Source organism: Dicentrarchus labrax, unplaced genomic scaffold (genome assembly GCF_905237075.1).
Source record: "Dicentrarchus labrax unplaced genomic scaffold, dlabrax2021, whole genome shotgun sequence".
Taxonomy (NCBI): Eukaryota; Metazoa; Chordata; class Actinopteri; family Moronidae; genus Dicentrarchus; species Dicentrarchus labrax.
Genome location: NW_026136711.1, coordinates 25,863,264 through 26,007,442, shown reverse-complemented (window position 1 = coordinate 26,007,442; position 144,179 = coordinate 25,863,264). Strand labels below are relative to the sequence as shown.

At 39.7% G+C, this 144,179-nt stretch overlaps 2 protein-coding genes across 6 annotated transcripts in view; one reads left to right on the top strand and one right to left on the bottom strand.

Moving 5' to 3' along the window:
* The window catches only part of snta1 (syntrophin, alpha 1), a 32,402-nt gene extending 11,083 nt beyond the window's left edge, over window positions 1-21,319 (top strand). The window contains exons 3-8 of the mRNA XM_051414400.1: window positions 16,090-16,285; window positions 16,632-16,821; window positions 17,123-17,253; window positions 17,723-17,919; window positions 19,358-19,545; window positions 19,808-21,319. Of these exons, the coding sequence (XP_051270360.1) occupies window positions 16,090-16,285; window positions 16,632-16,821; window positions 17,123-17,253; window positions 17,723-17,919; window positions 19,358-19,545; window positions 19,808-19,900 (995 nt within the window). The 3' untranslated portion in view covers window positions 19,901-21,319. The remainder of the gene's footprint in view (window positions 1-16,089; window positions 16,286-16,631; window positions 16,822-17,122; window positions 17,254-17,722; window positions 17,920-19,357; window positions 19,546-19,807) is intronic.
* A 15,253-nt stretch (window positions 21,320-36,572) lies between these two features.
* Window positions 36,573-127,336, bottom strand: tox2 (TOX high mobility group box family member 2). Of its 5 annotated transcripts, none has more exons than XM_051414391.1 (10): window positions 126,726-127,335; window positions 94,699-94,791; window positions 80,750-80,809; window positions 64,717-65,004; window positions 49,927-50,192; window positions 48,143-48,386; window positions 42,941-43,021; window positions 39,664-40,074; window positions 39,432-39,580; window positions 36,573-38,624 (listed from the first exon to the last, which is right to left on the bottom strand). In XM_051414391.1, exons 1-10 carry the CDS (start codon window positions 126,816-126,818, stop codon window positions 38,582-38,584), a joined length of 1,728 nt encoding a protein of 575 aa, XP_051270351.1. In that variant the 5' UTR covers window positions 126,819-127,335; the 3' UTR covers window positions 36,573-38,581. The 5 variants fall into 5 exon arrangements, with proteins under 5 accessions (XP_051270351.1, XP_051270352.1, XP_051270353.1 ...); XM_051414392.1 differs by having other exon boundaries at window positions 48,143-48,373; window positions 49,926-50,192; window positions 126,726-127,334; XM_051414393.1 differs by lacking the exon at window positions 94,699-94,791 and having other exon boundaries at window positions 126,726-127,336.
* Between the last annotated feature and the right edge of the window lie 16,843 nt (window positions 127,337-144,179).

The following is a 144,179-nucleotide window of genomic DNA, read 5'->3' as shown; positions in this document are numbered from 1 at the left end:
ACATTTAAGGGAGTTACATTAGAAGACTAATTGGCATTCTGCGCTTGCGGCAGGATTTTTTCTTTTTGACCCTTTTGGAAGTCAAATGGAGAAATGTTTTTAATAACCTGTATTAAACAGATTTCTTTTTTTGATCATTTAGATTAATGCAATTGTAATTGTTTCAGCAGCACATGTTAAGGGTTTTCATGCTGAGCTCTGCCTTGTACCTGTATTAGTATAATGATGGTGTTTTCAAACAAACTATGTATTTCTTTCAGTGAGTGCATACTGGCTAAAAGATTGTCTACGTGCAAAAGTAAAAACATCAGAAAGAAAGAAAATTGCTATTAGATTGATTTTAATAAGGGTTAAGGGTTTCCAGCTGTGCATATGTGGCACAGCTGGAAATAGTTTTTCCATCGTTCGCTTGATAGATTTTTAATAAATTATATGATTTTAATGTCCCACATGGTTGCTTAGCAGCCAACAGCAGAAGAACGAGGCAGTACTGGGCAGGTCCCAGGTGTGAGTGTGAATATTGTGTCCTCTTGCTTTTCCCAGACATCTTACCATAAATAAGAATTTGTGCAAAGTCAATCTGTCTGTGTGTAGGAAGAAGAAAAAGTGGCCTCACTATATGTTACCAATAAGATGCCCTCTGGTCCTCTTCCTCTGTGTTCCTGTCACACCTCACATCAAAATGGTGATGGAATAATCAATGTGTGTGTGCGGGAGAGGAACAGTAAACACCTGAGAGGGTCAGATAAATATAACGGACCAGATGAAACCATAAAACCACAGCTGCCTTCATTTCCTCCCAACGACATTTACAGCCTGACTGTGTGTGCGTGTGTATGGGCTCGTGAGCACACGCGCTGTGTCAATACCTGCTTGTGTATGTGTGTGTGTTTTATTAGAGAGCAATCGGCTGCATCTTCAATTGTGTGCCTGGGTGTCTTTGTGTGTATATGTGAGGAAAGAGAGAGGTGCATAGGTCACCTCGACATTTTCCCAGTCACACACACCTTATCATCACACCTGAATGTGCTATTATAGTAGAGTTAAGGATTCATTTCATATGGTGTTGCTGTCAACCTAAACTGGGAGATTTATATATAATTTTTTTTTAAACTGTCAAATGTGAGAACATCATGAAACAATAAGACATAGCAAAAATGAACAAATGCAAAATGAAAATTAAATTGGGACAGAATCCAAAGAAACTGCAGACTGAACTGGGTGAGCTACAGTATGTAGCACTGGTCTCTGCCACTGTGTTTCTATCCTATTTTAATTTGGACTCTACTCTCACTTAAAGTGCATCCATCATTGCCTCCAGCTTGTCAGCCGAGACGAGGTGCGTTCCACTACTGTATGGAGAAACCATGGAACGAGGAGTGTGTGTGCGTATGTGTGTGTGAAAGAAAGGGTGGGAGGTAGGGATAGTTCAATGTTAAAGCTGTTCCCTGGGCAACCAAGGTCTGACAGAACAGCACAAACACAAAGTAAGCATACAACCACATACTACACATACTCACGCACATAAAAACATAACATACGCACACGCAAAAGGGGTAAAGAAAGGAAGGGTAAATGGGATACAAAGGACAGGTCAGTGTTAGTGTGAATGTGGATGACTGATAGAGAGTGTGTACATGTGGGTTTGTTCATAGGGGGCATGCTGTTCATGTATCCTGGGAGTCAAAGTGCTGGTACACCATGTTTTGTAGGGCAGGGGAAGAATGTAACACTCCGATGACTGAGCTAGTGAGGCTTGTTGTGCGACCCGATAATCTTGATGTGTGACTGTGCAGAGCTACCTCATTAGTATACCAGTTGGGGTTACTGGTAGCATAGTTGACCTTCTGGGATACAGACCATGGTATGTTCAAAATAAACTAGTTTGTTTGCGCGACCACATCTAAATGTAAAAGTGATTCCATGCAACCACACTGAAAAGCATAACAAAATACCTGCCGTCATAGAGAGGGGCGAGATGGGGATTCAAATGGGGATAAACAGTATACAGTCTCAGCCAGTCTCTCCTCAAAGTCATCTATGATGTGTGTCCACATGAAAAGCTTAAGAGAGAAGTAAAACTTTTAGCCAATCGCTGTATGATGTGGCCTTATGCTTGTAGCTTTGTCAGTTTCAAATTTTTACACAAATTATTATTATAATAATAATTTATTTGTAAAGCACGTTTCAAGCTTAAGCACAAAGTGCTTTCCAGATTAAAACATATACAGATTAAGAAATTGTTGGATGCTGCCCTTCAATCGCAATTTTAGAAAGCGGTGGGGGGTCGGGGGGTTCAGACACTGTTTGATGATCCTACAACCACTTAAATTTAGGCACACTAACTGCTTTAGGCTTTAGTTTTGGCGTTTAATATTCATCAGTGGCTTAAAGGTGTAATACGTAAGAATTTTAGTTTAAAGCATTCAGAAATTAACAAAACATATCAACAGAATGTGAAGAAATCTTTTGATTTGTCTTTGTATTGAGATATTTACTGAAGTTAGCATGCTAACCAGCTAGCTTGAGCCCATACTGTCCTGTTCACCACTTTCTCCCACTTGACTCCTCTCCTGTCCGCACTGTGTCTTTGTCGTCCATGAAGTCAGTGTCCTGGTCGGAGCTGCTGTAAATCACCACTGTGATATATTCCCTGTTGTCAAACTGGCCTCCATCTGCCTCACAGGCTGCGTTCAGTCCCAGTCCAGCTGTGTTGGGAGGCTGATGAGAACAGTTCCGTTGCCCTCTCACTCTTCCTGCCCCTGTTCTGCTGCCTGTTCCCGCACCACTTAACACTGGCATTCCCCGTTTGGTCCTTCTTGCCCCTGGCCGGAACACCTCTTCCTCCCAGTGGTCCAAAGCTCTTTTGCTAACAGTGTAAACACAAACACTCCCCGGGTGTTGCTCCGAGCTCCCAGATCCATCCAGGCCAGCTAACAGGACTGCTAATTGCATGGAAATCTCAGCTAACTGGCTAACGGTAGCTGCGGTTGGCAGCAGGAATATTCAGTTCTTACGTATTGCACCTTTAATAAACTGTTCAAAAGGCACAAACAAAATATTAGTGATTAGAATAATAAAGATAGAGCACTGATTCTATAATCTTTAATGATTAATGAATCAATCAAATTGTTTTGTATTCTTATTCCATGTGGGGAGCTTTCTCTAGTTGGCAGCTATAAAGACTGAAATGTACCATTAAAACGTATATTTTGGCCTCGGTCTGATGAAAAAGTGTGACGGTCTTGTTCCATGTGGTTAGGTCTGTTTTGTACTTGGTGAGGGTGTTAGCTTAATGTCAGCCTGAATTTCAGAATTTCATTGGATATCCAAGGGAACAACATTTTCTGCACGTCTGTCTGTGCGTTTATGTGTGCACAGGAGAGAGTGAGGGACAGAATGAGAGAGAGAGAGCTAGTTTCCTCTACCAAGACATTTCTGGACACTGCTGGTTCTTTCTATCCTGTCCTTTTCATTAAGGTTTTTGTTCTCAGGCTCAGTGCACACACACACACATGGATTAAGTAGGCTTAGTTGTGGAAGCTCTACGGTTGCAGTCTTTCCCTTGTCTAGAACTGCTTTTAGCAGGGAGGGTACATGTTTTGCTCATGTCTTGTTAGCTGTATCAATTCTTCTGGTTTCTGTTGTCCACATTGGACTGTTGGCCAATGTGCAAGCATGAGCTATTGATCAACTTTGCACAAAGTCCAGTGTGTTTGGAAAAAAAGTATCGTCACGTTTAAAGAAAAACACTAAACAAGTGGATTTATTAATTCAGTGACAGTAAATCTCTCAAGTTCTTGGTTCATTGATAACATTGTTTGCTTCATTTCATCTGCAAACAAATTTAATCTCACGTACTCTCAAATATATTCAGAAACTTTTGCTTGATGATGTAGGAGTTGGGGTGTTAGAATAGTGTTAAGTGGATTTCATCTTTAAGTACTGCACTAATGACCAATGACGGAAGAAGTTGTAGAGAGCAGCAAACTCACTGCCCAGATGAAATATTTTTACTATAAATCAACATTTTGTCACATTGTTCTTTCTGTAGGAGAAATAAAACCACCTGTGTGTCATCAGCCTGTGTGAAACAAATCAAAGAGTTCACAGGGCAATCATCATGAAGGTAGACATAGAGTACATGGAAAGGTAATTCAGCAAAGACAGGTCTCCAGAACATATTGCTTAATTTGAATTTGTAATTTAATGGATTTTTAATCTGTGACTTTCTACTTTGCTTATTTGTACATTGTGCCCATATAGTGAACATTTGAGGCATTTCTTGCCAGTGAATTACCTTTCTGTGTGATTTGTTTCTATGTTTGTGTTGATTGCTCTTTGATTTGAATGACCTGGTCTACGCACTATATATCCCTCAAAATGTACTTGTAGTGTTTTGCGCTCTGCTTAAAAGGAGATGACCTTTAGAGACAAACTCTGTTGAGCCAGAGTCATGTGTTGCCACACTGTTTAGAGCATGCCTTTCATGGAGGCCATATTTTGAATCTGACTTTTATTATAGCTTTTGATATTAAGCCCCGGTGAACCCATGGTTGCACTGTTGAGTGTATTTAATAAATGTGACTGCACCATTCCTCTAGAAGCAACTGCATTAGTACTGCTTTAAAAACTATCCCAATGTGAAAATTCAATATGCACAAGCAGGAATGTGTTTCAGGAGAGCCTGAGGTGAGATTAGATTTGAAGAGGTTCGTTTGTGTCTGTGATGAGTGTTAGCTGAAGGATGCTTAGTCAGCATTCTCAACAAGAGCTAACCCAGACCTAATCTCTCTTTCTGACACACACACACACACACACACACACACACACACACACACACACACACACACACACACAAAAGACACAACTTGGGTTTTTCCCTGCATCAATTGAATTTCTGTTGTGTCCATACACACACACATTGATCTGCAATTGCAGTACAGTGCCCCTGTTAAACATCACCCACTTGGTAGTTACTAAGACCATGTTCATAATATTACTTTCGTATTTGTATGTGGGTTCTTAACACAAGGGCAGGACAGGCAGCCCTCCAGAAGGCCGAAGAGTGCAGACCGAGTGCAGTTTGAGTTACATTTTGCTTTGAGGGCTAAAAATCGTATTTCCTATCTACAAATCAAGCTCTTCAAGGACGTGTGAATATAGCCCCTCAAAAGAAGATACATGCCATATAGTCTTTTTAAGCAAGGCCAGCAGAGATATATATCCCTGTCTCCAGCCCTATCTTCCTGCACTGATTCAAGTCTGGTTAAATGAGTGATTTATGAAATATAATGACCTTGGGGAGTAAGGTTTGAAGCCCCTCGTGGGGACACAGCGTGCTGCAGATTGTCTGCACTATTCATTCTTTGCCTAAAATTCATTCTGCACAAGTTTAGGTTCTATTCCTGAGTGAGAATATGCGTCAGTCCCATTGGTTTGGTGTTCACACATAATATTATCTGTAAATAGGCTGCGCTCATGTGTACAAGCACATGAAGTTGCACACACATATACGTCTACCTTTGCTGTTGATTCAGAGGGTGGCCCATTTCTCTTTTGGATTATGTCAGACAGGTAGCCAGGGAGGCAAGTGAGATTTTCTTAATTTACAGTTTCCAACTGCAAATTCTCAAGTGGTGTCTGTGGACCAAGCTGCCTCAGCCCAGTCAGGTTTGTGAGAGTTTGTGTTTCTGTGTATTAGCTATCTGTTAATCTGATAGGTGGCAGCAGCATGGCCCTGTGCAATCATTGTTGTCGCACAGTCTAAAAGCGCCTTTAAACATCCTAAGAACTATTGTTACTCTCGGTTTACTTAATCAGTAGCGTTTGTGTTGTTGTCTACAGCAGGAGAATCCTGTCCTTCTGACTCTCTTCTGTGTCGGATCTGCAGGATTAGTACATTTCTTACTCTCTCCAAACACTGCCCGGATAGTTTGTCATGCTGGATTGGAACAGCCACTGGCATGTCCTCTGCTCAGTCTGCTGTCTTTGTCACATTCCTTGCTTTGCTGACTTTCACTGCCACCTAATGAAATATGTCGTAAAAAATAAGTGCACAAAGCTGTCCATTAGACAATGTTGCAGAGTTATCTGTTGCACATAAAACGTCTTCTCTCATAACTGGAAGACCAATTTAAAGTTATAGATTGAACACCCCCCCGCCCCCCCCCTTTTTTTTTCCTTTTCTTAATTTGGCCTGTCTGTCAAATTTTAATTGCTAGTTGAGAAGTGCATCTGCATGTGACATTATTCCAGTGTGGACCATGTGAAATCAAACACGGATGGTTTACTGATGAGGCTTTGCAAAATTAATGCACAAATGGTTAACTTGTCTATGTGATCAGATTCTCAACTATATTTTTTTCTGTCTGCTCAAAATTGATACTTTTGGGAAATGTCCATGGACATATGTAAATGTATGAACCCAACCAGCGTTGATACTACAGATGCGTACAATTGGAGGACCCTTTCCAATCCAACACTGTGGTGGTGTGTTAGTCCTGCTTTAAGCAAACTGAGTGACGTCATAACTGCCTACACTAACGTACAGTTGTGCCAGTGACATGCATGTACTTTATCACCTAATTAAAACTTTCTGGCTCTCGCTCCTGTGACAGTATAATTATTACTTTGAAAATAAACCTTACCCCTTGAAGCCTGACTGAATCCCTCAGCCACATCCCTCCAGTTTCTTACAAAGCTTCTCCTCAGCTCTGATAGTCTTGATTAGAGGGGGGGAAAAAATCTTCCTATATGACTTATTTAACAGTAAAGAGAAAGGGTTTTCTCTTACTTTGAGATGTATCATTATCTACATATGGAATTGTTTTGTAGAGCAGTATAGCACAGAGTGCAGGTCCATTAAGTCTGATTTAATTGGCAACTAAATTAAATTCTATACAATTTGGTGGTTCAGTTGACCGTTGTGTATTCCAGTTAACCTTCACTGATCCTGGGTAGTCTCGTTTGGAAATCAAACTTCTTTTTGTGTGAGGTGAGTGAAGCTGTCTGTGAAACGGAGGAATGAGAGACTATTTTTGAATATGAGTCTGGAAAGAAATGCAAGGCACAGTCGCCTGTACATTTTCCAGTGTGCAGTATCTGACAGGGAAAACAAAAATTGGCCCGTTCTCTGCTTACATTTCACCACTGCACATTTGATGCCAACACACACAAACAGACTTAAAACACACACACTGTCTACTTAAGTCGCCAGCTTTACAGTATATTGTAAGGTGATGAAAATAATGCTGACTTTGTGAAAGGATACATTTCCACTGGTGGGAGCACTGTTAGAATACACGGTCCCATATTCATTCTTCACACTGACCTACATAAGTTTATGTTGTGTCCCCGTTTGCCTGCCCTGTTCTTCTTTCCTGATTGAAAAACCTTCAGTCTAGTATTCCTACATATTTAGCAGATTTCAGCCCAAGCCATACTTGAAAATAGTTTGTGTATGTAGGGTCTTCCCTGGACACAACAAGGTGTGTGCGGTTATTGACTATGTTTCTGGCACTGAGAACTAAATCCCACCCATCTGGTGCTCCAGTTCTTTAAAGTAAACACAATCACAAATGTAGCCGTCGCTCAGTAAAGTCAAACCTTTTTACTTTCTTGCTGTGAAAGTGAAAAATCAGCAGTAGTGGCACATACACCCATCAGCCGTAACATTATGACCAGTGACAGGCAAAGTGAATATCACTGATCTCGTTATCATGGCACCTGTCAGTGGGTGGGATATATTAGGCAGCAAGTGAACATTTTGTCCTCAAGTTGATGGGCTGGAAGCAGGAAAAATGGGCAGCGTGAGGATATGAGCGACTGACAAGAGCCAAATTGTGATGGCTAGACGATCAGATCATCTCCAAAACTGCAGCTCTTGTGGTGTGTTCCCGGTTTGCAGTAGTCAGTAGCTATCAACAGTGGTCCAAGGAAGGAAAAGTGATGAACTGGCCATGGGCAGTCAAGGCTCCTTGATGCATATGGAGAGCAAAGGCTGGCCCATGTGGTCTGATCCAACAGACGAGCTACTGCTGCTCAGATTGCTGAAAAAGTCAACAAGTTAATTCTGGTTCTGATAGAAAGGTGTCAGAAGAGTTTTGTTGCGTATGGGGCAGCATAACATTGGGACCTCCAGGGTGCACAGGTGGTCATAATGTTACGGCTGATCGGTGTATATTAAATATTGTATTATCATGCCGGGACAGTTTTGCTGTCATCTAGCTTCTGTCCTCCTTTTGTTTGTGTAAGGTAAAAATGACAAAGAATGTTAAATTACTTTTTTTGCAGTGTTGCAAACTTGATGTCACTTAGCGTTACACTCTTTAAAACGTTTGAAAGAAACAAGCAACAAGGAGCAACAAAGTCAATTTATAGTGTGTGTGTATTTAAATCAGATTGTCATTTGATGTATTCAGAGCATAATTACTATCCACAGCACTCATCTTCTGTACTTTAGGGTGTACTGTAGCTGTTTCTGTTCTGAATTTCTGTGTGTATCCCTGCTGTGAAACCTCTGACCCTCTGGACACAAAGCTTGGTTCCTTTTCCTTCAGAGCCGCTGGCCCGTGAGGACATTGTGCTTAGGCTAGCTGAGGGAATGGATTAACCCACAAAATAACATAGCTTTATTAAATCACAATTCACCCTCAGACCTCCCCTCTCTCTGTGGCATCCAGTTTGCTTAACAGGCCCCTTCTGAACCCCACTGCCCCGATCTGAGGCCCCTGATAAATTGGTGGCCCAGTCTTTGTGCCACTCTGTCACTTCATTACAGGCTTAAACTCCACTGAACCATCTCACAGTATTGTGCAGCCTGTGCAGTTTGGGGTTGGAGGATGGGGGTGTAATAGGCATAAATGACAGTAAGGCATAAATGCAGCCATTACTCAGAAATGAATGATTTAATACATGAGAAACAGAAACAGGCTGAAAACAGGTGAAAAATTACTTTTTCACCTTTTCTAAAAACTGCTGATGTACCAGTCAACCTAAATGTATTATTCCCTGTTAACTTTTACAGCTGAGTTTTCAGCATCTGAGCATTTAATATATATATACTTGCATATAATAACCCACAATATTTTCTAAATTGTATGCATCATTCTACCATAACTTTTCAGTGACATTTATAAACTGTATCAGTGTTTTCTTAAGGCCCCTCTCTATTCAAAATTGAAGCAGCAGAAGTTTACATTACTTTCATTTGCTTCATTTTGAATAAAAATGAACTGTAGATGAGGTGTAAATGAGGTTCATTCAAGTCGCACAGCAAGTGACCGCTTTGAATCACACCAAGCCAATATACGTGAACCTATAAATGGAAAATTGAGTTTTTCTGCAATTTAGGCAGGAAACAGATCTCCAGACACAAAATTTAAAAGAAAAGTTGGAAAGTAAAGTGGCAATGTGTGCAGCTGAACCTCCCTTTCACTCTGTTCTTGTCCTCTGCCAGATCCTGTTCAAGTTTCCTTCACTTTCACTTTGTTGAATTAGGATAATTAACTCTCCTGACACACTATGCAAAGTAATCAAATCTGTGCTTTGGCAGTATGTGAATTAGTTTAAAAGTCTGATTTGGTGTGCTCTGCCCTCTCTCTCACTCTCATCCTCTCTCATACTATACCTTACACTCCCCGAGGTTGGCGTTTATCCATGAATTTAATGAGATGGGCTATAGGAACGACTAACTTATCTAAATCATTCAGAACAGGGGAAATATTCTTCGGCTGACTGACGCTGCCAGAAAGAGACACATTCATTTGCGAAACACTGGGGAAACACCTTACATGAGCTCACACACATCACTGAAAGGAGGCATGGACGTACACTTTCTTTATTTGTGTGTATACACACATGCCTCAAAACAGACATCAACACCACTTCAGGGTTCTGTAAGCCAGAGTAGAAAACATGCATTTCTTTGTACTATAGATCTTGACTGATATGTTTAGGGCTGATATGGAAATAAACAAATCAGATTTTTTTTAAAGAATCCCTGAAAGCTGCTCTAATCTTTATATTAACAATAGATAAAGTGACTAATGGGTAACAGTTTACTTTGTCCCTCTATTTGGCATTTATGAGCAGTATTGAAATAATACATGTTTATAATACACTATAATGTAGTGGTTAAGCATGTATGTGTTTAATAATGTATTTGTCAACAATATAGCTATTACCCACACCCACTGCTGTAGAAATTATGATGATAATATCTGTAAATATCACTACCTGCCAAGAATCAAACAGCAGACAAAGAAAAGCTAACGGCTGGTTGGAGTTTGTGGCAACTGGAGTCCATGGAGACCAAATCCAGAGCTACAGTAAAAGGAGAGTGAATATTGGACTGACATTCATCGGATGACAGAAACACGACTCCAAACTGAGTAAAATAAAGTGTTTTTCTTGCTTATCAAAAGTATCTGCTCTCACTGGCTGTAGCTCATTATATGGCTCCCCCAGTCATCTCCGACACAACCAGATATTTAGCCTCCTAGATATTTTCCTGGCGTCAGCGAGTCGAGCCTGCGGGTCACCTCGTTTAACAGTTCACTCAACGGGATCCTCCTCACAGGAGCGCGCGCCAATTTGCCTCCGATCTGGGGGCATGTGTCGACGATCTCCCAAAATATTTGGCAAGTGGAAAATCCGGGCTAAATTGCAATTGCAATTGCATTGTGCACTCGGCATCGTCTGCCAACATATACACTGTTTTGATCTGAAATGAGCCCAAATTGTCTGACAACATCAACCGTGCTGATGTATTGGTCACATTTAACTCTGCACGTGTTCCTGCTAGCATTCATACATTTGTTAACTACATCTATAAAATAAAATCTTCCTAATGTTTAGTTGCATCCTTCTTTTCGGAATCCACAACTTTTTTCTTCACCATCTAATTTATGATTGGTAGACTTAAGTGGGCTCAGTTGTTTTTTTTTTTTTGATTTTTACCTCAGTTGACCTCCGCGTACTGAATGAAAACAGCATGTGTTCCATAGTGTTTCAGTTATTTATGATGTTTTGGCCCAAGACATCTTTCCTTGTTGGTGGTGTAACATTGGGACATTCTTTGCCTGACATGGTTTACAGAGCCAACAGCATGCTTCTGAGGTCGCTGACTGGCCAATGACATTCCAGCTGCTCCCACGGTAACCAGTGGCAGGGGGGAGGAAGGGCTGGTGTTTTAGCTTTAGTTTAGTTTGTTTCGCCTTTGACAAGCCAATGGCACTTTTTTTCTACCGCCAAGTCAAGAAGCATGTTAATGACTGCCAACTTCATCAACCTGATGCTTTTCTGATTGGAGACCTTTATTTTACTGTCATTTTCCTTAGACCATCTAAGTGTAGGCGGACTGTTGGGTGGATGTAGAGAGTTTGTGTGTGTGTGTGTATGAGACAGTCAACACAATGGAGAGTATTGGCATTGAAAGTGAAGGAGAAAATTTAAACTTGTGCTTTGGCAATTTGGACTGTCCAGGGAGCTGGAAAAGAAAAGGAAGAAGCTTTTCAACAGGAGTTAAGTGAATTGTGTCAAAATAGAATTGGTTGAAAATGTCTGGTCAGGATTTGTGAGGTTCAATGTAAAGACTTTAGCAGGAAAAGCTTAGTGGCAGATTCTGCAGAAGAAGCAAAGAAAGTCCTCATACACACACACACACACACACACACACACACACACACACACACACACACACACACACACACACACACACACACACAGTACAAAAGTAGTTTCACTGGCTGCCAGATAAGCTAAAGTAATAACAGTGCCATCTCAGCTAATTTTAGCTCTGTATTGAATGTGCCGCCACTAGTATTCATGGCAACATTTCTGGCTGAGCTTAGCTGTATGCTCAGTCTCTCTCTATTGCCTGTCTCACTCTTCCTTATTCTCTTTTCGTGATCTCAGTTTTTTTTCCACCTCTTTCTCTTTTCCATGTTGTTCGGTCCTTTCCTCCACTCCTTCAATCCTCCACTCCCTCCCTCCTCTCATTTTCATTCACCACTCTGTTTGAAAACTGTCTCGTCCCATTTGTTGTGTGGGGCCACAGCTACTGCATGACATTTCTAACCTGGGGAAACACCAATGCGATCATTTCCACAACGTTTTTTTTTTTTTTTTTTTTTTGAATAGTAAGTCTCTTTAAAAAAAGTAAATAAATCGCCTTTATACGTACTATGATTGGTGTTTTTCCCCCAGCCTATTCTGTTGTGCAGATAGTGCAGCATGAAAGACAGACATAAACCCACACATGCATAATAAAGAGTAATGACCACTGAGAATAGAGCGCTGTTTACATGCCAGATATTAGTCATGCTTGCATTCTCTCTCCTGACTTTCTGAGTGTAGGGCTAGTTGCACGACTGAGACATCCTTATCATATACAGATAGCTATCACTGAAGTGCCTGTCTTTACCTGTCTGGCTGCACTGTGATTCCTGGGACTGGGACTTTATTAAAAAAATCCTGCAGCTTCAGTATAGTTGCAAGGTTCAAGAGATCTTCTACGATGGCTTCCACTCAAAACAATAATGTACGCAATCCCATTTACATTCCTGGTCTTGTGTCGTTGCCTGCCATATTGAGATTGACCACATCAATTTTGAATGGCCTTGGTCCAGCAACAAGGAGGCAGTTGGCTACCCCGTGGTACAAACATCAATGGGTTGGCACAAGAACAAATGGACAGAAGCTCATTTCCATGAAACATTACGTATGCAAGTTGACAGCTACTTCAAAGCTGTAGCTGGTACATATTGGTTGCTCACTGCTTGATACGTGTTCCCAGTCTTCACATCCCAATACATCTGGTTTTGTCTACAAATGCACATTTTTTTTACTCGGGACATTGAGCTGATTCTGCATAGTGTAAATGAGGCAAGTAAACAAGTGAAATTTAGAAGTAGAAATGGGAGACACTTATACATTAGGGTCATGTAAGGTGGGTGTATGTACCAACTAGTTCGTACAACTTCAGTACACTGCTAGGATACCTATATGTCTGGGTAAAAATTTAAATACCTGTGATACCTGAGTTTTGGTACCAATGCAAAATGTAAAAACCTTGTTACTTTGAGGAAACACAAACTTTCTGTATCCAACCAATTTGTCAGAATTCTCAAACACAAGCATCCATCTTCGAAATTTGCCGAAATAAAATCAAACAAGCTTTGATTTAAATCCAGAACTATCTGTCAAAGTAAAAACGAGCACAAATTTGAGCAAGAGTTCAATGAAAGCTTTTTGTACTGTATGCTACAGACACCAAGCCAGTTATCTAACAAGTAATGAGGGTTGATGCACTACACCATAAATATCTTTTTGGAATTTGTGTTCATTTGTGTGTGTGTGTGTGTGTGTGTGTGTGTGTGTGTGTGTGTGTGTGTGTGTGTGTGTGTGTGTGTGCGTGCACTGCTTAGCCAAGTGTGTGAGTAAGTGTTTGCGTTAAACCCAGACTGTGTGTGGGTCGTAAATGTTTGTCCCAGGAAACCATACTGGTAGACCATATATATGAAAAGGACGCTGTTAAACCAGCAAGGAGTAAGTGAGTGTGAGAGTGTGAGTATAAAAGGCAGGCATTTCATTTCAGTTTCAATACTCTTAATCCAAAGTAGGGGGGGAAAAAGTCATTCTTCTAAATTATTCTTTATAGATTTGAGAGAAAACCCTTTAATGATGAGACATTTTCAGCTTTTAGACATTGAAAAAGCCAAAGCGAACTAAAAAGGAACTGAGATTAGAGACAGATTGGAAATCATTGAGAAAGAATAAGAATTTTCAAAAGGAAAAGAGGTGCAGCCAGGAAGACAGTAACTACTCAGCTGACTCAGAGGAGCTACTGTATGTTTATAGTTTTCAGCATTTAGGTCATGCCCTTTTCTGCAGCAGCTTAAGGCTCCTTCAGACATACACTGTAATCCCTAAATGCTTTTCCAGTTTTAAATTTTGGCATCATGTTTGAAAAAGAACATGAGTAGCTGTTTCTATAAAGGGGTGTGTGTGTGTGTGTGTGTGTGTGTGTGTGTGTGTGTGTGTGTGTGTGTGTGTGTGCGCGCGCGCGCGTGCACAATCCCTCACCTTGCTTATCATAACACATAACTTTCTGTTATGCCTCTTCTCATGGCTTAGATTGCTGGATGCCAATCGTGTGAGCATTACATCCGTGTAGCGGTCATGCCCTTTTCGAACAGTCAACATGACACTTTTCCACAATGGAGACCTACGTGTGAAAGCTAAAAGCCATTACTTAGACCGACAGATGAAACCAGAAGGGAAAGCAGATTTACAGTGGGTGAGAAGGCGTGTTATGGGTGATCAGAGTTCTCCCTCAAAGACATTTCATGCACACTTTTGACCCTCTCTTCAATCACTGAGTCACTCTGCCACCTCTTGATGGAAAAGAGGAACACAAATCTGAATTACCTGAACTCTGTGAAATGAAACCATAAAAGAAAAGGAGCCACTACACAGTCCTAGATATGACATACCTGATGTTTTAACAAAATAATTGTATGGCTGCTTGACTGGCTGGCAGGGGCTCTATTTTGGGAGTGGTGGAAGCCCCCTTCTTTCATTCTTGTTGTGTCGTGTGCAACTTGCCCTCTGGCTACATGCCTCTTGTACTGTGCAAGAAGAGCACTTCACACTTCCCCAGTGAAACCAAAGCCCTGCCTTCAGCCTTCAGCCTCATGCCTTGCCATGTCCTCTGGGCTATTTTTATTCCAGCAGTGGCTACCTCTGCCAAACCCATACTGCAACCTACTGGACTGGAGCTGAGGCCATGTGTGTTTCTGTGTGTGTGTGTGTGTGAGATTCGTGTGTAGGTGTATGTAGGTGTGTGTGTGTGAGTGGTAAAACTGTGCATTAAGAAGAGATGAGAGCAGAGCAGAGCTGGGTGATGTGGCAAAGTATCACAAATTAATTTGGTAACACTAGATTATGTCCCATAAAACATGTAATTATGGAGCTTGGGGTTTGGGAAGTTGATCGTGGTCTGCAGATTTCCCCTGTTCGTATTTGGCTGGGGTCCTTTGTTGTCCTTCCCTCTCCCTCATTTCCTGTCATTTCTCTCTCCTCCCTCCCCTTCTTAATAAACAAGTAATTATGGGTTGCAATATTGTAGTCGTTGGGAAACAAAAGGAAATATGCATTTTGAAGTAATTATGGTAGAGAAGAATAAGAGTAAGAATTGATTATGTATTTTTTTTGGGGGGGGGGGCTTTTTTGTGCCTTGAGTTTGATTTATAAATCCCACAAAGCTCCTATATACATATATATATATATCCTGTAATGTAAATATAGGATACAATAATATAGGCACAATTAGACGAATGAATAGTGCGATTTCTGTCACAACATGTTTTTGCAGTATAGTGTGGTTATGTGCTCTTAACCTTCCTGCTCCCTGTAGTTATGAATGCCAAATGTCCCACTGTCAGTCACACAGTACTGAACAGTTAGTACATCGACTGTATTGATTCATATCAGCATGACAACAGAGGCACAATGGTCTTTTTTGATGTGACCGAACCAAATTCTATTTTATTTAACACAAAACAAGATAAAAACACAAACGTCATTGGATTGTCAATGACATCTAAAGTCTAATCTAAAATCTTGAGATCAATATTAAGATATTAAGAATACTGAGAATTTGGATTATGAGTTCCAACACACAGCTGGAGGGAATCACATCCCCTCACTGCCTCCAGCTGGTGCTCAAGACATGCCATCTCAGAATCACCCAAATAAAACAAGATACGAGAAGAAAGAAAAAAAAAAGTTCAGTAATTCACCTGGTTATATTTGCCATGTTAGGAATAATGTTTTCTTCATAAAAGACCATTATAAGTCCTACATACAGACAGAATTTTTCACACATGAATTTCTGCACCTTTTTAAACCCGTTCTTAAGTACTGCCACAGTTTTCAACTCATCTCTGAACCTGGAGGCTTCAAATTAATTTCCCAAATTCCCTTTCTCTCCCTCCTCTGTACTTCTTCTGCCTGTCCGTTTTATCTAATTCTCTCTCCCTCTCTCCCTCTCTCTCTCTCTCACACACTCTCACTTTGCTTCAGTGAAATACATCAAGGAGATGTCGGCCTTCTTTAAAAGCTCGGGGTCCCCTGGGGCTGCCCTCCCCTGGGACTCTCCCCCCTCCACACCTCAGAGGGGTACTGAGCTCTCACCCGCTGAGGTGAAGGAGCCCCGCAGCATCCCACTGAAGATGTGCCAGGTGACACGAAAACAGTGCCCCCCGGACACAGAAAACAGGTACTGTATGTTAGAAGTTAACAGCTTTGTGTCATTTTTGATTTTCAATTGATACATTTCTTTAAAAGAAATCTGACAGAGTCAAACCTGAACAGAATGGCTTACAGAGAATATTGTAAAAGGGACTTCTTACTCACACATTCTCTTTAATATCTGAAACTCCCTCTTCACCCTCAAGCTTTTCTCTCTTTCTCTGTCATTCGTCTTTTATTCCTCTAATTGCCTCTTTTTTTTCTCCATCTCCTCTTTTGTCCTCCTGCTTGTCTCTCTCTCTCTCTCTCTCTCTCTCTCTCTCTCTCTCTCTCCCCCCTCTCTCTCTCTCTTTCCTTCTCATCTCATCTGCCAGGTATTTCGAGGTGATTTCATCCAGCAGAAAGAACTCTGTGTTCCTGCGAGCAAAAGACCCAGCCATGGCCCAGTCCTGGTACAATGCCATCCAGGCTGGCGCTGCCAACCTTTTACCCCGAGTGAAGGAGGAGATGAAGACCATGCAACCTGGCATGGAGGTCAAACATCTGGGCTGGATTACAGAGCAGGTATGCAAGCATTCAAACATGTTTTTTTTCCTATATGTTACATTGTGTTTTTTGCTCTTTTTCATGTCTTCCTGAGGAAATTACAATTTTCAACTCCAGTGGACAATAAAGTTGAATCTTAAAGTGCATGCAGCAACACAGAAATACAGGAAGTACATAAAAGTTCATGCACCGTCGCGTAACAACCTGAACCCAGACTCACAACTGCACCCTACTGATATCCATGAGCATTACTGTCATAAATGTGAAATGTACCGTAACCGTTAAGTACCATATGAGTGGGTTTAAATGATGTGTGCAGGTGACCCAGGGTCCAGAGAGACCAGTACTGGCTGTGTTGACTGACAGAGACCTGCTCCTGTACCCGTCTTTGCCTGAAAGCAAAGAGATCCTCAACAGCCCCACCAAGAGTCACCCGCTCATTGCTACCAGGTTGACACGCACAAACACCTGCATATTGTGCACATACACCACACACAGAACCAGATGTTTACGCACAGAGATTCACACAACGTAAAACATGCATTCGGCTTTTAATAAACTTAATAGATCCGTTCTCCGACCTGAGCAGCCCAGTTTTGAGTGAACAGATCTTTCTGTGGCTGCTTTTGGCCCAGTCAAGGAGCACATGCTCACTCTTTCCATAAATGGACTATTGGATGTTTTGCCACATAACGTCACATTCATTTGGAAAACATTAGTGCACCCAGAACCTATGAGTCATGTGTTTTTCCTCCCTTCTTTTTCTCCTGTCTCCTCGCCACATCTCCCTTTTCACTTCTGTAACACACAAACCTGCATACTCCTTTATTCTGGCCCATCTGTTTCTATGAATCTTTTTCTTAGTTACCCCCTTTCTCATCCCCGTTTTTCCTCATACTTTGTCCTCTTCCCCTTTCAGATTGGTCCACTCTGGCCCAGGAAAAAGTTCTCCTCTCCTGGACTCTGACCTCTCATTTGGCCTGCGTTCAGGCACTAAGCAAGGCGTGGAGACCCATGTGTTCAGGGTGGATTTGGCCAAGGAGCTTTCCACCTGGACTCATCTGCTGGTGGAGGGTTGCCACAATGCTGCTGAGCTCATCAAGGAGGTCACCACGGGTACAGAGATTTGTTTGACTCCCAGTTCTATCTTCTTTGTTGCTACACAGTTTCTCCACCTACAAGTAGAACATTCAAATTTTGTTCTGAACTATCAGAGGGCACAAGGAATTGGCCAGGAATAATATTTGATTGTCTTTGAGCGTTTCTCATCCTTGCCTGAGTGAGCAGGGAATCACACATCCAAGACTCAAGATTTGACTCCCACTGGGGTCACCCTTTTGTAAAAATGAATCTTCTTATGGTACTCTATTAGTTGTTCAAAGTAAGGGCCTGTTCATGATGAGTATCAGAAACACAAGTGCTTAGTTATGTAAGCATTAGTAACCTATAATAACTCAAACGTGTATATAAAAAATACATGCACAACAGTACATTAGTACTATATAAGTAGATCTATCCCCCTAAAAGACATCATTGTATCAACAAAAAGTTCTCTAAATGATGATGATCTAAATGAATAAAAGAGGAGTCCCTCTAACACAACTCCAAACTCAAGACTGCTGTGAAAGACCTGTCAACATTGATTGACAGGTCTTTCACACTGAACTAATGCAAGTGAATCTTAGCTGTAATATTTTTGATTCTGTTAAAGATTTTGTTTGCAATAAAACATGTATATATTTTTATTTTAATTCTGGTCTGTTGAAAATCTAAATTGTGTTCATATGGATCAATCTCACTCATTTCTATGAATTTACCTCAAATCAATTTAATCCAAACAATTTCTGCTTGGGCACAAGACATGGTTTTCAATTCAACACAGACATCTTGATACACAATAGGAGCCTGTCTCACAAAGCAGGATTAGGAGTTAAAATTTATTGTTTCTTGCACAATGATTTAGGGACTGTACTCTTGAGCACAATGTCCTCAATCTCTGGAGATTTCTTCTGGCTACATGTTTATAAAAGACTTGAAGTGGGTTTTAGAAAGCTTTTTGTAATAGCTTTTTATGAAAAGCTTGAGAGGAGACAAAACATTTTTGTTCTGATTCAAGTACAACTGTATAAATGTCTGAGTAACTTCCATGATCCAGATTTGGAATTTTAGTCATCAAAGTTTCTTCTGAAAACTAATACTTCTGTGAAACAAGCACCAGTTCACATACAGTGCAGTGTAGTAATGTTGTTACATTGCCCTCTGCTGGTAGTGTTAGGTGATGCAACAGACTTTCGGCCTAAAACCTAAAATGCTTTATTTTTAGTAGTAGGACGAGTTCCATTTAACTAAGAGCTAGACGTATTCTCTTTTATTAACAATAAGCATTACATATTTCAGTGCACCAAGGTGTACACAGGATACAGCCAAGAATTCTGGGCTCTGCGTCCACACCGTAACACTTAAAAACAGTTTCAGCTGAGCACTGTAAAAGCATTACATTACCTTCCTTTGTTCCGCCTCTATGTAACCCCTGTTTTGTTTTCCACCCTGGCAGCCTGTAGTTGGAATGGGAAGGAGTGTACCCTGGGAGTGCACATTGATGAGGGTTTCACACTATTCACAGAAGAAATGGGTGTCAGGAAAAGTATCCTGCTCCAGCAGCCCTTCGAGCGCCTAAGAATGTCCTCAGACGATGGAGTTCGCATGATGTTCCTTGACTTTGGAGGCCCGGAGGCCGAGATTGTAAGTTAATGTTGTCCATTAGACTTTCTCAGTATATAGTATTTTCAATATTATTAAATTATAACCACCATAGACTTGAGCTGTTCTATTGAATTCGATTGAAAGCTCCAGAAAAATCCAAAATACCAGCTACAATTTCTGAGGTCATGAATGAAGTACCAGTGTGATATACAGTATTACAAAGCTCACATTCACATTCTCACACTTCTGACTTTTTTCTCTTTCACATATCATGCTCTCTAAACTCTATCTCTTCTTTCAGCAACTGGACCTCCACTGTTGTCCCAAGACCATAGTCTTCATCATCCACTCTTTCCTGTCTGCTAAGGTCAAGCGACTTGGCCTCCTGGCATGATGATGGCCAACCATCCAATACATCAGCAATAGGAATATTCAATAAAACACACAGCCCAGAAGACTCTGAAAGACCAGATGTGGCCCAGAAAAAGATGCTGACTAACCCTTTCTTTTCAGTCTTCCTAGGCCTCTAATATTATCAGCTCTGGTCAGGCACCCCCCTGGTTTTTCTTGGGGAATGAAGAGAAAACTACAGCATTGATGGACCTTTGTTGAACTCATAGTTGTAAGGTAAAGAGAGGTTTTACAGATGGTGTAGCAGCCATTTAAGGGATCGGACACCTGTCAGATATGTTACGATAGGTCATGACACTTTATGATGACAAACTGTGTGAATACGACAGCCTGCATCTTAATGTTTCTAAGCTTGAAGTCCCAACAGTTTTATGTTTTTTTGCCCCATTGTTCAGTTTTATTTTGTTTAATGAGTCACGGCAGGCCTTTGTCACGAGCATCCTTTCATCTTTCAATCTTTGCTTTATGTGCTGTGAGCAGTCATAACACAAGTTGTTTCACAAATGTCCTGATTGATGTTGGACAAACATTTTCTTTTATAAAGGCAGCTTCAGTGGAGTGACGGAATGACATGACTGATCACTACATGATCAATAGTTTGTACTGAACAATGTACAGAACACCACTATAATGATATGTTTTTAATGTGGACTTCCCAATGCCAAATAATATATATTTTTCATTGCAGCTAAATTTGTTCTTATTTTATTTTCATCTCCCGCCCTGTTTTAAGCTTACAATACACGGCCTAACAAAAAATGACTAACAGAGTATATTGTGAAAGACATTTTTAAAATTGTGTTTTATTTTAACCAATAAAATCGATACAAACTTGTAATGTTCCTAACAAAAAAAGCCACCTATCTTAACAAGAGCTGTTTTCCTACCAGCAAAGGCTTTCCCGTAATCATGTATTGATAGATGACAAGCAGTTGGCTGAAAGAGTGCCAGTCCAGCTAAGCTACTTCTGTATGGATAAGCTACAAGTACAGAGTTCAGCTCTTTATTAAACGTATTATATAGTACAGTGTTTTTTTCTGTACTTCATAATTTAATCACCAGAGTGGACAAACAGGCTTCATCAGAAATCACTGATGTTGCATTTTTACACAGCTTGTCCAACATTTTAATATTTTAATTTACCATATAAAAGATGTTGAGTTGTTTACATCATAAATTGTTTGATTGTTTTTTTTCTTTATTATTTGTGTCAGCTGAACATCCACAACTTGGGGCCTTCTCTCTGTGACCCACACTAAACAGACTTGTATTAATATATATTTCAAAACTAAACCTTGTTTGCTTTCAAAAAATAAAATGTATTGTATATTCTTATTTAAACAAAGGTGTGCCTTGCAGGGTTGTTTGTATATAAACATGTAATAAACTTTGTTAACTTTTATTTTTTAATTTGCATGTGCTTTATTTACACTGCATAAATGTCACTCTTCATTATTTTGCTCCATAGAGCACTTTAGAATCTTTCAGCTCTTTGTTTTGGTTTTCCAGCCTGCAGCTTTACTGTTTCAGTTTGTTCTCGTCGCTTTGACAAACCACTTTTTCAGCAGCAGCAGGCATCTGTTTTAAGTAAAAAACACAAAAAACAACCACCCCACTAACTGCCCAGCACAATACCGGCATACAGACTAGCTGGTGCAGATAGTGGAGCGTTTAACTTCAAGTTTAACATTAAATTTTAAGTTTAAAAGCCAGATTTTCCCTTAGAGTTTGGTAGAAAACAAAAACAGAGCTAAAAGGAGTGAATATAATGTACTCAAAATGAATACCGATGTTCTGTGTCTGTTGGATATTTAAACAGGCATCTCTTCACTGACGCTTGGATGTACAGCTCGCCATCATCTTGGGAGTGGATAAAAAAAAAAAGCTTTGGTCAAAAAGGAGGAACTCTTGGTGGAATCACACCTGTCAGTCAAGCACACACTCTCAAATCATATTTTTACTTGTTTCTTAACTCTCTAATAGCCTGATGTTTCTCAAAATGGAAATCAAAACATCATTAGGAGTGAAATGAGCTACTGTGACCCTACTTGTGAAAAAAGGATTGATGTTTCTGAATCTATGTGCAATAGCTCTTAAACTCAAACAGTCTTGTAAAGTCCTTTTTAAATCAGTCCTAATGCACTTTTCATATCCAGCTGCAAGTTTTAATGTCATATCTCATGGTCTTTAACGAGCCGTTCCACTGAGCAGCAGATCTAGCCTACACGCTGTCTTTATTTAACAGCCCCAGTTGGTGGTCTGACAGTTTTATTAAGTCCAGACAGATCTGCAGAATGGGCAGAGCAAAGATGATGATGATGAGATGCTTTAGTCAGCGGGGTGTGTGATGGAGACAGTTAGGCCTGCTGCTAGCCATTGTAAAAGGAGCACACAAACAGTCCCCTCTTATATGCTTTTACTGCCATGAGGCCGTGTTATCAGTGAGGCACAGATGCTGCTTGTTACTGTGTAAAGTGTGAGCGTTTGTGCGTGTGCATATGCTTTTTTAAACACGTGTATTTTCATGTGTATGTGCCTGAACAACAAATGGAAGCTGGAGAGTCTCGTAATAACAAACTGTGAGTTGTATATCAGCCTATCAAATCAGAATAGAGTGTTCACATTTGATCATATCTTCTCTCTCTCCTTTCTCTCCCTCCCTCCCCTTTCAGCTCTCACTCCTCTTGTTGAGAGTGTTACCATGGTAACGGCAGGGAGTGCTCAGATTGGCTGTGTCTGTCTCTTCCCCTGAACTATGGTTTTGCTGCTGAAATTGCCAATCAGCCTCTCAGATCCGCTGGAGAGGAGGAGGAGATTGTGTGAATATATTTTGATTAACAAAAATGGAAGGGCACTTTGGAGGGAGAGGAAGGGGGAGAAAATTGTCAGAAAATATGATGTCAGTAAGTGAAGGGGCTAAGAGAAAATGTTGCACTGGATAGAATACACTCCGCAATCCCTTCTTTTGTATTGCAGGCTACAGAGCAAACATTATTACATACAAAGAGAAGGAATATTGACTCTAAAGATTGGAACACTATAACATAACACTATACACTATAATTTTGACAGTCGGGCATTATACTCTTTATTTGAATTTCCATAATAACCAGGAATATTGAGTGAATGTCGACATAAAAGAATGAAAAGAAGTGGAGGCTGGAGATGAGATTAGTCTGGGCTGATCAAGGTATGCGCGCTCCTGTTTAAAGGACTATACAGCAGTTTTTGTGATGTTTTAGCCCAGATTTTATTTATACTATTTTGTCAAGTCTAATTTTTTGTAGCATGATAATGCAAAGCAGACATTTCAGATCAATCAGTCACTACTTCCAGCTGCATTATCGGCAACAATAAGGAGTCTTTCAGAACATTAAATCAAAAAATATGGCGTCTACTGTCTCCCCTTCATTATTCTCTGCCAAGACACAAATGCAATAAACATACAGTGAACACGGTTGCCGTAAAAGGTCTGTAAAAAATAAATGGGCTAAAATATACCAAAACATTCATCTGATCAAGCTGTGGTGAACCGATGTCAGGAGCAGTGTCCATTAAATACACAAAACATCACTACACGAAGTAAATTGCACTGCTGCACTACAATCAAATGAACCTGATTATTATCTGAAAAACACTCCAGCATATATTCAATAAAATGTTTCAATAACTATGACCCCCCCCCTCACCCTGTGGACTTTTCCGACTGCAGAGTTATGACAGGTTTTATATCCTAAATGCTTTGTGGCTTTGGTGAAAACAGTCTTATGTGAGGTTCCACACATTTTTACTAGTTCTGCTTTCTTTTTTAGTCATTTGCATCGTGGCATGCCTATTAAACTAATAAATAAGACGATGCTGAGTCATTTTTTTATTTTAATGGAATCCCAGTGGATATGTCATTTTTAAATGACAAGATTTAAATGCCATTTTTAATAACTGCCCAGGAAACAAAGGAAAAGATGCCACAGGCCCAGCATGTTTATTTGGCATCATTTTTACTCTTTATTACTCCATTAGAGCTTCATCAAATGAGTATCAGCTTTTGGAAACTGATCCACAACTATTGCTAAAGATGTTGATCAAAAACATCACTAACACAACTACTTGCTTATTGTGGTTACTGTCTCCATCACTTCCTTTATAAAGCCATCATCACAATCATCAATATAATCACTATTATCATCAGTGCTGTCATCATCATTCATCATTATGAATGCTTGCCCTAGGGTCTGATTGAATCATCGCACTGTATACAGATCAGCAGGCTTTGCTGTGCATAATCAAAAGATCAAGTATGGTTGTGAATGCAAATTTTCTCATAAAACTTGAACAGCTTTTTTCACAAACTCCTGCACCTGTGATCTGTGCTGGAATGTAAGTAAGTACATTTACAAGTTCAAATTCGGAGTACTTGCACTTGAGTATTAACATTTTAATGCTACTTTAGTAGTTTACTTCAATACATTTTAGAAGCAAATGGTATTTTAAAAACTTGTTACTTTGCTGTTTCCAATTTGTGACCTTTATAAAATATGATTTTCCATTGATTTAACTTACCAACATTATGTACAGTTAAATTAGCTCTGCCTCGATCAGCTGAACTATAAAAAGTATGCATCTTATGTATTAATAATACAAATCCAGCAGAATAACATTTAATATTTTATAACACTAACAGAAGACATTCTGTACAGGTGGCCTACTTTTTACTGTTAATACTTAGGTACTTTACTTTTATATAATCTCAAATGCAGGACTTATACTTTACTTACTTTTTCCCCCTTGCTTTACAGTTCTTAGAAATTTTACAGTTATGTATACATTGACAGTCTACCTTGCACTTTTCACCTTTAACTAAATTGATTTCCATATAGGATTTAAGTAAATCAGCAGCTGTCTCAATAGCAGCTCTTGCCTCAATCTTAAGAGCACTGATGGAAGCAATAGACGTTCCTAAAATTAAATAATATTTTAAAAAAAGCCCATTGTTTTAACATAAACTATGAAAGGCTTCCCATCTTAAAATAAAAATTTTATTAACTGCTGTCTTGGCAGACTACCCAACTCAAGTAAGGATCAGTACTTCTTCCACTACTACCCAAAAGTAAGACTATGTGCATCTGTGTCCATTTCCACACACAGGGGACTTTAGAAAGATATGCTGGTATAATACATGTACATGCAGCAGAAGGCTATTTTGGATCCTGCAGTGTGTATCACAGCGGACAGATGGCAGTAGAGTATTGAGGGAGGAGAGAAAAGTTCAGGTCTGGTTTGGAGTTCAGGTTTAAATGCGCCGTCAGAAACAGTAGGGGTCTCTGTCTCTCCATACAGAAGATTCACAAAGAAAGCATTGGTGTTCAGTGAGGGAAAGAGAGAGAGAGAGCATTTAAGCTTTGATTGGTCCTGACCTAATTCAGAACAGGACATCCCACAATATTCAATACTCTAATTCTTGGTTTTTTTCTCTCTCTCTCTCTCTCTCTCTCTCTCTCTCTCTCTCTCCCTCTCTACCCTATCTTTTTTTCTCTCTCTCAACACAAAAGGACTGGAGAGAGGAAAGAGGGCAAGAGATTAATACTAAGGCTCGAGCCGAGCAATTCATATTCCAATTGGAAGAGCATGTTATCTATTTTCTCACACTCATTCATTGTGCTTTTCGTCCTGAGAGGCATTCGGATCAAAGCAGGATTCAACAGGAATCAAACAGGACTTTCAAGGAACTCAGCAATGGTGACAGCATTTAGTCTGGGCAGAATGTTTCAACCTTGCCCAGACACCAAAGGAAACAACTGCACAATCACGTTCACATCAACTCCTCAATAACCATGTGTCAAATATGTACAGAGGGAGATGGTGAGGCTAAAGCTGAATCCTGTGTCATTGGAAAGTCATTCATCCAAGCTTAATCAATCTAGGTTGTTTGATTCAATTCAAACTGCCTCCCAGGCAGAAGAAGGGAGGAAGAGAGAGGCAGAAAATGAGAGTTGAGCTGAGCTGACTCTTTCTAACTTTGACAAGGCTTCTCTCCATCTCTTGTCTCCTTCATTTTCCCCTTTTTCTTTCTTTCCCTCTATCCTTCTCTCATCCTCATCCTAGGGGCAAGAATTATAGGTACTCATTTCATGCTAAGGCACAGCTTGGATTTCTTTTTTTTTTCAGTCACCAGTATTTTTTTAATATTGTTATTACTACTGTATGTCTTAAAGACCAGGTTAGGGTTATTAAATATGCCAAAGCGAATTGTATTTTCGCTCAAGTAAGCTCCTTGGAAATATTCCATCAGGGCACCCTTTTATTCTTTCCAAATGTAGTTATGAATTTTAAAGTAGACTTGTATTACTGGAGGAGAGAGGTGTGTGATCAGAATACTGAGCAAAGCCCAGATTGGAATTCCTTGTTCTTGGAGCATTGAAAGGGAGACTGTTGCTGTCAACAGGAGCGGTTAAAAAAAAAGAAAAAGAGAGAGAGAATGGGGGTTAATGCAGGCGGCTGGTGATGACAAGCACACTTAAGTTTCTTTTCTTTTTTATTTATTTGAGGTAATGGAAATTGGCCACATTGCTTTTGGAAAGAGATGTTGAAAACATTTCACAAAATGAGCGCATAATATTGTAATTGATAAGGAAATTATAATAAAAATGTTTCATTTGTCAAACAACGCTGCAAATTTTTATTGCCTTCCTTGCTTTCTAGGGTTAAAATGCTTCTTTTTTTTTTTTTTTTTTTTTTTTTTACAGAGCAACACCATCATATAGACATTCAGATCCAACACCACCACTACCCCCCCACCCCCACCCCATTCTGCCTTCATTTTTTGGTATTCATGAGCATATGCTCCTGTGTGAAGTCCCCTGTCAATAAATATGCACAGTCTTAATTGTTCCCATCGTAATTAGACTACAGTTCTGTTCTTTTTGGCTCAGGTGTATGTTAAAGCTTTTTCTTTTGTTTGTGGTTTGGCACCTCTGATGATTTCCATGACAATCATTTGAGTGAGCGAGGAAGCGAGAAAAGGGGAGAGAGAGAGCGAGAGAGAGAGAGAGAGAGAAAGAGAGAGAGAGAGAGAGAGAGAGAGAGAGAGGAGAGAGAGAGAGAGAGAGAGAGAGAGAGGAGGTGAGAAACAGTTGCTGGAATAAAGCCCCATCTCAATCTGAATAGCTTATTAATAGAGCTGGTCCCAGGCAAACAGATGGCAGCTGCCAAAAACAAACATAGAAATCACAGAAATGAAAACCCTAATTCAATTAGGTGGGAAGCATTCCTCACTGCAGCAGTTATTGAGCAGTTTCCATTAATTTGATAATCCATTTTTTAAAAGAATTGTATTAAAACGTGCCTTTTCCAGAATGTTCTCCTGTGTTTATTATCTGAGGCTGACAAGCAGAGAAAGAAGAGGCCGCAAGCTGCATGTATGTGGGTGTGAGAAGAAAACAGGATTTAAGTCATTACTGGCTCATGGTTAACAAATGCAATTAAAGTTACGAATGAATGATTCAATTGCTGAGTTTATGCTTTGAATTTATAGTTCAGATTAGGAGTCTACTGGATCAGTGTTCCCATTTCAACATATTATTCATCACTGTCTATAAGAGAAAAATTAAATAGGTTTTTGTAGGTTACGGGTGATTCTGTGGTTTATCCTGTACTTAAAAATAGGGTTGTGCTGTGTCTTCATTGTAGGGAACATTTTAAGGTTGTCCACATCAACTGCTGGATGGATTACCACAGCACAAACATCGTCAAGTTTCAAATCTCATTCTTGAGCTTAGAAATGGCAGCTGACAAAACAACCATTCACTTACTTGCATAAAGACCATGTGATATTATCAAAAGCTCCAGAAGAGATAAATAAATAGATCTTACAAATCTGGTTTCGTCAGGCGCCGTTTCCAAGGTCAAGCATAAGCTCTGAAACTCAACAGAAAATATAGAAATATGAACATCAACATTTTCAGAAAACTCATGGAAACTCGTGGAAAACTCCATGCGCTGATGAAAATCATGTTCGACAAAGCACTGAGGTGAGGTTGTTTTGTCAACTGTTACAAATTGTCTTGATTAGGATGTCAGGGACGGAAGATTTTGGACATCCTTTGGCAAAAGGAACAAATTATTATCTCGCAATACAACTAATTTTGCACGACTTGATGGGCTTCCCAATCCCACATATGATTAGATTTAGGCAATTAAAGTGTTCTATGGAAAGATTGTGGCTAAATGTTAACAAAGTAAACACTTTATCATCAATAGTCACTTTTGGTTATAGTAGTGAGTGATCTTCATAAGGTCCCATATTAAAATGCCCAACTTTAAACCAGAAATAAATATGTTTACAGCCTGGTTTCTAAAGCAAAATACCACATTCATGAAGTCTGTAAGCGGAGTGAGTTTTTATATAACTCATCTGTTTAAATTATATTAAGGCTTAAAGTTATGCATAATTAAGGACGTGGCCTCTTTGAATGACAGGTGGGTGCTGTTACAGCTGTTTTTGGTAACCATGCTTCATTTGCCCCGTCCTCTAGCCACGCTCCTCTTAATTGCTCATTTTTGTATTAGCCAGGAGCCGGCAGGGCTAGGACTTCCAAGATGGCGACAGCCAGAGCCACGACATTCTGAGTTTCACAACGGCTCTTCAGAAACACGTGGGTGGCGTCCATTTTTAAATATAAAGTCTATGTGTGTGAAAAGTGACTCCTTGAAAACTGGTGGTTTGCTAGCATTAGTTATTTCAGAACTGAAGAGTATTTCATTGAAAGAAGAGCAAAGAACGGCACTGTGGGCTTTTCTTGGTGGAAAAGACGTTCTCGCTCTTCACCCAACTGGCTTCAGTAAGAGTCTGACTCCTGGCCCATAGATGTGATTGACAGATGGTTCATCCAATCATCTGCCAAATCTTTTTTTTTTTTTTTTTGTTTAAGAGCCTACCCTTTTCCAAACTGTTTCCAGAAGACTTCCCAGATGGTTCTGTGTAATAAACCATCTGGCACAGTCAGGTTAGATTGTTTTGTTGTTTTTAGATAAAACAAAATAAAAATGTGGTCTAACTGTTTTGCATTTACACTCTGTATGAACATTTTGGGACTAAGCATATATGCTCATTCAAACTTATTGTCATTTTGTGGATTAAAAAACAACAACAACAAAATAACAGGTGGCATTACATTTCTCTCACAATGCTTCTGCTGTTGCATTGAAATTGTTCACACATGAGGTTAGATTTGCAATGGTAAAGCCCTAAAATTCAGTAGAATCTTAGTTCCAGTGTTTCACCTGCATACTCTAAAGACTCTGAAGTCCCTGAAAACTTCCCCAATCTGGGCGACACAGCTCATGAACTCCTGACCTGTCTCACACTCGTGGAGCTCTACAGCTTCAACAGCTGCTGCCCATATCCATGGCAGGTCTGCTCATTATTGAAAAAGTTATTCTGGTACAACTATTCTGGTACAACTTCACCTCCTGTAGATTAAAAAAACTGATGGGTAAAATTGAGAAAAACATTAAATGCTTTTAACTGACAACAAATATTCATTTGTGAAACCCGAAACCACGCTGTCACCATGTGGCCTTCATCAGGGTTTGTGTGGCAGCACCTGGAAGTCTCTGTGAATGATTTAGCCCAGGATTATCCTTTGAATTGAATCCTGCGTTAGAATTCAAACCACATTTTTTCACCTGCTCCAAGCCTTTTAAGTCAATTTCTTTAAAACCAGGGTGACTGATTGGAAACACTTTGGAGTGACATAAAGTATCATTATTTGGAGAGAGAAAGAGAGAATAGGAGAAAACTTAAGAAACAGAAAAAGATTCTAGTGTATTTGATTCTAATGAATGCAGATGCAACTTACAAAAATAAATGGCCCTTGGGAAGAAAGAAAAAGTTTGTCTCACAGACATAAATAGAGAGTGATAGAACTTAAAGATGGAACGATATATTGGATTTGAAATATGAAAATTGCAAACAAGCACAAAACATTCTGGATCCTGCAGGTACATAAACACTGTAATTGGTAAAAGAAGAAAAATACTTAAGCATGACATACCATGTGTCACACAGTGGAGCTCACAGTGACAAAATAAGACAATCTTATTTGTCCTCACTCGATCTTCCTTTGAGTTCATACTCAACTTAAAGGTTGTATACAGGAGATTCAAAAAATGAATATAACCGCAAACAACTATTTCCTATTTAAAGTTATAAAGTCATAAAGTTATTTATGGTGGTGTTATGGGGTCCTGAGCAGAGAATGTTGTCACGTTCCCATTTGCCTGTGCTGGTTTGTTTACATAGCAGGTCTTGTTCATGTTTTTTCTCTGGAGTATGGCAAGCGACTTTACGGCTGCTTCTGGTTAAACAAAAGTTCTATCTCTGTAGGAATCCTTTCCCTAATGTTTTTAGACACTTAAAATAACACTCTGTGCCTGTCAGTGGCAAAAACAAGCAGTTTTAGTGGGTGTACATCAACAGGCGCATTTATTCCCAACATTTAAGGTTAACTTGCGTTGCAGCCATCGCAGCTTCTTTGCTTCTGTCTCTGTGAATTAAGGATTTATTTTGACCATATCAGTGTTTGTGATTATTGGAAAAACTATGGAAAGACTAACAAAGATAGTTTTGGTGAGTTTTATTGCACCATTGTTTTGGTCTGAGATGCTTGTGCTCCAGTGCAACATCCAGCCACCGCCTCATCACCAATATTTAATTGGTTTATAGTGATATATTTTGAAATTCAATGTAGTCTCTCAGGTGAGGTGTTTACTTATAGTCACAAAAGAAGTCACAAGTGCTAATTCATGTGTTCAGGGTCAGGGGTTTCTGGCTACTAGCCACAGCTAGCTCGTTTTTTGACAGTTGTGACGGTTCAGTATTTTTGGCTGAGAGGCATCAGCCAAACTAAAATTCTAATTTAAGGATTATTTCCATTAGGCTTTATTTAAAAATGACAAAACTGCTCTGGATGGTTTCTTTATTCATGCTGAGTGAAGAAGTTTTTGCTCTGTTGCAAAAGACTAATAGATATTCTGGGAGATATTTGGCATTATGAGCTTTCATGATAACTTGCTAACAGCCTGCACGCAGCCCTCATGTCTTCCTATACACTTGGCAAAATTTATTTTTTGGAGTTGGCATGTCTGGAGTATGTTTGATTGTTCCTTTTTGTATGTTGTCAAAAGAAGGATGTGCTCTACCAAAGGACCAATATGTATAATTTCTTTAACCATATGGCACACTGCATGCCAGAGAAAAAAATCTCTGCACAAAGGAGATAGCAACAGACTTCAACTACAATGTCTTTCTGGTGGAAAAAAAAAAAAGCTTTCACAGCTATCAGTGAATTTGAGAAGAGGGACATTTGGTAATTCTGTCACCGGTAAACAGACAAAAACATTTTCAAATAACCATTTAATGTATTTATTTTCAGAAATGTGCTTAAAATGTATTGCGAAGTTACATTTACTGTATATTGGCAAAGGATGTCCCACAGCTTGGTTGCTATGGTGCTGATTTTAAGAACATGGACCTTTTTCACCAACCAAATGCTAGGACTGTCTATTATACAACATGCCAACATGTTGCACTATATTCAGTGGAATGCTTTCCCAATCTCATCTTCAAGCCTATTTAAGTGGTGTTACATGCCATGTGCATGACAGAGCCGAATACCTTACTTCCCGTGTAACTATATTGTATTTTCATAACAAGCCTTTAATCCAAAACATCTGGACCAGAACCTTATTACACTAACACAACCATTTCTCTCTAACACTCTCTCCAACATGCAATTATTGGAGGATAAGGTGCAGCATGTGTGGGCGATATTGCTCAAATAGAGCAGCTGCAGTGTTTAACAAACATCTGAAATGACTGCATATGGCTAGTCCCATTTTGGTGGCTTCAGTTTGCGGCGATACAGGACATAAAGAGACCTGACTTTCACAGACGACTGCAGGAGTGATGAGAAAATAGCTGTGTGTGGTTCTCAATCTGACTCATCTCCACGTCAAGTCAAGACTTAAGAACTGCTGAGATGGAGAAATGTGAGGCACTATTATTTTATCTCTTAGTCAGTGAGCACAGGGGTTTCTCTTCAGGGAGGTGGGCTCCTGCCCTGTACTGCCCACAGACAAATGAGAGAGAGAGAGAGAGAGAGAGAGAGAGAGAGAGAGAGAGAGAGAGAGAGAGAGAGACTTTACTTGCCTTTACGTCTTATCAAACAAGCCTCTCTTCTGGCTACCATTTGCCTAATGCTCTCTCTCAACTACAATTTCCATGTGTTGGAGATATACAATCTCTGAAATACTGTATATTCTATAACTTATTTAATTTATGGCTACTTTTGATTTTAATTATTTTGTTATGTTGTAAAAAAATATATTATTTTCATTATTATTAAATCTAAACTTGCTAGAGGTGTGGACTCGAGTCACATGACTTGGACAAATTTGATGACTAGAAACTCAGCTTGACAAAATCAAAAAAGACTTCAAAAGACAATTCAACCTAGATGACTTGTGACTTTGTTTGGCCTTTTGACTTGAAAATACCTTTTCCCAAGCCCAATGAACAAAAAGTTAAAAAGTTATTTAAAAAGTGTGCTAAGAATCAATTCGTTTCCTGAATCAGCTAATGTTAACACTATTCATTCCAAGCAAGTTGACACTTAATTTCCAGAACCGCATCCAATCAAGTTGAGAGAGAACTATGAAAAACGTATTTTGGTGATGTTTTTAATTGAAAAGATGTAAACAGCCTTTTAAGCTGAACACTGAAACAAAAAATCTAATAGAAACATCATTGTGGCATGTGCAAAATGTTGGGCACCCTACACAGGCAATACCCACCCCTGACAGATATCACAGCTTGCAAACGCTTGTTGTAGCCAGCTAAGAGTCAATCAGTTCTTGTATGTGAGATTTTTTTCCCCATCCTTCATTGCAAAGAGCTTCTAGTTCTGTAATATTCTTGGGGCGTCTTGCATGCACTGCTCTTTTAAGATCTACGCACAGATATTCAATGATATGCAAGTCAGGGGACTGTGAGGGCCATTCCAAAACCTTCTGCCTGCTATGTTTCCTGTGCCACTGGCTACAACGCAACCCCAAAGCATGATAGATCCAGCTCCATGCTTAACAGTAGGGGAGGTGTGCTTTTCATGACATACTGCTTATTTTTTCTCCAAACTTCTATTTCAACTTCATCAATCCATAGTACCTGTTTTTAAAACATTGCACGGGTGGAGGGAAGAATGGATTCCACTAGATACCAGCAAATTCTGTAAAACAGCATGGCCGGATAACAACAGGATAATGATCCTAAACATAACTCAAAATCCACCAACAGGCTACTTCGAGAGACACCAGCTGAAGGTTTTGGAATGGCCCTCACAGTCCCCTGACTTAAATATCAATGAAAATCTGTCGGTAGATCGTACAAGTACGTGACGGATTTTTGTTACAGTAATACTGATTATAGACACGTCAAAGTTAGGTAACTAAGGCTACTTGGTTAGGATAAGACAATAGCAATGGTTAGATATTAAATTATATTGTTAAACTGTTTAAGTGATCAACCATTAACAGCAACAACGTTAGGAAAATCTGAAACTGGATATTGACTGTTGGCTTTGTGCAAGCATAGTATAAAAAAAAGGGGATTCAAAATAAAAAACTAATTGCTGAGCAAAGAGGATTCTTTTGAACCACAAGGCCACTCCACAAAAGCTAAAACCAAGAGAACGATCCAGATGACCAACCTTCCCTTTTCACCACTTGCCAGCTTATTTATTTTATTATTTTTTTTGCATTAGACACTTTAGTTTTAGTTTACTTGTGTTGTTTTGGACACAAGGTGTGATGGATAGTAACATGTTCTAATGATCTTGTAATCTCTGAGGCAAAGTTGCTATATTGATATTGAGACATTCAAATTGGGTTTAAGCCAGTCATAGAGAGAAATCCTTCATCGCCTGATGTTTCATAATGAATCTGAGGGGAATTTGACATGTAAAAAATTGCACTGCTGATTGTTTAAAAGATAATGTAACCACTTTAAACATTTAATTATTTGTAATATCAGAAAAAAAACAGGAAATGGACTAAATTTGGAAACCGCAGGCAATGGCTGCCAAAGCTGACATAGCATATACACTGGATTACGTAAATATCTGCAGGTGTGAAACCACAAGTGTGCTTTGTGCCTCACGTGTTATGTGCTATGTGTTATATCTTGTCACCCTGTTTGCTTCAGAGTTTTTTTGCATAGTTAGTTATCTTCTACACAAAATGACTGTGAGGAAATGATTAACAACTTTATAACTTTTACAAAGTTTTTAAATATGCTAATTTAAATGGTGCTGCAGTATATATTCTGTACATTTAACATTCTGACGTACATCATTTTAAGGCAATATTGTGTTTTGTTAATGTGCTAATCCATTTTGTGCAGTACAGTCAGCATTAAAAGAAACCTTAACTGATTCTGTACACAAAGCGAAACCCATTTCTTGTTAAAACCACCCACATTTCCTGCTGTTTGTTGCTCCACCGCAACACCAAAGTTGCAACTGAAACATTTTGTCTGTATGCTACAGTAGTCTGTGAAAAGCTTGGTGTTTGTTGCGCTCTGCGTTAACAGGCCTTTAGTTCACCCAAAGCACTGACCTTCTCGCCTGCATCAGTATGAACTCAAAGGACAGCGAAGCTCCAGCTAGCTAGTTGTCTCATGTGGTCAGATTAAACATATTTATATTCACGCTCACATGAAAACCAGCGATGGTACATTGCTTCACCACAACAACAAGTAAAAAAAGTAACTTTTTAAGAAAATACAATGCTTTTGACAGGGTGGATCTTACAAGCTGGTTTGGTGATGGAAATTTTTCACTGTTAGCTGCGCAACTCCAGAAATGAACACTCACACTTTGAGGTTGACCTCACATTTATCATCTACAAACATGCTCAGCCTGTTGTACATGCAGAGTTGTATTTTTAATAATCAGTTGCATACATAAATAAATAACTAAATGAATAAATAATCTGGCACCTGAAAGACATTTAACAGAACTTGCTTTGTTTTACTGAGTTGTTGAGTCTTAACATCGTCCTAAAATACTTAATTTCCAGCATTCTGGACACTCGTTTCATCATTAATTAAACCTCAATAATATAATTTGATTACAATCCCAGAGCCTTGATGAAAGATAGTAATGGACAGAAGAAAATCTGTACTTTCACTTATTATGTGTAGCCTGAAGACCAATGTATCGATCACATGCATCCAAAAGGAAAAACAAAGATGAATTATCATTTAAATTCAATTTAGATTTTGTAAAGGTAAGTTTTAATGGATTGTACTTGCTAAAGAATTACATGAATGAATGAGAAGAACATGAAATATATCAGAATCACATGCAAAAATTTTTATAATTAAATGATTACACTTTTGATTGAGTATTAAACCTTGAGTATTTGGTGATTTTGCGTCACTCTTAGTTTGCTCTCTTCTAGGCACACTGACCTCGTCTTTGTCAACCGGCCTGCTATTACTGATGTCATCCATTTTGTTGCTGCAGTGGTCTTTTCAAATCTATGGAAACGAACAAGACCGCTGCATTCTCTTCTTCTCAATGGCACCCTCCACCATAAATTGTAGCTTTTCATTCTCTGTTGGCCTCACGACTTTGACTCAGAGACGAGGGATGGGATTAAGGGGCGCTGACAGGAGTGTCAAATTGATACTGTCTTCTTGCAGTATTTACTACAGTATTACTACAGACATTGACTGCCAGCACATGTGTGGAAAATGTCTAAAATAAGAAGGAATAAATGGAATATTGTTACCATGTATGCATGAATATACCTACTGCTAGAGAGGAGTGGCAACACCCAAACACAGAAAAGAAGACAAAAACACACAAATTCATACAAACACATAACTGTATGTACACAAAAGGCGAACAGACAGGGCTGTGTGTCTGCACCCAAAACCTCTTTTATCTGGCATTGCATTAAGAATGTATGACTGTGATTTTCATATAATGTGTGTCATATCACAAGGTGGCAGGTTTTCCAATTGTCCAATAATGATCTATTTGGCAATTCAATAGTATTGAGGAAGCGACGGCAGGCAGACGTAGAATGAATTAAACATTGAATGGAGGGATCGTGACAGTTCCATTTCAATCTCTCCCTTTCTCTCTCAGAAAGTCTCTAAGAAGACTCGTGTGCAATTGGGGTAAAATCAGTACTTGGACGGTTGCCTGAGTTTGTGTGCACATTGCATTTCTCTGTTCTCTTTATCTCACACTAGACGCCTACGATGCACCACTTTCACAAGCAAAGCAAACGTCTTCTCGCATCTGCTCTCTCGTTTGTTAAGAGAGTTTACTGGCAATATCCACGCTGGCTGGTGTACTGCATCCATAGCTAATTAGCTAATTCCATTGGAGCTAAATATAAATATAGGATACAAATGTGACCTCTCTTAAGTGCAAATACACTGCAAGGTACAGTAAGTTGTGGGTGTTGGTAGATCTTTAAAACAACAATTATCATGTCTTTAAAAAAAAGGTGTGATCATCTCATTAGAGAAGGGGACAAAAAGATACCAAATGTATGCACAGAAAATGAACAGGCATCACACTTGATCACTTTTAAACTTTTTTTTATTATGCAGGTTTGAAATAAAAGAAGCATTGTGACACAAACAGATGCTGCTGGCAAGGAAAAAAAGGAGCAGCACCCAAAATGTAAAAAATAAAGAAAAAAATCATTGTTGTGGTCATCATCATGTTTATCAAACCAGAGGGAAAAAACAATAAAATAGGAATAAAAATACACCTCCATTGTAAGAAGCAAAAAGTGATCTAATTTCTCTCATAAATAAGAACCTGTCAAATGGCTGATGGGCAACTAGTGAAAACAATATATTGATAACCATTTAAAATATTAATTATTACTGGCTTTACAAATAAAATAACTACAATTGGCAGTTTTTTTTACACAACTTAAAATGTTATAGTTCTGTAACAACTAAAACTGAAATTATGCTACAGTAAAGAGATAAATACAGATGTCTTTGTCAGCAAAATGCATTTCTGTTAATCACACAAAAAGTTAAAAAGATGAGATCAACACAACCAAACACCAACTAGAAACTTATAAAAATCACTGTAATGTGGATGTGATGGCTCCATTCACATATTTCATTACTTCACTTCTGCATGTCGAGGAGACAAAATTGACATTATGGTCAGACAAAATAAGAAAAGGGAGGAGGAGGAGGGGAGTGGGGCATTTTGAGGCAATATTTTTTTTTTCCACCTGCAACATTATATCTCATTTGATCTCACAGCGTTTCTTTCTCTCTTTTCTATCTCTTTCCTCTCTATCTCTCACCTGGCTCTTTCCATTTAATGATCTGCAGGACACATATTGTGTATTCAGTTTTAGATTGAACTTTATTGGAAAAAAAACACACCAGTGAGCACAGATTTAATGCAAGAACGAGAGTGTGAAATACTCCTCTGAAATCCAGCTGCACAAGGCTGTTAAAATTCACGAGAAAGACTCAACACTCGAACACTGAAACACTCTTGCACGCAAGTGTGTGTCCGTGCACATACGCTCATACACACTCAACTCCACACGTCATGAATGGGGTACATTCTAACGTCCAGACACACACACACACACACACACACACACACACACACATACACCCACACACAAAATGACTTACATGTAATATTAAAGAAGAAACAAATCTATGTGGACTTCAAATTCCCAATTTGATCCCATAAAAGTGATATTTACAATCACACTGTGACAGCTCAGTAGACCTCAACAGGTCTTTAATATTAAAAAAAGATTCTTTTTGTTTTGTTTCTCTTCCCGACCCAAGCTTTTTTGTATTAATTTGCAGGCCCTTAAGCAAAGCTACCATAACATCTAAGCCTGCGCTGAACCTACTAGAAGTTAATATTTTTCTACAGTACAGGGCCCAACGCTTACTGGCAAAAAAAAAAAAAAAAAGATGAACAATTTGCAAGCCAGAAATAAATAAAACAGCAACAACAACAACAAAAAGGAAAAAACATAAAAGGAAATTAAAATGATTAAAGAAGAGGAAGAGGATTTTTTCCTCTTATTCTAATTAAAGCTGGATGGGGTCCCTGAGGGGACTTTGATGGTGACACAGACGATGAGTGCTCTACAGCCTGGCCTGTATCGGAGAGGGCATAGAAAACACAACTCAGAGAGGAGGGTGGGAGCGAAAGGGAGGGAGGAGAGGGGGGTTTCATAAGTGCTTGGCAAATTTTAAACAGCAAGAGGACTGCTAATACATTAAGTGGTACAGACAGCAGTCATCGAGTCAAAAAACTCTGGTCACAAGTTCTTCTAGAAACTGAGAGAAATAAAAATTACATTGACAAAAAAAGGTGGATGTGGTGGTGTTGGGGGGGGGGGGTGTGTCTGTGTGTGTTTGTGTTTGTATGTGTGTGTTAATGTATTTGTACTGTATGTTAAGTGTGAACTGTATGTAAGTGTGTGCATGAGAAGAGGTTTGAGGGGATAGGGGTGAGGGGGATGGGGATAGGGGAGTGAGAGTAGACTCCTCGGTGTCATATTTGTCGACAGAGCATGATCTTCAGTTTCAGGTGAGGTAGAGTGGCTTGTCCCTGCCAATCATGCTGCCACTGGAGGAGAAAAAAAACAAAACAAAATCAAAAACAGAGGCTCAGGTTTGATTATGACCAAAGATACAGCAGTAAAGAAAAAAACGATTCAAATACAAAAGACCAGAAAAACAGAGGTATATTTTCTTTAGATTGCAAGTACTTTTCATTCTCCAATGGCCACAGTTTAAACCAAAACCCCCATTCTCTTAGATTCTACCTCGCTCTAACCAAATCCTGTAAATAAATGAAGCGTTTCATAGTACTATAGCACGATGAGTGCTGTAGACTTAGCATAATATCTTCCAGTGCTGCAGGACTGCACAGCCTGCCAAACAATAACAGTGAAAACTTGTGTTAGGAACATCTGTTTTTTACTGCTGTTTGACAAACACATGACAAGCTCTATTATCTCACCATTACCTCTCCAGCTGTCTCCTCTGTCTCACTGTAATGGAGCTGACAACACTTATATTGTGAAAGCAGTGGGAGAGACGTCTGACATGACTATGTATGCTTATTTCTAAGGGAGTTCTGGTCTAAGACTTGGATTGGACCATATCTGTCTGACAAATTCAACCTGAAAACCTTAAATCAGAAAGGTAACAATAATCTTTGCAATCTTGACTTTCTCACAATATATTTTTCTTTCTTTGAGTAAATACATCAAACAGCCAAATAAAATGTCTGTTTGGTTGAACTCAATTCATTTTCTCCATTCCAAATGTCATTCAAGCCTATATGATTTGACGAGTTGCAGTAACAAAGGTTATTGTGGAAAGCAGACTGTGGGAAGCAAATAAAACTGTCTCCTCTGTCTCCACTGACCTGCAGTGGTTGCCACACTCCCGATTGCAGTATTCACTGTCCCAGTCATGGCTCTGAGCCACTCCAGGGCCTGGACCAGGGCCGGAGGCTCCTGGAGACTGGGAACCCCCAATGCTCTTCTGATAATCTGACTGGAGGTGGGAAAAACCCTGGAGAAAGAAAGAAAATTAAGCCAACATCTTAAAAGTAAACTATTCCACAGCAGTAAGTGCGTTTAAGATTGTTACTATACCTGCTGCCCAGGAGGTGGGGAGTGGAGAGAGGCCTGCAGGCCCATCTGGTGAGAGATGATTGGCTGGGACTGGACCTGCTGCATGCGGATAGGCTGGTTGAGGAGCGAGCTCTGGTGCAGGGAGAGCTGCTGGTGGGGGTGAAGGGGTGGGCTGATCTGGAAGGAGGAAGGGGGAGAGGCACTAATGCTGGGCAGCATCTGCGATTGGCTGAGCGTCTGCGACAGTGTGTGGCGAGGGGCGTGTCCTGCATAGCTCTGCAGGTCGGTGAGAGGGAAGGCCCCGGGCCCTAGGTAGGGCGACGATGGCTGGGGGGGAGGTGGCACACTGTACAGGGGCGGGTTGGCTGGCATCATATGTGGAGAAGCCTGGCTTGTTTGGGCACTTTTTGTCTCCACAGGATCATTATATGTCTAGAGAGGAGGGAGGAGAAGGATATTTCAGATTCCAGTTTATTGCAACATGGATTATTCCTGTAGTTTTGTGCAAACATAGTGTTTCATTGTGCAATGAGGGATTTTTGTGTGCTCACTTTCAGTTTTACCATCAAATAAAGTGGTGTAGATAATCACACCAAACTGTGGGTTTGTTTACAACCACATTTCTTGCCCTGTCTGATTATATTGATGTTGTCATGTTCCCAGATTTATTTGATAAATACCATGCTATCATAACCACTACAATTGATGGCCAAAGCTCCAAAAATAAGACCTAATCGGTAATAAACTGTAAATATTCTTAAAGTTAAAGTTAAAACGAGTGAAATATTATCAGTATGTACCCTCCAGAAAGGTTTATGTAATGGTTAGATTTTGAATATGTATTGCAGTTCCTTATTGAAATGCGGGAAATGCGGTAAATTAGACCGCTCTTCCCTGGAGCAAACAGTATGGCCAGTATTGTGACCCTGTGTTCAAATTGCTTAGTACATATTAATACTATTTGCAATTGTAGTATGCAAATATAGTCTAAGAAAGCTATGAGCGTGCATATTACAGCTGATGGAGTTGATGGCTGCTAAATGATAACGCCTCATTCCCACAGAAACAACCCTCTCAGGGGAATTTTTCTAAACAATATGTCAATGAAGCAAAGAAAAGGAGCAGCTGGCATCTTAAAATTCAAAGACAATTTAAATAACTTCATGAAATAAAGTGAAAGTGACTTAGCTCCTTTTCTAAGAAATGTTTATTTGATGTAAAAATGTGGTCATAAATAGTAACAATGTGCACTAATTCTATACTATTCATTGCCTACTTATAGTACTTATAGTATGTTTACCCATTGTGGATAATGCTATATATGGTCACCCATCTGTTCCTCTACTCTTTATTTATGAATTATACAGAAACCACTGTTGATGCTTGGAGACCTGACACGCGCACACACACGCACATGCACACACACACACACACACACACACACACACACACACACACACACACACACACACACACACAAACACACATTTATTCTGTTGGCCTTTCTGTCTCCCTTTTTTTTCATGAGGTGGTGTATGTATGAAATACATCCAGTGTTTCTCATTAACTGTCAGACTGGCTGGAGTGATGTGTGCTGGTCTGCTATTTAGTAATGGCTCACATCCATCCCTCTGAACCCCTGAAATAATCAATGGGACGAGATGGAGGGATGGATAAAAGAGAGGGACGGATACATTTGCAGGGTCAAGTAGAAAATGAAATACTGAAGAAATGGTGTGAGGGGAGAGGGGAAGAGTGAAAGGATCGGTGTGATTTATTGAACTGTGTTTTATTTTAAGGGAATATTTTAGGATATATTGCAATTTATCTATTTCATATTCATCAGAGAAAATATAATAACAGTATATGAGATTATGATATATAATATATTATTATGAAGTTTGAAACATTTATGAAATCATGAAATCTGTGAAATCTACAACATACTGTGACTTTTTTTTAATTAAGACTTTTTAAAATCACATTCTGTACTTAGAGTGTTTTTTTTCATTCAAATGAATAAAAGAGAAGTGGTATGACATACAGTGGGAAGCAATCAAACTTTTGTTTTTTCTTCTTCTACCAAACAAACCGACATGCGTCACACAACAAAAAGGCAACAGGTGCACGCTAGAGATGCTGGAGATGTGAATCCCTCAAATGATACTCCAATTACCTTCAATTCCACCCACCCCAATTCACTTTGAAAAGACTCCCTCATTGGTAATTAAAAAAGAGAGTGGCGTTGAATCATGAGATTCAGCCCTGCATTCAGATTGGCTGGTCCTGAATGACTGAGGGGGGGTCGCAGGTTTATTTTTGTCAGTCAGTTTTTTGACTGGCAATCTACCAACATATAGTATCAATCAAGCCTCTGTATAGGGGCTCTGACATGAATGTCTAATTGCACCAAAGACAAGAGATGGGAATAGTCTTTTTAGTTGAAAGTATGCCACAGTGAAGAGGCTGATGAATTAACTATTCATGCCTTAATCAAGGTGCTTGTTTTCGGCCCATGAGCATGAGAGGAAGTGTGGCGCTCTGCGGAGGGGAGGAAGGAGGACGAGGAGAGGGAGGGGGAAGAGGAGGAGCTTGGTATATGCTAATGCAATTTAGAGTTGTGTTTTTGAAAACAATGCAGAGGCACTGAAAATGAAATGCAGTGCACCAACAGATTGAAACACCCCTGTCCTGTGATAACTATTGTGTAAGCCCTGCAGATGTAAGAAGAGTTAGGGGGCAGGGTATTATAACAGCTTTTAAAAAACTGAACTTTTACAATCCAGGAATGGGTTTTTATACAAACACAGGGAAAAACGTGTTGGTGTTCTGGGCTAAACTGGAGTAACGTGCAGCAAAGAGAGAGCAGTAAGTGTGAGCAAACCTCAGCCAACACATTAGTGGCCCATCAGGGAGGACAGAAGCACCAGGAGGACAGCAAATGATAGGTAATGTCCACTTCTATTCTTACATGTGCACACTGATGTGAGCACACACACACACACATAGGCCGTGTACTGTTACTTTTCATTTCTCCCCAGGTTGCAAATCGGGTGTGTTTGAGGCCTAATTTTCACTGTTCTCCTCTGAGCACACACACACACACACACACACACACACACACACACACACACACACACACACACACACACACACGCATTTGCAGAAACATACTAACCTCTCCATGCAGCAAGTGGACCCTTTCCTTGGAATAAGAGTGAGTGGAATTCTGCCTAATTTATCATCCCTTATATCACCGCTGACCCATGTATATCAAAGATGTGACCCCCATGGTTACCTTGGAAACCAGACTGGCTCTGTAGGCGGCCAGGGCTTTCAGGTACTCCTTCTTAGCAGCCTCTGTTTTCCTCTTGTAGCTCTGCAGGAGCAAACACAACAACAACAACGATTGATTACAAGGTGATGCCAAAGGCTAAAATGACCCTGTGGTCCACACTGACTGATGTGGATGAGATTTTGGGAGTCATGGTGAGATTGTGTGACCTGGCAGTGTGCTCTGCGATGAAAAACATATCAAATGCATTCATTGCACAGTTATCAAGTCAAGGAGATTTGACCATCTGCATGATGTTGCTCCGTTTGAAGCGTTTATTCCTCCAAAATATCCAAAATTAAATACCAAGAAAGACTGCGCAATAATATTAAAATGGAGTTTGAAATATTATGGAGCTAAATGAGGAGTGAGAAGCTGTTTGCCATTTTGTGTGCTGCTTTTCAGCCTCTTCCTCTATTAAGGCTGTTGCTCATCTCTTAATCAGAGCTGATGTCCCAGCAAATCATTCAGATGAGGAAGAAAAAAAACAGAAAGAATTCAAAACAGCATTAGCAAAGAGGCAATCTCAATCCTCCTGAATGAACCTCAAATGATGCGTTAAGACAGGGAATTCGAGTTAATGTCATCACATGTCACTCACGGGCTCTTTATAGCTGCCATTGCCTTTTTGATGCGGGGAAAACAAGTCACAAAAAAGTCCACCCTTAAATCGATGAGGAAGACTCAGATCTCATCTCCTCTCTGGAGCATTTTAATATGAAGGAGAATGTGTGTGTTTGTGTGCGTGAACGCAGTGGGTAATTACTGATCCTCAGTGAGAGACTCTCTGTGGCTCCATGGACGGGGTCATTTCTTTCAAAGAGGTGGGGTAGAATAACCATTAAGCATTCATGTGTTGCCAAATGCACATAGGCTGGCAGCTGCTAACAGAGTCAATAAACAAACAGACATACACGCAGAACAGCAAACAAACCGGGATGAAGACGGATACAATCTCTTGCTCAAACAGCTGATGTTTATCCTCTCACTCATCCCTATTTACAATATTATTATTATTTCCCTTCCCTGATATACATTGAGATATTTTGGAATGAGGCTGCATTGAATTAGGAACTCAAAAATAAAGGAACAAACCACAGATTTTCATAATAAAAGCAGATAAACCCCATTAAGATTTACAGTTCTTGTAAAAAAACAAAAAGAAAAAGTGACAACCTTACCCCTCACCCCTTAAATATTGATAGATCCATGGCCGCCTCTTTAATGAACGCCAAACTACTCCCAGAAGCTTTAATTCCAAATTAATTTAACACAGCTAATGATTCGCGCAATGACGGATACTTTTAAATAAATTACCATGCCTAAGGATGTCTAATTATTCCAAAGTGAGTGGATTCATTAGCAATTGAAGCCGTCAGAGGCTGCAGGTCAGTATGAATTAAAAATAACAAAGCTGCAAAGGGAGAGCATATGCCTCCATCGTAATCCTGACACAGAGGTGTCCCGCCTGAATTAGCCCCTAATTGTACCTTAATGAAATGTTCTTGTTTGATAACCAGTTAATTACAGGAGACAATAACTCCGCACCCTGCTGACACTGAAGGGAGTGATTACCCCGACGACCGAAAAGACCGGGCGACCGGTAAGAGGAGGAGGAGGAGGAGGAGGAGAAGGAGGAGGAGGAAACAAATGGGAAGTAGAGAAGGTGGAGAGATGGGAGGGATGAAAAGGAAAGTAGCGGAGGAGAGGAGAGGAGAGGAGAGGAGCAGACGGCAAGTTACTAATTAAAAAGAAACTAAAAAAGGTGCATGTGAAAGGTAGACAAAGAGGCAGAAAACAGACTAAGAAATGGATGGATATCTTTGGACAGATGCTACAACTCAGCCTATAGAATAAGTTCAATATCAAAACGTGCTGTTTAAACAAACTGACAGTGTTCTTTTCCTTCTATCTCCGACCTTTCACCAATACACAATTCCAACGCAGCAGACTTAATTAAACAAAGCTAATGTCTCTCCTCCCTCCCACCCAACTCCATTATCCCTGTTCCTCCCCACTACTGTAAAAATGGAAAATTGATCTTAATCTTAAATAACAAAAACAAGAAAAATGTTCTTTTGTGTTTCTGGGGCAGCTTTAACATGTAGTCACCTTGAGGAATAACGCAGCCCAAATAACGCATTGATCTTGCACTATAAAACAAAGGCCTTCGGGAATTAAAAAAAAACGCTGTATAGCGTGCAGGCATTTGAAACGTCTTAATAAAAAACAAAATATGAACATAAACATGAATAACAAAAAAAATCCCACTTTGTTCTACCAAACTCAAGGGCGGCACAGGAGAATACACAACAACCTCGAGTGAAGTGGGGAAAATGCACACTGAAGCTCAGAAATAAAAAAAAAGGATCACAAAAAGAACACAAATCACAACAATGGAACTTCTGATCGTTTCTTCAATAAAATACGGCAATAAAACATGTTGCCTTCAATGCATTTATGTGAATTCTGCTGCATGGTGTGTTTGAGAAGTACTATAGGTAATTGGAAACAGGGCCCACGTTTCTAGTTAAACAAAGCTGTGTGTAGGGGAAGGGTTGTGTTTACATTCTGGTGCTCCTGCATGGCTCCAGAGGGTCTGACTGTGACATTATAGAATGAACCTCATCGGTCCTATAGAGATGACGTGACAGCCAGTGTTGAAAAAAAAAGAAAAGGCACAACAGCATATACATCGACAGATTGAGAGCAAGGAGAGATATAAATTGAAGCCGTATATAGAAAATGTTTAAGGTATGAGACCCTGGTTTTCATTCTAAATTCATCTCACTTGAACATTACTGGTCAGCAGTTGTGGATAGAGTACACCATAATGTGTTGTTACATTAAACCAAAGAGAGAAATCTATGGAGTATTAACATGCAGTAGCTGAATTGGTTACACACTGTAAATACACGGTTAACAAGTTTATCCATTTGTTGTGCTGGAATAAGTGACAGTGCTAGAATAATTAGAGCAATCACAGTGTTATTGCCCAGACAGGGTACTACATTTCATTCCATAATGACATCATTACCTCAAGTTAATTATGTGTCTTGCGAGGTGACACGTTTGATTAAACACATGAATGCACAAACAAATCAAAAAATTAGCTGTGGAACGGCACAATAAATGGGTGAATTTTTAATGGTGGAATTGCCCTTTTGTTAGTTTCGTCTCTGTTCCCAGGTAATACTGTGAAGGACAAATGCATTCAGGAGGAGAGAGAGAGAGAGAGAGAGAGAGAGAGAGAGAGAGAGAGAGAGAGAGAGAGAGAGAGAGAGAGAGAAAGACAGACAGACAGACAGACAGACAGACAGACAGACAGAGTGAGTGAGAGAGAGAGCTTTGCATCCACAGTACAAGACCCAAGGTAAAAAAGAAGCCAGGACACAGAGGGTTAAGAAGCACAAACAATAACATTTCAGGAGCAGATGTCCTTGAGGCAAAACCAAGGACAAGGCAATTGCTAATCTTGTATTCCCAGCATGATCAAATCACCAGGCAACAGATATAAATAAAAGGACAGGAAATGAGGAATTCACATTCAAGGGTGTCAGTGGCAAAATGAAGATTCATGGTGAAGAGCCCCGGTGAAGGCGGCAAAAATTAACTGCAAATAAAAGGGACAGACGGCCTCCAAAGTCCAGCGTATAAAGTAGGTTTGGTGGGAGAAAAACACACACATGCTAGATAGGGTCTAGTCGATGGTGGCTGGGGCTGAGGAGAATGGGCTGCACTTTGTCATGGAGACAGGTGCTTTTATTTGACACCCAATAGGCTGTGCCCTGACTGGATATTCTAAAAATATGAGTCTGCGCATCATCATCAGACTGTCTCGTTTTCCATTCATTTCACACCATCATTTGTTACCACAAACACATAGAAACCCCTTTGACTTTGTCTGTTGGTCTGGAATGCTAAAATGAAATAGAAAATGTGCTGGACGGAATGCTGTAAACTGCAGTAAATGTTAATGCAGTTCCATATGCACAGGTCAGACTGTAATAAAGTTAAATTGACTCCTGGAAATATTCAGGGAAATATATGTACACTGCTGATGGAAGAAAACTTTTCACTTACTTAAATATATGATTTTCTCTGCATTCAGACAGGATAATAATACGTTTCTACCAGTTGATTCAGTACTTTTGGTGCATGTCTTATTCACAAATAAATGTGAAAAAAAAGATTTCAAGGCATTAGATACATGACTCTCACTTAATAAAATAAGTATTGTACATGCTTCACTTCAAGTTAAGGATAATAGAACAAAAATCTTAATTTTCTGGTGCTGCACCATCTTTCCACTTCTGAAACATGTGTTCTTATGCAGTTTTAACACAGTTCAAACAAATGATGGTGGTTATATACTTTTAAAATAAATAGCTCCATCATACCCACGATTAGACCTCTGTGACTTATGCAGCATGTACCATAGATTATGTAATATAATATATGAAGGATCCTCCTGCGCTTACATAAGAAGCTTAATTTGGCTGCAACACTTTCTAACTGAATGTCTTCCTCAAGTACATTTCGACATGTGGACAAGAAGAAGAGCTGGGGATTTGAACCGCCAACCATGGGGATCAGTGGACAACCTGCTCTACCTTCTGAGCATCAGCCACACATATAATCAGTATTTTTATATTAACACTATAGTTATAGTTATATAATATATATTATAGTTATATGACTTATATGTAAAAGGGGTTGTGTTTTGTTTCACTCTCAATGCTGTTATAGCATTGTTTTCAGCAGGTAGCTGTTTTCAAATCCACTGTACACTACCTGCCCAGCACCAAATATCACACGATGAAGTTAGTGACTAGCTGGTGAACATAACGGACAGATCTAAAAGAAAAGTGAACATTGACCTTTCATTCACCAGGTGAAAAACGACTCCAAATGAATGATAACATTGCTGGATAGTTCCACATATCAACAAAGAAGATGATGATAATGTCAGTGTTGTGTTCACAGCTTGTTTACGCTGGCTGCACATGGCCAAAAAAATTGCTATTGTAGATTTAAATCAAACATAAGTAATCCAATTTTAACTATAAGGTTAATTTCTAAGAATCAACGTTTTATGTTGCTTTTATTACAGAAGATAGTGTTAAATGCAAAAATTCTGTATATATGTACACAGTATCAATCTACCTGTTTCTGCTCCTCTCCCAGTCCGTCCCACATGGAGGCTACTATCTTGGATACGTCGCCAAAGGTGGCGTTGGGATTCTGTCCTTTAATGGCTGCCTGGGTGTCTCTGAAGAACAGGGCGTAGGCTGACACAGGCTTTGTAGGCTCATTGGGGTCCTTCTTTTTCTTCTTTTTTTGGGGTTTGGGCTTAGGCTTCATCATCTCTGAAGACGGCCGCTTCTCACCCGTGATCTGAAAGACCATCAAAAACACACAAAAAACAAAACAGCTTATTGACACTGCAGAAACAAGGTCTATCAATTCAGCCGGAGTGAATAATTGCATCTCTGATAAATGCTTATAACATTGGGTCCAGGTGAAGCATGTAAACTTCATTAAATCCATAATTCATTCAGTCTGTTCAATAGCCGTGTAGTCAGCGTTTGAATATTGCAGCAATGTTTCACTGACAGTAAGACTTTGACACACGCACTGGTTGACAGCATTTTCTTCTGCCTTACTTTGTCTGTTAGTTGAATTTATCAAACCTTTTCAAATCTTTATTTTTCAGTTGTTCAGCAAGTCATAAATTCTGACTTTTCATGCTAGGGGTGAAAGGAATTTTAAATCGCCTGCTGTATCTGCTCTGGCTTTGATGTGGTCTCAGAATGAATCGGAGAGAGCAAATGGAATTACTTACTGATAGGAGAGGTGGTAATCATTTTTATTCACACACACACACACACACACACACACACACACACACACACACACACACACACACACACACACACACACACACACACACACGTGAGAAGCACAGCAGAGATGCATAGGCAGGGAAATATATTTTCTTTAACTAAAGAATCCCCTTCTTGTTATATTGTATCACTGCGAGCTAGCATTTAAATACACCGATGAATCTGAAACACTGTGGAGGTGGCAGATTCAATTATACACTCATTCACATTCCCTTGACAGAAATGAAGCAAATCCACAGAGACATTGGTTGTTGGGCAATTTATGAAAGCAGTTTTACAGATTTACATAAACCAAATGAATGTAAACAAGTGTCCTTCTCTTCTCATTTAGATGATTTAAATGAAGGAGTGTTAAGTTTCAAACCAGACTGTAACTCCAATGACAAAATTAGATAGGGTCACCAAGGCATCACACACATCTGCATTGCTAATGATCAACCCATTAAAACATCCGTCACGTCTGCAAATAAAGGAGGTTTCTTCACTTTTGGAAGTACATATACTGTATTTCTGAAGTTACTTCAATTTGTGTGTATAGTTTGCCAACAAACTTACAAACATGCCATGGTGGTAGTGGATTGTTAGCTATTCACAACTGTATAATTGGAATGGTGAAGTTATCTTTCACAAAAGGACCAGGGGAAGATTGTGTTGCTTTTAAGTGTGAGCCAGATTTTGGACATGTACAGAAAAAAGGACATTTTTAAAAATTAAAAGAAAATAAAGACGGTTTCTATACTTAAATTCAATCATGAGTTACATATTTCAAATCAGTCTTCTTCTCAAATGTGACAACACACTCTACCATGCCATTACATACACAAAGAGAAAGAAATCAGAGCTTCAGTTCCCCTCAACAGCAAGATTTTGCAACCATGTGAGTATTCCAGCCAACCAAATAAAAAGCACAAGCATGGCTACCCATAAATTCCTTTTTGAACTCAACACTACAGTAAGCATGCAAACCATCTCTGAGAAGCACTGCCAAGCCCTCGCCTCCTACTCCACTACTACAAGCCAGAGAAGCGTTGCCACATCAGTACCTTCGAATGAGGATCAGTCTCCTCTTCCTGATTGGAGCTTGAGGGGGAGGGTGTGGCCGATTTACTTCCGGGAGGAGAGGGGGAACCATGAGGCAGTGCACTCCGGCTGACCTGAGGGTTTAGCTGGGTCAGTGCACTCATGGGGTTGGGCAGTATCGGAGGTGAGCTGTTTATCAGGGGGTGGTTACGAGCGGGGTCATAATGAGAGCCGTCTGGGTGCTGGTGATGGTGTTGCTGTTGGTGGTGGTGCAAAGCCATCTCCTGCATCTGGGGTGAGAGAAGAACACCAGCTTTACTATCTACTCCTCTACTCAAAGTAATAAAAGTTTGCCAATTAGCCAAATATGCAAAGACTTAGAAGTGGAGATGACATTTTCAAATTTGAGAAAAATATGCATGGACAAAATCTATAAAAGACAGAAATTGCTTTTTTATATATATATATTGTAATGAGGGAAATACGTCTGTTGGGAGAAACTAGACAGACAAAGAACCCTCTTACAGGTCTCACTGTTAAACTGAGGCTGGTGGTTAGAAAGCTTCTCTTTTCTTTCTCAACTGTCTTTTTTTTGGGGACAGTAACAGGTATTATTTTCAGACTTGTAGGTTTGTGGCAACATTTATGCATACCAATACTTGTTTTGTAACTGACAAGCAGGGGTAAATTTTGAATACTGGAAGCAAATATCTCACAAAAAATACATAATCTCTCAACCCAGACCAACCAAGACAGCTCACTCACTAACCATTCTATAAAAACATGAATATTGCACCTGTGACATTCCCTGTAGCCATTGGTTTTGTTGCAGGTTGTCAGTTACTAGAGCCAGAAAATCTAGATTTTCAATGAGCTGGATGGAGCCAGTCAACACGGCTGCCTCTGCACTGACAGCTGTCAATCACGCAAATGTGACCCAAACATGCACTTTTAAAAATTTAATGTTTTGAAAATCATTTTACATTTATCGTCAAAATACTTTCCAGAAGCTATTAAGAGCTTAAAGCACCTACAATCATTTCTATACGAACAATAGATCACAACAACTTTCATATAAAAGGGGACATTTGTAGTGATAAACCCATAGATACTTGTCATCGGACTCTGCAGTTCCCCTCAGGTCTACGGAGCTTTTTTAGCATCTTTTAGCTCATTATTTTGGTTTGGTTTTGGTTCACTCTCACTACTTTGTGATTTCATAAAGAGGTTGTTTTTCTATTCAAGTCAACGTTTTGAGCCATTAGGGGAACTTAATCTACTTTATAAAATTTGCATTTCTTCGACTTTCAGCCATGTAACACACAGGCCCATTAACACTTAACTGAAATTGACATGCTTTTTGAAGGGACTCTCTATTACACTTAAAGGTACAATCCATCACTTCTATTGACTTCTATTTCTATGAAGTGCAACAACAAGTGCAAACCCCCCAGGGTCCTTGAGACACTGTGGCCTGGTTGGTAGTTGAGGGAAGACTTCTGTTTTAAGTGGCCAGAAATCTCCACACTTTGCAAAGCAATCGTTGCATCAATGGTATTGCTGCACAACCCTATCAACCCCCTGCAGATATATTATGCTCACTGTGTGCTATGACAGAGAAAAATGTTACTTACTGCCATGTAAAATTACACCTTTTTCAAATAGAAATAGAAACGAAAACGGTGCTTGCAGCTGGAGAATGACCCCCACATGCAGAACACCCTTCAGAGTGATTACAGAATCAGACTCTCACAAAGTTCTGCTCTCAGCAGCCTTGAAAGATCTGCAATAATAACTACATCAAAAGCTTTTCTTCAAGATTCATCAGGACAGAACATGAGCACGGACCAAAGGATGCTTTTAATGCAGGCATAAATGGGAATGTTTGGCAATTTACAGATCAGAAAGTGATGAACTAGCATTTGTTAGCTCTTTTAAACATTTATGAGTTAAATAATACATTACACATTAGTGAAGTGCTAAAAAGATCAAATTGAAAAGGCCCGAGCATATGAGGTCTTGATAAACACGAGTGGAGGTTCAGAGATGAAGGCTCGGCTCTCTAGTCATAATTGGTCCCAGTAGATTGCTAGAATAAAAATGCACAACAAAGTAATGTTGTACGAGGCTCTGGCCTGCTTTGAAAACTCATAATATTCACACGACATTAGATTCTGTTTTTGCCTCAGCAGCTGCTCACAAAAGGCAGCAATGAACAAAGACATTCCTTTTGCATTTCAAATAACCAAGCTCTAACCTCCCCCATCCATGGCAACTTCCAATCATAATTCAAAACACCATCACTACACTTCTTAAAACATGAGGAAATAGCTTCAGCAAAATAAGTAGTAAGACAGAAAAAAGAGGAAGAAAGGGGGAAGAGAAGGAAATAGAAATCCATTAATTTTCCATTTTCCATGGACTTGCTCTTTAAGGGTCCTCACAAACCAAGAAGCATTGAAAAACCAATTAATCAAACATGAATGGGCTATCATAGCTATAGCAGACGCGTTTCCATAGCAACAGCCTCCAGGCAAAATTGTCACCCTTTAATCTGAGCCACACCATGTTTAATATAAACAAGAAGGAGACATGCAGAGCAAAAGAGTTCACCGGGGAAGGCACCATGGCATTACGGGTACTGGGTGTCGACCTCGTAAGAGAAAAACCTTGGGACACTAAGGCTTCAAGTTCCTATTTTAAAGGTTTAATTTGACACAAATTGTTATATTGAAAAACATGTATGAAATCACCTTATTCTTATGGAGCAAAATCATAGAGATGGTGGAGATTGACTACAAGTATGAATCAAGTTACGTTCCTTTTCAACCTAAAAATAAAATAATTCAGTGTATTTCTTGATTCTGTTTTGAATGGAGTACACATTTGGTCTGCTATTATTTATATTCACTCTCATATTCCGTAGCATTGACTCACATTTTCATTACAGCTGAGCGTTCAGTCCCAACTAATGAAGCAGATGGTCACCAGAAAATATAGAAACAAATAAACTACTGCATTTGTTGAAGCTGTAGTATACAGCCACTGTAAAAGCAAAGACACACCAAGGAAAGCACAAAGAAACTCACTGTCAACTACAAAAATGTGCCTTAACCTATTACAGTTACTAAAAGCACCTGTATACTGTATAGACCACTAGTGCTCATTACTCGAAATGGTCCTACTGTGATAATTTACTTCTAATAGTCACTTCTTTGTCACTGTTCAAACTGTCTCTGAGTGCTTTTAGTTGGTGCTTTCACCTGTGTGAGAAAGAAAGAGCAAGAAGTTATCACATAGCGCCATCAGACCCAAGCTAAATAAAGCGGCCGGCAGACGGCTGTACAAATATTATGAAAGAATCTGACAAAGGTTGCCGGTTGCTGGTTGCCATAGGTACTGTATGCTAATTCCTAATGGTATCATCCGAATAGCTGGCCAAAAGAGGGGGGGGGTGAATAACAGGATTTAGTTGGTCACTGCTCTCTGCCTTCAGCATGTAACACATACTGACTTTTCATGGACTCTTGACAAAGACGAAAGGCCATTAATAATGATTTTATTCCTGGATATAGGACTTGGTCTGTGATGGCACCGACCTCATAGATGGTTGAGATATGGTGAAGCAGCCAACTCATTCAACACTTTGCTCATCATGGTTCTGTTTGTTTTTTTTCTGCTCCTAAATTTTGATATTTAGATTACATATTAAGTTGGATTCTGAGTACTCTTGGGCATTGTCATTGCCGTGCTTAACCTCCAGCAATTTAGTTGTTTGTTGTAAACCCCCAGGAGATCAGAGTCCCAAAGCAAATTAAGAGGGAATAAAGGGGACACTGGAACAGAGGGAGGGACAGAAAGACATAACAGACGAAAAAAATAGGGAAGCAGCATGAGAAAAAGACACACAAAAAAAACACATGACCCAAGTGCTGAAACCCATCTACAAAGTTAGCAAGGGGACAGTTAGATATTGCTTTTTGGTGATGAGCAGCCAGGCAGACCTAAACTGTGATGTAAAGCCAGGAAACTCGGTGTGAACGTGTTCCTCTGCCATCGTTACGCCTGTCGTGTTTGTATTCACATCTTGTACATCATAGTCAAATGGGAGTCAAATAACAAAGGCTTTCCAATTATGTGTAGCACATTGTGTGCGAGATGGAATATCACAAAGCCATTGTTCCCCTGCTCCTGCTGACCTTACCTTTGAAATGGTTTCACGGCCGCTCCAATTGCCTGCACCATTTGATTTAGCTAAGGGGATTTGACCACCAGCACAGAGATGAGAGAAGGGGAGAAGAGAGCCCTACAGCTACAAGGAGAAAGAGGAGAGATTCACACCAGCGGAGAGTAAAACGGCTAACCTTGCCCCGTCCTTTATGATGATTATACCAGAGTGGCATCTGTTTCATCATTTAAATAAGCGGGTTGATTGCTATGCAAGCTTTTATTGCCCTGGCATTATAATAAACCAGTCTCCCTATGCTAAAGAATCACTGAAGTTTGTGGTTATGTTTCAACTTATTATCACCATCTAAAAGACAAAATAAATCCACACTTTTTAATTAAGTGCCTTCTGTAGAGCTGAGTCAGTTCACTTTTAGTGCACTCACTTTAAGATGTAAAGGAAAAATGAAATGTATTTCCTAATGATGGGGATCTTTCCCCCACAATGTGGCATGATATCTTTTTAGTATTCAGATTTAAAAGACACATCACCTGCTGCACTTCTTTAATTGACACTATCAGACTTTAAGTCTTACCCTTTATCCCATCCTACTTGAATATACAGTGATCAATGCTTCTGTGAGTCCTGAGACTTTACTCTCTTCACCCCCTGCTTGACTGGAGCCATCTTGTTTAGAGTGATGGCTCACTCACACAGGTTCACGGCTGCTATTGTAAAATCACCCAGCGTTTAATTGAAACAAATGACTATAATAATAGAACATTATCCCTGCAGGCACCCAGCCATGACAGCTTTAATTAGAGGCGCGTTCAAGACTGATCCTTCAAAAGCACAGCCGCCGCGCAACACGGTGGTAAACACGCCTTTAGGTGGGGAGCCAACCCTGGGCCTCACAGCCCTCAAAGCTACTTCTCATTCACCCTGAGGGCAAAGCACTAACAGCTCTGTTCCTCAAAGAGCCTTCGAGCCTCCACCCCTCCCTCCTCACTCTCGCCCCCTCTTCTCTCTCCCTTCATCCATGTCTTCGGTTTATCAAGCTTATATACACCCAGGAGGGTCATTTACACAAGCTGAGGAGAATTAATAAGAGAGTGGATTTATGAATCATACGCTACTTAAGTATGAAAGCAAAGGCAAAACGCTGATTCTGCCTTCTTGTGACATCAGACAGATGCTAAGTAAAGAGATATGATGGGCAGCAGATGCTGAAATGTTTGAGAAAAAGAAAGTGGCTTCAGAATTTGTTGAAGCTTAATTGGATGTATTTATAAAGTTGTCATGATGACTATGTACAATATTATTCAGTAAGACAGGGAGACTTTGATTCAAATGTAATATGATGCTATGATCCAGGTGTATACCAGCCAAATGTATTTAGCAAAACACTATGAAAACCTCATTTTATTTATTAGCTTGGCAGTCGCTCCGTGTTGCCAAAACAAGACACTATAAGGTCACTTTCAATCGTTCCAATTACATGCTAGTCAAAAGGAAAAATATAAAATGCTTGCTCTTGCACCTCCTGCGCTGAACTGTGATCAAGTAATTAATCTGGCAGAAAAACAGCAATACCTCACACACTAGCAGCATAAAAAAATAATTGCGAGTTTCAACACAAACTTTAAAAGAGAGAAGAAGCAATTTATTCCAAGAGCGTCTTAAGTAGCCACACTGTTGAAATGGATGTTGCCATTATATCTCTCAAAGCCAAACAGAGACCATGCCAACACATTTGATATTTTCATAAAATGTAGGAATGACTTGTAAGTTGTGCCACACAGATAAATGATAAAAAAAATAATAATAAAAAGAAAAAAAACAGAAGTGAAGTTATAACAACAGTAAATTATAAAAAGGGTAAACTTTTATGATGTTGTTCTTTCCATCTCTTTGTGTTATTTTAAGTATTATTATTATTATTATTACTATTATTATAAAGCTGGAAGCGTTTGCACAATGAGGCTGATATCCCTGGTTGTAATTGACTGCTGGTTTGAAAAGTACTGTACCACCCTGAACGCCTCTCACAGTGACTCTGTGGCTGCAACAAGGCAGTGGTTGATTTGCAGATAGTAATGTCATGATGTCCCCCTCGGCACCATCCTCCATGTTCCTCATTACTGCTAATGTCAGAACCTCCGTTGCTTTTATTTTCTCTCTCTCTTCCTCTCTACTCCCCTCTCTACCACCCAGTTCTCTCTCTTGTTCCTCTGTCTTTTTATTCTCTCTCTGTCTCTTGTTCCCTCTCACTGTCTCTTTCTCCCCCTGTCTCGCTCCCTCACAGCCCGGGCGTGTCTCTGAGCTCACCTCACAAAACACAACGTCAGAGAATCAGAGCCTCGTCTGACATGACATGTAGGAGACGGTTGTGAGGAGCGGTAGGGACACACACTCTTGACAGCAGAAGGCAAGGCTCCTCTGCTCCCACTAATGAGACCCCTGACTGCCGTGTCAAACACACTTTGTGTGTATGTGTGTGTGTTTGTGTGTGTGTGTGTGTGTGTGTGTGTGTGTGTGTGTGTGTGGGCGTGCCCACGCTTGCACAACAAAAAAAAAAGAACGCAGATGCAGAAATAATGAACACCAAAACAAGAAAGAGCACACAAATGAAAAGAAGGTGCATACAGTGCTGTGTGTGCCGAGATAGTTGAGGTCACGGCAAGGGGATTTGCATGTGTGTAAAATCATCTCACAGAGAAACTTTGCACATTCTGACAGAAGCCATCTTCACCTTATCCTCCAGCTTTGAACTACATGCTACAAATTACGAAACAAATGAACTCATTGCTGTTGTTATGGTACACAAGATCACACGGTTTACTGCGCCACACCTTGAGGTACAGTATTTATAAAGCTTATTGTTTTTGGTTTTACTGATTTACTTAAAAAAAAAAAAAAACCCAAAAACATTTGTTTTTCGAAGAAGATTATCTAAAACAGGATAGCAGGTTTTCACACAGATGTAATGTCCGTATACATCCAAAGGTTTTGTTTCTTTTTCCTTTTTTTTCTTGAGTCCCTCTTAGTTTAAACTAAAAAAGCAGTTTTGTAGTTTAACTTTATTTATTTGACTTTATATAATTTTTCATAGTTCATCTGTTATACATGTTATAAAAATGGAGACACAGCAAGGATACTGCATACTTAACCTTACTTTGTGATGTTGACCCAGCATTCCTTTCTATTCTAATATCAAACACAAACTCTGAAAATCAGATAATAATTTCTGGAGACACCATGCAGGATGAATGCCATGAATTATGCCAGTAACTTGCCCCTCTTGGTCCTGGATTACAGTAACACTGCACAGGATGGAGTGTGTTACATGAATATACAAAGTGTGTTAATCACCACTCTTGTGCACATTAACAGACAGAGTGTCAGTGTTGTGTTGAACTGGTGGCTGGTGGCACAGCGGGGGAGACGTCCCTGAGTGAGATGACATGGGACGGCTCTCCACCGCCACCAGGGCAGAATATTCCTGGTGGTGAGAGCACAATGAGCTGATGGATGGTTGAGATAGGGCACAGTGCAATATGGACACGATTTCATGGCATGATAAATCTCAGCAGGGGCCTGTGGCTAAGTGTAATATGAAATCCCTTATCTATGTATCTGCTTCATAACACCGGCTATCTGCTGCAGCTGAATCTGCCTTTGTTTCTTTAGCTTCTGTTCTCTGCTTGAATGCCACTGTTGATCACATCTACAGTATGGAAGAGGATGATGACAACAACATGTGTGTGATAACACATCTTTCACTCAGTTGTTTTTGAAATACGATGTGATAAATTATCTAAATTGAAAATTGTCACTGTAGAGATCCTCTTCCATTACCTGGGATCACACTGATAAGCAGTGTTATTAGAAGAGATTTTGCATAGCACTCCTTCCTGTAGAACCTGGCCTGTGTTTGTACAAAACAAGTTTAAATTACACCTGCAATATAAATGAAATGCAATTTGTCTCACAGAACTGATTCTTTTAAAGTTTGCCATGTGTGTTATTTAACACCGGCTCTTTAGAATTTCTGATTAAAAAGAAAGAAATTAAGTCGGCACCTTATCCTCTGATTAGCTTAATCCGATAGGTTAATTGACTTTATCAGGGCGGAGAAAATAGATGAGCTGCCAGCCCAGCCTGCTATAAAAATCCTTCCAAAATGATGAAATTGGAAAATAACCTATATTTCTTTTAAGATATTTCTTAATATACAACTACAGTTTCATATCACATTGCCAGAGAAATAAGGCACTTTCTCCCAGGAGATGAGAAAAGAATTGAATTTTTCCTTATCGGTCATCTATTTTTCCACAGAATGCTATTACTTGCTGCCTGCCGTTGCTAAGCAACAGGAAATATTAATAGGACCTTTTATTAGCTAGGCTTTACCAGTGGAGTACTAAAATGAGGAAGTGGAAAACATGAATGTGTTACATAAATCTCTGAACCTTTCAGGGTTTGCACAAGTCTCTGTTTGTCCAGTGATTTATGGCTGTGATGGTTCATTTATGGGAGAGGGAGGTGTGAAATGCCAAATGGAACATTAGCCTAAGGGACAATTTGAAAATAAATAATCACAAAAAAAAGGGGAAAAAAGGGAAGCAGTTTAAAGAACCACCCTATTTTTTTCCCCTGCAGATTTTAAGAGGCCATCAAACAAGCAAGTGATATTTTTGTTCGGGTGGAGGCATTGATCATTCAAAATCATCTACGCCTGAATCAACATTGGAATAACTAATACAAGTCCCATTCTATCACTGGGCTTGTTGAACTGTGGTGAAAAGCGACAGACATTTCATCATTTTCCGCAGACGCTCTAATCCCTTTAAAAAATGACTGAAAATGAAGGTCTTTCAAAGGAGAAATAGGTTTTCTTCATCTGAATGAAAAGTATAGAATAAGGCAAAGCCTCAAAGAGCAGAAAGTATTTAAAGGCAAAGGTAAGACAAATTTAAAGTCCATATTGGAAAAGTCTAAACACATTTAATTAAAATATTTTTGAGAAGTCACTTGATAACAGTCCAGGGGATATACAGCACTATTCATTTTTCAGACTTAGAATTAGGAGACCAAGATTGTCTTTATAAATGCATCACTTTATCTCTAATCCACCTTTTTTCTCCGTTCCATGTTTATACAAAAACCAGCAGGTGTACAGTATGCGATAATACATTTGCTGAGACCCTCCATCAGAGAGAGAACACATTAAAACACACCTCTGCTCTCTTATCATTAATTCATCCCAGCTTGTCTGTGACAAGTTCAGTTGACATTGCAGCTCATATTTCATTCACACAGGCTTGGAGAGCGAGCACCTGCCAGGAGCACTTAATACCTTGCGAGTAAAAGTAAAGAAAGAAAAGAAAACACAGGCATCCACCCAACTTAACACGACAATCAGGGTGGGATTAACACTTGATAATTAACCTCAACAACTGAAGATAAAGAGCTTGTGAGGAAATTCTTACATTTAAATGTTGCTAACAAAAGACATTAGAGTATGAATTTGAATATGAATGCAGCCGGCAGTTCTTTAGGGCGCCACAACCCTCATTACAAATGAACTGACCCTCTTTCAGGCGGATTCACATCTTGTGTTCATGAAAATAACAAATGAGATAATACCTGAGAGTTTGATGGAGCTAAGGCTGTGCCTGCATATAGCTTTTTCTACTAATACATAGCCGTTAAGCATAACATCCCCTGGCTGATTATACATTCATCAACTGTTACATATTCAAAACATCACACTCGAGCCAGTTTGATGATGGCTAATATTGCATGCATCATTGAGGAACCAGAAAAAAAACTTAATCAAAGATAATTTATTCCAGTTGCAGGCACAGGTCATATGAATTTGAGGGAGCATTTTAAATATAACATAATTGAATATGGAGCCTTTCTGTTCAAATAGATTGCAGATGCAGTTGTCACAGCACAGGTGTGAAGCTCATGTAAATATATCTGTCCGGCCAATAATAAAATAGTTTTGCTTTAGGCAAGTTTTGGTGTAAATAAACACACAACAGACACGAACAAGGCCACTTCACTTGTAAGTCCAGAAATTATTCACTAGCAGCAGCAGAGATGTGTATCTTTCTGGGCTGTATTGATAAGATCAATGCAACCTGAGCATGGCTATTAAATGTCTAATGTGTTTTGGAACTTGTAGATGCTATGACAGTGGGGGTATTAACAGAGAGAGGCAGAGAGAGAGGCAGAGAGAGGCAGAGAGAGAGAGAGAGAGAGAGAGAGAGAGAGAGAGAGAGAGAGAGAGAGAGAGAGAGAGAGAGAGAGAGAGAGAGAGAGAGAGAGAGAGGGAGAGAGAGAGAGAGTGCCAAGTGCATCAGAGCATCAGAGAAAAGAGCTCTCTGAAAGATATCAGGTTTGGCCAGGAGGGGCTTCAGACCGCAACATAATAAGCATCAGCAAAAAAATACCTTATGAATTGAAAATGGCCTCTTTACAAAATTAGGGGAGAACAGTTAATTATGTCTTTCAGGTTTTCAGAGTCAGCAGAGCAAAAAAACAACCTAAAAAGTCACCTGGTTGGAAAGTTACCTTACATCAACTCCTCTCGTTCCTGTTGATGGTCTACAGTCGCTTTAAAGGATTAGACTGGTAACATATAAGTATTGTCAACATACACTATGATCCAAATCCAATAATTGATTGATCCTACTAACAAGTAGGTCTGCAACTAACAATTTTTTTCATTATTGTTTAATCTGCATACTATTTTCATATCTCGTGGATTTTGGGTTTGGTTTCTAAAATGTCAGAAAATAGCTGATAATTGCTTGTTTATCCAACAACTAGCAAATATTCATATTAAGAAGTTGGAACTAGGGACGTTTTGGCACTTTAGCATAAAAAATAACTTAAACAACCGTTTATCCAATTAATTTTCAGTTGATTGACAACTTGGTGTAGCTCTACTGTAGCCAAAGCCTGATAAAGTTTATTTGTCTGTGCCATAGACTTCAATTGTTGACTATTAAAAACATATCACTGAGCACCACTGGCACTGGCTAACATGTTCCTTCATTACCGTGAACATGAGCAGCGTCAATTCTGCATTCACCATCCTGCTGCTAGCAAACCAAATGTGTATTAATCCACAGCTGAAAATAGTCCTCAAAAAATCCAATATTTAGTCCTTTCTGACTAATGTTTGCTGAAAATTATAGTGCCCAGCAGTTACTGAAAGGAAATGACTGAGCCTTTTATATTCGTTTGTACGGTTACATCTTTAAATGGGCTTGTGTCGCAAAACCACAGACAGGGAAGATAAGTCAGAAAGACAGACTAACACATTGTTGGGTTTGTTTTTGTTTCATGGGATATGCAGATAAGAATAAAAACATAGAAATACACCAGTTGTGTTCTTTAATAATCTCTACTCTTTATTTTAAGTGAAACTTGATAGTTGTCATTGGTCCACAGGAGGATCCACGCCCACCTAAAAGATCTAAATCTAAACACCATTTAATCCTACAGTTCACCCTACCACCATAAAAGAAACACACTATCTATTCAGTCTAGCAGCTCCCTGACTATGATCAACTGCTGCTGTAATACTGCTCTAAATCCTTTTTGTTATATAATCGCCCTATTTATTTTATGTTTATATTGTTGCACCTGCAATGGAGTACTTTCAAACGTCCTCATACTTGAATCACGTAGGCACACATTTAAAAACCAGAAGCTCTCAGCCTTTTGTTGAGACAGAATAACCTTATTTCACTCAACTGAATTATCTCTCAAATATCTAATAATGAAATCCAGGAGGTACAGAAAACTGGAGGTATATGCTCATTCTGAATAAGAGTTACCTCTTTCCTCTTTGCAATTTCTTCTTGCTTTCCTCCCCACAATGCCCTCCTATCTCCATCTTTCTCTCTCTCTCTCTCTCTCTCTCTCTCTCTCTCTCTCTCTCTCTCCATCCTCACCCCTCCTCTCTTCATCCAACTCTATTGCACTCTTTTCATTGCCCAGCTCACGTATTGAATCTGCCTGATGAAAACAGATCTCACTGCAGCACCACAATAGAATGGCTGATGCAGGAAAGATGAACCCTAATGGATTTTTTTTTCAATGTGCTCAAGATTGAATATAAGGCCTGACCTCCAGATGTAGTGGATCCATTTCAACAGCAGAGATATTGTTTATAGTGAGGACACAGAAACACACAGACACACTTGGACACACAACGTCAACAGCAGCTGCAACAAAATACCTTTCTATCTACATCTAACACTTAAACACTGTATTTTTCAGCGCACAAAACAGTCTAAAATTGGAATTAACCCTTGTTATTTATCTATCCATGTCAAGTGAGGTATTCATTATGATAGCATCTCATGTTTGAACTGCAGAGTTTGCTTAATTACTCTGCTCAACAGACTGTGTCAAGGTGAGGCACCAATTTAATAGACACTCCGTTCTCAGCACAAATGAACCTCTGCTACGGTTTGGTAGTTTCGCCAGGCAGGCTATTTGATTTAGAAATTTCTGAGTTTGCTTTATATGCTGCTTTTTTTTGCAGTGAAGTTGAAGTAGAGCCCTGAAAAGATCTCCTATGTGTTCAAGTAGCTTCTCTCAGAGCCAGTGAGAAATACTGAGGTTTGGGGGCTAATACCATTTTTTAAAGATCACTTATCACCAAATGCTATTTAAAATTTGGTGTAATTTCAGGGCAGTCATTTCTTCTGATGTATTCTTGATTTATTTGCTTCTAAATGACCCTGAACATAAACTCAATTTGGAAAATATATCACATTTGCAATATATGTTGCTGTTCTTATTTTTTCTACTTTTACAGCCTTTGGTTGCATTTTGTAGTACATGTGTTTAGACTACATGCTCATCGTGTGTCATTTCAAACATTTCACATCTCATGCATTTTTATCACACAACCTGCAGTATACAATCTATTAAACTGCCGAGTGTGGCCCTCAGTAGCAGTAACAAATATCCTGACTGCCGAGAGAAAGACTGGCCAATCAACCACTGTCTCCACGGTAAAGGTCATGACCAAAATGTGAAATGAATATGAAGATAAATGACACATGAATCCAATACCTAGGGGGCATATTCCAACATAATATATAATATATAGTATGTTTATGTTTCAGATCTTTATCATGCTGTATTTTGGCTGTATTCAGCCTTCTGTTTATCTCTTCTATTTATGATGAACATTATAATACATAATACTTGACCTAGATATGCATCTGTATGTATTTAATGTATACTGTATATAATAGATGTTCCTTTCTTTTCATTAACATACACAAAATACGCCGCTGACTTTTCTGATGACACCTCAGACAGAAAACAAACAATATAAAACATGTCTACTATATTATTAACCTTTTTTATTACCAGAAAGGCACAGCTGTCGAGAGTAGCCATTTCTGTGTCTGTTTATGGTATCTCATCAATGTCAAGCAAGTTATGAAGCTATGAAATTCTGACCTTCAAATCCAGAGCGCAAAAATCTTTGCATATGTTAATATTGTTGACGATATGTGCTTTTTCTTAATACAAATGATATTTTTACTGAGATCTCAGTGTTGCAATCAATAAACAGCATTCACATCTGTCCATATTTTAAAGGAAAGGTGCTGAATGAAATACCAAACCCTTACATGAATGTTAAAAGCACTCTACTCAGTGCTCCTCTGTTACAGTATTTACATTTTGGTCACTGAATCAGAACAGAAAACATGACTTTGAACTCCACTCATTTACTCAGCTCAGCCTTTTCTATATGGGCTGTATGTGAACTGTAACAGTGACCGCTAACTATAGAACCTTTGCTTATTGCAGCATATAGGATACATTATGTTTCACGCATAAGCTTTACATATATCATCTGTTGTGATAGAAACCGGCTCTATTTCCTGCAGTTCTCATGAATGCAATTATGGTTTGGAGATGCTAATTTGTTGAGGAGCAGTTCTGTGTGGAGCTGAGGGAGTAATCAGCACGTATTCATGTTTGAAGGCTTGACAGATTGACCGATGCATGCTGTCGAGGTAGATATGATGCTGATGGATTTACCCACAATCCCTTTCTCCATGCATCAGAGCTGACATGGCAACCACTGAACAATCACTCAGTCCCCCCACTTTTTAGCCCACTTCTCCATGTTTTTAAAATTACATTTACCTTATAAGGCTGTAATCTGTTTCATATTAGAGAGCTCTTAAAAATGGCTGTTTTGGATGTTCTGCAATATCCAAAAAGCAAATTTGTCCAATCTCTCATGCACTCCATCATCTTTTTATTTTCTAAACTTTATATCTAACTCAATGTATGGTATCTGATTAGTGTTTGTGTGTGTACATGTGAGGGTTAATAATTTGCCCTCTTGTCCTTCTTGGTATCAAACAATTACTTCAAATCACCTACAGTTTTTGTTATAAGCCAGCACAGTTGAATCAAACCACAAACTAAAAGGGTTTGGTTTAAGTCCAACCCTCTTTCCTCTGAGGCATGAAATAATTGTTACTGTAATTAGAGGCTTAAACATTTGTGACCATTACTGGAAACATCAGCTTTCCGGTGTTACAGGGCCCCCCACAAAATAGTTCAGTCCATGTAGTGCTACTCACCGAGGGCATTTGGCTGGAGACGAGGTGGCTGTCCTGTGCCAGCATGTTAGACATCATGAGTGTGGGCAGCTCTGGGTAGGAATACGGGTTGATGAGCCCATTGTGTTGCAGCGAGTGGCAGAGGTAGCCTGTAGAGTCGTGCTCCATCAGGTGAAGCAGAGGAGGCTCGGGGTGGTTAGGTGGAGTGATGGGGGGGATCTCGTAGTCTTCATCCCCAGCCCCATTTCCACTGGCTGTACCACCACCTCCGCCTCCTCCCCCGCTGCCGCCGGTCTGACCTGTGTAGCTCTGAGGGAGAGACACAGAGAGGAAACAGTGAGAAAAACTAAAGGAAGGAATGGATACTGGATATTAGACCAAACTAAAGCAAAGTCATAACTGATTTCTGCACAGCACAATTCCATATGGGTTACAGATAGACATTCAGTTTACAGTTATAGAGTTACTTGATTGAGAGATAGCTATTTCAGGCGCCAAGGGTTCAAAATGTCCTGTTTATTTCCTGCATAGGCCATGTTAGGTAACTGGAGCACTTCCAAGTGTCGAATGGGTGTTGAATCCTCACTATCACAAAATATCAGTGACTGTGCTTAATCAAAAGTAAAAGGTTCTGCGTACAGAAAACGTAAGAACAAAAGTCACCACAACTCTTCGCCCACTCTCAAGGTGCACATTTCATTAAGAAACATCCAAATCACTTAACTTAAAATTCAGTTGCATGCTCTGCAAACAACGAACAAGTGCTAAAACCCCAAAATATATTCAGCTGTTTGAAACAGTTTGCTTTTGGATTCTTGGTCAATCTTGGATGAATTTGGCAACTATGATAAGAGTTTTTCTCCCAAATGAAACAACAAAGCAGTTTAATTCCCACGTTTTGGCTTCTTCTCCAAACCAATGGCAGCTGAAGTTCATGGGTATCACAGTATTCAGAGCCATTAACAATACCAAACTAATGGGCTGTAAAATTATTCTTTTTAATTTTCATTGAAAACACTGAAATAAATCAAACAAATATCCAGACAGGACTATAGTAAAAAAAATAACCCCTTGCATTACACAGCTAGTGATTTTACCAACCGAAAGTAGTTTCTTTGTGACTCCTAGGTGTCTATCAGAAATGTAAAATAGGACACTTCCATACAGTTCCACTTATAGATCAGTGTAATGTTGCGGTATCCATAGCAACAGTTACCATTGCTACTAGCTAAAAGTTAAGCTAACTAATGCTTATAAAAACGGATCTATGGAAGGAAATGTTCGTTGTTTCCCCATGTGAATTTTTGTATATTTGGCACCTTGTTGTTAAGTGTTGCAACAGTGACACTGACAACAAAAAAATTTACTTTGGTGTCCCAATATATAAAATGTTTTATGTCGTAGTGGTAGCCTCTGCCTCATCCAATATTTTCATACATGGGGACACCTTGTTCTGTATTATGTTTTACAGAGAAAAACTAATGCTAAATTGAAAACTGTCGCCCTGTGGCTCTCAATTTCTTGCAGACGATTCCAAGATAAACAATTATTTGGCAGATTACCCCTTACTGACAGCTGTACTGAACATTTGGTTGATCTGCGACAAAATAAATGCTAAATTCATCACTACATCACTACTTTGGTTGCTACCACTGACATATATAAAGATGGACAATATGACAGCTCTCCAAAATTGATGCCAAAACATATCTAGGTCATAAAGCCCGCTGCCTCCATGTTAGCAGACGGGACATGGACCAAACTAAGAAATCAAAATGCATTTAAAATAATTTTTCCATGATGTAAGTGTCTATTTTTCCAATGAGTTCGGTTCAGATAATTAGTCATTTGAGTTGCAATGTCCATCTTTTATATGTAAGTAGTCACTACATCCACTGCTGTAGAGCTATTAAAGATTAAAATCTTGTGTGTAAAGTAACCTTTAAAACATTTAAAGCTAATGTCAATACAACCTTAAAAATGCTTTTGGAGCATTACAGCACTATATCAAGGAATATATGTTCACCAAGGAATTCATCTACGTGCCATTCTACAAAAAGCTTTGTAAACTGTTTAAATTCTGATCTGTCATTTTGTTAGAATAGGTGTAATTTTGTTTCAAATGTTGAACGTCTCATTTTGGGACAAAACCTGAATGCTCAGCGATCAGTAATAAAGAAGACCAACAGCCTCTATATTTGTGTGCTGTCGCGCTAACACAGTAAGTCCAATCAGATCAGAGTTCTGCACAGAGCAAGGAGAAAAGAAAAATAGCAGGGAAATTCAACAGGGAATGAAAAGCAATTTTGTCTGAGACGATCCAACTTGACTCCCATTGTAATGACTGAGTCAAATTAATCATCACAAATAATATTCTGGTGTCAGCCATTCAAGGGTTTTTTAATAGAATTTTTATGATTCATGTCTAGCAGTATACATCAAACAGTCAGTTCTGCAACATTTCTGAAATCAATTCAATATCATCTTTGTGTAGGCTGTCATCCTCGGCAGCAGAGTGGTCATTTATCTCTCAAACAGATACTTTTAGAAAATAAGGGACATGGGGAGATGGAAGAAAGGAGAGAGGATAGGAGCACTTTTTTTCTCGTTTCTCTCATCCCTGTTGTAGTATAAAGGTGAGTGTAAAGGCCCATTCTGTAATTTTGTGACCATATAAATTACAGGTTTGTTAAGATATATAACTGAAAAGGTTGACCTCCAAATGACAAATGAGCATTGCTCGGCAGCTTGGAATACAAAACATACGCAAGTTTTATTGCAAACAAACCTCAATCAGCATCAGATTTTGTTGCTGTCTGATGTTGGTGTTTGTTTATTTTGAAGTGATAGCTGCTTTAAATCCTTATTTTTTTGTGACTGGGTGGCGGACCAAGCCTCCCCCTCCTCCCATTTGTATCACAGATTGTGCCTTTAAGTACACAGTAACGGCCAATCTTCTTTTTTTACAACAATAGCTTTCAGGAGGATTAAAATGTATCTAATGTCTTTTAAAGGAATACCAATCTAAGGCAGTAAGCTCAAAGCCAGATGAGAGGAATTTCATTAAGTTACGATACCTAAAACACTAAAACACCCATCTTTAATTTGACCACAAAAAAGGACGTTAGCGATGTTTTATTGTGAAGCAAGAATGTAGACACAGACTCAGCGTTTAAAGCACACTTTCATCTTCCTAAATGTTACACCAAATGAAGAAAAGAAGAGAAAAAGAAGTGCGATTGGCTCAATTTGATTTACTTTGTCCTGACAAAGCCTGCGAGCGAGTTGATATAAATTTTCTGGACTGTCCTTTGAAGACAGATGTTTTTGTAAACCTGTGGGGATAATGTTATTGTTTGGTCTAATGGACAAGAAAACGAACATTTCCTGAGATTCAATTTCCCTCATAATTGTTGGAAGGAAACTAAATTGTCTGCTGTAAACATTGGAGCCATTGTGTGAAGTCAGTCCCTGTGCGTGTCCCTCAGAGCCTTCGCATGGCTGTCATCTTTTACCATGCTTCGCTGTGGCTGTGGGTGACCACTGTGTAATCTAAAGACCGCCGCGCTTAGTCATCATCGAGGATGTTCATCAACCTTTTGTTTTCGCAGTGTATAAATATATATTCACGCTACAGAAACATTTTCCTGGTCCACCCGTTGCATTTGATTGTGCAAAGGGACGAGGACTGAAGATGTGTCATGTGTTAGATTGCTTTGAGGGCTCATCCAGTGCCCTTGATGATAAAATGTAAATACCAAGGACGTTCCCAGTTGGATTGTGGCAAGATAAATTATTCATATGCCTCTATTCAGAATGAGCTTGCATGTACAGGACCACATGTACACTCTGGCTAATGTATACTCTTTTCTCCTTTAAAAGTAAAATCCAAACAAAGGCAATGAATTTGATGGATCGTATGGACCAGCATGTGTCCTAGTATGGAACTGGCTTTTTAAACAAAAGCCTCCTCTTCTTTTTTCCCCCTCTCCGATGAGGTGCTCGTCATTGGTTTACTTTCAATAGTCAGGGACACACTCCTACCAAAAGCTGCATTACACAAATTCTATTTTCTCACCGAAACATCCTTTATTTTCCTCCTCTGATCAATACCACACACTATAGGGAACATTATTTCCAATACACAGTATGTTCAGTCTGCACAGTGAGCGAAACACAATCTGTAACATTTTAATTAAGAGACAGATCTTTTCGACTGTAAGTGTTACATACCAGCACACCTTTCATTTGAAAGAAACAGATGAATAGACAGTTGGTCTGGGACTGAGAGAGAAAATAACATTGATTGGGGAGCTTTCCAGCTTGTCTTTTATTTGGCACAGATCTCTCCCTCCCTCTGTAACACTGCCTGAGTATTCAAGGCCTTCTGGAGATGATATTGACTGTGGCTAATGGCTTATTATCTGTACATTCTTCTTCTTATTAGATTATTGTTGCAATGCCTGTAGAAATCTGGATTTAGGACATAACCCAATTACTATAAAAAAAATTATATTAATTCTATAAAATGACTCATTGTCAAAAATAATTTGTATGTACAATAAAATAACTGTACGCCTTTTAGTATTTGTAAAACACTACAGGATCTTGGCATAATATTGTATTTAGAGCTCAAGAGCATCAGTCGATCATCAGAAAATTAATCAGCAATTATTTTGATAATTGGTTATCATCATTTAAGCCATTTTAAAACAAAAACTCCAAATATTCTCTGCTCCCAGCTTCTCAAATCTGAGGATTTGCTTCTTTTCTGTGTTTTATATCAATGTAAACTATTATTTTTTTGGACTGTTGGTCAGACCTTGGGCTCTTGGAAATTAGCATTTTTGAATAGCTTAAATCAGTTAATCAAGAAAATAATTACCTGATTAATCTATTATGAAACTAATCTTTAGTTGGAGCCCTAATTGTATAATTAGCCAGTTTCTTAGTATATTAGCTAAAATAGAACTTGTATTATTTTTATTTTGACAGGTGGCCCACATACTGTGAACATTTCATCATAAAATAATAAGGCTCACCCACTCAGTTTGTGAGTATATTCAGGCCAGTTGCTTCTGTGCCACACAGACGCAGAGTTTGGAGTCTTCTCAAGTCAGCGTTTGTTTCGGGGAGAGGGCGGGACCGACAGCTCGGAGACAGACGATGACAGATCTGCCTTACCACTAATGTGCACTTATCTGCCTATTGGAGAGCTTTGTCACAGTGGTGATTTATGCTTAAAATCCCCCACACACTACCACTTCCATCACCTCCGACACTCTTCGTTCCAACACCTTCCCGTATCCGCCGTGCAGAGCTCTGCACACAGAGACAAAGTCAGGCCCCGTTATCTCTCCTCTCCACGCAGTTCGGTTTGCAAGGAAAACGGTGGATTTATCTTTGGGGAGAATTTGAGAGCATCATCTATTCTCATTCACTCCGCCATCGCTCTCCCAGACGAAGATTATACTGTATATTTATGAATGATACGTTTTACTAGTGTACACAGAGCTCTTGTTTTAATATAACACAGCAGTGGCAAATAGCTGTTGTCATACTACAAAGATCACTCACTTTTAAGCGCTTAATCTGAGCGGCATGAACTGATCTGCTATTTCTGTTTATTGGGCTGTTTGTTTTTGATACCCCTCTTTCTCCTTTGCCCTTCTCTCCTCTTCTCTTTCTTTCTCCCTCCATCTCTCTCAGTCAACTCAGGCTTAATTAAAGCCATAGCTGTTCTTCTGCTACAATATCATGTCAGGGGGTATCAACACACCACAAAGCCTTCTCTGGCAGAGCCCAAAGAGAGGGGGGGAGGCAGGGCCAAAGATCCTGTTACAGCCACCCTACACCTCCACTCTCCTCTTCCTCTGTTTGGCTGGCCCAACCCCAGCCTGGTCTGCCTCTCACAGAGCCCAAACAGTTCTGGTCCACGAAACCCTGATCAACCCCTCCCTCTAGCCCTCACCCACCCACCCTGCCCATCCCCCTGTCATCTCATCTCTCTCTAAAACAGCCAGGCTGCATTATTTATCTGTCACTATGTTACTGTTTGGAAATCATGAAAGGGGCTGTGTGGACGGGGATGCTAAACCACCGTGTACTTGGTTTCTGTCCGGTGAATGAATGGGATGGGAGGGTGGGAAGAGACGAAGGTGGGAGGAGAGAGAGAGAGAGAGAGAGAGAGAGAGAGAGAGAGAGAGAGAGAGAGAGAGAGAGAGAGAGATATTGGGAGGCAGAAAGGGGGGTGAGACGGGGAGAAAATAAAATAATGTCAAAGGCTCTTTCTAGGAAATAAAATCCAGCAACTATCGCTCCAGCCCTGGCCACAGCTCTGTGACAAAAATGCCTATTATTTATCAGTATAGGAGGCAAAATATGGAGGGAATGGTGAGAATAATTAAAGCGAGTACCAAATGTCCAAAGTCCAAAGATGCAGATGGCCTGATTCACCCCAGATATTGAGTTGATTACTAACTAACCTCACATTGACTAAAACCAGCTTTTCTAATTGCATATATTGTCCCCCTTTTCTTTTATGTTTTACTTCCCTTCTTCTCCCTTGTGTATCCTGTTCCCAGTGCTCGTCTCACTTGTCAGTCAAGGTCAGGAGGTCATCCTCATCTGATCGCGTGTCAGAGCAGATTAGAATCAGAGCTTTTGTGCCATGTCATATTTCATTATGCATTTGACTCATCTCACAGGTCAAGGGGTCAGTGTGATTTGATTGGATGACAGAAATGATATAATTTGTGTTTAACCCTAGGCTGTATGAGCCTCTGAGTGGCGTACTAATGCATTTTGCAAAGACGGGGCAGGCCCTCTCCACAAGCGACTAATTTGAAGTGGCACACCGCAGAGTTGAAGGAGAGCCAGAGCTATTGCACAACATGCTGAGGTTATAAGGGAGGCTTTATCAAATAATAAACACAACCTCCCTTGTACCTCTGTTTCTGTCTGCCTCTCGCACGCTTTCTTTTTGCACTGCAAATCGATGCAAGTGCCCAGACTTTAGCCGCCTTCTGCGTCTAATATGTGCATCTATTACTTTTCTTATCCTTCTTTTCTTTCTTTATCAAATTGATTCACAGAAAATGTGTCACTGACCCTCTTCTCTCTTGTTTTTCCCTTTCTCTCTTTGTCTCTGTTTCTTCTTCACTGTCTAATAACACTTGATATTGGCGAGAGAGGAGACTAATGGACAAGTGCTGTCAGCAACAACAACCACATCATTATTGCTGAACATTCAACTGGAACACAAACAACATTTAAATAGCTCTCAAATGACTATAGAATAGAATAGATATGTAACAGTGGCAAAAAATCAACAAAGTTATTATTCTGAAATGGAATAACAACAGGTCTTATTGTTTGATAAATAAACATGTATTTATATCTTCCTCTGCTGGTTTGCGTCGTGTGCACAGAAAGAGTTCAGGACCTTGCGGTAGTAATGATATGCAGATGCCGCACAGTGTCAGTGAAAACTCAACTGTGATCTCCACTAATGCGGTCGGAAAACAAACCATGGGTGCACAAGATCGCTCAGGTTTCCCAATAGTCGTCTAGAGTGATTGCTGTGGGTGATGGGGGAAGAAGGGGGAGAGGAGAGAGAAGAGGAGGGTGGATGGAGTAGAAAACAGAGAGGGAGGAGAGGAGAACAGGGGACAGTGGGGGGGGTGAATCCAACATTTCAAATGAGGACCATAATCAAACTTATTGCCTGACAGGGTGAATCTAGGATTACAATGTTACACTGGCAGACATGCAGTATTATTTCCAGAGTCCCCTCTGTCTGTTCCTGTTCGGAGCAGCTATGTCTCCTGGAGAGAGAAGCCTTTTTAACTTTGCTCATTGGCACACCGCTGGCTTAACAACAGCCACCGCTACTGCTGAGTTATGACCAAACTGAAGCCACCCAGAGACTCAACAAGGCCAAAGAACAGCAGCCAGTCAACTGTTTTTAAATTTTTAATGACTCTTCAGTTATCTACTTTTCTACGCTCACTGTCAAAATCATTATTAGCATGTGGACAATAGTGCTACTGTGTCTGAATGACAAAACTAATTATTGTTATAGAGCAAGTAAATGGACAAAAAACAGCACAATAAAGGGTTGGTGGATCAGTACCGACTGACTCTAACAATGTTGAAAATAACAAAGGGAGCGCTGATGGCGCAGTCATCCAAACAAACGTGCATTATACTGAGAATTGTTAGGATCCTGTCACCCACAAATAACTCTGCTATACACCAGGAGAAGGGGGGGGTGTAAAGTGCATGTGGCTGGTGAGAGTGTGTGTGCGTTTGTGTGCCAGTGTGTGTCATTTAATGTCATGCGTTTCTTCCTGTACCAAAGAAGAAGATTGTAATTGCTCTTGAATGCTTTTGTGAACACTTTGTAGGTATCCCTGATTTTTTTTAAAACAAAACCTTCCGTCAGAGACTGCCTGCCCTCTGTTTGAGTGTGTGTGTGTGTGTGTGTGTGTGTGTGTGTGTGTGTGTGTGTGTGTTTGTGTGGTGTTAGTGTATTCTTAAGTGTCTCCCCTCCCTGGTTCAGAGTCAATGAGGCTGTGTATCGGAGGCTGGCACAGCTGGTGAGAGCAGGAGACTAACATCTGGACCCTCGTACTCTTGGTGCCATTGTTAATAAGAGGCTGGTGGGGAGTGGAGGGGAGTGGAGGAGACAGCTCTCCAGTGTCAATGAACCTCCCTGTGTCTCACTAGAGCTCAGTACTACAACTCATACTTGATGCATCACAAAAGTGTCCAGAAAAAAAGGACCTCCAGCATCACAGCATACCTACGACTAAGATTTAAGTTAAATCCAAGCAACGAGCAGCTTAAAAGGTGTTTTTGTAGCCACGCTGCGCCTCTAGAAATGTCAATGTCAGTCGGTTGTTCGGTCCACCACTTTGGTCCAGACTGAAGTCCTAACTACTACCGTATGGGTTGCCGTGGAATTTTAACATTAGAATGTTAGCATTGTCTTTGTGAGCATGTTAGCTGACATTAACAGCCTCACAGTAGCGTGGCTACAGACTTACGTAACTATGAAAAGCAGTTTGGTGGGTAACAGCAGCACAGAGAAATATAAATATACTGTAAAAGTATAAAAGCAGTCTTTGTACCAATACATTTGCTGTGCTCTCCTTAACCAGTTTAATAAGAAAAAATACATAATTTCAACTTTCTCTGAGCTGAGGAAATAAGTCAACACAGATCGATGTCAGCTTAGGGCTTTTTTCATAACTTGAAGATACGGCATCAATAATTAACCAAGTATTTTAGCTAATGAACCTTGGTTCAATTGAACATTTTCCTCTCTAATAACACATAGCTTTCTTCCCCTGCAGCTATGAGGGCAAACCAGTTCAAGGAAACCTTGTACATTTTATTTTTAAAAGAGATAGAAAATCTCTGTGGTTATGGAAAAGGCTAAACAGACACTGGCCATTTCATGTCTTTTATAATACTTTGGCATGTGATCTAGTACAAGAGTGAGTGTTTGGTCTCTCATCATTCTATCCAATGGGGTGAAAGGCCTACACAAACACATTAAAGTTGCCATTAGTTTCATCTGATCACCTGGGGCAACAGGAGGATGGACAGCTTGGCAGAGCGAGCTCCTTACACAAATATACAGCTGTGCATTTATATGTGGTGCCATGTCGGATGAGTATTTCAAATAGAGGGCTTTTAAACTGGGCAGGAGAGAGAGGAGGTTGAGGTGGGGGGTTTCCAAATGACTGTAAAAAGGCCACGGGGAGAGAGCTTTCCATCTTTCTGCTGCCGCGACAAATATGCCTGCACATCTTTTTGCATTGTCTCCGCTCCCTGCTTCGTCAGCGAACAGCTATAGAAATATTTTGGCAGGCTGTTCTTTGTTTTCATTTTCACAAAAGATGTAGTGAGGGTGTGAGAGAGAGAGAGAGAGAGAGAAAAAAGAGAGAGGGGGGTGGGAGAGGTGTACTGGGCGGGAAAGGTAAATGGATGTCAGAGGTTTGGGGGACATTTGAGAAAAGGATGATAGAAGAAGAGTGAGGAGAAGGGAGGTGGAAGGAAGGAAGAAAAGGGATTAAGAAAAACAAAGGGGAAGACAAAAAGGGAGAGTAAGGGAGAGAGGGGGAAAGGTGTGGTGGGAGAAGGAGAACTGATGAGAAGTAAGAAGCCAGGGGGGTGTATAAATGAGGTGAATTTAGGTGAGGTGGCATAAAAGGAGGAATGGGAAAGGATTGGGAATATCAGGGTGACGAGTGGAAGGTGAGGCACAAAGTGGGAGAATCAATTGGAAGAGGAGGGGGCAGGTGGAAGTGAAGGGGAGGAGGACCCTGCCACTCTGGTCCCCAGCTCCAGTCTAAACAGCGGGAGGAAGCTGTAAATCAGACTAATGCGGCCGAGCTGTAATTCAGACCAGCAGGGCCAAGGCGCTGGTGCGGGGACTCTGAACGGCGGGAGTTTACAAAACGCCGCCGCAAGGCTTTAATCAGGGCAAGGATCCGAAGATACCGTCTCCCCCAATCAGCAGGCTTCCTGTCAGTCACACACGACTGAACCTGACCAATCAGGCTCCGCTAGGGTTCCAGACGGGCTGGCTGGGCTTTGGGCTGCTGCCAAACAAGAGAATTACTCATCTAAACTGGAAAGGTGGAATGTGCCTTTAATTCAGAGAATAGAGGGACGAGGTGATAGATTTGTCAAAGGTTGGACATAAAAGACTATGGGATCATGTTTTACAATGGTTCATCAGAAACATATGGGGGAAAGATGAGAGACACTGGGGAGCTGCGGAGGAGGATTTAATTATATTCATTGGATGGGAGTTTCTACAAGTTTAAGCCCTAAAACAGTGTGACAGACATCATATCTGTCCAAATCTGTTAACAGGAACACTAAATCTCTCATTACAAACATTTAAGAATAACATGAAGGACTCATTATGAGTTCAGTCTGTCAACGTGTTTTATAAACTAATTCATAATCACATCTGTTTGCTGCCATTTGAAAAACTTTCCATCGATCTACAGTCTGCCCCTGCGTCTCCATGTCTCACAGATCTGCTGTTGGCACTCAAACACCTCTCTAATTACAATTACAACACCCAAGGGGGGGCGGTATAATCCTTGCCAGCAATGACTTACAACATAATAACCAAGACAAGGAATGGCATCAAACTTAGTTAAAACATCATTTGAACTCCCAACATGTAAAACAGGCTGCCAAACTTTAAAATCACTCGTTACCAGAAGCCGCCTTTTCATACCTGCATTTTACTCAAAGAGGAAGGAGAGCGATGCATTAACTTAAAAGTGAGCGGGAAATGCAAATGTAGTCCACTTTATCATCAGGCATTCAAATAGACCCTTTCAACTCTGCAAATCCATAATATTTCAGCTTTGATGCTCGGGAAATGGCCACAGCTCGATGGCAACACTGAGCTGGATTCTGCTCTAGTAGTAGTAGGACTAGTGTGACTGGCTGGGCTACACACACACTGTGCATGTTAAAACCACATGCAGTGTCTTGGCAGCAAAGACGCTACAGCGGCAGCCAATCAATAAAACCTTGTTACGCTAATTGCAAGATCATAATCTCCGTTCCTACTTCTGCTGAATATCCAAACAGTCACTCCATTAGCCGAATTATTCCCCAGTGCAGTTTCTCCACCTCCCCCCCCCCCCCCTCCCAACACACACACACACACACACACACACACACACACACACACACACACACACACACACACACACACACACACATGCACACACACACACACACTTCCATTTCCTCGTCGTGTTCTTTTTTTTTCTGTGACATATTTCTCTCAAACAGCAGTTCTGCTAAATGAATTCATAAGTCAGGGAGAAAGACATCAAAGCAAAGCATTGTCAAGGTAAAGTGCTGATGAAGTATACTGTTTCTTTCACTTTGTTGCGGAGCTATGAGAAGGCATCTCCACAGTGCATTATCTTTGATCGCATCGCTCCGTACTGTTATATTTAGTATTAGAAAACCCACTTCAGGTGAAGGTCTGCTAAGACTTTTATAATAATAAAATAGCTCTCTACTTAAAAGGTGCTCTTCCACTTTCCACTGTGGAGGCTTCCTGTTAGTGTCCCTCTTTTCGTGCTCGAAGGTCAGATCAAACCTCTGTGAAGACACCGGAACAATCCAGAGCTTCTCGTCGTTGGTTACTCTTTTCTGCATTGTTGCCACGACAATGGTCAGTGGCCACAGGGGCAGACAAAGAGCTTGTTGATGCCAAGACCAAGGTCTGTGACCTTGTCATTGAATCACTAACACTTTGTCACTCTGCTCGTGGGGGTGGAGAGAGACTGGAAGAACCACGAGGACTAAGCAGGGTCAGACTACGATGCTCATGGGAACATCGATATGACAATGGCACTGACCCCGTTTCCTTGTGACTCATCACAAGAACATACCCATCTAAGCATTTAACTGTTTGATGCGGTTTCAAGGCAACGCTTATGTCTTACATGAATGTACCTTATGTATAAAGAAAATGTATTTATATAGGTGAGTGAGATTAAATAGAGCAATAACATGCAGAAAATGAAGTGAGAGACAGCGGAGCACTGAGAAACACACTTTCACACAGTTTGGAGGTGGAACCGCTGACCCAAATGCATTTAAATGCAACGGGGGGTAAGAGAGAAAAAGAGACAGAGTGAGAAAAAGAGCGAAAGAGGGGGAGTCAGAGAGAATGGGAGAAAGAAAGATAGAGAAGTAAACTAAGATAATAAAGCAGCAAGCAGAGAAAAGTGAGCTTTAGGCAGTGTGATTTGTTTTTATTCAAGATGGAATATATTGAGAATAATACAGCTACTGTATATGTTTCTTGAGGAATAAAACTAGTTAATAAAAAATTATCCCCGCAGCTATCGTATCCCTCTGTTACTTCTCACCAAGTCCATTTTTTATCTCAGCACTTGCGAACAACACAAGCATAAACACATTTACAGTTTCTAAATGTATTTTAAGCTTCACTTTAATCAGTCAAACACCCGATCCAATGAGCCCGACTTACTTGCATAAAATATGTACTATATAGTAATTGTCCAAGGATGCTGCAGTAAGCATAGAAGAAATCAATGCACTATTTGTACACACACAACAATGCAATACATACATACATACCAATACATCAATCAAACTGCAGCTGTGTCCCAAATCTATATGACATACTAATACTCAGCAGGGTTTGAGAGATAAAATAAAACATACTCACATCAAACTATTTTTTTGGAACATTTTGCTCTCTCTTTTTTTTGTACCTTTCCAATGTAAAAACACCACATACTCAAAATCTGCTTAGCATTAGTATCTAGTGTAGAATTAGGACACAGCTAAGGAGGTGCAGATAAGTGATTTTTATATTTCTCCCATCTCTATGTTTTGTTGTCAGAGTGTGTGTCCACCCCTAAGGCCCTCCCTGATTCTAGCTGTCAGAGGGAAGGAGAGGCTAAACTTGGTGAAGCGGAGAATAGAGCAAGGCACATGTCAAATATGAGAAGATCTTGAGTAAACAAAGTATAACACAGAGCAAAGCAAAATCGTCTCTCATCCCATCACCGTCTTTCACGCTATTTCCCTCTCTGTCTCTTTCTCTCTTGCTTTCCTGATCCCCACCTCTCTCTCCCTTTCCTTGTCTGGCTATCTTCTATGCCACATTTGCGATGTTTTATCTGTCCCTCAGTAATTCAGCAAAAAACATTGTGCACATCAGCACGACTTGTAATCAGTCAATCAGCGCTGCAGTAAAACTACATGTGCTGAATCGAAATGGCCGATAAAAGCAGTGGTAGTTACGATTTTCTTAGACAGCCAAGTACCAGCATGAGAGATTTGTCAGATAGCAGCACTATCCTACTGAAAAATCACTAAGTGAGAGACATATTTGTTGTCAGAGTTATCAAAATGAACTTAAGGAATCATGTACAAAAAGCAGCATTAAGCAGCTCTGTTTCTCATTCTGGGCCTTGAGCCATACTTTAACAAACCAGAGCATTAAGAAATTAAGCAAAAAAGCAAATGCACCAGAAACACAAGACTACTGTAGCCTATGGGTCGGTACTAATAATTGCAATTGACAGGGACAAATTCCCTGCTCCCCTGTGTATGTCAGATGGGCTTATTCCCAAACTCCACAAATCCCCTGTCCAAACACAACCATATGGTCTCCCAGTTGTTCAAGACCAGCTGTGCTACAGTGTATCTGGCATGGTTGCCATGTACTGTAGAAGAGCGCTGACTCCCCCACCATTCTAACTTAATAAATCCTTTGCAATGAGGCCAAAACTCACTCAGAGTGAAGCAGCATATTCTGCTAGACTTTTACCAAAGTGAAAATTGTGTGCACAGAGGATCATTGCATAATTGGAATATAGTGGATTTTGTGATGGCAGAGTTAGCCTAATGGTTGACACAGTCACTCCACAGAAAGAAGGTCCCAGTACTTTCTGTTTGGAATTTGGCTGGTTTAGGTTCTCTGGTTTCGTCTTACTGAATGTAAAAAATGTAGATGACCCTATCCAGGGTGCTTCAATGCCTTATGGCTTCAGTGTATGAAACACAACAAATATTTATTTTTCTATTAGAGCCATAACTACTTATTTTAAAAAAAGGTAATCTGTTAACTGTATGTATGTACTTCAGATTTCAAGAAAAGTTTTAAGAACTCACTAAAGTGGATATTTTTTAACTTTAACTTTATCTCAGTGTTTTACTGTTAATCATTCTGTGTGTTTATATGTTATATATTTTGTTTTGAGGTTATTTTATTGAGTTGGCTGTAGTGGTGATACTGTAACTATTTTACAGTAGGCTACTGTAAGTTAAAAATGTGTTCTTTATATATATGTATATTTCAATATGGACGCTAGGAAGAGTTGTTGTTGCCAAAATAACAACTAATGGGCAATGAACAATAATCAATATCAAAACATTTAACAGGAATCTTTGGCAGATGTTTAACTGTATTTAGACTCCAGACTTGCGACCACCATAGGCATTTAAATTGGGGCATTTTTATACACTGTTAATATATTTTTTGGAACTGTTGTCTTTGTCATGAGTACTTTCACACAGAACACGAATATTACACAGAAAAAAAGCAAAAATAAATGTCAGATTAAGGTCGATTTTTCTGATCTTTCATGGAGCCCATAAAGGCATCAACCAATCCCACTGTGCGGAACAGACGTCACATCACAACTCATGGCAAACCTTGATTGTTTGTTTTTCATCACCCTGACAAAGGACCCAAAAAGGAAAAATTTACCGATGGGGAACTGAAGCCATCTGTGCTCTCTTCAAAGCCCACAAAAACAGTAATTTTACCTTGTAGAACAAGTTGAGTTGCTGGTCTACTTGTGTAACTTTGGTGTTTTAACGTATGAATACATCTTAACATACCAAACAGGACTGGAGCTCCAGGACAGGCAGCTGAGATGAACTCGGTGAATGCAACCTTTTTATCCGAGCACCATTCAATGCTGTACTGTGACCCCTGAGAGCTCTGCAAGCTTCTGCCATTTTTCTACCAGCCCCTGTCTGCAGTAAGTGTGTGTGGATTTAAATTTTTATTTACTGTGTCGCAAATTCGCATCGCTGCCAGAATGAATACTTTTGACGCAACATATTCACAGGCGAGTATTTCACATTTCCGTGTTGCCTATTCGTTAAATCAAAAAAAAAAAGTGTGTAACAGCTACACTTAACAATCTTGTGTGAATATTTCACCTATACAGTGCACAATACACTGCAAAATATCTTATGTTGCTATATCTGTCAGCGTAAAACACGGGTGAACTAATTGGAATAGATTGGAAAAGAGTTCAGTCCCTTTGCTTTCAGCTTATGTCATACAACTAGGTGGTTGTTTCAGTAACAACAATTTGTCGTCCATCCTAACAAGCTTGAACAATGTTGGGAGGAAAATTGCTCTGCAACAACTCAGGCAACAATCACAGGGAACAGATGAAATGAGAGGAAAAGAGCAGGTATTCCATTAGGGGCAATTTGAACTCACCTGGTTTGGCGGGAGGAACTCATGGTTGTTTTCATTCATGTACATGTTGTCACCATCAAACTGTAGAGAGCGAGAGAAATGAGAAAACAGTTAGGCAGAGACCGACAAATCACAACAGGGACAGAAAACAGAGATTTTCAGTCAGTCACTGGAGATACAGAAACAGTGTAACACAGCAGCCTAATGACTGCGAGTCCTAGGCTTATAGACCTCGATGCTCTGGTGGATGTCAGTAATTACAGTTCATTAGAGACACGTATAATTAGGCCCTGTCAAAGCTTGTGTAACTCGCACTCTTCGTCTCAGCTTGCCTACAGCCTGGGTCTGTGTGTGTAAGTGTGCACACACCTCACTGCTGCGATTCCACGGGTGTCACAAGGCGACAAAGGGACAACAGAGTGATAATCACAACACTAAGAGCACAACACTTTCACCAACGGGCATCTAGTTAGTCATTCAGCAAGTTTGCCAGTCAAATCAAATCAAAGGCGACATTTACATAATCAAGCGACATATGACAGGTAAGTCAGCCAGGAGGTGACCCAGAAATTGATTTACTGTTCCATGTAGTTTGCTAGAACAGCTACAGGAATTTCCAGGGACCTACTTTCTGTGTTTACTTTTGGTCAGACTCAAAGAGAAGTGTTCAAGATGATTTCTGTTAAACTGACATCTTTTGTAAACCTGTAGGAGGTTTGTGCTCATTGCTCTGATTGACGTCATTTGTGCCGTGGTTTACAATACCTCTACAAAATGGAGGTGGTGATTAAAACGTTATAATGACCATAAATCAAAATAGATATTGACGCTGAACATGGCCAACCAATTACAAATTAACACGTTTAGCAACCCTGCTGACCAGCCACCGAGCTGGTGATCAAAACCACACAGACTCAAAGAAGTGAGAACAGCCTTCGGTGCTTTTGCACTTTGTCAGAGAAACGAGGACAGGGCAACCCCGCTTTTTCAGAACTCAGAAACACAGAGCTCAAGAAGCCTAAAGGGGAGGCTTAGGCTAGAGGAAAGGTGACGGTTTGAGGTTATGGGGATGAGAAAGACGAGGGTGTACCCCTGAGCTAATGGTAAAGGAGTGGGTAGAGATCATGTACAAGTGGGAGGTACAGTAGGAAAGACACTGTAGGTATAGAAGAATAGAGAGAGAGAAATAAAAACAGAGCGTAAGGACAGACAGCATGAATGAAGGAGAAATGGAGTCAGAGAGGAGGAGGGTTAGTAGCAGCAGTAGTGGCGATAGAGCCTGTGGTTGTTCTGGCTATAGTGTGATTAACACTGGGGTCACAGCCAGAGGCCGCAGCTTGAAACACACAGGCATATAAACATGCACACACACAAACACACACACACACACACATACTCCCAGAGGCCTTCCCTGCTTCTCTGTCTGACACTCTTTGGCACCAGCCATTTATGAGGAAACAAAACACACCTCAAGACAGCTAGTAGTGGCTGAGATGAATTACCGCTGCTACTGTAAGGTCAAGTAACGGGATGGATATGTTCTTACTTACTAGGGGTGTTTCTCAAGCTGTGGGCAGGGACCAGAAATGGGCCACAATCATTTTTATAGCCATGTTTCAAGTGTAATGAGCCATATTTTCCTGGGACTAAATTTACTGTACTGGAGTCGTGGAGTTGTTCAATATAAACCCTTTTGGGGATTTATGTTTTTGAACATTTGAATATTTTCCATTTAAATTACAGTCAGATTCTTCTCCAAAAGAGTTTTTCTTGCATTTTAGTTTCTCTCTTTATACGTGACACAGTAAGAGCACCAAACAAACCGCAGTACAAAGGCAATTCCTTGCAACATTATTCAATTTGAAGCCCCAATTCCATTTCCACGTTATCATGCAGCCTCTGATGGAACTGTTACTTCTAGTGCAATGATTTCTGTCTGATAGCACTATTAGTTTGCTAGAGGAACAATCATTGTATTCTGCAATGAAAATGAAATCACTTTCTTTATTGCTCCTGGAAAATTATTTTACATGCTGTACTAATCACATCGTGCTAGATGTGATGGTGTCTTGGAATAGGTTATTGTCACACCTGCAAACCAGATCTCGATGAGCAAAACAGGGTAAGTAAAAAACAATTATGCAGAATGTCAAAGAGCAAACTGAAGTCTGCTCCTGCAGCACAATGTGAAGCAGTCACTGAGGACAGAGTTGTTAGAATAACAAACAATATCTAAATTGAGGGGAAAGGTAAAAATAATCATTTCCTGCCTCTTTGTGCTTAGCAACTGGTCAGTTAAGTGTACAGAACTCAAGCTAGAGTACAGATATAGGAGGGGGCAAATCTGTGCATGAGCCTGAGTTTACCCTGTGCCAATTCAAGTTTAATAGTCTCCAATGTAAAAAGGAATAAGTAATAAAAAAAGAAGCTAAATAATGGTTATAAAAGTTGTTCCTTTTGTCTTACAAAAGTCACCTTTGTTGCCTAAAATTTAACCATATTTAAGCATCCACCCAACTGCGTGTCCTTGAGCCAAACCCCAAATGCCTTCCTCTATGTGTGGCTAATTTGAACCTGACCCCTTAGCAAGAGGTTTATTACATCTGTGATCCTTGTTCTAATGTAAATTTTTAAGATTCTGCACACATGGAAGGCAACAAAAGCTCTGAAATCTTAGGAAATAATGTAAAAAACTGAACATTCAGTGCACTAATATAGAGATGATGTTAACATTCATTTAATGAGCTAAATAAACAACAGTAAAAATGCATTAAGAATAAATGAATGACGCATAGGGCTTTACAGCAGTGGTCTGAGAAATCTGTTCTGTCTGCCAGGTGGCGATTGTTATCTGCAGAAATCAGACACAATTTTGTGCATATAAAATCTTTCTCTGGTGTTATCTGACTCATTATGTGGATCTTTTTCCAAAACTCATAACAGGCTCAGTGTGAACATACAAGTAGTTGACATATGAGAAAAAGGGAGGTTTGTAAGGGAAGGGCAAGCTTGTCGTGTCTCTCTCTCTCTGTTTGCTTTCCTGAGGCTTTGAGGTCATTAATCATAGCGGTCAAATCTACAGGAAAACAATTGAGCAAAGGAAAACACAGACACAGAGAGAGACGCGGATAGAGGGTGAAGGGGGGGAGGAGAGGATGAAGGTGAGAGTGAGGTGGAAAGCTACAGTGAGATGGAGGAGACGGGAGTCATGTCGAGCGAGGGAACGAAGGAGAGAAATTTTGAGATGGATTGAGCCTTGAGAAGGAGAAGGGACAAGTAAGGCCTGTACAACTGACGCACTTGACACCACACTCCTGTTTGCATAGCAGAAATGCAAATACATGAGAGGGAGAGAGATAGAGAGGGAGAGAAAGGGAGGGAGAAAATAAAGTGGGAGAGATGCTATAAATAGCTTTGTGTTTGCGTAAAGCCAAACCAATGTCAGTTTGATGCAGGAAATGCACCACAGTCATAGAGGTTATAGAACAACTGTTGACTGGAACACAGCATATCAGAAATGTAGCTTCAGCCTAGAACTCACATCTATAGTGGCATCTCAAAATGTTAGCCATCCATTAAAGAATAAGAAATTATATCATAAAACGTTTTAAAAAGTGGTTAAAAATGATTATTCAGGATGTTTTTTTAACTTTTAATACTGCCAGTGAAAGTAATTGGCTCAGTTTATACTTTATTCTAGATACAATATGTTGATCTTCTGTTATCTATATATTCTATTATACTGAGTGTCACATTGGAAATACATTTTAACTGTAGTGTTTTAATCCTGTGACACAATTACATTTTTCATCTAGTTTGTGTCTAATACTGCATATTCTAACTGCGTTCATATGTTATGAATATCTGTTTTTCTGCTTTTGTGTTGTGCTTGTAGTTTTGCCACTTTCTTATGTGTAGGTTGCATTTTGAATTTGGAAGATGGAGTCTTTGTCTATTGAGTCTGTTATTTTACCCAATGGTTTAATTTGATCACATAAAAATGTTTTGTATTGCCATATTCAAGTCACTTAACTACCTACATGTCGTTTTATGATAAAATCAAACCAAACTAATAACTAGAACTCACAAATAGGTTGCGCCGATCCATTTACTTCTCTTCTGGAACCAATTCCAATAAACTCTGCCAATACTGAGTACTGATCGGATATCATTGCTTTTCCCAAATGTGCAATCTGTATAACCTCACAATATTTAACTCCTTAGGATAAGTGAGTAAGTGAATTTTATGAAGATACTGACAAATAAATGTAGATCATTTAAGTCTGGCCAATGCACGATCCACTTACTAAGGTCAATAATGGGGCAATGCATTCCTTCTTACAAAAAAAGGCATTTCAGATCTGTTTTGTACCAATTCTGCATTCCTACTACAACAGTTACTTTGCATTCTGTGCTACAGTGCTGCTAACCTGCATTGATCTACACGAGAGGCTTTTCTCGTAAGGTCGCAGTGAGCCCAGCTGTGCTTTACTGTACGTACTGAATACCAAATCACACAACCAGTAACTGCAGCCAGGGATGTTTTAGATTTAAAGAAAGATGAGGCAGGAGAGAAAAGGACTTAACCCTCTTCCTAGTCTCTTTTCATGGTTACAGTGTGCACCTCCCTAGTTTTCCACCCCAGCGTAACTAATCGCATGTCAGTCAATGTGCCGATGGAAAGAGGCAGCAGTCAAAATACCTGTGTCAGGACTGTGGTCATTAGAGCATTCAGTGACTCGCTGGCAGGCACACACATACACAGATTAACACACACACATACATACAGACAGACATAACCAAAGCAAAGAGAGCGTGGGGGATGGTGTGCTGTAAAGCAGATATGGATTGCCTGTGTGTATTGGTGGATATCTCTGCTGCTGCATGTGTATTTCACCTTTATGTGTTCCTTATGTGTGTGCATGTTTGCATATTGTATATACAACCTGGCTCTGGATGTGTGCACATTGCCTGCGTGCCTACGTGTTTGTGTAATGTATCCTGTCCAATAATACACACATTGATCCCGGCAAGATAAAGATAACAAAGTTAGACCTTCCATAATATTTATTTTCCCATAACAGACCTGCTCAGCCACGCCCAGTCATATAACTCCATGCAGATGAAATATGGTCTTCATTACCTTTAAACCACAACACACAGAAAGTGGTGAGGAAAAACAGAATTGCCCTTCTTTCTCGACTGAAAGAGCACGAAATGAATTGGAGCGGCTGAGATTTTTTACATTACCATGACAAATACGGCAAAACAGGGTGGTGAGATAGAAAAAGGGAGAGATAGCGAGAGAGACAGAGAGAGGGAGACACATGACGACAGACAGAAAAGGGCAGATCAGACAGAAAGACCAAATTGTGTGAGAAAAAAATCAGCTCAATTTGTGCTCGACTGTAAGCTGTGAGCTGAGAGGAGAAATAAAATAAGGCATTTAGCTGGGGATCATGTTAAACCATGCAAGTGAATGAGTCCCAAGAGAAGGGTGTTCCCTCTCTCGCTTATGATGGACTTAATTGCCTCTATCAGTGTTAAGATATAACATTCATCTCAGGTTTATTGCTCGGCTTTATGGTCTTGTCCATCACAGTGAGGGGTTTCAAGAGGCAGGCCACTCCTCAAATGGCACCTTAAAATAATGAGACAGATCACAAAGCGACAAAGGGGGGAAAAAAGAAGTATCATTTATATTTGTAAAATGAGAGCATTTTACAAGAACTCCCAATGAGCAGATCTGGAATTCAAGCCAGCGAAGCCGAATGGTTTTGATGATATGCTGGATGGATTACTCTTTGGTTTCTGGCTCTTTCAAAATGCATGGTTCGTCTGGCTAAAGGCACACACATCTCCCCCACCTCTGACCCCCAAAAGCTCTGGGTAGGTGTAGGGTTTCAGATGGCCACACAATCGTACCATTGTGCTCCTGTTAACACAATGAAAACAAAGCTAACACATCACTGACATTCAACTCCCCCCACTCTGCCTAACCTTGACTTCCAACACAACTCAGGTGGAACAGAAATGGATAATCAAGCGATAAAGAAATCTGAAAAGAACACAAAAACGTGATATCCAAGCATGCTGTTGATAATGTAAAAAAATATGTAATGTATTCCACCTCCACACGGACCAAACAATCAAGAATATTTAATATACAATCAAAGCTTAACATGCTTCTGGAGCAAGGCGACATTGACATATTTCATTTCTTTAAGACGTGGTTCCGATCTCCTAAAAACAGTCTGCTTCTCATCACATGAGGGCTTGAGAACCATGTCTGCATGTTCCATTAAATCTATTAAATCCACTTGCATTATATCATAGTGCTTACCACACAATAGGAGCCTTTCAAGGGCAGTCCCAGAGGAAGGCAACAAAGGGCCCTCTCTTTCAGAGACTAGTCAAGTAATTCAGAAAGAGCCAAACATGATTTTTGTGTATGTGGATCCTCTCCACCAGACCCACAAGCAGCAATTTCAACAAGTCAAGAAAAGAGGAATAGAGCGGAAAAGAGAGCAGCAAGATACCTGCCTTTTTTTCCCTCACAAGTGCCTTATTTAAAGAGACACTGGACTTGGTGGAGAAGAGTCCTTCCATAAAATAGTGTGTCTGAACTAGAAATAAATGCCAGGCAGCGATTTGAGAGCAGAGAAGGGCTGCTTATATTCAGTAAATGCTCTTTTTTTGCATATACAATATTCACCACAGAGGTAATGTTTTCAGTTCTGTCTGTCTGTCTGTCTGTCTGTCTGTCTGTCTGTCTGTCTGTCTGTCCAACCTCCACACAATATTGATCAATTCTGTAAAACTCTTGATATTTTTTCCAACATCTACGCACGGCAACTGCGGTATAATTAGGTTTAAGAAAAAAGTGTGGTAATGGGAAATAAGCTATGGTTAAGGTATGGTTAAGTTACAGTTGGGTGCTTTTAAAATCCTTAAATGTGAAGATATGTAGATTTTCTTTGGCATACTGATATAATGATGATAAATTGAGTTAACTGAATATCATTTGGGTTTTGGACTGTTTGTCAGGCAAAACAAGACATTTAAAGGCATCATAATGCGCTCTGGCAAAATATAATGAAACATTTTCACTAATTTCAGATAGTGTAGGGAAAAAATGATTACTGATGAATCAAGAAAATAATCAACAAATTTGTCAATAATAAAAATAACATTAGTTGCAGTCCTAATTTCACCTGTAGATGGTGCTACAGTGACATGACGGATGTATTATTAATTATTCATTTAGTGAGTCTTGCACATTTTTAAATTTTGAACAAACCATCCCAGCCTTATTATGCCGGGACAGGATTTAGGTATTCTCCAGAAAACACGGCCGCCATTCCTTAATCAGCGTGATTGTCTTTCACTGTAATACTTGATGCACATACAGATCTTGATGGAAATAAAAAAAAAAAATCTTAACATTTCTATTAAAATAACAAATTACGAGGACTGTGAAGCCTTGGCAGAGGTATGTTCTCTCTGAATGCACACTAGTTTAGAGCTACTTTCGGAGATTTTTTTTATAAAACCTGCTCCCTTTTTCTATTTGTGCAGACAATGACATTTATGACCTTTTCGATTCAAATCACAATCACTGTCTCTTGCTTCATTCTGCAGCAGTAGAGCATAACTTCAGTTGTTTAAGAACTGTTTTCCCAAGAAACCAACCTAGTGTGCACAAATACAGTAATTTGAAAACACACAATATAGCACCACAAAAAAACCCCTTCTTTCTGTATTTGGGACCTCACCATGTATTTAAGTCTAAATACAGCATCCAGCACCGTCTACTTCTGTCAATAGAGCTCAAAATAATTCACTGTTCTTTCATTCACTGCCATGCTGACTCCACATTCAGCCTCTGCCACTAGCATTCAGGCAGAATTTTTTATTACCAATCTAATTGCACATTCCACCCTGACAAGAGCTCATTAAACCTTAATTATACACATGTTGTTTTCTACAAACATCTCCATTTGGGTCTCTCTGCCTTGTAATTGTTCAGCAGGGACAACCAGTTGAGATTTCACAGATTGAGAGTGGATAAGAGAGAGTGAGAAAGATAGAGTGAGAGAAAGAGAGGTAAAGGGAAAGAGAGAGGGTGGGGGGGTACAGAAAAAATACCAGAGAGAGAGAGAAAGAGAGAGAGGAGTGTCTGGAAGTAGGTCATGCCTCTCCATAAACAAGGCATGGTTTCTAAAATAATATACCCATCCAGTGGAAGTAATGCCAAACAACTGAGCGAATGTGGAGCTCATGTAATATTTACAGAGCACTAATACATAGATGGCAGGTCTTTTTCTCAGCGCCCCCCCCACCCCCCCTCAAAAGCCAGGTTTCTTTTTTTTTTTTTTTTCATCTGTTTTTTTTTTTTTTCCTCTTGCCATTTGAATTTCAGAGAAAGTCAACTACATTGATATATCTGGCAGAGAAGGGGGGTTCTGGGGGTGTTAAGATGTTTAGTTTCCCTCTCTTTCTCCTTCTCCATTCTTTTTTTGCCTCTCCTATCTGCTCCTAGTCCTCTCTGCCCCTCTCTATCTCTCTCTCCCACTCTCTCTCCTTCCTCTCTCCATTGTTCTCCCTGCACTGGCTTTGGCTGTGATGTTTTTTCACACATTTGTTACATTTTAGCGAGGGAAAGTGGGCCTTAATCCAGACTCTTTGAGGCATGGGCGATGATATTACTGTGGAGAATCGGCCTTTTAAAGACTTCTTTAAACTCCAGCTGGTGCTGTAAGGTCACCAAGCACTTGTTCAACGTCGGGCCCTGCGTGATGCTTCTGGGCTCAAGACTAACTGGCTGTGTCGACACCAGTCCGGGCTTTCTGGGCTTTTGACAGCGTCTGGCAATCCTACTGCAAGAGGGAAAAGACTGTAAAGGAAAACCTCTTCAGCATGTTTGCGAGTCCAAGTCCTGTGAGGAAAATGCTCTCTGCTGATTATTACGTTTGATGTGCAGGACATTTGCAGTAGCTTACATGATTGGACATCTAAAGGGGAATGACAGTTGGCATACTGAACAGTATGCAAGGCCAGTTTGTTTAGGCCCAGTTCAACTCCTCCACAGCAATATTTGTGCTATATATTCTGTTTTTATATGATAGTAAACTGAATATCTTTTGGTTTTGGACTGTTAGACAAAACAGGGCATTTAAATATTTTCTGACTTTATACAAAAATGTTAAACATTTAACTGAATAATCAATAATAATAAAAAGAACAGTTAGTTTCAGCCCTACAGATATGTTAAGAAATGTGTCTGATGTAATGCACAAATGTTCAGCACAGTTCAACATATTAATCTACAATTATTATTATATACATTTTCCATATTTTGGTATACAGTGTAACAAAATTAAATCCTATCCTCATTGATATTTTGTTACTGATTTGAGCCATGTCACCTACTACATACATTATTGGAGGTTTACAAAACAGCCACAACAACAAATTAAAAGCGTTATTATGTTTTCCAACTGCATTAATGTGGGTGATGTTCATGACACCTTAAAATCAGATACTTTTGACAATCTGTGGTGGCATGAAATGAGATGTCTATCACAGACCATCCGTTGTCACCGCCGCTTAGCACCCAAAAAGCATCAAGTGTCCATGCCGAGCCTCTCAGTCATCGCTGGGGACCATCTCAGCCTGTCACTGTTGACACTTACTGTATGCATCATTGATACCCACCCAGCAGCAGAAAATAAATAGCCTGCCATCAGATCACTCCTGCTTTGCAATATTACAATTATCTTGGCAAGGATTTTTTTTTTTTTTTTTTTTTTTTACAGCAGCCATTTGTTTTGTGTCTCTGTTTTGTTTGTTTATTCAGTTGGTTAGTTAAAATATTCCATTCTTAGCACAATTACAGTGGAACATCACTCAGTTCTCACCAACATCAAAAACGCTCACTGTACGGTGTGATGTGAGCCATGTCAAGATAAACAAACATGACATATTAAACAGGAATATGAGTCACTCTTATTATCCCACCAAAATAAATCTGGAAAACACTAATTATAACAACCTGTGCCTGATCCTGACTGATTCACCCTTGTTCTCTGACTGTCTGTGTATGTATGTATGTACAGTGTGTGTGTGTGTGTGTGTGTGTGTGTGTGTGTCTGTCACATTCTTCTCCTGCTGCTGCCTTAATAGGCAGTCTCTTAGATATTCGCTACAGAATTGCGCTCATGCAATATTAATATCACACCAAAATATGGAAGCTGGAGCCCCCACTCCATCTCTCACTCCCTACATAATTGACTATGCAAGGCTCCAAATCAGCTTGGAAAAAGAGAGAAAGACACAGTGAGACAAAGCAAGAGAGAGAGAGAGAGAGAGAGAGAGAGAAGATGCAGAAACCATGGAAAACAGAGAAAGAGAAAGAGAAGTTCTGAAACAATCCTGTCATCTCTGCACTATAGCAGATTCTGAACCTTCACCCTATGTATCACTGTCAAGGCAGCGGAGCTAAAACAACAACAACAATAACAACAACTACAACGGTAGCTCAAACAGTTTGACTCCCTGCAAAGAATACACTGATGCTTATCCATCTGGAGCTAAAACAAACCTCCACTCCAGCAGCTTTTAGAGTCATTGTGTAGCAACTTAAACACTATTTAATTATTTAATTTCATCGTATAGATTTAATAAAACTTCACTGATCCACCATTGGGCCAGCCATTGCAAACTCATCCCGTGTAGCCAAAAGTAATTTTAACCCCACAGAATGTTACATTAAATTCTAGTGGATATTGTAATTATTCTATTATATTTTCTTGTTTTTGCCCACAAACACACACATGCAGATGCATGAGCATGTTTGTGACGCAATCCACATTCCGGTCAATGATTTCGCACTATTTAACTAATCTATATGCAGTGGTAATGTAGCCAAGACACGCAGCGAATGGCAGAGAGGAAGAAGACTGAAGTAAACAATTTTGTGAACAGTGCAGGTTTCGAAATGTTAAAAAAATCTGATTTGCAAATATTTAATGATTAAGAAAATGCATTTAACATGTTTATTAGACCTCAAGGATACACACAATGCAATCTTTTGAGAAACACTTAATGCAAGTAGATTTGTTTAACAAAACTCCACAGTGCACCTTTAAACCAAACTATGCTGGTTGCTGGCTTTTTTTAACTGTACACAGACCCAGGCTAGCTGTTTCCTACTGCTTCTAGTCTTTATGCTAAGCTAGGCTCATTACCTCTGGGTTTCAGTTTTGTACATTTCCTTAAAGTACTTAAGTCAGTAAGAGGTTAATAATCCTAGCTCATTCAAAAAGTTCCAATACCCTGCCTTATGGTAAACACTCAATGAACTCACATCCCTATTAATTATACAAGGTACACTTGTGATTTAAGACGGATTCATTCACATTTAAAGAAGAATTCATATATCCCAACGAGCACTAAAATAAAGAGTACATTCTGTTGTAGGGCATATATTCTCTTCAAAGCCACTAATAATCCAAAAGCCCACCCTGTGCGTGTACATGCAAGGATAGCAAGATCACTGCAGTGCGCTGGGGGTCACGCCCTCTGCACTGAGCATTTTAAAAAATGAACTGTAGGCATTTAGAGCCATAATTGATGTTGAAAGAAAAGAAAAGGAAAAGGTTGCGGGGGCAGAGACGGTGGTTGGGGGGATGTGCGTGTGTGAGGGGGGGGGGGGGGGGGCAGTGCACCTTGACAGGAAACATAGAGGTGAAGAGCAGGAGTTGGAGGTTAGTTTGACAGAGAGAAAAGAAGTGGTGGTGGTGGTAAGGGGGGAGGAGGGAGGGGGGGGTGCTGCGGAAGTGCCAAGCCCACTTTTAACTGAACTGAAGGTGGTGAGTGGTGGTGGGGTGAGGCGGGTGGAGGGGGGGGGAGAGATAAAGATCAGGGGAAAATAAAAGGGGTGTGCAGGGGAAGGAAGAAGGGAGGAAAGAGAGGATGGGTGAGAGGAGCTAAGCTGGGGGTGAGAATGGGGGGGGGCAGAGACCTACTGCACCTTGACACTTGCTCTCACCGCAGCACCTGATAAGTGCAATGGAAAAACGTCTGGTTTCCTCCTGCATGTTAAGTGGTTTATATTCTCCCCCTCTCCATGCAGCCTGTAGCTACAGTCTGCTACTGTACTGACGCCTCACACAGGTAATAACAGACAAAAGGAAATGACAGAAAACCAAAGAGTGAGGGAGAAAATAGCACATATTGTCTCCTCTTGTACTGTGTTTTCATTTTTTTTTTTTTGGGGGGGGTTTTGATGAATTCTAATCTGTGCCAGAGATGTAATCTTTAAATTGGTACTGAACAAAACAACTAGGTGATTTAGAAATGTTCCTTTCCCTTAAATTAATGTTTATCCATCGTTTTTAACATGGCCCTCTTCATTTTATAAACAACTCCTGCATAGAGATTTAGATGCAGAGTTTAATTTGCACAACAGTAGATCAGATAAAAGTGGATATATATCTTTACTACCTCATGTATGTACTGACAAGGAACTCATTCCCATGATTTGTAAGTGGGTCTCTCCACAGAACAGCATTAACAATATTCACTTTAGATAACGTATGATTCCAGGCCCTAGGAGAGGATGGGTTTCTTAGAAATGCTTTGTTAGCACTCTCTCCCTTGATAAATGATTGAGGACATGTGGCCTGAGACATCAATACAATCTCTGTTGTAATTAAAAAAGGTGCGCACCAACAATATTACACAGCTTCCGCTTTGTCTGTCTCTCTCTTTCTCACTCCCTCTCTGTCTCTTCCTCGCTCACCCACTCTTCCTCTCATTGAGCCCTGGAGCAGAGAAGAGATAATTCAAAAAGCACTTGCATGGAGTGAAACATGAAAAAGGGAGACATATGAAATTAAATTCTCTCTTTTCGCTCTATTGTTCTTTCATTTTCTCTCCTTTGTTACATAAATGCATAAATGCATAAAAGCAAGGCAAGCTAGATTCTAATTATGATTTTTCACAATCCTAAAAGATTTCTTTTTTTTTTTTAAATGAAAGAAAGGTGTCACAAACAAAGTAGACTTACTGTTCCAGCACTTTGTCAAAGTCAAAGTACTGCGAGTGCTGCATCAGTAAACTTCAATAAACGTAATCTTTTTTTTTTTTTTTTCTAAGCAAACGAACAATTATATAATAAAATAGTTGAAAAATTAGACTTTGTTGTCCCAATAATGCTGCTTTACAACAAAAGAAGTAGAAATAAAGGGGAAATCACCAACATATTCTAATTTCTACACTTAATCAACATTTGCCCTTCCGTTTTTGTAAACCTAAAAGAGGTCCAAAGTGGAAGCATTGTATTCAGAAAGCCACTGTGTGCCTTTGTTCTGTGCAAACACAAATACAGGAGACGGTTGGTTGGCCTATCAGCTACAGCAAAATGCTTGTGAGAGAAACTACCAGGCAGATACCACACAAACCACCAAATCAGATGTGTGCTTTATTGGGAGCCGTGCGGTGGCCAAGGATGGTTTGAGGATGGAGGACTGAGTAGGTCTATCAGTGTGAGTGTGGGAAAAGCTCACTGGATGTGTTAGTGGTGGTGGAGGGTGGGCTGTGGGGTTAAAGGGTGACAAAGAAGTCATGGTAGTTGAGGACAATGTTAAACTTTGGGTTGCACTTATTTCTGGCCATGATTCCAGTCCAGATATCTGTCACAGAATCAAGAGCACACAGCTACTGCGCATCCAAGTGGTCCATATTTTTTTTAAAAGTTTCGACCCATGAAACTGCAAAATATCAAAGTCTGAACTGTCACTACTATCCTGTGTTTGGACAGTCTTGCTGTAGATGGGGTAGGGCCTCAATGGCTCTCACTGTATGGGTTAGTTGTAGACATGTAGGGACACGTAGGTATGGATGAGACCGATGGGTGAGGGAGCAGGGGTGAGGGGGGAGAGAAGGCTGGGAGAGATGACTCTTACCCCAGTAGAGGGCAGTCTCTTGCCGTCAGGGTTTGGGCGCATGGGCAGGGAACTGTAGAGCCTCACACCTCGATCTGCAGCACCGTATCTGCTCTGGAGAAGGAGGAGGAGAGAGAGAGATTTTAAGTATATTTTCTTCCTTTCACAGAGAATTCAGCGTGAAACTTAGCATGGATGAAACACTTCAAACACTATAATGAAATCACAATCAAAAGGTCCAGGTTTGAATTAAGTTTGCTTCAGAGTAATTTAGTTTCAAAGTTACCTATGTTTAATATTCTCATCCGCTGGGCAGGGATCAAACATAACTGCAGTTCTTCTCATGGTCGTCATTTTGTGACTGTTAGTGTTTCATAAATTTCCACCACGTTGGAGAGCCTGAACATTGGCTGCCATGTTAAATCACATCACCTCATGGTGATGTACCACACATAATAACTGGATAAGGTTGGCTCAGTAGCGGCACTAATGGAACTAAGCTGTTGTGTTTGGTAGCCAGGGTTCCTGTGCTCTGCTCCACTGTACTACTGACTCCATCTTTCTATACGTTACACAGCTGATAATTAGAGTGTAGTGGGTTCTATGCCTGCTGGCTCTTCCCTGCACTTCTCCGTGAGGGTTTAGCTGCATAACACAACCTGAAGGAGCGATGGCAAAGCTCTCGGTAGTTTGTAAGCTAATGATTCGCAACAAGTGGTCTCTGCCAGGGAAAGACGGTGCGGCTCAGTGGGCTTCGCACCGTGGCCCACAGCCACAGCGGGGATACATCCCAGGATTCACTTCAAATTTCACTTTGTCTATATCTCGCTCCTTGTCTTTATCTCTCTCCTCACCTCACTCTCAGCTATACAAACCTCACTGTACCTTTGTGAGTCCTTGGTATTCTGTTGTTCTTACATTAACATCTCTCTTCGGTAACATCTGTTAAACAGTTTGCACGTCGTTTGTACAACACTGATAACCTGTTGTGTGTGTGTGTGTGTGTGTGTGTGTGTGTGTGTGTGTGTGTGTGTGTGTGTGTGTGTGTGTTAATTGATAAAATAAATGTCTTTCTGGTGTTTGAGAGTCTTTTAGCTTCTGTGCGTTGCCTGCTGTTAAAATAAATGCTGCAACTGGTGATGCGGAAACTGGTTGCTCATAAATAAGAGGATAAAACATGAATTTATATTTGGAAATGACTATGGCTGCTGCCTGCTATGTATAGTGCTTAATGTCTTTGCCACAGTTGATACATACAGTCTGCTAATGAGGACGTGATGTAGATTACTGAGGGAGAAAAAACATGGTGCGGGAATCTAGAACAAATATCACATTATCTCTCTTACTCTTTTACTTGCTTTACTGTCTCTCCTTCTTCTTTTTTACTATTCATGCTGTCACCTCATCAACACACACACACACACACACACACACACACACACACACACACACACACACACACACACACACAACACAAACAAACAATCACACTCATATGCACAAAAAAACACCCAGACATGCATGCAACCACACAGACACAAATACAAGGGCAGGGCCTCAGATTGCTATGCAGTGCGACATGAAGTATTTGACTATATTTAACAATTGAGTGAGAAAACATCCCTGAACTAACCAAAACTGGCCCTGCCTTTCACTTCTAGTCAGTCACATGTTGCAGGCAAGCGCGCATCCAGTGCACACATGAGCATAGCAGGCCTCAGCATTTACAGTGAAACTGCCATAAACACACCTTTGCAGCTTGTGTTTATAGTTCTAAATACACAGTGATTACCATGCAATGAAACCCACAAGCAATGAATGCAGAAGCTTATGTAATATAGCATGCATGATACATATTCAAGAAATCACAGGCTCAAAGAGCATGATTTAAACGCTTTGAGCAGCGTTATATGCAGAACAGTGTACAGTGTGTAATAACAGTATGCTGGTCTAATGGCGTAGGCCCATCACTGTATACAGTGCAGGCTATCCCCTGAGGCAGAGGGAAAGTACTTGCTGCGTAAGATTTTGATTTCCTGTGCTCATTATGAAAGGTGAAAACAGATGAGTAGACAGCAGTGGCCATCTTGTCGATATGGTTCGCATAATGATGACGCAGCGTTATTAAAACGAACTCTCATACAACTTTCCTTGGTGCTGCACCTTCCTGACCACCAACAACCTAAAATTATATTTTAAAATGATAAAAAAAAAAGATATATTATATATATATATTTATATATTCAAAGCTGACATTGATTTCTTTATTGCAATATAGGTCTTGGAGAGACTAAACATCTAACATGAAACCATCCAATTCTAGGTCAGGATCAGCAACATGATCCGGTTGTTTCTTGTACATCCTCTAATCAGATATTTATTTCCCCCTCTACCCTGCAGAGGAGCTACTGTACACTGACTGCATTTCTCAGTGGAGACTTCTTCTTTCGTGGCTTGTTAGGTAGCTTGCCAGCATCGCAGCTAAATGAATGCCTCGCAGAATAGCTGCTTTAGCCAGCGAAGGAGCCACAGTAAGTGAATGTTTGATATTTTTCCAGTGTGCCAGGCTAATCTGGCCCTGTGGCATGCCATTACAGGGCTAATAACAGCTGTCTGCGGCCTGGAGGGGACACAGGCAGTCCTGGCTGCGCTAACTGGCCCTGACAGACTCATTAGGAGTGCTGGCACCCAGAACAGCAACAGCCAAACTCCTCACATTTCCTTGCTGGCTCACAACAGTTTGCAAGTGCAAGAAGCATTGTTCTCTACACTTGTTCTCTGACACCTTTCTTTTGTTTTCTAGTCCTCACTTCAGATGCTTTCACCCCTGTCACCTCTCTTTCACTTTCTGGCTGGCTTTGGGTTTCTGTGATATTTCTACCAAACCAGATGCTGTCAGCCATTTACCATCTCTGCTCGACACCATGTTGAGTCCAACTACTTATTCTTTTTTCTTTAATCCCTCACACCCACACTCTTGTTCTGACCAAAATAGAGCAGAAGGCAGAGTTTGCTTGTTTGTTCACGCTACTGTAGTCCTCTCTGAGAAAAGTGAAGGTAAATAAATAAATAACTCTGTAACTCACTCACAGTTTCTGACTAACTTTGGTGTGCAGCCACAGGAAGATGCTGCACCACACCAGGAAGAGGCTGGCATCCTCTGAACTTTGTATCAGTTGCTGTCACTGGGCTCTGTCTGAGGACAAGGGGGACTTCCCCAGGCAGGCAGCAAAAGCAAACATTGTCGTGTCGCTCGGCAGGGTCGAGCCAATCAGTACTGAGCTGAGCCAGCAGACAATAAACACAGTGAGCCAATGGTGGTCGTCTGGATGTAGAACCATTAACAATAGGGGGAGGGATACAAGTTGGGCTGTGACATGCTTTGTCGCACAACTCGAACTTTTCTGCTCATGACACTGATTAGGCTGATGATTCGCACAGTTTCAGATTGTGTCAAATGTTGAAAAAGTTCATTCACTAAAATAAGCTAAAGTGTGATGCTGCATGTTTCAAACTGCAATGAGTGATTGAAAATGTCTACCACCCCATGTTCTAATCGAGGCCAGCTGATACATGAGTATATTATCGCCAAAGATCGTGTTATCAGAAATATATTGGTGTCAACATGTATACTGTCAGATAAGAAAAAGGAAAACTGCAGAAATAAATGTTTTATTGGCAAAATGTATGTACATGTTTCTTAAATCAAGAATCAATATATTTAATTCATGTGTTCATATCACATAATGTTTGTATACGTAATGTTTTTATGTTAACACAAAAACATTACAGGAAGAGAAAAAAGAATAGCGGCTCATATATTGCTATCAGATTTTATTATTCTCAATATCCATTAAAATCCATTATCTGTCAGCCTCTGTTACCTAATAAATATTCATCATCTTTATTTTTCTCCGAATCAGCAGCCTAAAGCACAGTAGGTGCTACGATACATCTACTCATTAGATATTAGCGCTGGCTTTTGCCTTTTTATAGGCGGGGGTGGTGGGGCACTGTAAAGCCAAAGGCACAGCTGTGGGGGTATAGTTACCTGTAACGTTAGCTGTTGCATGTTATATTATTTACGCAGATCTGGACTTAATGGAACACATGTGTGTCTGCAGCCGACATTCTTCCCAGATTAGCTGAAAGGCCTCCACACATCAGACTCCACCAATGAGAGGAATGCAAGGCCTAGACCGGCTTATGAGGAAACCCTATCACTCATCTATGGTATACAGTAATGTATGCACACAAGTATGTGCACACAGTTACTGTATTTATACATTATGGAGACAGTGTCCCATACTGTATGTACAGTATGCACTCAACAATGCATGCACACTGACATCAGAAGATCAATAATACAAAACATTACCCTCATTCCAAATAGCCATTGAGTGCCTACAGCGTTCAATTCTGCTCCCTTTGGTGCTGTTGTTCCTGATATTTCAACTGGTAAAATACATTATCCTGTCAATTCTGTTGCGTAAACATATTACATAATATCAGCCGGATTTCTAGCTGTGGTGGTCTAACAGTCAATAACAGAGCATGAATCACTTTTTCTGTGGTTTTTAGAGACTTTAGTCTGAGACAAAACCAACTGCAGTGTGCAACGTTGGTTTGCATATTGCATTGTGATGAATCATTTTCCTTTGTACATTTTGCACTCAATGTGATATTGTCTAATTTGACGGTAGACGATTCAGGTTATATTTACATTGCGTTTTATATCTGACACAATTACATACGTATGTATTGAATTTTCATCTCAGTTTGAAAGGGTGCACAGTATGTACTACAATCATATTAAAATTGTACATATATTTTTTATGACAAATTAGGTTTTATAACTTTAAGAAACTGCCATCTTTTGAATTTAATCCGCAGTAGCGCTGCCACCATCTGTGCCTAGACAGACCTTGGACACACTGACATTTAAATGTTGTTTATCTCAAAGGCAAGGACGAATTTAAACTATATACAATTTACCAGAGACTATGATAAATGAACTGTGAAGTAACTTGCATTACTATATGGCTGTGTTCGTGTATAGAAATGTGTTTAGCCAGTACTTGTGTAATACATTGGATCAATACAAAGCATTGATTAGCCTGATTCGCAACATATAGTGGCCATGTATATTTTACATCCCCATGTATATTGTTTGGATGTTTCTATAAGGTATATCACATTCCATTTGGTTGTATTTGTATGTAATTTTAATTATTTCTAAATACCGGCTGTGAGAAAAACGAGAAAGTCACGAGTTGTATAAGTGTGTTTGTGTGTTTCGGTGTGCGTGTGTGTGTGTGTGTGTGTGTGTGTTTGTGTGTTTCGGTGTGCATGTGTGTGTGTGTGAAAGAAATGTCAACTAAGGCCTAAGCAGTTCGACCATTACCAGGACACGAACCCAGGGGCTACCTGCCTCGGGCCACTACTGACACTCAAACTACTGATCACACCATTGGGAATATCCAGCTAACACCAGCATTTGAACCGTGGCTATTTATAGCTGGCAGCAGCTTTTACAGTGGCTCCCCATCCATTCCTGGTGTAAACTCATGTGAGTCTGTATGCTCATGCTTCTGAGATGGGAACAACTGATACTGATACACAATAACTACTATGATTTAATTTAATTGAGCACAACTTTGCCTTTGTCTCATGTCTCCTTCTGTCTTATTCTGTTGTCTTTTGCCTTCACTCCTCCCTGTGTGCCTCCACCCTTCCTCTTGCTGCCTTATCCTCTGTTTATATTTCTTCAATAGTTTTTGTTGCTCCACTAGTCAACACAGATCGAAGTTTACACAATACATCAGTGGACCTCTGACATCAGCCTCTCTCTCTCTCTCTCTCTCTCCCCTTCTCTTTCTTGTTATTTATCATTATGTATATTCATCTATCTTTCTTTATCTTTCTGTTATTACCTTTCTCTTTACTCTCAGCTCAGCCTCCAGATACTTCAAGAAATGAGCATGACGTGTGTTCAAAAGTATGCTCATGTTGTTTAACACTGTACTTTTACAATGTATAGTGAGGGTGAGGAGGTCACACTTGCCTTTGATTGTGGAAATCTCTCACCCAACTCAAGCCTCATTCTAACCTTATCAATATTGTGGTAGTTCTTTACCTTAACCCTAACCTTGACCTTAACCACAGGTGCTGTATTGACTGTTACCAAACCTTTTCATGTGATAAAGAGCTGAAAATGTTATGCTATTTTTAAGAAACACAATTAATAGTGAAAGTGGTTGATGCACTGCAGCACAGTTTGGGCTTCCGACTTTGTTTTCTCAAACTTTCATGACACTCTCCTGCTCTCCTTTTTCTTCCCCAAGACTCTTTCTTCTCCCCAACTTGACTTTGTGTGTCTACCTGCAACTACAGAGGCCTGTCACAAAAAACTTACATTCTCTATCTACTGGAACAACAATGTAGAGCTCGGCTGCATGTTTCTAGGTAGGTAGATATTCAACAGCACCATCTAAAATTGCACCAGAGCTTAGGTACAGAGTACAGTCGGCCGAGTGGATTACTGAGTGGATTAAACGCTGCTTTTTTAAAAAACTCTTCATACAGGAAAAAGGAATAAAAGTTATAGATGTAATTAAAGATTTTTGCTCCAGTCAATGGTCACGTACAGTCTGTTGTAAGTGCAAAATGAAAGACTAAAATTGTTCAGTTCAAATGAAAGAAAAAGTAATTAAGCTTCATCTTCACTACAGCTGGGTGTTGATGAGTTATGTCTCTTATTTACATGAAAGGAAGTTTTGAAGATGTCACAAAGACCTCTATACCACTCCACCTCTTACCAAGGATAACATGTTCTGGAATAACTACTGATGCTAGAAATTTGCTCACTTTCATTTCTGTCACTTGCTCTCCACCACACACAAACACACAGGCCCTTTGTATCACGTTTGACACAAAAGCGAGGGAGATGGAGCACATTAATAAAGTGCAGTCGGTGCCCTTGCTCTCTCTGATACAGAGGAGAGAAAAAAGAAACTTTTCATTTTCATTTATCTGTTGGGTTTTTTCAGAACCCCTCATCTTTTTTTATGAGGCGGTTTCCTGAAGACAAAACAACATGGTGTTACAACAATACAACTTACAACCAACACCTGACAAGCCAGCACCTCAGCTGTGTGCTGGCCACAGCTAGTGTGTTACGGGCAGAAAACAGATGGTTGGGGGAAGATTTAGCTAATACAAAAAACAGGGGATTTTCTCTTTTACTTTTTTTTTTTCCAAGAGAGGTACACGCAAAGGCTAGATTATTTTAATACAGGCAGAAGCTGAGGAGGATAATTCCTTAACAAATTGGGATTGCTGAGGAGAGCAGAGACTCCTGAATGTCAGTTTGCATTTGTCATCTGATTTCATGAGAAACTCTCTGACTGTGATATAAATGTTCTCATGTTTCCGTTAACGGAACTTAGCAAATCTAACACCATCTGTGCTGCATTACATGGATTTTTAGCAATATAGAGACACGGATAGTAAGACTGGAAAAAAACGGTTTTAGTGATCAAGAAATCAATTGTCAACCATTTATTTAAACAAACAATTATTTGATTCTAGCTTGTCAAATGTGACAATTTGCTCCTTTTCTTTGTTTTATATCATTGTGAATTGAATATTTTTGAAGATGTCAACTTCTCTAAGAAATTATGAGCCACTATTTTCTGACACCGTATGGTAAAACTAACTTAAAAAAATCAAACAATAATAAAAAAAAACTGTTATGTAAAAGCCTTAAAATGGGCCAAAAGGTTCAAAACATGTAAAAAAAAATTGGACTGTAATGAGACAGTGTGATACCTTAATGACATTACACTGTATTCTTATAAAGAACATAAACTGAGCAACTGAGTCCATTATAGTAATCGTCAAAGTATTGTTTGAAATGGCACTAAATTTAAAGCAGTAGCAAATCAGTATTGAAAAATGTCTCGTTACCTCGGTAAATTTGAGATAACATGAGACCATTTTGAATGCTTTATATTTTTTTGTTTCAATGCATTTGCTTGAAATAAATGTGTTACTTTCACGAGATATGAGCTGCAGAGGAAGTCACTGTCTATGTTAGGCATTCCTGTACAGTAAGTCAGCTTTAGCAACATATTTAGAAGTTCAGTCACACATCGGAGGAAGAGAGAGAGAGAGAGAGAGAGAGAGAGAGAGAGAAAGAGAGAGAGAGAGAGCAAGAGAGAGAGAGAGAGAGGGGGAAAAGGCTGTGAGGATAGGAAAAGACAAGGCAGCAAAGACAGTGTATAGAGAGTGATAGCGATAGAGGAGGCAAGAAGAGAGAGAGATGGAGATAGAGAGATAGAGGGAGAGAGTTAGTTGAGAGTTGATATGCTGACTACAGGCAGTTGATTTGGTTTCAGAGAGCATTGTTACGGTGCTTTGAATTAATGCCTCCCAAAGAGTCCAATTGTGATTCTTGGGCTGTGCTGACAGAATATTTGACAGCCTAGGGTGAGCTGCTGATCTCAGCTGAATCCTCTGTTCTGTGTGTGTGTGTGTGTGTGTGTGTGTGTGTGTGTGTGTGTGTGTGTGTGTGTGTGTGTGTGTGTGTGTGTGTGTGTGTGTGTGAATATGTGTGAATGTATGGTTGATACCCGACACATTCATACACCTACACATGTTCAGATATGTGTGGATGTGCAAAACAGTAAAAAAAAAAAAACGCCCACAAGAGTATTTGTAGAGACTCCCACACACATGCACACACACGGACACACAAAGACAGAGTGGACAGTGTGTGATACCGAGACTAAAATGAACCAACGCATAAATCAAATCCTAAGTGACTGTTAACTAAGCACTAACACACAAAGACACAAACAACCTGAGTGTGCAAAGAACCCTCACATGCAGGTAAATTGAGCACATTCACTTAATCAAGATGAAATAGTTTGACCAACGTTTTTTTTTTTTCTTTCTTTTCCCTGCAGGAAACATGTTGTCCCTCTGGGCTGCTGAAAAAAAAAACTCAGACAAGCCCAATGCTTCATTACAATGATGGGAAGAAAAAAAAGATGCTCCATCAAAATAAATATGCAGCACAGTACTGGTCCAGTTTGACAGCATCATGAACAATCATTTGTAAGAATGTAATTCACAAACCTGCAGATACTGCAAATCTATTAATTGTATTCATCGTGTTAAATCACTTGCTCAAAAAAATGTGCTGTAAGGACATGGAGAGGCAATATGGACTGAAAATATAAAAATAACCTCTGTTTAAAATGTCAACACCAATATGGATAAAATTGAACATTCAATATTTAATTTATAAAATTAAGTAGATTTTGCTTAACACAACGCAAATGTATACAAATTCAATTGCAGTGGCAATTACTGTACAGAATTATTTAATCTTACACACACGGAGAAACATACAAGTCTTCTGCATATGATACCTAACCAGTGTACACACTAAGCCTTCTTATAAAATGTATATAAATGTAAAAATAAATATAAATGTATTATACATTTTTTTTTACATCTCATTATTCTCTCACTCTGCAGAGCTTGTTAATGCAATTTGAATGCAAATAGATTTCACATGGTGTAGAAAATGATATATGTCCACATGTTTTTTTCATTCCAGTTCAGTTTACACAGATACCAGTGCTAGAACTGTGTAGGTAAATTGTGTCAAAAATGAGGACATATGACTTGACTCACTTGAGACATGACTTTAAGAGAGTCTGGACTTGAAACTTGAAGGCGAAACATCCAAATTTCAGAACAAAATGGGATAATTTCTGACAGACATACAGAAAGCCTGGTATAGCCACACACCTTAAATACAAACTTTACAGGGCTTTTAAACTGAAAGGGCATTGTCTCGGGCTAGTAAAAAAAAGCAAACAAACAAATCATTGGAGTCATTTTTCAAGCAAATAAAGCAAACATTTCAAGCTCCTAAAATATGCTAATTTGCTGCTCTTCTCTCATTTACTTCACTATAAAGTCAATATATTTGTTTTTACCTGCTAATTGGACAAAATTAAAACCCTGGGTTCTACTGGAAATTGAAATGGACATTTTCCACTATTTACTGACAAAAACAATAAATCAAATTAATAAAAAAGACAACTGACAACTTACTTGTGACTTAATTAAATTATCCCTCAAGCATTTGATACTTAACTTGAGACTTGCTTTGACAAGAAATGAAACTTGACTGCACCAAAAGTCTGTAAAACAGCTCTGACCACCAAGAGGGAATTCCTATATCAAGCAAACTGATTCAGATTTATATTCAAAGTATTAAACACCCCTGAATACTCTGCATGTATGACTTATAACAATAGTAATGACATAAGTAGCAGGTGAGTCAAAGGTAGATATTTATAGTTTACACTAAGTACTCTTGCTTTCCACCATGTGAAAGTGTCATTCTGCTAATTTGAGAACTTGGCTCACCGCTGTATCATGAAAAGTTTAGCACCTATGTGATTGTGCAGTATTTGTGTGTCCATCTTACCTGAAGCTTGAGTTTACTGTGTTTTTCAGAGGTTTCCACAGTAAAAACATCATAAATCTGGCCTGGAGCATGAGAAACCTTTTATATGGATCCTTTTCTTAGAAAGCTCAGAAGCCAGTACTCCATTAAAATTAACTGGATAAGATAAAAAACAATGGGAAGAGCAGGAGGCAGGAGACTCGCAGCCAACTGAAGAGTATAATTGTAATGCAGGTGTTGATTTCATGTATGGATACTTCTCTTCTTCCAGCTCTCTCTCTCTCTCCAGCCTTCCTTCTTCTCCCTCTCCCTTTACTCTGCTATCCATTTACAGCCACCTCTCTGCCTTCCTCTCTCCCTGCCTTTACATCTTTCTCTCCATCTTGAGTGCTGTGCCTCACCCTAATTAGAAATTCCCCCTACGACCAACTGAAATTGAATTGCCCATCATTTGCATAATGATAGCTCACCGGGCTGACGGCCGATTTACCGTGAGATGAAATGTAGCAATCACTTAAGAGAGTGACCATGAGGGAGTGAAGGTAAGGGGGGGAGAGAGAGAAAGAGAGGGGGAGAGAAAAGGAGTGAGGATGAAATGGGATCACAAAGATAGGGTGAGGTTAAGAAACACGGAGAGAAATCCGACAGGTATTTAGGTTATTGTCTCATAGAGCAATATTGCTGGGGGGAAGGCTGTGTCCTCAATATGACAGCTACTGGACACAACAAGGACACATAAGGACGCTTATGTAACTCTGTTCCTCTTGTCAATGCGCTTCTGTCTTTCAACTCTAATCATCATAGAGCATATTTCATACAGAGCTACTATTCTGTCAGAGTGCTGCACAGATCCTGTATTCTTAAAAATCCTAAATTAATGATCTTTACCTACCTACTTTTGTATTATTCCCAATCTCTAGTTGCCTTCTCTCTGGAATCATTAAACATTTTTTTAAGCGGCAGACTATTCATTACAATAAAAACAACTGGGACAGAAATGAAGCATCTTTTTCTTGCTTTTTTTCTTTCACTCTTTTGTTTCACGGTGCTGCTTATATTCAGAATGCAATCAACACAATCAACAACTCAATCAAAAGTCTGTCAAGCTAGGTTAACAGCTGGCAGCAGTCCAACTCTCCAGCTAGTCAGTCAAGAAAACATTTACCATTTAGAATAAACAGCTCATGAGATTTATGTCTCAATTTAATTTCCCCGCTGATATAAAGCAAACAATCCTCATTAGAAAACAAATGATGCAAAGTTGATCATTAGGATCAAGGGTTATGTTTTGTTTTGCTCTCAGAACAGGAATAAAATACTTAAAAACAATCAATGAATGTCAGTGGCCTCTATTGTTGGTGTAAATGTTAAGCTGCTGTGCACTATTTTTAGCCTCTCGAGTAGATGTTTGGCACGTTCTGACTTTGTCCCTGCACGAGATCGGGAACTCCTGAACCACCCACAGTTTATAAGAAGTGGTCAGCCTGTCAACTGTGTAGCTGTCAGTGAACGCCCCATCATTTCAACAACTGCCACACCACGTACAAATTACTGTAATCAACGTTGAGATAATCATCTCGTTGTCTCGGCTCTTGTGGGGCATCGATCTCACATTCCACAAGGCAATGAAAATTTGATTTGTAAAAAATCTTGATAAATCTTGTCTCAGTGATGTCACGGGCAAATCTAATCATGTGCCTCGATCACAGTGAAGAAGCACGGAGTCGAGGCGGATGCACACAGCAATTAAAATATCTTAACACAGAGTCAAATTTGCCACTGAGGGTTCCTTCTACGAAAATTGCATATTCACAGGAGTGTGTGGGCTGAGGCAAGTGGTGCAGAGGTCATATTTGTTTCTAATAGTCAGAGTGATATGTTGGGCTATCAGGTTGGAAGCTCTGCCCAGAGTCTGATAAGGCCACTGTTTATTGTCTAACTTCCACTCTTTAACCTGAGGAACCTCAGACTCACACACGGTACTTTCCACCCCTTAGCCATTACCTCAACGTGTGTGTGTGTGTGTGTGTGTGTGTGTGTGTGTGTGTGTGTGTGTGTGGTGGTGTAATGTAAATGTGTGTGTATGACTATGTGTTTGCGTGAGAGAGTCCTCATGTGTGTGAAATCTTTGTTTTCCATCAGAAGGCTTGACCTAATTAAAAAGTCCTGCCGATGCTCAATAACTGACAATTCATCAGAAAGCGCACACACACACACACACACACACACACACACACACACACACACACACACACACACACACACACACACACCACATCACTCAGTGCTCAAATCATGTATTCAATTCTTCAATCTCCTCTTCCTCTGTCCATCTCTACATAAGTGATCAGTGATCACATGTCGCATGTTAAAGTCGGCTGGCCCAGACAGGAGGGAGTTAAGTCCCTTATCTCTCCTCCCCAGAAGAAATTCCTACTAGAGGCCTCGCTCTGCTGGTTTCCTGCCTTCTTGCCCAATGCCCTATTTTTACTCATCGGGGCTCTAGAATACCAGGGGCAGCTTTTTCCTTGTCACTAACATATTTCCTGCCATTCTCACTCTGACATTTCTCCCCGCCGCATGCTTTGCTCAAATCGTTCCCCCTCTTTATGGGTCATAACCTTTCAGTCGGGGCCGTTCATATTCAAATGTACCTGCCGATGCTGGAGCCGCTGCGATCTCACCCGTCATTCTGGTTGGCCTTTTTTCGGTGTTCACAGGTTTTTAAAATCAGCTTTCACTAGGTGTTAATTTGAGATCTTTCCGAGTGCTGCCAGGAACAATCAGGTCCACTCCGAGCTCGGCTGTCAGATTGACTGACTGTAGCGTATGAAGGCTCATCCACAAAACCATAAGCAGTTCAGCAGTTCAGTCTCTCAATTAAAAAAATATATATAGCTGATGCTCATTATTTTTTTAAAAGGTTTAAAATGTTTATTTTCAATAATTTAGAAATATGTCAAAATTGGATTGAAAAAACAATACATCACTAAAACTGGCACAAAATCTACCGCTGAAAGAGTACTTTATGTATTGTAAACTGTGGTGATCAGTGTTTTCTTGTCAGCAAAAACCTAAAGGTCAGGAGCATGGAGACAAAATCTAGGTGAAAATTGAATTGAATTGAAATCTGGTACAAGTGAAAATGAACCTAAAAGTGGGGCTGCAAATTTAATTCTCCCCCCTTTCTGTGTAAGGAAATAAACTATTTAAAACTGTACTTATTTTTATATTTTTACAAAAAAAGGGAAAGTTATTTTGGACATATCAGTGGAAACATTGCTGAAGCTTCAGAGTGGGTGTTTCCATGGCAGCTATTGACTGACATTTGAAGGGTGGTGTTGCTTGGAGACACGCTGTCAACTTTAACCGTTAGTAAAAGTCATTCTTTTCCCTTTTTCGTCAAGTCCACACAGTGTTAAATACAATTAGCAAGACTTCTGTCCTTTCGCAACATTAAACATTTAGGGCAACCAGTTGCGCTGTCGAGTTTCAGAAAGTGGAAGCTAGCAAACTAGGCTACTGTAGCTAGCACTGTTTCCAAAAAGTCGTGACCTTTTGTTCATGTTTAAACTGCCGTTGCAAGTGAATTTTCCCAGTATGGATCAGAATCAGAAATACTTTAATAATCCCCGTGGGGAAATTACTTCTAATCTTATCTTATTTTAAATCAAGACAAAGAGTAACCACAAAATAACATATTATTCAAATCATAAATGGCACTAAGCAACAGCTAAACAGCTATATTATGAACTATACTGAGTGCGTGACTAAAGATTCACGCCCTCTACACAAGTGCAGAGAGAACATTTACATTTCCTCTTTTTGCTAATTCAAATTTTGACAAAATAAGCAAACAAGTCAAATAATACCTAATAAGAGAGAAATGTATTTTTTAATCAAGCAGCTTAAAATGCACTTTGAGTCCAACCCTGATGAGCTCTCAAACTTTCTGTGCTACAGTTTTGTATTTTGACAGCTGGAACTGCCCCACTACAAATCAACACTTGTATTTTCTGCTGGTTCTCAACTTTACTGAAGCGTTTTATAACCAGCCTGAGTGACAAGGTGAACTCGAATGTACCACTTCACTCACAAGGCTCGGGAGTCTCTGGTAGAGAATGTGCAGTTAGAGAATTTAAAGTAAGAGGCCAAAGGAGGCCTGAGGAGAAGAATGGATTGCAATTTAATGAATGTCTGGGGAGACAGATATCAGTGACTGGCTCTTTCAGTACACCTTTCATCCTATTCATACACCAACATGGTCTAAATACAGGTGGATCGATGCTGGTTAAAAACACTAATGGCACATAAAGGGAGCACACTTCACTACTGTGTTTCTTTCTCGCCAAGGTCTGATCACTCCAAGACTATTAATGGAATGCAGCTCTCAGTAGAGAATATCCAGCCTGATACAGGTGAAAAAAAAAGGCCCATTGTCTAAATTTTCAAGGCTACTTTTCTTACAAAAGGGTGGCATTGACATTCTAGATGAAGAGAGTTTGGCATCTCACTCATATTTGCATTAGTAAAGGTGCCGATATTCATTCTGATGAGTGGGATATCATGAACCCAAGACGGTGGACACCTGTGCTCGAATCACACAGTCTATTGTATCACTTATTTTTTTGTCCCTTTCCTGGGTACATTTATGAATATCAATATTATTTCCCAGTAGGAGGTAAATGGTATTGAATGGTTGCCAAGCTGCTGGGGGGAGACTGCTCAGCTGACTAAAAGAGCCATTCTCCATTTTATCTCTCAATCAGAGTGTATTTGTGCGTGAGTGAGTGTGTGAGTGTGTGTGTGTGTGTGTGTGTGTGTGTGTGTGTGTGTGTGTGTGTGTGTGCCTAAAATGCCATCCTACTAGTGTGTATGTGCAAATGTGTGTTTCGTTTTGATGAGGAGGAGAACGAGTCGGAGCTTGCTGCACCACTACGCCATGTGAGAAAAAGTTCACGTGATGCACAGGCAAATACAGCCGGTCTTCAGCAGGATGGAAAGACTGTAATCAAACCATAAATCAGAAATCACTGAACTGCCATCCACCCACCCCCTCTCCCTCTCCCTCTCTTTCTTTTTGTTACAACCCTCCTACTCCTCTCTGCAGAGCTCCCTGTATAGCATGCTATGTTACATACAGACCTATACTGCCCTGGAAGAGGTAAATAGCAGATCAATGAAAAATGCATTTTCCCTATGTCAAATGTTTGCATCATAAAAACATATAGTGAAAGAAAAATCCAATATTTTTTTTTTTTTTAAACAGACCAGTGAACTTTCTCTATAAGCTCTCTTAGAAGGCATGTGTTTGCTGAATTTGGGCTGCAGTGTGCACTGAAACCATCTCCATACCTTAAACAAACAACTCTGCAGCCAACAGTCACGTGTGCATGTTCATATGTTTTTCTTGACTACTCACAAACACACGCAGTACATATTTGTCTGGCCACGACTTTCATAGTGAGCCACCTGGTGTGCTGTAATATCAGGAGAACAGTGGGGTCATTGTGAAGGAGCTGTGTGATATCAAGGAGAGTGACCCATTTAGAGCCCAGCCACAGAGCTGACAAGCCTCTGTTATGCCTAGGACATCTGGAGGGCCGGAGCCTCTCACTCCGCTGTACTCCACATACAAGTCAATCCTTTCCAGAGAGGAAAAGACATCTGACATGGTCATGGATATTTCACATGCTCACCTATAGGATCTATTCAAGAGGTGGGGTTGTAAAGTGGAGCTGATAGTGACAAGGATCTGTTACAATGTACTGAGAAATCTGGAGGGGATCCAAACAATATCTCAAGCTGTTCTGGTCATTTAGAGGGCTGGAATAACAGTGCAGCGTGGTGCTATCTGCTGCGAGGTGAAAGTGCTCTGCAAAGATCAAGTGATCATGGGGGGAAAAAGTTCTATCTCATTATTCAAATGAGAATTATTTTTTCAGTAGCTTATTCAATCCGGTGATGTTCAAAAAGAAGCTGTGCATATTCTGAAAAAATAACTGTAGCAGGAGAAAACTGGCTGCTTATAAGTGAAGAAAAAAAACAGAATTCAAAGAAAAGAACTGTTACCATTCATGTATCATACACAATGCTGTCCAAAACGACTGAGATTTGTCCAATGAAGCTGCAGTGTTGTGCATTATATAAACGAATACATGAATGCATAATGAGAGGCCAAAATGAGCCAAGGAAAGCACACTGAACAAATCCCCCAGGGGAAAGGAAATTATTCAGAATAGACACAATTCATAATAATATTGGAAAGGGAAACTTTCTCTTTCTTTATTTAAAACCCATGCTTTAAATGTAAAACCAGAAGTACCCTACATGTATTGAGTGGATTACTTTAGCAGCAAGATAAGGATATTAAAGTATCTTTACACTCAATTCAATGCCTCATTATGGCCTGAGGTAAGATTGCTAAGATGACATATAAAAAAATACAAGCAAATCTAATGTGTGTATGGTTCAAATATAAGCATTTGTGCAAACCACTGCCGATACAATGCAACAGCAAATGTTCTGATTATTCAATCTGAAAGAATCCCACTGTCATTTCACTTTTTGTAGCCCAAACAATAATTCTGTATCATGAGGTAATTCATTTTTGTATGGCGGGGCAATTGGCTGCAAAGATTGAATCATCAGCCCTTGTTTCATTTTCCATGTAATTAAATCAGCTTCTGAAAAAAAAAACGGTGTACGCTGGCGTACGATTTAGGGAAAATTAGCATTTTTAATCACAGTACATTACTTTAATAACTCAATAAATCTGTGGCAGCTGGAGCATCTGAGAATGTTGTCACAGCCACTTAGTTCTGCATTTGCAACTAATACAGGCTGATGAGAATCAGCCAGAGAGCGAGAGAGAGAATAAAAAGAGGGTTAGAGAAAAGAGAAAGGAGAAATCCAACAGAGTGAGACAGAGAGGATGAGAATCCAGGGAGACAGAAACAAAAGAATTGCAGGTGAGGAACCAGGGTGAGCAGAACCAGGAAGAAAGAAATATCATCGTATATTTTGGCACACAGAGAGGGGCTCAGCACTTGTCTCACCTCTTTCAGTTATTAACTGTTAATCCTCAATTAGCTCATTTGTCACCCCAGTGTTGTACATGAGACCCGCTTACCCCTCGTGCTGCTTTGTTGCATGGGTAGCGATAGTATTTGCCAAATACACTAAACAAGTCTGAATGATTACGGCAAATGTATTTAAATTGTAAAGGGATGTCAAGAAACAGGAATCCTCTGAACGCACACATTACTCAACCAAGCTGCAAGAGTTACTACAAATAAAAGCTGATGTTCCAAATCCTGACCCCAGAGCAGAAAGAGTGGGGTCTCTTTAAAGTTAGGAGAAATGCAGACATGTTACTGTAATGAGAGAAAAGCTGGAAGTGTTGCTGAAAGGTCAAGCGCTGGGCCATGGATTACCTCTCCGTATCTACAATTTTACATATTTCTTCCAGCACCACTTCACTATCCAAGAGACACCTTCCTGATCCAAATCACAATACTTTCAAAGATGTAAAACCAGAAGGCTGTCCTCTCTAGAAACTGGACAGAACTGATCATTTGTTAAAAGAGCTTAGGACAACCTGTGCTTTATTCACATGAAAAGTAAGGAAGAGGAGGACAGGATGGATGGATGGTTTGTGCATTGTCTCAACCGAAACATCCACTGAATTCGTTAAGGGCTGCAAATAACGATTCTTTTTGTTATTGATTAATCTGTAGGTGGGTCATCACAAGTTTGTAAGCCCCTTTTAAATTGCTTGTTTTGTCCAACCAACAGTACAAAACCCAAAGATATTCCAAAAATAAAACATAATATAAAATAAGAAAGTCCTTACATTTGGGAAGGTGAAACAAGGAAATGTTTGACATTTTCTGCTTGATTAAAGAAAGTTGTAGAAAATTGTTGGCAATTGATTGTTCATCAAAAAATCAGTCAGTCAAATAACTATTTCAGCTGTAGTTTTCCTTTATGTAAAATGTGCTACAAACTGGTTCTTCTAACTGGTCTGTATTTAATACTGATGCTTATATGAACTACATAAGCAAACAGACCATCAGTAAGAAGATAGACAGTAGTTAATAATATACTTAATGCTTCATTCCCCTTGAAATAAATGAAACAAGACAGTATAAATGCACTACTGCTTTTGTCTACAGGGGGCGCCAGAATCAACAAAACAAGAAAGATCCTTGTTGTTGCTTTAACATATCAAAAAACCTTCCCCAGTGTTAACCAAATGTTTTAGTTGACTTAACCCTCATAAAACGCTCGTTTTGAACTGCTCTGACAAACAGCCTACTTTGTCATTTTGTTGCTAGAACTTGTTGAAAACTACCACATGACACTCACACTGCGGTTGGAACACTTATGTTTGATGTTGGACAACATTCACTCTGCTGTCATGAAAATAACAGTGAGTGTGAGCAGGTGCATGAGCACAAATGAAAGCGAGAGCTGGTGTCCTGTCAGCACATGCATGCCTGGGAAAGAGGACTCTGTCTTAGTTTGTGTGCATGTGTCCATGCTAATGTGTGCTACACATCTATTCCATTCTCTTCTATTGTTTTCTGTTTTCTGTAAGTATGCAGAATTGCTCGTCAGGCCTCTTTCTTTTTCGACCAAGCTTTATCTCTCTATCTCCTCTTCCTCTCTGTCAGATATTTGCTTTCTAGTTCCTTGCACAAGAACATGGCTGTAATAGTAGAAACCTGCATCAATTTACAGCTTAACGGTGTATCCCTAAGCCTGGGTGCTCACACACACACACACACGTTTACTCACATCTTTTCACATCGACGTATCTGGCTAGGCACACACACGGTAGACAACATTTTTTAAAAATCCTACGCTCTTATTGAGATGCGAGTTTACATTCGACATAGGCAGAAGAGAGCACATGAAAGCATTATGGCACACAATCAATGCCCTGAAGGTGTATTGGCATGCGTCTGTGCCCATTCGCTCTATCTTTGCAGCTCCATTGAGGAGACTGAGGAGCCTTGTTTCCACTGATACACAGCTTTTTGATTCACTTAGCAGGCTTTGTCATGTGCATGTTGGATTAAGCCTCTGACTGAAAATCAACTGTGAAGCGTGAGCAGCACCCACAAAACCACAAACAGTCATTAGCGCTACAGTGGTAGGCCCCACTAATTAGCTCATCATCTCAGCACCTCTCTCCCTTGCTTCACGGATATGATTTCAAAGTACACTTTCCCAAAGTGTCATGGTGTCATGATGGCATTACGGCGCTGGACGTACAAGTATATTTCTATGTGCTCTCTGGGGACAAGCGGCGACACACAGGACTTGAAGTTTCCTCTATCGACTGTGTGACTAACACTAAAATAGCACCCGGAGAGGCTAAGTTGATTTGACAGGACACGTACAAGGAAAACCTATTATAACGCCATGCCAGGCTGATTTTGTAAGAACGGCTCGGCTGGGCAGCTCGATCCATTTGCAGATCAGGCAACAGTGGATCAGAGGCAGATGGATTTTTTTTAATGCTCCACAACAAACACACAACAACCTAACAGCTCATGTTTATGGTTCTTTATTTATCTGTTGGTTCCTCTTTCTCTCTCTCTCTCTCTCTCTCTCTCTCTCTCTCTATTTATCTTTTAATGCAATTGTTAGGGCGTTTTCACACTGTTGTGAGAGGTCAGAAATTGCTGCAATTATTCAGCCTAAAAAAAATGCTTGAAATAAAATCCATCAAAGTTCTCTTGAATGTAAGTTTCCAAAAAATCTCTGACACAACAATTGTTTGTACTCTGAGGTCATTCGAAGAAGAGGAAGATCACTTTGTACTCAGTGAGAGCCAAAACAACCTCAAACATCAATTACTGTTGGTCTTTAAACAGCTAAACGGAAGGAAGTGATAACAGAGTAGGTTTTCCTTACACTATTCACCTATTTATTAGTCATTACAGATAATACATCTCTTTGTACTTCATCAAACTAAGAACAGGTATCTGCTGTCAACTGGGGGTGTATTTCCAGTACTATAGACCTCTTAAAATTCTCGAAGCGTAAGCGAGAACATTTTCAGACTTTAAGATACAACCACAGATTTATATCTTTGCCATACATTGCAATTCCTCAATGTCTATACTTTCTACAGCAAGCCTCAGCGCTACTTTCGCTACCTTCTAATTTGTTTTCTTCTTATTGTGCGTGTTTTTGCGTATAAGTCAATTGGTCATTACTTTCAAATTAGAACGCTTGGCGAAGTCTGTTACTTGCCTCAATATGGATTGGCTGCATTGTGGAGGGGCAGAGGGGCTGGTGAATGATTCACACACTCTATATGGTAAACAACGGTCTAGTACAGCTTCGTATGTAGACTAGGACCAACAACTGGGCTTTACATGTGACGATATATATAAACATTAAAGTCTGTTTCTGCACCGTGGCCTTGTGGTTTCTGATGTGGCACAGCCAGTAAAATGGCAGAGAAGCCAATTTACAGTTTATAACTCAACCACACATCAATAATAGAAAAAAAATAGATTACAGTAAATCCATGGTTCAAAAGCTGCATACCTTTGAAATGTCAAAGGGGAAACCACAACGGATAACTCATCTCAAAACTCATTTCAACTGCACAGTGCAAGCTGTATTACAAATATTCAACAGCCTACTGTTCCCTCCAGGTATTTTTCAACAAAACACTCTATACATTTTCATTTGAGATGAGAAAAAAGGAATGTATTTTTTTCACTGGCAAGCAGCCAAACCAATTTAATTACATTCCAAATGGGCGCAATCTCCACATAGCAACCAGCCCGTGTTGTATTTCTCAAACTTCAACAACCTCCTTGACTTTCTCTGAGTAATTGAAATCTTCCACTCTTCCACCCTCGTCATTATGCGGAGCAGCAGAAAGTACAACAAACTAAACCAGAAGGAACAAGGAGATCTGGCTCTCAGAATGAGTTGCTTTAGCCAATTTGTAACTTCATCAGCACGTCTTGATACAGTTTCTCTGAAGTCAATTAAAAGAATATTAGGTGGTGAATATCTAGAAAGAGCTAGCGCCTTTCTCCTGCCAAGAACCTGGTGATTACCCATGACTGGTGTCAGCAAAATCCAGTCATAGTCTGATGAGAGGTCACCGCTTTTCATTTTGGATTCATTCTTCTAGCCTCCAGTCATGTCCAAAAAACATAGAAACAATTCTTTTGATGTGAAAATATTCATTCAATACTTATCTAAAGGCATCTGAAAGGTATCAAACTTAGCAAACAGTCTACGGTGCCAAGAGGTAATGTTTTAGTACAAACAAGCAGAACTGCAGTAATTGAGAACACAAGTCTACATAAATTGTAAAAAAAAAAAAAAAAAAAAAAAAATGTTTTCCATTTTAGAATGTTTCTAACAGTCTTGTTTAACCATTTCCATCATTACAGAGATGATGAATACATTTCCAATTAATGTTTCAGTGCCTGATAAAACATCAAAAGATCCTTTAAAAGAGCTTACTGCCAAATCGTTTAAAGAGTCTGAGGCTTTTTTCAACTGCAAAGACAAACTATAATCTCAGAGCGGTCCTCCCATCTACCCACTGGGTAATTATGGGATGGCAGGCAAATAAATCATCCATCCAGACTGGCAGCAGTCTGGACATGTATGTGCACTACAACCCAGAATAAGGTCCTGAGGTGACCAAAGTACAAGGCATTGTATCAGTCACACCATACTGCGTTTGCTTCAGGAAATCCTAATAACTGACTGTGACGTTCGAGGCCTCCAGAAATCCCCAAAAAGGGAATCTTCCTGTCTAGATAGAATAAAAAAGAAAAAATAAATAAACTTAAACGCTTTAAAATGTGAGACCTTTTAAGCAATTATCTCACTGTTTATGTACACACACACCTCTCTCTCTCTCTCTCTCTCTCTCTCTCTCTCTCTCTCTCTCTCTGTCTCTCTCTCTCTCTCTCTCTCTCTCTTGCTCTCTCTTTTTCTCGCTCTCTCTGTCACTGAATCTGTCTGAGAGCCCAGCCACATGCCAGTGCCTTTGTGTCAAAGATTAAGTGAAACCAGGAGTGCCAGCAATGCTGTGTTTGCACAGTGAACACACTCGGTTTCAGCTGCACCAACACATCACATACCAATCAACATACTGAGGCCTACAACAGATCTGAAGCAGCTACTGAAGGCCCATAATTAATAAACATAGGGTACAAAGCTGTAACTGTAGTATACACATTATTGTGGCATTATTCTCCATGTGCGTGTATATGTAGGTGTAGAGTAAAAACAAAAAGGCAAGCAAATTACATCTACATTTAAATAAAGGGTTCACTTCTGCTATAAGATTAAGCGCTCTTATTTGACACTGTTATCTTGGGTCGTTATTGAAAATGAACGGGTGGCAACAGCGAGTGGAATTCCTGGAAAGTGAAGCAAAAGGCAAAGCTACAATGAAAATATTATGAACAAAGCCCAAAAGTGCCAGAGGTGGTTTACTAGACTGAGGCAAAATGGGGCCTGGGGGGACTGTGGGTTTGTAGTGATAGGGACGGGAGTCACACACATACACACACACTTGGCACAGAAGCAAATGGCACACGGAAGAGGACTAATCCTCGGTGGCCTAACCAGCCAACTAACTTCCTGCGCAATCCTGAAGTAACTCAAACATCTATTGAAAAAATAAGTTACATTACAATACATCACAAGTGGCACTTGTTTCTAAGGTTTTATCGGGTTTTATCATTAACAATGTCACCCAGCCATGAGGTTATTCACACAATGGACTTTTTTTTCTTCAGTTGAAAGAGCAGAGCTGCTAAAGTCACCGTGACAAACAGAGAAATAAGCAACTACAGTAGATGTGTGAAACCAAAAAAAACAAATTTCTAATCCATTCTAACTAATACATGTCCCAGTAATACAACTGTGATGATACTCACAGTTTGTTAGAATGTGTTGAATCTGATCACAGGGTTATCTGTTAAAAAACATTCATAATAGAGTACAGTAATCACAACAGCAGTGGGTCCGGGCTGTTGCTCCACAACAACACGACAGCAATGTGGTCTGTGTGCTCACACGTGTGTGTGCTTGTGTTTATTTATGCTATGCGAGTGTGAACATGCTTGGATCTGCATGTATGAGTGTGTGTCTACCTGTGAGAGAGTGTATGTCTGAGACTGTGTGTACTCGTGGTACAGGTCTCTGAGTGTGGACCTGAACCAGCCATCTCCAGTTCTGTTTGCACAGGGCATGCCTCAGGAAGCTAAGACAACTGTTCATGTTTGCCAATGTTGCGAACCTCTCTTAATACACCCGACAGCTGCTTTCTTCCACAGCGCAGACACTATGTTTATCAGTGTTTTTATACATTCATCCTATGGAATCTGTTGGATCACGCCGTCCTCGCCGACCTTCTCTAAGGAAACACCCATCAGGAGTGGAGCCAGGGGATTGAAATGCCAACAAATAAAGCGTGTGCTATGTTGCAACTCTGACAGGCAAATTCCCTGTTATAATCTAAAAGTTTATAACGTGTACCTGGATCAGCTGTTAGTCTACCATTTAATACATAGATTGAGTCAACAGGGGGCGTGATGAAAGCTATCTCCCACTGAAAAGCTAATGAGGAATTTCTAATCATTTGTTTTGACAGGTGATTTGGTGCTTTCACAAGGTGATAGAAATACTGTTAATACCAGTTCTGTCATATCCAAAGTAGATTTTATCTTTCACCTCCACAACCTGTCAAAACTTCCTCACTCCGACCTGCCAAGGTACCCAAAAATCACCCTAACCCCCCCTCTCCTTCACTCCTTCCTCTCCTTAGTGTTTCATTTCCTGCTAATAGACTAAATGGCAGTCTTACACCCGTACTGAAAGACAAAATCATGATAGTACCAAAACACAGGCTGTAATACACCATTCCCAGAGACATGGAATGAAAAACAAATTGACGGATGAACTGTGAGATCTTTGCAGAGCGGCGAGTGTGAAAGTCAGAGATGATGAGCTCCGTCTGTGCTTATGTGAAATGTTGATATGGTTTTCTCATACAATGATTACGCTAATTTATGTACCAAAGCCTGCTTTACACAAATCTGCCAAGGCCAATAACTGCACTCATAATCTCCAGCATCTAGAATAATCACTTTGTGGTCTATTTGTTTATAAATGAAATGAAGCAATTATCCTAATGAAGATCAGCTTTCTTGTTGGGGGAATTGCAGCAAAAATGTTTTGTCTTTGTTGTATCCATGTTGGCGAGCTAATACCTTAATCGTAAAACAATACCAGCAACAAAAATGTTACTGTATGATAATTAAGGACATGCAGTTCACAGTAGGGAAGCTGAAACTGCTGCAAGAAAGACTGTGCTGCGCACTTCCTGACCTACAGTCTAAACCACATGCATGTGGATGATGCTAAATGTCAGCATCAACAATAAGTTTGGTTGTTGCCCATGGTGAACCAAAGATATAAAGTTGCATAACAGAAGGTCACAGCAGTTTGAGAGCTAATATTGACTTTGTCTTATTGTTATAATAAAAACCAGAGCCTACTATGGAACGACTTTGTGATTGATTGTCTTGCTGTTAAGCATGTTTGCTATACTTATCTCTTCTGAAGCCTGTTTTACAATATTATTTTGGTCTATGTGCTTTATAGAAGGCCACATTCAGTAGATATCAAAGGGAAATATTACTGAAAGCGTCGTGTTTTCTCATATTGGTGCGCTGATAGAAAGAAAATGAATCTGCTTTGAAATGGGACCGTAGAACAGTGAAATACACCTCTTCTCATGAGCAGACAGAGCGTGGAACAGAGCACACAAATGGTTAAATAAATCACGTGAAGCAGATGCCTCTCTCTTTCTCTCTTTTCTCTCTCTCTCTCTCTCTCTTACACACACACACATTCATTAGTAAAATCCATCAATCAGCATTTCATGCAGTTTGGGTTTGAACCACACCAAATGCACTAAAACAATAAACGTCTGTCTTTCAAGTCGCTATCTGGACTGGAACACATCTGGTGGCAAGGCTCATTTTGGTTTCCACATCGTTGAATGACATTACAGACTCAATGGCAAGCTGAAAAATAAAGTACCCCTAAAAATCTCTCTCCATTTTCCCTCCATCTACAGCTCCTTCTCTCTCTCTTTCTCTCTCTCTCTTTACACACATCCCAAATCTACTTCCCCCCCTCCCTGCACAAAGCGGCTAACCTCTCAAATGTTATTCCACCACCCCATCCCCCAACCAATCAAGAAGTGAATATAAAACAGCACAAGGAAACTGGGTGGTGGGGCAGACAGACAGGGGGGTAGAAAGACAGACACACAGGCTAGGCTATTACTACTGAGGAGCCCGTGGCCTCATGAGGTGAAGACAGTTTAAAACGCCTTGGCACATTGGACTCCTTTACAGAAGTCGAGGAGATGAAACACACACCCAACATCCAGCTGACAAGCCAGGAGTCAAGCCTGACTGTAGTATTTGGGTTTCAAGGGGCAGTGACGATAATTAGGGTTAATGTGATTTAATGAGGGGCACGAGTCGGGCCGGGGCCGGGCTGCTTCGATCCACAATCAACATCAAAATTGGAATTACTCTGACATCTTGTGATGTGGCCGTGTTTCACATTACGTTACAGTTTGACACGCGTGTCACCAAGCCTGAAAACCTGCTATCAGTCTTATTCTAAAAGCAGTCTGGTGATTTCTTATAATAAACTGACTTTTTGGCTGATAGATTGCAATGTGATGGCAGCGTAGAAATGATTTGGATAGCAGTAGTATATCACAAAAGTATATTGGGAAGAGTTTTAAAAAATGCACTGTCATGACTGAATTCTTGGCAGTTAATACAATCAATCATCGACATAAATAGCCTGTTTCTATGGACCTAAGTGATTAAGGAGCTAACCAGGCAGGATAAACTATACTATCTATTTTCAGCCATACATGACTTATGACCCTCTTAACACCTCTAGTAGCTCTGAGTCATGTCTGGTCTAGATTATAAAGTACAGAGCAGAGCAACGGGAGTGCTGCAGAGTCTGGTTGAGGCTTTGTCACCTTCACTATCCTGTAGGTTAAACTGAAGTCCATGGTGGTAAATCCCTCTTATGGACAGTACCGTCTCCTCTTGGTCGTTCTCTAAACAGCCCAGTGCTGTCCTCAGATACCCCATGAAACCCCATGTAGGTGTAGCTGAACAAAAATCATTTATGTGGTGGCACCAATGCAGGGATTTTTCCTGTGTTGTAACTCAAGTGAATAAACATAAACACATTACAGGATAGGTGACGTTCTGTATACAACTCGCTTGTATCCATAATTTATGCATCTAATTCTATTTTAAAAAATTTACTCAACATAGTCCTGTGTTTTGCTTTCTTGTGTTTCAAAAAACGATCAAAAAACAGTCTTCATAAATGCAGTTTTCTCCTACTGTAATGGTCTGTGCACAGAACACAATCTAAGCCCCACTGCTCCAGAGAATAACACTGTAGCTACTTATCATTAACTCAAAGACACAATCAGCCCCAGGCGATCCGGCTTCCCTCCATAACCTTTTGACATTGCTGCTGGGAAGGTAAATGAGAGAAGAAGTTAAGACGCAGAGAGGTGGGGGGGGCGTGGGGAGAAAGAAAGACTTGATTATGAATAGTGCCAGGAAGTGGTTAGACCAAAACATAACTTCACAAAGTAGGCTGTTTGAGGGATTTTCTTTTTTAAATTGCAAAAAAAAATAATGTCCATTCCATGACTCCATTTTATGTTATCTATTATTTTCTCTGAGTTAACTGCCTGGAACTGCATTAGAACAATAAACTCGCCACTTTGAGTATTCCCAGTTCCAGCAGCTTTAGACTGCGTTTTTTCCCTCTGGTGTGCATTAGAGCCATGCATGGGTTAACATTTTCCCAGTGAGAACGGTTGGGATATTGCAACTCGGACTGGCCAGTCAGCAGAATGTTATGAATGGGCACAATGAAAAACCCCAAGTCCACGCTGTCGACCCAAGAATGCTTGCTTCCATGTAATTAACTTTTCTCTGTGTACAGAATGAGGCACTGCTGGAATAACTCACTCTTTTTCTGTTTCTATTACGGTCATGTTTTGAAGAGAAAAAAAAAAAACACACATTCTGAGAATTCAACATGGAAAATATTTTCGCCTGTCCATACTTTGAAGTATCCCATGACTAATACAGTGATTTGGATAGTGGTGGAAATGGAACGGACCACTTGAAAAGGGGTGGTACGTGATCGGCAAAAGCTGGCCTCATTGCTCTCTGGGTGGACAATGTCAGCTGCTTGTTACTTGCGCTCATATAAAGATGTACAACAAGGCATTACAAAGTATAATGTGGGAAAACCTGATCAATGTATAAATGCAGGTTATCTTGTTAAACATGGTTCATACATGTTGCCTCAAGGTATATTAGCAATTAGGTATGCACTGCACACATGCACGCATTCAGTCCTTCACCCAGTATTCTAACATGGGAATACATTCATTGAGATATCACCTCTGTAAGTACTTGCACTGGACAAACTGTGTATCATTACGTGTTTGCTGTGCACTGCGGTGAAAATGGGTTCAGCATATATAAATAACGTACAGTAACTTGGAACAGACTGCAACTATGTAAAGAATAACATCTGCAAACCATTGGATTATAAACCTACAGTATAACTACAGTATAATTACACGAGAGTCTCTCTCGGGCACCGTGCTGTTAGAGGGAAGAGGGATGAGGAGAAAGTGGAACAGCTACAGTAATCTATCCAACTTCATTTCACCGGAGTGATTCTGCCTGGGGGTATGCACAAGTCATAATGCATTTGACAAATAGTCTCCCGCTAAAACAGGCATTTGCGAAGAAGTGGCCTTCAGCGCTGGTATACACAGCTGAGTCTACGCTGAACAAACAAGCCTCCCACTCAGTGAGGAAAAGATACAGAGAGGCTTCAAAAAGATTAGGAGAAATCTTGGGCGAAAAGTAAAGATGACTCACGGTGATTGTGCAAGTGGAGGACAATGCAAGTTGGATGGAGTTGAGAGGAGCAACAGAGCCGTGGGGTTCATAGCAAAATACAAATCAATGCTTCTCTCATGTGTTGTTCTTTGCGTTGTTCTGAAATGTGGATGCACAGGTTGTTTTATCAGGGAATTTACAATGAAATGTAGAGAAGCACAATGGCATTCTGTCTGACATAATCTCCCCATCATTTTATGTGTTCGATTTGGTTTGAAAAAGGAACTCAAACACATAAAGTAAATTAAACTCAACATTTATGATTGTTACATTCTATATTTTGTTGATGTTTTAAGTCTAATTGCAGCAAAACCATTGCCTAAATCCAAAGGTCAAGTGCATTCATAGATTTGTGCTATTGACTTATCCTGTCAGCGTGATCCATATTCCCGGCATGCATCAATCAATCATCAGTCTGAATGTGGCCAATCAGCTCAAACCAGTTTCAGCTTACACATTCTTTACGTTCCTCAATTATTAACCCCTTCAGGTAGAAAACAGAGTTCAAATATGCACATAGACACACACAAACACACACACACACACACACACACACACACACACACACACACACACACACAAGTCATTCTCACAAAACCTAAGTCACTCTCAGAAATAGATTGATAGTGTTTGAGTTTACACCACTAGAACAGGAAGTGATAGGCTTTTATATATGGACTGTCCCACTTAGTATTATGCTCACTTCCTGGTTGTTGTCTTTAATGCTGTACAGTAATGCATTAACACACTAGTGAGTTTCACACAAGCTATATAAATATACATACAGCACATATCCTGTCTGTTTAGTGTGAATGCTGGTCAACACCTTCCAGGAGGACTTAATCAGGAGGGTTTGAGACATTGGAACTTGTTCATACCCTATATGTACATAGCTAAAGTATTGATCACTATAGTTTGCGCTTGGGATAAATATCCAAGCCATAGTTACTGCTACTGAATTCACAAATCAGTTACTTACAATCATCCTTTCAATTTCCTGTGAACTTTTCTAGCAAAAATACATTGAAACCATGCATGCAATAGCATTAACTACCAACATAATGACTGTGAAATTAAAGAATAACACATTCTTTATCATCTTTGCAAGCTTCGCAGCACCTGCAGGTGATGCAGCATTGTGGCATTGCTAACACGGTGCTACTCCGGGAGGTCAACTCTATCCCGCTCCTGAAATGAAACTGCCATTAAGATGAACTACTGCCAAAACGTCATATAAAGCTCCTGTATCATTATTCAACAGTTATGAGTGGTAGCAGCGGCACAGCACAGATAATATGTCACTTTACATCTTAGTCACAGCTGTTACTTTAGTAATGACAATGTTATACGATTCTGTCCTTGAAACCCAAACCTGCTTCTTACCGGGCCAACAACCTCTACACTCGCTGAATCGTGACAACTAGTACAGTTCACTGTGTTAACACACAAGACCTGAGACAAGGCCTCGGTCAGAGAGTCAAGTCTCATTGTGATCTTAAATATGCATCTGCAGCTACTGTGTGTGTGTCTATGAGTGTGAGCTGAGCCAGGCCATGCACACACACACACACACACACACACAAGCGTGAATGCTGTAATATTATCACAAGGATGGAAAGATTGCAAAAACCCCTCTATGTGAGAGTATTTTGCCAGTCCTCACTTTAACGGGGTAATTTAAGGTATGATTTAAGGTTAAATTCAGACTTAGGATCAGTTTATTTTGGAGTTAAAGGTTTGATGTTACAATAGGTTCGTGGTTAAGGAATGACTGCAGTTGATGTAAAGTACTCATGTATTGTAATTCAAACCTCTATGCAAGTGAGTGTGAGAGTGTGTGTCTGTGTGTGCAGCTGACTGTGTGTGTTGTTCATGTATACATACAGGTGACTGTGTGTATGATCAGGGTAGATTAACAATTCAAATATTGTACTGTCCTATAATGTTTCACTTTGTCATCAGCAAATGTTAACTGCCTGCTGGCTTCGCTCCAGGTGCTAAGGCAAGCAAACCTATTTGAATGGCTGCGGGAATAATGCCTTCTTCTAGCCCTGCCAAATGTTTGCACAGGTTTTACCTTGACCACATGAAGAAGAAAAAATAGCCTCCTTTCACGTGACTTGTAATCTTGGCCTATATGGCATGTTTGTACAATTGTGATTTGTCTAAATGCAAAATCTTAATCAGTAAAGCAAAGCCTCAGCTCTGGTGTACACCACATGGAAAAAGTGGAGCAGTGAAAAAGTGATCTCTTTACTGTAGGCCCCATGCCATTCAACAGAAATATCAATAACTGCATAATTCAGGAAACTTACACAATATTTAGCTAAATGTGACTCATGCAAACTGATTTTGTGGCACTTTCCTTCAAATATAAGCTTGTATGTAAGATTTATTTTATGGCACTTATCCCTCTAATTTACAAATAAAAGTAATTCTAGTAATATTGGATGCAATTCCGTGCGTAAAAACGCATGTGCAACTTCTTCCCTGGGTTGATATGGACACAAAGGCTGATTAATAAATTCCAATCTTTCATCCTGTACAATTTCAAGCAACAACGGGTGGTGTCTTTATTAGTGGCTGATGAATAATTAATTCCTACAAACTTATTATGTGCGCGCTGATAAGATTCGATATACGCAAAAAGGTGTTGATGAATTGAGCCTGTGAGAATATGCGATATATTCTTCATGGAAACACTTTTATCGAGCAACGAGACAAAGTAAGACAGATTAATATGCAAATTTGTCAGTTGCAAGCTGCATGATACCTTACAGCATCACAAATGGCCCCGGACCCATAACATGCATCACATTTAGACGCAATCTTGATAGCTGGTTTATTGGACTAATTGTGCATTGACCCATGTGGGAACCTGTGTGTGGAGAAGATAAGATAGTGTGTTTCCGCAAATAGCTCGGCAAGGTTTTAAATTATACAGGGAACAGTTTGCTGCTTTGCATGTACTCCGTTATAAGGAGAAGGGGAAAAAAGGGCACATATTCATTTGGTGCCCAGTTTGTTCGCCAGTACTTCCAGTGCTCTGGAGAGAGTGGTGCGCTCCAACTCAGCTCACAGGACAGCGACAGTACAACGTAGCCACAGTTTTTATCCGGAGGAACACATTTGCAAATTCTAATTACAGGAAAACCCGCGTGCACGAGCTCAGAACAGGTGTCGCACGTGTGTGTGTGTGTGTGTGTGTGTGTGTGTGTGTATGTGTGTGTTATGCAGAGTTTAAAAGATTCTGCACATCAGAAATACAACAAAGTTCTAATGCAGCTTAAATAGTCAAGTCAATATAATTCAACCCGAGGGGGGAAAAAAGTGCAGCTCTAGTCACTAATGGCCTTCCTAACACATTGCGACGGATCATATATATAAATATATATAAATATATATAGGCCACCATGTGTAACCAATGCATTTCGTGCGCGTGTGCATCATCACACCGAAGGCTGCACATCTGACCGTCTATAAGCTCGTAAAGTAGAGATAATTGTTACCTTGTTGGAGTGGTAATAGTCCAAACCGGAGTCAGTTGGTAACGTACATGAACCCACGCTTGAAGGGGGAGCTGGATAAAATCTGACGTCCATCTCAGAGTCCGCAAGACTGACGGCATGAAAGCGTAGCTCCAAAAAACCGGTGCGACTTCTCTCTCTCTCTCTCTCTCTCTCTCTCTCTCTCCCTCTCTCTCTCTCTGTGTGTGTGTGTGTGTGTGTCTCTCTCTCTCTCTCTCTCTCTCTCTCTCCTGCACACACACGCACTCTCCTTTTTGTTGTGTATTAAACCGCACAAAAAGTAGTAGAAGCAGAAGAAGAGGACCGAGTGTCTCCCAGTCGTTCACTCTTCACATCCGTCCTATAGTTCACTTCAGCACTATGTGGGCATTCGGCGCGGTGATGCTCTCATATAACATCCCTATAAAGTTCACTTGGAGAGAAGGAGGACGAGAGGGCTAAGCTGCCCGTCTCAGCAGTCACAGGGAAATAAAAAGTGAAACACTGAGGTTGTTTGTCAGTAAGATGCGGAATTGATCTTGTCGACGGTTTCTCCCAAAAGAAAAAACGCCCGTGCTCCGCTCCTGGTTTCCAGACGCGCTATAGCTTTGTCATGTGGGAGCGCTCGGATACATCCATGCGTTCCTGTCCACAGAGTGACTGCTAGGCTGCGACCTCTACCGGCCGGAGCAGGAACAGGCGGATTGACAGGAGGGCTGTGTAGTGGAAGGATCAGTCCTCCTAAAACTGGAGGTCAAGTTTCTTCCCCAGTTGGCGGGATAGAGTCTTTGCATTACAAAACCAGTCCCATCTCAAGTTGATTGAACTCTCTCTAATCAGTCTGATTTAAAGAGCTGTTAACAAATAGCTGGTGTCACGCGTGTTTTATTTTATGTCATCTAACTCTGACAGCTCCGTCAAGATCACAACTCTAGTCCTCGTTTGATGTTAAACTGGTATAAAAATTTAAAATGAATGGTTCCACTCCCTGTAATTGAGTCTACCACAGTGCTGTAATAGAAGTAGCAATAGGCCTACCACACTGTAATCATACTCCATTTCAAATAAAAGTAATGCATTTAATTGTTACTTAAGTAAGAGTTTTTAATTATTTGTAAAGTAAATTTAAAGAATCAGTAAAAGTACTTAATGCAAAAATATGTCCCAATATATTACTGTAACATTATCACTGACGCAGCATTTTACTATTGTTGTAATGTGAGTATTTTATACACTTCTGGCTATTTTATATTTGCAAACTAGTAACTATAGCTGTCAGATAAATGTAACTGAGTAAAAAATACAATATTTGGCCTTTGAATTGTCACAGAGTTGTAGTATAAAGAGGCCTAAAATGGAAATACTAAAGTAAAAGTACCTCAGGATTGTACTAGTGCTTGAGAAGAGGTATTTAGTTACATTCCACCACTGGTCTGTCACCATACAGCGCTTTATGTTACATTTATATGTGAATTTAAAAAAAACATACAACTCAAGAATCAAAAGTTAACAAAGACTATAAATACAATATGTCGGGCTGAAGTTTCCATCTGATGTAATACCAGGTTTAATATAGTTCCAGTGTCACCTAAAAAAAAAAAAAAAAAAAATCACCTAAATAATATATCATGTCATGTTTTTATACAAACTGTTTCGTAACTCCAAAGCTATTTAATGGGAGAGAAAACAATCATGGTTCAAACTGCTGACAGTCACATTAGCTTTGTATGATTGGGGTCTTACTATATTCCAGACAAGAAAATCGAACCACAAATGTCAATAAACCTCCTCTATCCTCGTCGTCACATTCTCCTTATGTTTTTTTATAATGTCACCGACTGGACTGTCATTGATGTCCATTAACACGGCTACATACTGAATATTAGGAGGGACATAGCTGACACAGTGAAGAAAAACACAGCAGAAACCAGACAATTCTATATATATTATATAGAATTCATATAATGTTTAACAGGAAATTACCTCCTGCTGGTCTTCATAAGACAACACAATGGGGGTTAGTTAAAAAGTAAAAATATTAATTATATTATAGCTTAAAGTGCATTATATAAGTGCATGAATTTGTGGTTTTCTATCCCTTTTAAGATGCTACATTTAAATGGTTTACATCACTTTGATTCCACTTTTTATGATGAGGCATAATTTAGTCCTCAAAGCTAAGCTAATTTTTGGTAAACTCTGTTCCACCTACTCGACTCCACTACATCACTGCCCACAGCTATTTTGGAAATGTACTTATTTTCACTTTATTTCATCTTGATGCCTGTCTTCTAGCCAGTAGGCAGTTGATACACACTGAGAATAGATATACTTCTCACAGTAGCTGAGATAATCTACATTGCTACTGTGCTCCAGTTTTGACCCTTACATACACACACATCACATTTACACACACCTGGACAAACGCAAAACATACTCACACAGCAGTCGACACAACAGGATGTAAACACTGAACAATGTCCAACCAGAGCTTCAAATAGGTGCTGAGAGGGAAAAAAACATTGCTCACAGCCAAATGTGTATCACGCTGTTTTTAAGAATAGGGTGGAGTGGTGTTATGTGCTCGCTCGTACGTGTCGGAAAGTGTCATTAATGTGTTTTTGCAAGGCAGAGCAACATGTAAGTTAGGCGTTCCAGCCAACGTGTGTATTTCTTTCTCTGCTTTTTGTGCATGTGTGGGAGTTTTTGTACAAGAGTGAGTGAGTGTGTGTGTGTGTTTGTGTTTACCAAGCTGCTATTGTCATCCCAGTGGGTTACTTGTTGGCCCCCTCAGGACTGTGCCTATGTCCGTGTAGCTATTACCCGGCATGGTGGCGCTGGCCCTGGGGTGTGAGCCTGCTTTAATACCAGGCACAGATGGGTCACACCATGGGCTTGCTGTGGCGGTCTGCCATCAGCTGCCAGCTCAGGCTGTCCTGACTCCAAGCTCATAAGGTTAACTGTCACAAAGACGCCGATTTCTCCTTATTCTGTGCTTCTGTGTCACTGTCTGTCTGATTCTTCTCTGCCTGTCTCTCACTTTGCTGTCACTTGTTCCCTCAGTCTCTCAGTCACTGCTACAGCAGAAGATACAGTACAGTACACAGGGGTATCTGGCACGAGTCATGGCTTCATGGGAAAGGAATGTGTGTAGTTTTTTATGTTGCAGCCCTGCGTAACACCAAGTTTGGCCAGACAAAAAGGAATTATTGAGAAGGAAAGGTGGTTGATAAATAGGGGAGGGGGGGCAATTTGGTAAGTGGAAAAAAAAAATGAGGCGGAAACAAGAAGGATGTTGGTTGAGATTGAGACAGGGGGTGGAATTAGTTGTTGAGTGGAGGGGGGAACAGAGTAGGGACTGGTAGACTGGTGTAACATGTAAATAAAGGGGAGATGACACAGGGTCAGGTCAAAGTCAATCAAACTTTAAAGATGTGTAACATTCAAGAGCAACCACTTTCCAGCGTAGGATGCAAATCACATAGTCTGGCATCTTGAAATACATTTATCCACTCAGAGCAATTAGCAGAACAAACCATTTTTATTGCCTTGGTAAGAGCTCCTGCTAGCACCAGGAAATGAGGGGAAAATATAAAACAATATTTTCCATTAAGGGTTACAACCCTACCGGTACTTAGATGATGTCAGCAGTACTGGTTTTTTAACTTCTTCTGAGCTTAAGTGATCTTACTTTTTGAAAATTGATAACCAATTTGCCTTTAGTAGAAATTAACTTCTAGAAGTGTTGACTCTAAGCCCATAACGTAGTAATGTTCCGTAATGTTTTGTGCTTTTACAGGAGCAATTTGATTTGGAGAGAAAAATGTCAGTTTTAGTAGTAACTAGTGAACAATTTCACTTTAAAATAAAGCATTTACAAAGAGTGGCACCAAACAAAGACAGAACCATTTTCTTCCCTTTCTACTCTGAGCTGTTAATTCTTCTTCTCTTCTTTCGCAAGGAAATATGCACTGATTACCACCAATGAGCGATAAACAACACCAAAGAAATTATTCTTCCCTTTATCTCAAGACAGAGTGAGACTGGGGTTTTTGCTCATTTTCTGCCTTTACCTGTTTTGTTTTGCATCACTGTATATCATTTACAAGTGCTTTTATCACACTGTGAGATATTTGCTATTTTCCCTGGTCTCAGTTTTTCCCTTAGTAAAACACAATTCTGTGCTGTAATTGTTCTGTGTGCTTAATGTTAATTGTGACTGACTGTCTTATCATAGAAGGCTTAAATAGCGCTTGTAACTTCCTTCAATATGCAATATTATGTAAAAAAAAAACAACACAACATGTTAAATGTATCATATATAGATAACATTTAAAGCTTCAAAATATGTAAATATATATATCAGCTCTTTACAGATCACCTCCATAGGCTTTCAGATATTGAGGCAAAGTTCTCTTTTACTGGTCAAAATAACAGGCATCCAGAAGGTATCAATAATAACAAATTTTTCAGTGCTGTTTATTGGAACAGGTGACTTGCAGATATAACCCTCTGTGCTGAGGTACAGTGGTGCTTTAAACTAAATGGAAATGTCAGCATGATAACACATTTCCCATCATGCTGGAAACATGCAGATGTTTAGCAGGTATAATGTTTATCATCTTAGCTTAGCATGTTAGCATGCTAACATTTGCTAACAGTTTTGCTAGTATTGGGTCAACAAGCAAAGTAAGGTGTGAGTGTTGCACAAACATGCACAAAATGAAGAATACTTTAATAAATAACACATTTTTGACTGTCAATCTTGACTTTGATGTTGCATGTATGTAATAATACTCAAAATTATTATCAATTAAAAACAAAGGAAAGCAGTTCTTCACACACTGTGCATTTCAAAGGTCCTACTGTGCACTAATTCAGCGTTTCTTAAGTGGCCTCCTCCTCCTCCTCCTCCAGAGAGAATACACATTAGCCTACTCTCTCATCTGTAACAAATAAGCAGAGTTATGCAAGTGTTATTTAATGTCACTATAATAAGACCCTCAGTTCCCCACTAGTTATGGGAAGTGAAGCTGTCAAGGTGCAGTTTCGTCAGACACCACAGAACTTTCGTTGTTGGTCATTTTGTGTAAAATATTAATGCTAATTCTTTTGTAAAACAGGTCAAAGCTTTCAGGTTCAGAAACTGCTGCCGGAGGTTTTGGAGGTCAAGTTTTTTATTTTTTTTAATAACATCCGAGCTGCACACGGTTATTTTTCATGGACATGTTGCACTAAGTTCTTTTCCTTTTAACCCAAAGTCATAAATGTTTCTACCTTTTCTCTGATTTAATTTAGCACTAATGTAAATGTTGTAAGAGCTTTGCCTTGGTTCACTGGTAGCAATTCCATATAAGGTTGTCCTGAGAAAAGCAAACACCAAAGTAATGGTAAACAGGAAATAGTTCAATAGGTCCATTAAGCAGAGAGATGACTCATTATTGACCTTAATTTACACAGAAAAACACACAGTTTTCGCAGTATTACAAAGAAACAGCACATTTGTAGCAAAAATACAACCCATGTAAACTGATTATGCCAAGAAGACTCACGTTTGCTGTCATTTGTGTTCTGTGAATCACTTTGTGATAGAGCAGCTTGTAAAAATGCTTCATAAATGACTTTGCCTCTGCCTTTGCTTCTCATACAATGAATTTCACTTCATGTCAATTTGTGCTCAATCAGACTGGTACTCAGGTGTTTAATTTTTCACTTTCACATTTCCGCTCCTCTCCAGCTACCTAAATATGGTGAATGAAAAACCATTCAGCTCAGTATGTTTGGCTTTTCCTCCCCAACCATGCACATCAAATGATTTATCTTATTTTGTTCAAAACTGCCGTGATCATAAACGGAAGACAAGAAAATGAATTTAAAGAGGACTCCGGGATAGTATTGTGAAGACAAACAGTGGAAATTATGACATGACAGGGTTTGGTGGAATACAGTTCTGGTTTAACAAGGTATATAATGGCTTCAAACGCAACATCTAGACTTTGTAGGCATAGAAAGTAGCTTCTTGCCTAAAACTGACACACTTACAAAGCCTTACAAAAGACCCCATTCTTGTCTAGGGATATTTTAATGCTGAGTGTTACTGACCCCCAGTAAATTTTATTTGCTCCCCTATGAGATCATATTTCTGCATGTTCTTTCAGAGAGCTTAACTGCACATGGCGAGCAGAGATGTTCTGTATATGAAAACCTGTAACTAACTTAAGGAAACTGCAGACATTTCAAATGACAAAATGCAACACTCAGAAACCTTTCCTGGCATCAACTGAATTAAAATGTGCAAATAAACTAAAATGTATGACAGTTCCAGAATAACAACAATTACATGCCAAAGAATGCTTTGCAGAATTTGCACTTCTCTTTACCAAAGCACAGTTGAGTTTTGTATCAAAGCTTGTGTGAATAAATTCTGTGTGAGGCCGTGGCAGGAGCACCACAAAGGGCTGTTCAATGGTGAACCTTTGCTAACCTTTTCTAGCCACTGACCTTCAATAATGAGACTATGTTGTCTCTTGTTCCTTTGGACAATCAGCCATTGAAACAACTGCCATTCATGGAGTCCGCTCCACCCCCTGAGTGACCCTTTTCCATACTAGTAATTAGCTGCTGTTGCATTTCCACCAGATGCAAACCAACCACATACAATATTTACTATTCATATATACAGATGTATGACATTTTATGAAATTACATATTATTTGTCACACTATTTCAATGTCAAGTAGTTGGATAACTGGTGGGTTCTGACCTGTCTGTTCATCATAAACACAAATAATCTAAATAAGTCAAATTTCTCATTTTTTTTCATTTTTTGACTTTTACATGAAATCATAACAGAGCTAAGGGGAAACAATGTTAATTTGCTTCTCACTGTTTAATGCAAAACTATTAGAAAATTTGTATTTTTAGCCTATGGATTTGTTCCTAGGAAATGTTATTTTAACACATGTTTTCACAGCCTCGTTATCCCCTCATCCTCCCATTCCACTCCTGAATAAACCCTCCTCTTCATCATCCTCTCATTCCCCGACCTTCTACTTATGTTGCACATGAGAAATGAGAGGGGGATGGGAGGGAAGATGAATGAAACAGGGAGAGGGGAATGAAAGGGAGGGGGAAAAGAAGAGAGCAAGATTGGGAAAAATGCCCTTTGACTGGATTTAAAAGTCTGTGGCATTTCATTTTCAGAGAGAGGGGAGCTTCATCTCCTTCAGATCCTTTAAGGGCCAACCTAATTGATTAATGTTTCCATCTCATTGGAAAGAGGAGGGGGACCATTTGAAGCTTAACTGGAGCCTTTCACATTCTCAAGTCTTAAAACAGAACCACCACAGAGAGAGATGATGACAGAATGAAAGACAGAGTGATGAAACAAAAGTCTAAAATTCCAGTAGATGAGTGAAATATGTTCAAGGTTGAAATCATTTCAACCATATACTGAACATAGAGAAACGGAGACGTGTCTTGCCCACTATTATAAGATCTCCTTGTAATGAAATAATGTACATGGTTTAAGCAATGAGGTATTCAGTTTTCAAAGAGGCTGTTTAGGTTTCTGCACCTGTCACAGGGAGCCAGCAGCAGGCACTTTATATGATTGGGAAATCTAATGTAAGAAAATCCATTGCCTTGCCATTGAAAGTGAAGTCTGAGGGGAAAAAAACATGCAAGTGATATTAAATCTGTGGTCAAACGGTAAAATATATTTATATCTTGATAATTTTGTGCTTTAAACAGGTGATGCTTTCCCCCTGATAACAAAGTATTTTATTTTTCAATTCATGACACATGATACATAAGGTCTTACACTAATTTCAAGCTTTGCATGCCCTATAGACTTCAGGTCACAAGAACACAAAGCTGATCATGGCTGAACAGAAGTGATGGAAATTAATGAGAGGGAAACTCAAAACATTATAGCTATGCATGGTCAGGTGTAAGCTAATCAGCCTGGCGTGATTAGAAATCTCCAAAATCACTTACTGAAAAGTGCTGTGATTACTTGCCCTTTGCATGCTTTTGACAGCAACATGGAAATGTTTATATATCGAGAACTCCGTGAGCTTTTCCCATCATACAACAAAACCAGTGGAGAGAAGCCAAAACAGTAGTGACCTTTACCCAACATGGTATACTAAATATGAAAGGTCAGCTTGCATGGTGGGGGAGGGTGGCACTAAAGTCTAGCAGACACAGACAAAATACTGTAATATCTATCAGGCAGATCCCCTTGCTGCCTTCAGAGGTCATTTGAATGTGATGGGGTGCCGAGGCAAGAGGGAAGAAAAGATACATGGTTCAATCTCTCATTGGTATCCTTGTGCTGCTGTTAAATTTGAGACACGGTGCTCTGCAGTATGTTGCACATTTTTATTAACCTTATTAATCATGTCTCTCTTAAAGCTGCTGTTAACATCTGTTCCACTTCCTGAGTCAAAAATACTGTAATTTAATATAATTTCTGGGTATTTGTTAACTAAAAAATAGGACACTCTTTAATAACAGCCATTCAAAAATGATTTCTATTCACTATAATAATAATTAAAGCTCTGTTTTATGATTAAAATGTCTCCGAAACTGGAGACAACTATTTAGCTGCCAATCACTGTTGTTAAAATTAAAATGACTACAATGACTTTGACAAGTAATATACTACAATAGTGCTATATCTTTAAGTAAAAATCAGCCAATGCCATAGTCTCATATTAAGCTTTTTCTAATATAGCAAACAGAGGGGAGATGTGTATTTATGTCTTTGGGGAAAAAAAAGATTGCCTACCAGCAGGGATTGAGTGAAACATTCGTATTTTTGATTAGATTGCTTTTAAATTAAGTTTGATCTTAGAAATGGCATAATCTTTCATTTAATTTGGACTTGGTATTATCTGTAAAAACATTGCTTTCAAAGTCATATCCCATAACATGAATCTGATCCTAATCCATTAAGTTAATTAAAACATTTGCATGTTTGAAAAGAGAGAAACAGATTTGTGAAATGGTAAGTTTATATAAATACTGACACTCTGCATCATCATTAAAATGACAAAGTCAGGTTTTTTCTATACAATACCTGCATCCCATTATGAAATACATGGCTTTCATCAGTAATATCCTATAAATGGCAATGGTAATTACCTTTCAATATACTACTCACATTGGTAAGAAACATCCATACTGAGATTTATATGCAAGTACTAATTTCCTCTCTGTGGTTGTGCAGCTATTGTGTTTTGATTTGAGTTATGCGGGCACAAGAAAGCCTAATTATGGACACTGGACACAAAGTACCACCACACAGCACAAAATACCTCAAACATCAGTTCCAAGGAGTCCAGTTCAAACCCAGGACAGGATGAATCTGCAGTGGGTGATTAAAATCACCTAGAAGATCATTGATACTCAGCTACCCAGCATCAGTGCTATTATTGAAGTAAAATGCACGCGCAGAGCAGGATTAAATGAATTAATTAAATTCCTGCTTATGGAATTACATAAGCTTGTACCCTGGTATGTATATATACTTATATATACTTTTATGTATAGTCTGTGATGAACATCATGTCCAGGCTGCTTTGTAAGAACAATGGTGTTTATGCCTGGTTTCCATTATTTACATCCTGCTGGGTCGTTTTTCATTGGTCCAGTTCATGTGATGCACGATAACCATCTGAACCAAATACCTCGTAAATACACCATGCCAAGGATCATCTGAACAAGCTATTAAACAACTGACTGGTCCACAAAGGATTATATGGGATAGTGACGGCTGAAAGGGATACATTAGTTGTGTCTTCCAAATAGGAGCAAAAGAAAGCTGCATTTTTTTGTTCACATGTGGAGCTTTTGAAACAGGACAGGCCTTGTTGCCTGTTCTGACATATTTGGTCTAGAAATGCCGACTGCAAAGGATCCAACTCCTGAATCCGTACATGATTGTTTCATAGTTTCCACCACAACAAATGGCAGCCTACAGGAAGCAAAGAACTCAGTAACTTCCTGCCTTACAGTATCTCATGCCCACACTTACGACTGCTGAATATGACATTTTGAAAAGAGTGACAGAGTTGTGAGAGGGAGTGAAGTAGTGACCATAGATAACCACTAACTGTATGTTGTTTATTTTGATGGGCAACTAATCCAGCACTAAACATACTAAAACTCCATCATTATTGAAAACATTCATTTATGTACCACTCACTGCACTGTATACAACATAGATTTGATGTGCCAATATTACTGAATGTCAAAGCACAAAAATATAACTTGAAAAGTTGTATGCACTGATGTTCAAAAGGGCTTGGTAACTTGCTTTCATAAGCGGACTAGCCATCTGGAGTGCCTGGAGTTTTCCCGGTGGCTAGCCGACCTGTGGGGCAGGCAGCGAGCCAAACAAGGCTGATACAAAAAGATTTTAAAATGTCCCCGACTGGTGTGACAGCTAGAGGGGCAGGGGCGGGAGACTGAAATATGAGGAGAAAAAAATGAGACCTACAGTGTAAAGAAAGATCCAATTAAATGCCACAAAATGATTTATTTACATGGTGGCCTTGCACAAGAAGTACAAGTGTTAGTTCTGCTAACAGCAACTTCCTGTGGCACATTATGAACCACCCAACATACTGGGAAATATGACCAAAACACATAATAATTAGAAAAAAGAGAAGTAAAAACAGACAGTTTTGCTTCTTTATGCTAACTTTTACCAGCAATCTGACATAAAGTTGACCTTCCATGCAATATCAGCAGAATGGGAAAACTTCCTGTTTTTCCAACTTGGAGTGTTCACGCATTATCCTGTAATACCCTACTGAATTATGGCCTCAGCAGTGTGACTGAGGCATTACTCTTGGAAACACCTCCTAGTTCTTATCCAGTCATATGTTTATCACATTAACATCTAAAGATCAACTTCTTTCTGGTCAATGCTCAACCTTTCTTTTATTTCTCTAACATATACCAACATGGGAGGCAATTTTCACAGCAGCCATGTTGACATGAAATAGCAGGATAAACAAAAGTGCTACCAATTATACCAGTTATGGTTCAGTTCCATTTAGTGTAGCAGAGCTTTCTAGTGAGCAAACATGCACAATAACTGACTCTAAATGGAACAGAACTTTAATTAGTATCAGTGTCAACACTTGTGTTTACCCTCATGTCAAAATGGCTGCTGTGAAAAAGGTCTGTTACTGTATTTGTTCTCCACCAACACCAACACCAAACTCTATCTATAATCATGGCAATCAATCAATGTTGCTAGCTGTTGAAGTCCACAGTCAGGCTCTGACCCCAGACTGAGTCATAAAAAAATGTTTTCTGTAAACTAGTTCCTCCTTTTGAAATTAATTCAATTTATAAATCACAATGGAGAGAGGTAAACAGTCTGTTCCACCATACTCTTTAGATGTTTGAATTGAAGTGAATGCCATTGGGTTATGTAATGCTGGGGCGAGATTCCAACCACTCATCTAGAGGCATTCACAATGACAGGTTTATCTTGACTATGTCACTGTTTGCTTCCAAGAAAGGTGGTGTCTTTTTTATTTTGAGAAGTGAAATTCTTAAAAATCATTAGGCAAAATTCTACAGACATCTAATTTTTTTAATCTCTCCCTGTAGTTCTTTAAGTGACAAAGGAACAAGTAGCCATCAAGCTCTGCTGTGATCAAAGGACTGAAATTCCTTGTGTGGTGACTTGGAAAACATGAATTATGAATATCTGAAATGAAGAATATCTCCATTTCTTTTCTCCTTGCATCTCACTTGTGACAGGAAACACTTGCAACTAGTACTGCACTGCATCACATTAATTGTGGTTAAAAAAAAAAAAAAGATCTGTGGAGACACCAGCCACTTTAGAGAAACTAATCTCATGCATGATAATCAAGGATACTTTCTCACAGATTCCCTGCGAGCAATTTCCATACGCACAAAAGATGTATCTTGGATTTTAGATAAGTGAAAAGAGGAGAGGATCTACAGATTTATACCATCTTGTAAAGTTACATAAGCCACTCTAGGCTCATGACATACTTAAATAAGCAAAGGTTATGTAACAGCTCTATAACTGCACTTTACCATTGAGTAGCAAAAGCAAATTAAGTATGGTGCACAGGAATTTACAAGTGAAGCAAAACATTGTACCAGATTCCTGCTTTTGTTCTCTCTGTGCATTAAGCCGTGTTTTCACATAAAAATAAAGGTACAGCTGTAAAGCATTTCCTCCTCTGCTGGTGAGTCACAGGAAGTTACAGGGAAAAGTGAAAAATAAGTCAGAGCTGCACAAACACTGAGCATGCACACGCACACAAACGCACGGTGAAGAGAAACACTGTGTGTGTGTGTGTGTGTGTGTGTGTGTGTGTGTGTGTGTGTGTGTGTGTGTGTGTGTGTGTGAGAGAAAGGCATAGACAGATGCGACTGCCTGTGTTGTGTACCCATCTATTAAAAGAGAAAGGGGTGTGGTTGTGAGAGCTGGGAGAAGTTATTTATCACTATTCTGTGTAACTGGGCCCCTTTATAAATTCAGAATAGCTGCTGTTAGGAGTAAAGCCTTTCATGGAGTCATTAATATTTGACAGAAAACATGGCTTTTTTATTAGAAGAACATTTTTACCATTTCTTTTCTCTGCTCTTGATGTGAGCCTTGTGTCACGGTGCATTACAGGGTTTTGCTTTTATCTCGCTTGATTCTATTACTGAATCAGCCACACACCTCCATATATCCCATTCTCCCCCTCTGAGATCATGAATTCAGATTTCTACTTGTGTTAAAAGACAAAGCATTTAGTCCTCCTCCTTTGATCTTGAATTCCATCTGCCTCAGTCACCTGCCTGCTCCTCAATCATAAATGTTTCCTTTACCTCTTTCATCACAACATTTACCAGCACACCTCAATTATTTCAGACATCTGCATCATTAGCACTTATTCGTCATTGTCATGTCTGTCATTTTGTGTAATCCTTCTCACACTCGATGGACAAATAATATTGAAAACAGATGTGAATAACAGTTTTACAGGACAGCGTATCAACCTGTTCTGTTTACACTGTTGTGTTCACAATGTCCCTATAAAAGAAATGGATGGATCACCGACTTTTATTTGGACCAACACAGGACCCGTATCAGTGGATGTTGAGCCACATCTTAGACTCTTTCATACAGACACGCAGCTATTAGAGCTGGAATTAGTTGTTGATTAGTAGATTGACAAACAATGTATGGTAAATGGCAACTAGTTTTAGTTGACCAATTCAATATTTCAGTCTTTTTTGAAGCATAAATGAGGCTATATGCCATTAGGCTCCGGAAAATTATATTATAATTAATGTTCTTCTCACATTTCATAGATAAATAATCACCACATTAAGCACTAATGAAAATAATCTTTATTCTCTATCCTCCTGCACCTTTTCACTCAACCAGCAACGCTCACAGCACAGGACACATTTGGAACAGGTTCACAGTAACGTTTTGTACATAGTCTGTTTAAGATTCCCACTGAATCATCCACCATCCTTCTCACTGCTACAATACAGTGTGTACCATAATGTATGAATGGGGTGTGTATAATGGCTGTATGTTCATCGGTTCAATTCCAACTGTCCACATAATCTACTTCAAGTGCAATATGTGTAATGGTGTTATCATTTAGTCCACTGACCCATTAACAGTAAAGTACCATACTTTTATGTATTTTATGATTTTGTGTAAATCAAATAATAATGTTTGTGTGTAATTATGAAACATACACATGGCATTGGTTTGAAAGCCATGTTAAGTGTAAAATTATGTACATTACAGCATACAGTATTTATGCATCTATTTAAGTACTGTATCTATAAAATTCTTGAACTTAAAGTGTCAGAGACCTAAATCTGTACAGAAAATATACTATTTGCAGTTATTAACGGATCCATAAAGCTTTTTAGTTGCAGTTGTTGTATTAAACCATGCAGTAAAATATGTTAGTACAGAAACAGAATAGCTGTTTTTTTGCTGATGACTTGAGTTTATAATAATAAATAAAAAATGGCTATGTCGTAAAGAAAAAGGTCAACATTTACTGTTAGGCCTTCATTTCTTATCAATTGCATTCTGTCACCAGCATCTGGTTTCAGTTGAACCTTCTGTTGCTAGTAGCAACACTATGTCAATGTACCACAGCAGTTCAACCACAGCCACCATTTTGCTCAATCTCTGACCATGCAAAGTGTCAAGTGTATTTTTATCCATGTTACCTGTTATGTGATTTGTTTTCACTTTACTACCAACCAAGCTACCGAGGTAGTCACTATACTAGCTGTCTGTGTTGCTTCTACAACATTCAGTGTTTGACTTAACTGTTTATTTGCCGTTGGGGTGACAGTATCTCCAGCTAACACTAAACTGAAACTGAAATTGTTTACACTGCGCTCACACAATATCAGTGCAGGAAAATCAGATTTAATCTTTTACTCTTCAACTGACATTTCAACATGCCATACTCAAATAGTCAAATGACAATTCAGCTGCTTTCGCCACTGACATTTCATTGTCTTTCTTTTCAACTATTTTAACTCCTTTCAATGCTTACACTTCAGCTGTCACTTCAAACCCTTTCAGGGCTCAGGTCTTCGCAATTGAACAACAACAAAAAATCCTTGTTCAACTCAACTTTTACTTTTCAGAGAAAAAAATAATACTAACTGCTTTCGCTTCAACTAAAACCTCTAGCTCAATTCATGAGTTTACACTTCAGCGGATATTTCTAGACATACAACTAGACATTATGTGCCATATTCTTTACATTTTACAATCTTCATGTATTAGAAATTGTTTCATTAAAATGTGTATATAATATGATTTTGTTGGTTTTCCCTGTACACTTGACATCAATTGCATGTCTCACTCATGTCTCTACTGCATGCCTCCTATGTGGCTCTTCCTGAGGTGTCTTCCATTTTTTCCCTGTTAAAGGGTTTTTTGGGGGGAGTTTTTCCTTACTTAATTGAGGGTCTAAGGACAGAGGGCGTTGAATGTTATACAGATTGTAAAGCTGCCTGAGGCAAATTATGATTTTAAATAAATACAATTTGACTTTACTCGACATGACTACTACTCAGTGCTTAAACTTCAATGTAATCTTACTTTCATTTATTTCTGACTTTCATTTAAACTGAAAACTTTAATTTCAACTGAAACTTCAACTTCACTCATTGCTTACACATAACTGAAACATCTGCTCCTTTCAGCACTTCCATTTTAACTGCTTATTCAACTTCTTTCAGTATTTGTATACACTTCAACTAACTGTTTCAACTCAACAGTAAAAATTCAACTGGGAGCACATTCTTCTAATGTAACCTTTTTCTGGCTACAACTCTTGTTCATGGGCTCAACTTTTTTTCAATTCATTAAATTTGTTGTGCAACACAGTTTTTGAAGTTTCACAATAGCTTCCAATAACCTCAAATGCCAACCGCTGTCTTTATTGGAACGCTTTAGCATGCTGCATAGCTGTGAACAAACATACATGTATAGTGAGGGCAGAATTCAGATGTTTGGTCCTCAGTCATGAAAACAACAAACAGGTGTTGGCCACCATGACTCCTTACAGAACACTAATTATACTGTGTTATTATATTTTATTGATGCATGATGCACCAAATTGTAAATTAAAATCTATAACTTACTTGGAAAAAGCATAATGCTAAATCTGACTTGATGTTTGCTAACTGAATAAATATAAGTTCTGTGTTTTAAATCAAACTAAAAAAGAGACCAGATAGTATGAACACCTCTCAATCTTTTGAACACCTTTTGAACCTTTATTCTATATAACCAGCTTGGTGAATGAAGAAGCATCAAATATTTATTACAAATAGCCATATCAATCATAAATATTCATTGGCACAGGACTGTTATTCTCTGAGAAAATGTATTGACAGAGCTGGCATGAGATTCTGCAATTATTCGACAGAGCAGCCAAGGTACCGCAGAGAAGCCTGTCTTTACCACATCTTATTCATCTTATACAGTTCCCTACTTGTTCTGATCTAATATTCTCTGTATGCATCTCAGCTCTGGTACCTTTTCCACTAATCCGATGTTAAGTTTATATCCCAGCGGTAAGCCAAATGGGAAGAAGTTTACATTGTAGCTGTTTATTTGAATGAAGTTTATTTTTCATTAGCATTGTATGTTTTCATTTGCATATCCAGTAGTTTGTGCTATTGCAAATTCTAATTCAGGTGTAAGAATGTATTTATTTTGTTTTACTGTAATGGTGCATCAGGGAGACTACAACCTTGGACTTTACCATCATGATAAAGTAATTCCAAAACATGACAAAGGGAGTGTACAAAATAAGTAATTAAAGGTTAGATAACTAATCAAAGGTTCAATATAAAAACAGGGTAAAAACAGGATCTATTAGTCATTTTTTTCCCTCATAGAATACTGTAAACGATACTACAAAAACGAAACATTTGTTATCTAGCCATCACTATTATTTATCAGTTAATTAGTCATTTCTGTCATCTGTGAGAAAGAAATGTTCTCTCGTCGCTGTGCAAAACAACACAAAACAAAACAGTCTCATGCTCACATCTACAGGCCCACAGTTGCTTTCAGTCTATTATTTCCATCCATAATGTGCACAGGTGCAGCTTAATTCAATTGGAAGACATTGCTGTGGCTATACACAAATACGTTTCCATGTTAACAGTAAAGCTGTTGTCATGGAGATGATAAGGCTTATATAAGCTCAAATGTATTTTTGTTCAAAATGAGCGCATTGTCTTCACTGTACTCATTTCATTATGATTTGTTTATACCCACACATATAACAGCAATTGATTCAACTGTCTCCGTCTTTTTGTTCAGGCAGGCAGAGTATAAAGCAATACATTTTAACATGCATTTTTTTTTTTTTGATGGCTAGCAAGGCTTGAAGGATCTGCTCTCAGGCAGAGACATTTTATGCCATCTGCAAAAGATGATAACAGGCATTTTGCATTTCCCCCTCAGTATCACTTTCATCAGAATCACTGTCAGAAGCAGAGCTACAGCCCTGATATTAAAAACTCAGATGTCTGGTTTCACAAAAAACAATGAGATTCTTACCTCTCAGCCAACTATGCTCCTACAATGGCAAATGCTCTTGCAGTCACAGGGTGGGATTGTCATTCACTTCACCTTTAACCTTCTGTCTGCCTCCAGATCTAGCTTTCAGCAGAGGATTAAACAGCTATTGACAGAGGAGTGACGTGATTGACAAGTTAAGGTTTCCTTCCTTGTCAGAAGGGCCTCTGTGTCTGTCTGGCCCATGTCTTCCCAGAACTCACATTTCACATTCCAGCGTGACTTGAACAACTTCTGAATTTTTTTCTGCTGTGAAATACGAGGGAAATTTCTGCAGCCCCACTTTTCACACTGTTGTCTAAAATGGCTCCTGTGCA

Excerpts from the sequence above, each read along its gene's own strand:
- tox2 (XM_051414391.1), bottom strand. The coding sequence starts at position 126,818 with ATGGACGTCAGATTTTATCCAGCTCCCCCTTCAAGCGTGGGTTCATGT. Across the intron at positions 80,810-94,698 it reads AGAGACTGCCCTCTACTGGG|TTTGATGGTGACAACATGTA; the intron begins GTAAGAGTCATC and ends CGCTCTCTACAG. Across the intron at positions 50,193-64,716 it reads TCTCCAGCCAAATGCCCTCG|ATGCAGGAGATGGCTTTGCA; the intron begins GTGAGTAGCACT and ends CTCTCACCCCAG.